We start from the raw sequence: 103,594 nt of genomic DNA on the forward strand, positions 1-103,594 counted from the left end.
ATCATTTGTTCATCAAACTTTTTTTTATTTCCCTCGAAGTTTCTATTAGATACGCCCTCATTTACCCGACTTTACCAGACATTTGTAGCAAAATATAGCAGGTGTTCAGATTGCATTTGTGAAATTGGTATTTTGGGTTTACGACGTCCACGTACATTTTTACGATAGCATTGTAATATGTTGGAAAATAATTCATATATTGAATACAATAGAAAATTTAGGGTTAAAACGAGAAATTATTACCGTCACCAATTGCTATTTTCAAGTGTTCAATTGAGCTAAAACTCATCAAAAGTCAAAATATATGTATATCAAATTTTCTTCTAACTCGACGCGACTGTTATATATACCTTGATTATTAACATCTCTATAGTTAGTGTTAAAGATTCTTATATTGAAAAACTACTTTCAAAACTACTTTTTTCATATACTTTTATATAATATGTTTGTTCTGTATTGCCATCTAGTGTTCACCAAAATTCCCTCCGAAGTACAAATCCTCCTTTTCCCTATTTTCGATCTTGGATAGAAATATACGTTCTGAAAAAGCACCAATTCTCGCTATTCCTTATAATTCAATATTTAATTGATGCACCCATATTGGAACTGATGGATATAAGAATGTAGAATGATATTTAAAACATTTGAGACTGTGGGAAAATAAGATATAAATAAAAGATTCAAACATAGGTAAATATAAGAAAAAATTGAGGATTATTTTATTCTTTTAGTTAAATCAAAATAATCAAGTGTCTAGTAGACAGGGTTTTTATCTTTTGTGGGTAAATTTTATCTGATTCGGGGATAAATTTCGTCATCAAAAAAGTAATATTTCCCTATTACAAGAATAGGCCACCGCTTTCAATTCAATTGCAGCCGTTGCCCAACATAGCAGATTGCAGCATTCCTGTGATTGAATTGTCATCTATTGTAGTTATGTTAACTTATCCGCCTGCATCCACAATTTTACAACAAAATTGTTGAAGTGAAAATATAGAATATTAGGAGGTAAATTTTACTTTTGAAAGAGGTTAAAAGAGAAAAACAAGAGAGGTTGAGAGCCCCTGGTCAAATGTCTATGCTTGTATAATTTTGTTGGGTTCTCATTTGATTACGACAACAGAGCTTATCTAGGTAAACGAGTCAATATAATTTTAATTGAGTTAATCAATAATTAATTATTTTAAATTTAACAATACTTTGTTCGTAATATTTTATAATCTCAATAATTGCAATTTTCGTTATTTTCAGTTGGTGATTGTGGTGAACTTTTGGTGGACTTATTTGATCTAATAATGACGGTTGAATTGTTGTTAGAATGACGCATTGGTGATGCAATAATTAGGTCAACGGATAATTTCCTCATTGGAACTGTTTACACTGTTGCTATTAATTTTTCTGAAATCAGTGAAAATTTTGTGAATTTGTTATGCCTATCTTATCAAGCAATTTTAATTACCAGGAAGCTTAACCGTTACCTTGATGGTATTCAATAACACCGGGAAATGAGGGGAAGTTTACGCCGTTAACCTATAAATCGAATACCATGAAATACTGGGTTAACTGTGAATGCACGGATACACAAAAAAGAATTCAATTTTATTTCTTGCTGTTACTGTACAACAATATATTTTTGAACGCTGAATGACTTGCACCATGTTCTGGCTAGTAATATTCGATGTGTGTCAGTAGTCAATAGTTGTATTTAAACTCTAAGAATGTTTTTTTGTAAACGTTTCACTTAATTATGAACTAACTGGACTTCAGTCCTTAGTCGTTTTTGTATGTTGTTGTTGTTAGAATTCTTTTACTCATTACAAAAGTTTTTGTGGGTTCCATGAAATTCATTTTTTTTTGTGTGATAGCATTATGAAGTTAAAAATTGCTCACCTTGATTTCGCGTTCGCGATCTTTGCGATTTGGTTGTCAGTCGAAGTCGAAAAGACTGTGGTATCGTTTCGATGCTGTGCAAGATTATATACCCGTACTACTTTGTCTTGGCTTTCGTGTTCATATGTTCGTGAAAAAAAAATGGAAAAGTTATGGTTCAGCGCAAAACTTATCATTTGTAATTAGAAAAATAAAATGACGGTGTCGGAAGTTTTTCAGCGGAGGAATTCGAGCAATTTAGTACAATTTCTGCGACCACAGTTCATTGTAACATTAAACAATGTCCACGTGATGATTTTTATCACTATAGTATGCTCCTGTGAAAGCGATTAATGATCTATTCTATAGTATAGGAAATAAAATGTTTATAGAAATTGAGATCGACAAATGGATGTTTCCCCGAGCACCAATTTCCCTGTTTATTTCCGTAATCATGACCAATCAGTAATAAGCCAACAATTTCGTAATTGAAATTTGTGCAGCCGTCATATGTAGTGAAAATTTTGCTATAGTAAAGTATAGGGAGAATGGGGCCAAGGGTCAGGGAAACATCCATAGCATCTGGTTGTGGGAGCAATGACTTCGTAGTAAGCCCGTCGAGCTCATTATATTGATGATCGTTATCGTTCAAGCTAACTCTCTCTAGGGTTTATTATTTCGATTCTGTAAAATAGTAGCTCTATTCGAATCAATCGTTTCTTATCAGGAGCTTCGTTCCAAGCAAAGCTGTGAAAACTACGTATCACAGATTCTTTTCATTTTATTTTGTCTGCAGCATATTTTACTGATTATCCACATCTCGAATTACAAATAGCGCTTATCTGCATTTGTAAAAACGTTCTGCTTGAATGGCACTTTACCAAGAATATTTCTACCATTATCAAGAACTTAGCGCTTACTTTGTTGTTATCATTACGCGGATGACTTCTTATATATGGAAGCATTATTCATACTTTGCTAATCAGAAAGCTATGAACTTTATAGTTTTAAATCTTCCGAGGAATGGAATATTATTTCAAAATTTCGATATTTTACTCTACGATTTAGTGAAATACAATTTTCTGAATAGGTTCTTTTCATTGATTCAAACATTTTGTCGTATACTTGAATGGATGCCATATGGAATTAGTCTAAAAATTTCGACCTGCTCGTCTTTTGCTGAATATCGTAAAGGGCCATTAGAAAGCTATTGGATTAAACGAATCAAACTCGATGTGAGTGAAAATTAAGTAAAGTATGATTTACTGGTGAATGAGATAAAACAGGTGAATGAGATAAAACAGGTGAATGAGATAAAACAATGGCACAATGACAGAGAATGAAATGTATTAGTAGTGTAAATTTGAAAGCAGGGTACTGCAAAGCATACGATTGAGAATATCATATACATGAGAATATAAGTCCTGTATAATATGGGATGCCCTGTTTTCCCTATACTGTAGTTATGCGACTAATAGGTAGTTGATTTTGGAATTCTATGGATTGTCTTCTTACAACAGGTGTTCTAAAACGGATGTTAACAAAAAATTCACATTTTTCGTTTTCTTTAGGAACACAACGAAATTATTTTGAGACGTCTATAATTCTACACTGAAATTCTATTTTCTAATGCCTTTTTTGATTCATTATGGTAATATATGGAGGTGAAAAAAATTGATGATTTTATATGTAAATATCGCAGAGAAAGATTCTGTGTTATGGAATCGACACTACCTGCGAACTTTGTAGCGAGTAGTCACTGCACGATGAAAGAAGTAACATGCTCGCCATCACACGCGAACGCATTTCATGACGTATTGCGCTCCCCGTTTTACCAGAAATAACGTGACCGAAAAAAAGCAAATGGAAAAACGGGAATACGGATTTTTTTATGCACCTGCGTCAAGATTACGTTTCGTCACGGCTTTGTCTTCCGTTATAGTCGCTTGTGCGAACAATAAATTATGTCGACTGTTGCAGACCGTGTCTACCTCACTCGTGAAATTGCTGTTGTATGCGGAAAACACTCTAAGCTAAGGGGTAGGCAGGTAGTCCTATGAAAAAGGGTGATTAATTTTAGACGAATACTGGGAGTTACAACACACGAGGTAAAAGAGTTAAAAATATGTTAAGCACGACTGGTGCTAAATTATCAATATTAGTTAGATTAATGTTATAATACAATTAGGAAACTGTCAAATCATCTGGAATAAAATGAATATTAGGTATTTAATTGGCAAGGTAAATCAAAATTTAGTTTGGGGGCCAATAAAGTTTTTGGATAGCCCAGTTTTTACTTCAAAATCAGGTTGAAGGTAATTAGGCCATTTACAGCTGAATAATTTCGGGATTGACGGGAATTTAATCCTATCCCGAACTTTATTGACCTAGCGACGCCATAAGTGACTAATACATATAATGTTCATGACGATTGTATCCGTCAACAAAACTGTAGATTGAAATTAGTTAATAGAGTTGCGGAAATATCTTCGACTCATATTTGTTATTTTTATACGGATATAAAAAAAATGTACGTTCATTGTAAAAGTTTTTTCACTGTCGAAACATAGCAGTTACAATATATACGTATAGATGAAACAGCTTAAAAGTTTTATTTGTTACAGCTGATGATCGTGATTTACTAAATTAATTCTTCTTCTGTTATAGTGTTTTAGTTACTTCGTACGTCTTATATAACATTAGATTAAAATATAACCGGACGAAAGGAAAATAAATCGAGACTAGCAAGGATTGGTTTTCATCGATAATGGCGGCCCGAACTCGACTGAAAGAATTATTATGCTTCGTACTTGTCCTTTGTTTCACATCTTTTGATAACGGTAAGTCCATTTCATCTTTATGAAAAAATTGCAAGTTTTACAAGTTCTGGAAGTATATTTAAATTAGGTGAAGAATTGCGCTTGTTTGGCGAAAGTTCATCGTTATATCGAATTTAGGTATCAAATATTATGACATCTAAGACAATTTTCGAAATGTTTCAACGTATCTCCTATTCCACTTCTGGTTTTGAAAGTCAAAATAGGCTATGCTTTAAGTATTCTGGCATACTAGAAAATTTTTGATGAAAAAACGTGTTTTATACTTTATTGGTGTACTTTGAGATTATCTAGTAAAGTGTAGTAATTTTAACAAACGCATTTCATCGTTTCTACAAGTTATTTATTTCGTTTACAATAAATTCACGGACACTCTTGCTAAAGTACTCTTTAGAAGTATGACCATGTATCATTCACTATTTTTGTTGAATTTTGTGAATTAACCGAAATTCTTTATTTTGTTGAAATATCATCCGTATTCATGTGAACAGAGTATCATGGGAATATTTTGATTCATTGATGGTACGTGAATTGAGCCATGAGAAATGTGCTTCCGATCTTGCTTACAAGAAACGTTCCAAAATATTTCTTTACGAAAACCAATATGTTATCAAATGTTTACGTAACCGTCATGGTTGTTTCTATTTCCCTTTTCCGTTAGTGAATTTAAAGTTATTTACTGTATTTCGCAATACTGAAACCTACGTACTGGAAATTTCGATTTCAAAAATGAATAAATGTATTTCGAAACCTAATTTGCATAAATGCGTAACACTTTCTCCGACTCCTTATGTATCATGCTCAAATAATTCGGAAATTTTTCTGTAGTTTCCATAAGTATGAACAGAATAAATCCTTGTACGTCTTAGTGGTTGATATTGTCACGCCCTTTATTATTTAGAATTGTAATAAGTGTTTTTTGCTTATATACAAGCAGTGAGCCATAAAACATTTAAATTTGATAATTTGGTATAATGTTTCCATTGAATATCCAGATGTATGGAAGTTATAGATCAATTCTATTATTTCATTCACTTTGAACGTTTTTTTTCTAGCGGAGGTTTTTTTTCTGCGTACATGTTATCATGTTAATTAACTCGTCATAATGATATAAAAAGAAATTTCCCCAATTCCGATTTGAACAAATAATACTGAAAGTATTTTGTGTACGCTGTGATTAGTATACACGTCATTTGGGTTGGGCTCATGACGACTGAATTTGAAGATAGATGGGGTGATTTATCGCACAAAAAGATTCCCTGACTTGTGGTGTGTTCTCCGTCTTAATGTCAACGTGACATTTTGAAATTTTTTATTTTTTCTGTTTCAAGGATCAAGCAACTCAAGCATGCATTGCGATATTTTATTTTGGAGATATTTACCTGTTTCCTAGATTTTTTTCCAGTACATAGTAATAAATTGTCGATATTCCCGTAGTATGTGAACCAAGATGGCGGAAACAGGAACGTGGTATGTGTACCAAGTTAGGGTTAGGCTATAATTTCAGGTACAAATACTACGTTCCCGAACTCGTAAAAAAAACTAAAATAGGGAAATTGGAATAAAATTATGGCCTAATCCTGACCTGGTACACATACTATGTTCCGGTGTCCGCCATCTTGATTCACATACTACGGAAGCGCCAAATTGTCCAGTGAATAGTAGAATCTATAGTAGAGTAGGGTAAAACACACAAATATAATATAAATATTCCTATTCCTGTCCAAATATAACTATTCCTGTATAAACTAACGAAATTGCTTCGATGTGTAAGTTTACTCAAACTTAAAAATTGTATCCCGAACTCTCCCGAAATAGTCTTCAATATAAAACAATTTAATAAAAATGTCCAACGCACATCAGGTGGCCTTACAAGGTTCATCGCATCTGCCTTTCCGCCCTATTGCTAGTCTAAATAAGGTGCAATTTCACTGCTGCTTCAAATCGCAAAATTACACCCTAGTAATCTGCAGGGGCTTTATGAAAATCTTGGCGTAACCAAAATCGCCTTTGTAAGATACTTTTTGTATTAAAAATGAAGGTATATCAAGCGCAGGATTTTATCCATGCAAAAACGTACGAGGCCATAAACATAGTCCTTGGCACACCACAATCCACCACAAGTCATGACAAGGAAAAAACTACCAAAACCTCAAATCAAATGAATCATTTTTTGAATTTATATCAGTAATCGAGAAGGCTCTATTTCGGCTTTGTTTCAGATATTTATCAGTATATATTGATGCTTGGCGATTCAAATTTTGCATTGATGAATTTTATACATTTATTTGTAACAGTGTTAATACTGTTTGAAATCACTCAGTGATTTTTCTAAACACTTTTGTCCAATGCAACTTGAAAATTGGTCTAGAGTAGATCATATATAAAAGCAAATTGAGTCGTTAATTTTGGAATCATTATTTTTTATTATTTTTTCATTCAAATCGTAAAAAAGGGTTCAAATTTCATGGCATTTCTATCGCATTTCAGGTACGAAACTCTACATACTGGTCGATTTTGTAAATTTGCCAATAAATAGGAAATCTGATAATACGTTTCAAATTTATGTATTCGATTTAAAAACACTTGAATTCATCAAGGAATTGGTTGAATATTGGATCATAGTGAAAAATCAAACATCTGTTTTTACGATGATAGTATGTATGAATAATATCTCTCTATCCGTTTATTTTTTGTAAAATATTTACGAGTTGAGTTGAAGGATCAGATAAAGATTTTTCAAATTGATTAATTTGCAACTTTGATATTGCCCGGTTTACTAGTAACACAAATTTCATCATAAAACTCAATGTCCCGTTGCCCGTGGTATTAATAAAAAAAGGATTCAAAGGTCAGTGCGTGACTTGCTGCGCCGTAAATTTTGTCATGCGATACGGTCAGTAAGAATCGAGCCTAAATTTAGCACCAAATTCGCGTTTTTTGACATCAGACCCCTCGTGATTTTGCGTAAAATGGATAAATAGAGACCATATAACGGACGAGCGTGTTGTGTTGTTTTCGGGGTGACTTTCCGCTCCCTTGAGTCTTATAATTTTCTTCTCCGTTCGACGGTGATTAAACACGCAATGGCTAAATTTAAAAATGCCACAGATATCACCAATTTCTACTAAAATCGTTTTCGTAGATTTTTATAGGTCACAAATATACCATACGGTTTTAATACTAATATTATGTGGTGTTATATCGTCTAATTTATTAAGCGCTATCATTGATTATTTTCCCAATGAAAGCTCTACATGATGGTTTAAATATTCTACTACCTTCTCGGTTTATAAATGATAAACTGGTTAGTACATAATTGCTCTCGAAATTTAAAAAAAAATCTATGAAACTTACTGAAATAATTCTGAGATAGTAAATTGTAACTCATGCGTAATTAATTCACTGATGCGTTTCTCAACATCATGGAAAACCGCATTTCGCACATACGCGATCACGTAGATTACACATTTTCGAACCCTTTTCCTGTTCTTGTTTCAAATTTGATAATATGTTTTGTCACTGAAACACGATTGTGATCACGAATTAGTATTTGCGGTATATATATCCAAAGATTATAAAAAAAATTCAAGGTTGCCAAAATGTCTGAAATATATTGATATACTTTATACGCGTTTCGAATATCGATGATTTGAGATTTCTCCGATTGAATTTTCGAACAAAAGTCTGAAATTGACCCAAACTATTCGAATATATAAGGAATATAATTAAATATATTTTTGAAACTAAGACGAGAACTTGGTTTTATTGGAAGTGATTATGTAACAGCTAAGCCTCGCAGTCAGTTAATGATTTCAATGTTGCATTTTAGTTTTATTCCACTTTCGAATATACGACTTTTTGAATAAACGTTATAGAGACTTTATGATATTTCAATCTGTTTTAAACAACAATTGCTGCTGCATTTATATTTCGCAATTTTTTCCAATTGAAGCGTTACACTAAATTGAAAAATAAGAAATAGCAGCATGTCAATTCAAACGCAACGAGCCGTGAGTCGGTGGTAAAACAGAAAGACGTCCTCCATTGGGATACTTGTTAGTACTTTATATTTTAACCGGATTTCGAATTTGTCCAAATATGACTACGTATACTCAAACACCAATAACATTTGTCATAACATCATATCATTTTGACTCGTTATGACGTAATGAAGCAAAAAATAAACCGAATTATTTTCAAGAATGCTCTACTAGGCCAACATCATATCATTTTGACTCGTTATGACGTAATGAAGCAAAAAATAAACCGAATTATTTTCAAGAATGCTCTACTAGGCCATATAGCGTTTTCTTATTTTGGTATCAGATATTCGGAATTTTATTTGTATAAATTTCTAATAAAACTTAAATTAAAACATCGTTGACCCCAAAAAAACGTTTGTACCAAATATGCCAAGAAAAGGGCACAAATCCAAACCCGTCACGCCCATTCTTTGTATCTAAAGTCCAAGTTTTTTTTAAACCCCACTCAGAATATGTGCCGCCCTACAGTCGTTTAAACACCATGAAAAACAACAGTGACTGTATGTATATAAGTATGGCAATGTTGTTCATTCAACTGTATCAATTTCGAATAAATGAAAAACCCCGATCAAATATAGAAATACAGTCATATTTTGTGAATTGTCGAATGTGGTGTCAACGCCTGTTTGTTTGCGCTGCATTCATATGTTTAGGATTGGGTTGTATATAGAAATTATAACCAAACAATACAACCTTTTTCCTTCTAAAAGTTGAGTTATATGTAGTTTTCCGCCATTGGCGGGTCCACTATTTTATAACTTGTTAAATAAATGCGACGATGTGTTGATAATGAATACCTATAGTGAAGGATGTTTCACTGTTAATCATAACCTGTAAGTTGATTCATACATTGGGTATGTTAAGTTGGGCCAATTTAAAGGCTTTGGGTTTCCCCATAAGCGCATGGATTTCTCAGGGATAAACTTCAGAAGATCGGTGCGTTTGATGATAAACTTTATTGCATAACGTAGTTTCTCAACCTGAACTTTATTTTACGTGACACTGCTGGCCGTAACATTATTAGGTTCACATGAATATCCTAGTCCTGAAATACGAACGCCGATCAGAAGTCATTTATTTGAAGACTCATAATGTTACCATGAGTTTTATTTCACTCCGTTTAGATATGTTATACTGCTGTACAAAAGTGCTAAACTGGACGATGGCGTAAATAGAAAATTGTTAGTTATTTCAAAACAAAGTACAAGTTAACCAGCAACCTTGCCGCTAACGTTTTGTAATGTTTGCAAATATTTTTTAAAATTTACATGGTATGTATATACTGTATTTGGTGAAAAATCTGTTTGTTTCAACCGAAGAGTATTGTTCTATAAGAGTATGTTTTTTATATGTGAAACTCGATTAAAAATAAATTCAACATATCCCATGTTATTTTCCTATTATATACTTTTCTGCCCGCATTTATTTACGTGACACCAATTTAATGGATGTTCAATAGTTTTCTCGTTCATACTATAAGTCATATGATCGGCTGCGACCACGCTCCATGGAGATGTTTTTACTATTTCAGGTTCGTGAATTCACTTGATAATTTTGGTATCCACATTGGGTTTACATTCCCCAAAGCTAATATATATTTGAAAATACAATCTCAAAAAATCACGTCGTACAGAAGGTTGTCATTCCAAGAATTTCAGGATCCTATTATTCCACAGTTTTGTTGTTTATTTTTGGGCGTGTCACAAGTATCGCACGTAAGTCAACTGTTAATCTTTATGGGTCAATGCATTTCATAACATATAAAAAAAAATATATAATTTACCAAAAATTATATATAACAAAAAACAGAATACTAGTATTCCATTGTATGCGACCAAATATAGACAATAATACAAATTCGTTTTCAAACGGAACCATTGATTTGGGTTGAATAGACCAAATCAGAGTTGCGTGTGGACCGTCATTCCGGGCTATAAATAAACGAAAAAGATCATATTTTTTTAGAACAAAGTAATTCAATAGGTTTTTTACACATTCACAAATTGTCATCGAACTTGTTATGACAACGCTTCCAAACAACTTATGAAACGCTAAACTTCTAATAAAACTCAGCAACATTATTTTACATTCAGAAAAACTGATTTAGTTTACTGAAAAGACACAAATCGAATCTGATGTATTCCAATTTGCACTAAAAGGCGCACCGCCGCTTGTTGTAATGTATGTATGATTACATACATTATTACAATCGATTACATAATTATATTAAGCGAGGAAAAAACTTTAATTGTTAGTACAATTTTTTCATTATCCAATATATATTATTACCAGTTGAAAATATTAAAATTGACATGTTTTGAAATTCCTAATTATTCATCCCGTTTTGTGTATATTTTCCACAATAAAATGTATCATTAGATGAAATAATGAATCGAAAGCTCAGTAGCAGTTCAGACTTTATTTTCTTCCCAAATGAAACACAGATAGATAAAGGTATAGATTGTACACTTCAGGTAATCACCCATAAAAACCACAACCCATTTTTTCAACTCCTGCCTTCGAATTGAGTTCAACGTGCTTACATTGGAGTATATTTAACATGAATCGTGTGCTCCTGAACTAATGTTCTACCGATTAAAAAGGGCCCATACTGTGCTCACAGAAATCGGAATTATTAGGACTTTTCGGACATTTTTGCATGGTCATCTTCAAATGTCAAAACAATTTACAAAGATTAGGGTTGGCTGAAGTGACTGAATGATTTGACGCTGCAGTAACCCACGCATAGTTATCATAATGAAAAATGATATTATTCAGTTTATTACAGAAAATAATTAATGAATTAAAAAAATTTTCGACCACAATATAAAGCATTCGTCTAATTCCGTGTAACGGATAAGCATGTACCTTAAGTCAATTTAGTTTTTTCGACACCCAGAATTTATTATACCCAAATATTTAAATTTTCATGATTGAATAGTCAAGGATTTTTCATGTCAGTTTTATATATGTAATAAAAACAATAAACCACGAGTAGTGAATATATTCAAGAAATATTAGGACCGCTAGATTTTATTATTTCATCATATTTGAACAGATTTTATCTTTCCAATACTGGCAATATGGCAGCATTATGATTTCTTTGCTCTTAAGGTTTAGTACAGTTAAATTTATTAAATATAATCGATATAAACTTCAAGTTCAATTACTGAAAAATTGAGTAGGATTTTTTCAATGATAAACTTGTTAAACGTTTAATTTAGAATAACGTGTCTTTGACTAAATTTTGTTTTTTATTATGTATAAATTTTCCATAAAACACGAATTAAATTTACCGTATTTGTGATTTCTGTAACAACAGCACTAACAAGCACGTATTTAAGCATCATTTTGAGCATACACAATTCAACACAATTTTGGAGGATTATGTTAAATTGTATACCCTTTTTTTAGCCCCAGGTAAATATATAATTATGACGGATGTATAAGGAGTGGTGGCTTTCACGTCATGTTTTTCCAGCCGTGAAAGTGACGTAGGATTTAGTAAACGTTCGTTCGTTCAAATATCGTGATAAATATCCCGGAAACACACGAGAATTGACGGTGGCAATTTGATATTTAAAGTACGTGTGTGGCTTGTGTAAATAGGTATATTCTCACACCCACATTTGGGGAAAGGGGAACGTATTAGACCAGCGTCTGTGAAAAACTAATCTAGATGTTGTTGATGGATGCGAGGATGAAATATATTTACATTTACTTGAAATTCTGAAAAGTATTCTGTAAATTGTTTAAATATTCGAGCAGAGTTGATTCATGGTGATTCTCAAGTTTCATTATCAGTTACTTGACGACTGTTAATATATGATTAAATCCAACTCATCATTGTCTATTGCTCCAGACATGACATCACAAGGGCATACAATGATTACAGTAAATCACAAAACATACATACGTGAGAGGTTTTGACAGTTACATGTTTCAGTCTGGTTATTTTAATTGAATGAAATGTGAATTAAAAATATACTTCTCGACAATCGAAGAAAAACAATATACTGTTTTTAGAGTATTGCTTATTCAAAAAACACGCAGTAACAGGCTATTATTAACATTCTGATATTGGACACGCAGTCCTTAGCATCAAAAAGTAGGCCATAGCCGCCCAAACTATAAGTCGACTGACAGAAAAGATTTTGAATTTATTCATGAGAGAGCACTTGGGTAGAAATTTGAACTAAATGGTAATTTTATTTCGATGTTAAATTAACCCAATTAATAAAATGTTGTTGATCAGTTTTGACAGCACTGAACAATTTCTTCCTCAAAATAGTTACTGCTTGATCAGTATGTCGTTGTTTGCATTCTAAAACGGATCATTTTATTTTAAATTCATTCCCAAATGCACCGAAGATTACTGTGTCAGTGACGATTTAAAAAATTGATGCGAAAAATTTATCGGTTCCTACCCACAGATGGAAAGATTTTCAAGTCTCGAATATTCTAACCCCGATACTATAACATTGCGATTTGCAGAAAATTGTATACTAAACGTCACAGCCTTTTGAGCATGTTTGCCTAAGCGTACATTATTGTGTGGTGAAATTTCATGGTGAATTGCATCAGGGCATTGTTAGAACCTCTCTCATATTTCAATATAGCGTTCGTGATGACACCGCACAATAACAAATTTCATTGATATCTGTAATTACGGTATACTGAGATTCACGAAAAGAAGCGAAATCAAATATAGATACTTCGATAACTACTGTCACACAAATGACAAATCAGTCCATGGGTCCACTTCGTGCCCAATAAAAAACGTACGCCCAACACAACATTCACAACAATTTCAAATTGGGGTAAACTCGATTTTGCTTAGCGAACTGGCGATCTGAAACGTTTCTCTGCGCGGGTAGGAATATATGCTATTCAGCAAGTTCAAGGAATGATACCGCATTGTTGGTGTTGCAAGGTATGATTTTACAAGATGGTGCATTCTCCGTAGTACGTTAAGAACTTCTAGCTATATGTTATTTGTTTGGAAATCTTATTCGAATTCATCTCTTAATTCATTACACAGTACAAGATTACTTGATTTCGAATTTGAGAACGAAGTTGCCTTTATTATTTGGGCATAAAATCAAGGACACTTGTTTTATCAGGCGACCAATGTTCAAATATAAGGGCATTTGGGTTTAAGTCCATATAAAAATATCACTGTGTATGATATAAAGATGTTCCAATGAATTGAACAGCAAAATTTGGGCGAAATAACGGGCCCCATAGGAGTAATTTGAAAAAAAAAAATGATAATACTCCTCTAGCGTCTTCAACAGCTTTCGAGTAATGAAAATTTAAAACAATCAGCTTTATTTGCTGATAACGGCGGTTTTCTCACAACAACAACAACCCCGACAATAATTTTGCTCAACAATCCAAAACTCCCTATTTAAAAATGAGGGACGGCTGTTCTCTAAGACCAAGTCCGATGGACTGAGTAGTTTGGTAATTATCGATATTTATATACCAGTTTGAGGAGTTTCAGAGACTCTGCAAATTTTAGAGGAAAATGACTCCATTTCATATGCTTATTCAACCATTCTCTGCAAAATTTACCTATACCTGAAAATAGAATGGGTCGGGGATGACAATTGGGACAGTTATTTATGAGGCACAGAGCTTAGATTACTGATTTTCAGCCAGTGAGCCATCGTTATATCGTTAATTTTGATTGTATCACCAATGCATGATGCTGTTTTCTGCTATTGAGTGGTAATTTTCATTTTAAATATTAAAGTTGAAGTGTTCGTTTTTGCAGAAAAATTTTATTTTGTCCTAGACTTTTTCCTTAGCAATGAAAAGTTAATGGGCCACAAGAATTTTTGGGCAACAATAATGGCCCACGAATGAAAAGAGGTTGAGAATCACTGGCTTATATGAAGCACGTATTATCCGTAAATTATCAAGGTTTTGACTTGATGTGATTAAACGTTCACTTAAAATAAATATGCTTTATTTCAGTTATTGGACAGAGTGGTGATGGAGAAACAGTGGCGGTATTTTTATCTGTAACTTTAACGGGAGAGACGTTCAACGAAAGATTAAATATCAAAACATCGACAGAATATATCTCATTAAAAGATTCCTTGGAAGATGCTGTATGCTACTGTTTTATTTGGGCTATTATACAAGATTCAATCATTGCTAAACTTTTGTCTATAAGATGGAATAATAATGAACATTTTTTCGTTTTCAATATTTTATATTTAACTCAACTAGAACTTATTGAAATATATGCATTTAAATTCCTTTCACGGATTAAACCTTTTTATTGGAACAATATTAAATTACGGTCTGCAGATGGTGAAATTTTAATTAGGTTATACAAAAAAAACAAGACAAATTTCCTAATTCCTAATTTCAGATTGACGCTGAGACTAAGGCTGAAATGGACAGCAGAGGGTATTCTTATTCGAGCATCAAAAGCAATGTTCGTAATTTAAAATCTGGCAGCGTCATTGCAGAATTTGAAGTAACAGTCGAAGGCACAACAGCCAGTTCACAACAAGTTGTAACTGCTACAAAAGCTACAAGTTCAGACTCAACTATTGGAAGTTTTGCAGTGAATCAAATTCAAGGTATGTATTCGACCGCAAGTCGCTTCCAAATATTACCTTGCCAAGTTTACGGTGACATTATCATAAACTTTAACGCTTCTTTCTCGCAGTACCAAGTTTTATTTTTGTCAATAGCCTCATTTATTTTTAGATGTTGATGAATGCGAAAATACTGCAAGCAATAACTGTGATGCGAATGCTTCTTGTCAAAATATAGAGGGATCCTTCACATGTGCATGTAAAACGGGATACACTGGAAGTGGCGTTACCTGCGCTGGTACGAGAAGTCTTAATTAAAATTTGATCATTGTTATTCAAAAAAATTTATGAAAATATGTATAAAATTGACAAAGAAAAATAATTTGAGTGGGTAATTATAACGAAAAATCTACCCTTAATCAGATTTTATCCGAGCTTTTGCAGTACACATGTAAATATTTGCATATATATACGATTTACATCACATTTTTAAAAAACGAAGCTGAAGGATTACTTTTCGCCAGAATTTCCACAAAATATGAATAAAACTCTATTGATAGAAGGCAATTAATTGTAAATTTTTTAGAAAAAACTTGTTAAAACACAACGACCAAAATACTTATATCCGACAGAAATTTAACCGTTGCTTTTCAACGTAGTATCTGGAACCTTCCCTGGGTGATGACTGAATTGCTATTTTTATAACTTAGAGAACAAACTCGGAGTAGAATAGGTACGATAGAATATGGCATAAATCAGAAGTTATCACACTTCCCGGCTATCAGCGTTGCATTGTGAAAAGCCAAACATTATTTACTGCGGAACCCTTCAACTCTTCAAAAGGCACTTCCGCTTGACCACTCAGCGATACGCGATTTTCATCAATATCAATTAGATTGGACAACAGAATTTCATACTGTTTGAATTCTGAAAAATTGCACAAAAATTTAAAATGAATATATATATATATTTAAATTCAGGCAAATGGCACGTGGCACAAAATATATGAGTGCATCACCTGACAATTAATTCGATACACACTGAAATGTCAGTAATAACATGTATGATTTTTTTTACGTTTCAGATATAGATGAATGCTCACTCAACACGCATGATTGCCACAATCAATCATTGTGTTCAAACAATAATGGATCCTTCACCTGCACTTGCTTAAGTGGATATACCGGAGATGGAAAAAATTGTACCGGTACTTGTATTATTCCAATCGTATTGCTAGAGTAAAATTGTGCAATGACCCTCGTGAACCGTACGATAATGTAACGTTCATCAAATTTGGGTATTGTTAAAATAGATGCTGTTAGATTCAAGCAATTTTCACAATGATATATTAGCATCAAATGCCAGTGTTCCTAATTATTTTCATTTATCGATCAACTAGAAAGTGAAAAGTTAATTATATATACCCGTTTATATCAAACACGCCACAAAACAAATAATTGCATTCAATAGTTTACCCAAAAGAATTACCATTTTCTTCATAGACATAGATTTATGTGATGCTTCCAGCCCTTGCCATAGCGACGCAGTTTGTGTAAACGTTGCGGGATCGGGCACATGTGTATGTAACACCGGATTTACAGGAGATGGATCCTCCTGTGTCGGTGAGTGTTTAAATTAAAGGAATATTATGTAATGGGGCCATGTCATCACCGGTCGTTTCGTGATATGTTTATTTGATAAAACATTCTTATCGTTTCTCAATAATTAATATTATTTATGCTATCAATACAAAAACTAACGCCCAGCTAAGATTTTTATACATATATATGATTTGTTTGTTAGAAAATGTTTACTATATTGTTTGTATCCGATCATTTGTTTGGAGAGAGGTCATCCACACATGCCTGTTCCTTTTCATAATTAAGTAATATAAGTACGGTAATGATTCACTTCACTGGCGGCAGTTGTGCCGCAAAGTTATATTTTATCTCAAATATAAATTGTGTACTTATATATTATAATATTTTTGTTTTTGTTATTGTTAGATATTGATGAATGCTCAGATGCATCTAGTTGTGACGAAAAGGCAACATGCGCCAACAACAACGGATCGTTCACCTGCACTTGTCAAGCTGGATACTCTGGAGATGGGTCGTCTTGTGTTGGTATGCTCAATAAAATCAAAGATCAATAATAGTAACAGAAATCCCAGTATTAGGCAACTTATGCCTGCTAAAAATAAACAATATGCTATATCTCATCATTTCCAAATAGTGTGAAGATAATATATACGTCCAGCAATATTGTTTCCTCGTACAGTTGTTGTAAAAATTCAATCCGTACCTAATATACTATTATTTTATACATTTATACTTATTGAATGGTGCATGATGACATCGAGACTTAGGATTCTCACTGTCTAATCTAATACGAACGTACTTACTAATACGGTAGGGTTCCGCCAGCACAGTAAAGGGCATCCGCAAGTTTCCATTCAAGTCTGAGAATTTATATTAATTAATTTCAGATACCAATCAGGTTTGCTACTATTATTACTTTTTGCCAGTATTAGATTCGCTTTCGCGTATAAAATTGAGATATTATTTTTTCTGGGAGAGGAAAGCCTATATGACGGCTTCAATCATATGGCGCACCGTGGCATCTCGCCCGGTTACCGGTCCATTTCAGGTAAAGGATGGGGTAGCCAGTTATTTGTTCCAGATGCACGGACGTGATGGTCAAAGGAGCCGTAGCCGACTAGCGGTGATGAGGAGTCTAGCAATCCACTCGCCCATATTTATCGCCCACGGGATTCGAACCTGCGAACCCCCGCAGGGTTGTCGTAAATGCGACGGCAAGCGTATTCCTAACGCTCAGCTTATAGTTTATATAATTCAGAAAATAAAAGACAATTGAACTATCGCACAGGGGTCACTCGATACTCTGGAATGTTTTATTTGGGATTCCGCTTGACCGGAAAGGTTAAAAACCACTGGCTTATTTTATACACGACTGCATTTCTTGATATGCCTGTATAGGTTTATCGTTCCCCATGAAAAAATGCCGGTAGAATACCTTTAAATTGTACGTTGTTGTAGAATATATATATGCATGTAACTTCAAGTCGCGATTTTCTAAAGACTCCAGGTTGAACTGGAGGCGAGAACTCATGATTTTGTTTTGTAATGGAATAGATCTGTTTACACCAAACTGATACGAACTAAGACTATATCAATACAATATTAGAATATCAGTACACAAAAGCTATTGGAATTTCAAAATTCCTCTTCGTTTTGATGCTTTTCTGATAGTGGTGACTTCGACTGAATTCAATGTCAGTAATATAACAATACACTGTTTACTAGATAGACTACTGTTACATTCCTGAAAAATAAAATGATTGGATGTGGAGGTGGTTTGTTAAGTTGTCATATATATAAAAAATATGCACTATGTTTAGATATGGATGAATGCACAAGTGGATCAAACGATTGTGACAGCAATGCAATATGCACAAATAATCCTGGAGGATTTTCTTGTGCTTGTAAACCGGGATTTACTGGTGGCGGGAAATCGTGTTCAGGTAATTTCTTCGAAACAATTAAAATCGCACACACCAAAAACACGGTCTAACTAAATGACAACAGCATAATTTTATCCATGTATATCAAAATAAGAAATATATATATATATATAAATAGCGGGACAATCTCATGATCATTATGCATTGTAGTGCACGGGGGAGTGTGAAATATATATCACAAATAGCATAAATATCTATAGAATGAATCGAGACTCTGAAAGCACGGACGCTTGTAAAATATCCTACACAATTTGTTTCAAATGTCAGAGCTTCAGCATGGCACCAATGAAGTATATATCGGTGTAGTTATCTATTACACATAAACAATATGTATCTGCTGTCTAAGCTTTCTCCCCACTCGCTCATGGGTTGCCGTTTATCATGACAATGTCTTTCTTGGGCCCCGAACCCACCTCGTTTCTGTCACTATAAATAAATCTCTGTGCCGGCATTATTAAGCCCAGAGCTACTATTGTGTTACCTGTATTATCAGGGTCTTTCATATTACTTATTTTGTATATCACTTTTTGTTATTTGGTTTTGAATTCAGATATCAACGAATGTACCGATGGTAGTAATAACTGCAACACAAATGCTGATTGTTCCAACAAGGATGGTTCATTTACATGTGCTTGCAAATCTGGATTTACTGGAGATGGAATATCTTGTGAAGGTAAGAGTTATAGGTAATCGTCATTTGGTGAAATACTTTAAACATAAACAAATCAACATTCAATTTTTAAAATGATTTCGACATTGATTAACGAACAAAACGCGTCATACTGATTTTTATAATTTCTGTTTCAAACAGATGTTGATGAATGTGCTTCTCCAGAAACTAATAACTGTCATGAAAACGCAATTTGTTCAAACATTCCTGGATCGTTTTCCTGCGCTTGTAAAGCTGGATACACTGGTGATGGAACTACGACATGTACAAGTAATATAAATATATTATTTCTCATTGTGGTAGCTTTTGTCAGAACGGCAAACATTGAAAATGTTGTCTCAAAAATGTCATGTCCCGCTTTGCCGCGTTTGTCCCACGTAAGCCTGATTTGTTCCACACACGTCCAACACATTTTCAACGTTTCCGAGTTACGTTCGATATATTGTGCGGTACATGACTAATGAAACATTTCAGTTGTTTGTTCTGGGTAAGGATAGATGATTTGCTTAGCTCAGAAGGTTAGGATAAGCACATGAAGTGAGATTCATACATTTAGGAATGGGACACAATGTTTTTGAGACACGCAAAACAATACAAATTATTGGAACATAGAATTTATTAAAACGCAATTTTCTGAACGTGAAATTTGCCCTGCCAATATTTCTATCAGGTACAACGTCTTTTAATTCTTTAGTTCCAATATTTTAAAACTTTTTGAATTTTCTCCATCTCCATAAGCACATTTGTCACATATATATAATTCTGTTTTCAAGACATCAACGAGTGCGATGCCGGGACAGACAACTGCAATGCAAATGCTGATTGCACGGATACTGAAGGTTCATTCACTTGTAAATGCAAAACAGGGTTTTCAGGAAACGGTGTTGATTGTGAAGGTAAGCGTATTTTAATTAGGTACTATGTCAACACAAAGATATTTCTCATCGGGTTGGCGTCTGCTTGTGAAGATATATAGCTTTCTCTGGATACAAATACTGATGTTGGTGCATTTTGTATATGATGAAGTTTGATCTGGTTATTTACCTTGCAGATATTGATGAATGCGATCTTGGAACTGATGATTGCAGTCCGGTCCCTCGAGGTGTTTGTACAAACCAACCTGGCACATTTACGTGCTCGTGTGCTGAAAATCATGCCGGAGACGGGAAGAACTGCCAAGGTACTGATTTTATTTATATAACAATGTTGAAAATTAATAATGCTTAAATTCGAGTTAAACTTGAATAGAGTTTTATTTTTGAACATATTGATATAAATTAATAAATTGTATAACCGTATGTTCTACTAAGGTTGTCCCCTGTCAATGTCTATCTGTTTCATACTCTGGGTATCTTATTTCAAGATACACGTAAATGTAAGGTAATTCAACAAACACGGTTTTCCTAGTAATCACAAATTCTATATTCCTAGGTCGTATTGTGTGTAAATATTTTTAATTCAAGTCCAGCATCGGAAACAAATAACTGACAAACTAATCTCATACCCGACATTGACCGGTAACCGATAAAATCCGTGGTTCGCGATATGATCAACCCGTCTTGTAACTTTCCTCTCGCAGGGATAGACATGTTAATCCTATCTCAATTTGAAAACAAAGTAAAACGTTTTTCCAGCTCTAAGCTAACTTTAAACTTTTTATTATAAAATCATTATCTGAGCTTGAACGATGCGTGTGTTCGTAAACAAAACAATTGTATTAATCATATCTAATATTTTAGGGAATTCTTAGTAATGGAAGTATATACTTTGATTTTAATTTTTTTGTGTTCCCTAATACTTTAATAAATTATTATTTATAATTTAGAAATTGAGGTATTGCCTGCACCAAATGAGATTTCCGTAGCCGAAAGTATCGCAAAAGTGGAACTCATTTCGGAAAGGAGACATAAAAATTACGAGGTGAGACTATCTCTTTGAACAAATCTTATTACAAGTAGGCTTGTACAATTAGGATAACAAAGATCCTTTATGCCTTAGGATGAAGAATACCATAAAGTCTTTGTATTTTCAAAAGAAATCGTGTTAAACAACATTGTATATAAATAACAGATCAATTCCTAAATATTGAGAGCATATTTTACCTTGCAATATTTTCTTGATAAAATTTTTCTTATTACGTACTCTAGTACAACTCAGTATAAAAGTCAAATTTGACCATTCTTCAGTGGAATTTTCGTTGGTAGATATAAGCGTGTAAAAGGCTGCAAGACATAATTTTTAAAAATATATTCCAGATCCAAGTGAGAAGAGTTGGATCAGGAGACTCTGGCATCACATTCAACTTCGTAGATTCGGAATCATCCATGGTTGTTGACATTGATAATTTGGAATCCGGAACTGAATACGAAGTTCGTGCTAGGGTTCGGGTTCTACAAAATGGTTTTGAAGTTACTCCCGATTACAGCCCAATTCTATATATCACCACAGGTGAGTAATGAATGATAAAATCAACATATATAAAGATATGATTATGGCTCAAAGGGGTTGAAATACACTGTATTTTCGAATCCTAAAGTAGTCCACTTCTAGAAACAGGAAAATACGGGACTATTACTATTGATTTATGATTCAGTCGTTCTTCCTGTTGAAATTGTTAGAAATAGTATGAAATCGGCTTTACTACACTTTGTATAATAGGAGGCAACTGTTATTATGCTGAAAAAGTTACACTGTTTAACGCGATAATATTTCAACTGCTTATAGAATTGTTTTGTTCACACTAGGCTAATCAAGACACAGGAATGTGTTAGTAGTATAGTATAACTAAGTATTTATGCTGCATTATTCTGCAAACAACAATTTTTTTATTTAATTTTCAGATTATCCAGAAGAGTCTGCAAGTGTCAGTGTTAACCAAGTATTTATATCTTCCTACAATAACATTAATAGCCAAGAATCTATTACTTTCATTTCTTCCATCACTACCATCATGATGCAGTCTTCTACTATAATCATCTCTGTCCAAGTATATTATTTGTTGTAAGTATCCTTAGTAAATTTTTACATATATTCACATTAAATCGTCATGGTGACAGGACACTTACACAGATATATATTTATTTATTTGTTGGTTCACATAGTAATATAAACCTTGTTTGCAACTTTACATCAATATTGACAAATAATACTATACTGACTATATATATAGCTGTGCTAACACATTTCAATTACTTCGTTAATTTCATGATGAAATTCATGAACTTTTATGATGAAAAATGAATGCGAAGTAAGCTACTTATATTATAGTTTATATTTTGTTTATAAAATAATATGAAAAGGTTTTGGTTCATTCGATGAAATTTGTGCATAATTTCAAATAATATATATATGTTGATCTATATTTGCTTGAGTTTACAAGATATACAAGTATAATACTAGTAATACTAAAGATATTGAAAGAAAAATAATACTGTTGTCTGATTGACTCTATTATATAGAAATCCATACCATGGAAGTGTTGCAGCAGGTTTTAAAAAATGTTAGACCTAGGATTTTATAATCAAAATTAGCATTGTTTTTTTGCAGCCCAGGAAGTGTTCAAGCATTGATGGACGTGAAAACAAACAACACAGCAAATCAAACACTCGAGAACGCTATTTCCGACAATTCAAATTTATCAGTGACAGTGTGTAAGTTGCTAAGCAATACAGTGGCACAATAGGTATCATTATCTTGCAAAGGCTTTAACAACCAACCTGATAAAAAAGATGTAAATTTAGTGCTCGGATTTTAATTTGGCTGTTTATCCTAGATTTTTATTGGGAAAACAACTAAGTGATAACAAGTAGTTATAGCTGAGGAATTGGATGCTCTATGATGTTCGATGAAATTTTCCCCATACTTTTAGCACAAGAAAACTTACCGGTAACCATTTCTCAGCATGGGTATAAGATTTCCATATTTTCTGGTATCACTTTTTCCCACAATTGAATGTTCTCTTCACCCAAAGGTGTGTGTATCAGTTCACTGCTAGCAAATTTTTATAGCATTTTCATTTCAGAATATGTACCAATAGTATACGGAATAGTTAGAATATTAGGTTACCGGGCTGGATTGAACCAACTGCTCACAAAATGCAAACACACAAATCTCATGTGAGAAAGTCAGTTGCGGCTCACCTGGCATAACGAATTACATACGGTAAATGGTATTTCCTCATTTTTTTTTCAGTACCAAAAGAATCCAATCCTCCTCCTCCAGAAAATGTTACTGTTACAGATGTTACTACTTCACAATTCTCCATTCAATGGTCTCCAGTTGAAAATGCTTTTGAATACCAAGTTTTCGGTGTGTACAGAAATTGTTTTTTACACAATCTAATATTTAGATAAGCATAGCATAAGCAATAGCATTCATATTAATGCTATTGAATTATGCTTCCCTTTTTTCTGCAATATTTCATCTTCCAAATATTTTTATGTGTACCTTGCAAATAAAACCTTGTTTACCACCCAGGCTCTTTCATTCATTTCACTCAGTCCAGCATTTTTTTTAATATTCGGTTTTATAAGATAAAACAAGATTTCAGTGAACAATCTACTTGAAATATGCATATATAGTTAGAAAATTTATCTTATATTGTTTCCTTCAGAATATATGAGTGATTTGTTATATAAAATCAGGATTTATGAACTACAAATTTTATTCTTTTCAGTAAAATATAGCGGTTCAAATCAGACATACAGTACGAATGATACAAGCTTTACGGTATCTGCACTACCTGCAAACACTCCTATTGTAGCTTCTGTTCGTGCCGTCGTCAAAAATGGTACTGCTTACAGATTCTCCAACAGCAGTGCTGAAATAGTTTTTAATACAAGTATGTGAATATTTTGCTTCGAATTGGTTATAATGATGCATGCAAAGCTTTAATCTCAGTAAAGTTAAATAGATTCAGACTCAGATATTTTTTTACGTCAGGAAATAAACAATGCGCAATATGAAATAATAAATAAATAAAATACATGTCACAATCACATTCATACATACAGTTATTCATATGTTCATATCATACCAAGTTGTGCAAGATCTAAAAAGTAATTTATGTCGCAATTTTTTAAATCAAAATGTAACAAATTCAGTTTTAAAATCCAGAACAATTTTGTCATTTATTTAGGGAATTTAGTCAAACAATTCAGTTATACTTGCTTGTTGTATACTGTAAAACACATGTTGTGAAATTACGTTATTTTATATCACATATAAAATTTTATTTTTTTACTAAATTTAAAACAGAATCAGAAGGACCAGCAAATCTTATGGCTACTGTTTTGACTGGAACTGTCATCATTATCAAGTTTGACAAAGTAAAAACTGCAGAAACTTACTACATTTCAATTAAAAATAATCCTGAATTTGATTTCACACTCACTGCTGATAGTGAAGTAAATGGAACTTTCAGTAAAGAGATTGATGGTTTGATGGCCAACACATCATATACCATAGGAGCCATTGCAACTGTCGGATCAGCTAATAGCACAGAGTCTACTATCTCAGCTACCACAGGTACATAACCATCTGGTAATATCTAGATATAATTTGAATGGATTCTAACAATAGTCAAATTTCAGAATGTATTTAATACTTAATACTAATAATGTAAAAATTTTGGAGTTTTTAAGTCACATAGATCAAATAGTTACTAGTTTGCTTGAATCATTATACCAGTACAATAACCTTGTTGATTTATAAAAAGTACAACAAATAGTATTTAATGGTATTTTGCATATTCAATTTTGAAATCTAGAATAATTTTGGCTGTTTGATTTATTCATATCGAACCATGCCTATTTAAAAATAATTAAAAGAAAATATATATTTTCAGGTCCGGAAACTGTGTCCGGAATAGCAATCTACAATGTTACCAAGGATGGGTTTAATTTTGAGCATGATAATGTGAACATATTGCCAGCTATCAGTACTAGTTATGTTATCAAATACATGTCATCAGGCGGGTCACAGGAACAAAACACTGATGCAAATGATACATTTATTGCAGCAGTGAATCCTGCAACAACAGAGTATAATGTGTCTGCTGCTTATAAAACTACCAAAATATCGCCATTCTCATCTTCTATATCTTCAAGTAAATTGTCTCCTACATTTTACATGATATTTAACTTTGAATATTAACTTTGGTTCTTGTAGACAGCAAATTAATTGTCATCATCTTTATGTCCATTTACAATTGCTTTTTTGTATTTTATCCTTCTTATCAACTAGAAATATGGAATGTGACATCGGTTACCAAGGACTCGATAAGTTTCTCATGGGATTCGTACAAAGATGCGACCAGCTACACAATATCAAGCTCATCTGGCTCAACATACATTGAAGTGAGATACTGTGTTTTATTTATAAATTTTGCAGTTGAGACATCCTTGAAATAGCGTTATTGAACGATTCATGTATGCGAGTTCGGCATTTACAGTGGTGCCTCAGTAGTCAAACATAATTCGTTCAGGATTGGTGTCCAACTACAGATTTGTTTAGATATCAAAACTTTTTTGCCATACGAAATTGGCAATTACTTTATCACGATTTACACATTCCAAAATATTAATAGAGTGTGTACATAAACAACAATAATTGCTGTCACCCCGTGGACAACATTATCTTTCTTTATCATTTCCTCATTTTTCAAAATCATGGAAATGGTAGACTCTACCATGCAATAGTGTAAGGTGAGATTGACACTAGACCATCATTCTTGTATTTCGCAATAATTTCTTTTTTCAACTCAATAGTTGTTCTTACTGTTTTCCCTCTTCTTCTTCCTTTTATCACTTCTTTTCCTTAGAGCCATGATCAATGGCAAAAAAGGCAAGAAAAAGCACTAAATCACAAAAAATTCTCAACATGTGTTATCATGCTAATGTTCTGACTTAAACTGATTTTCGTTGAATGATCGAATGGAGCCGAAATGTGCAGTTTGGAAATGTTGAGATGATGTCATCTCACTCGGCCGCACGCTTGGTTCGACTCGGGTGTTTCTGTTTGAGTACTGCAGCATTTTTGCCTCGAATTTTTTTGATTGACGGTAACTACCGAACTGTTCGAGTTCTGAGTACCTAGTCTACCGAGGTATTATTGCATTTAATAAATAGCTCATTTCAACATTGATGAAGTATATTTCAAAAAATTGCCGTATTTTAACATTCCCAAGCAGAAAATTCTGGTATACGCCATAATTATATGGGTTCTGTTATCATAGTTCTCTATGCCTTAATCATATTTACCTTTCAACCGCTGAAGCTAACTACTAGTTAGTTTGTAACAATAACTGTATTAATCAAATGTTTCCATGTAGACCCAGCCATCAACTGCATTTACATCACTAACTCCTGGAATCGAATACAGATTGAAAGTGTCGGTTGAAGATAAATTGCTCTTTGATGTACCTCAATTTACTTGTAAGTATACAATTTCTCCATAACTAGTTTAACAACCACTGCACTGTTAATGAATATGATGAATAAATAGTCCAGTTTTTATAAAACTGTCTAAATAATGATTAACAGACAATTAAATAGCAATACCATTTTTTTTTATATTCCTCTGCTACTGAAAAAATTATAATGCTGTATGAAGCAAACACACATATGTTATGAATTGCATCAGAATATATATGTACACATTCTTACTGAATTGCTTAGGTCCACCAGCTGCAGCCAATCTTGCTTGTAAACCAAAAACTTCAGAATGCATAACAGTGACATGGAATGAAGCTGTATCTGCAACATCGTATGTGGCATCAGCAGTTGAAAATCAGTTTGCAAAAGTAACAGTGTCATTTGCTGACAGAAGTGCTGAAATTTGTAATTTGACAAGTGGCAACAAATACACAATAAATTTAAAAACAGTCAATAGTGCTTGTGAAAGTGATGTTGCATCAGTCCCAGATTGTATAACAGGTACCGTAATTCCTTGAAATTTTTTTAAAATATTATAAAAGTTTTGCTGCTCGGGCAGTTTTGATGTCTTGATATGTCCCTTTAACTTGAACGTACTTATTGCATAATTTCGATTTGATGAATTTGGAATCTACTCATTGCTGATTTAAAAGTGAGCATGTTAAAATAATAAAATACATAATTTGATCACAGTAATTATGGCAAAACAAACATAAATAAAATTTTACATTCAAGATGTTGATGAGTGTGCTGGCGCAAATGACTGCCCAGCAGAATCACAATGTCAGAACACTATTGGATCATATGCATGTGTTTGCAAACCAGGATTTACTGGAAACGGGACGGTTTGCACAAGTTAGTATGACTTATAATATAAATAATATGAAATAGCATCAAATTTTTTTCCCATTTGGAGCTAAACATCTGAGTATAACCACAATAAGATTAATTAGGCATTTGTCAATTAGACTTTACAGTTTTTAGTTGAGTTGGCAATGCATGTAAAAGCATTTGATTTGAACCCCACATTTTATCTCTTGTTGAAATGATATAAATAACAAAGTCAACTTTTTAGTTTTTCAATTTTTTTTTTTATTTCATTCCAATTCGGGCTTTAATTTCCTGTGCTTATTGATGTTGCCCTAATACTTAATACTCGAAACTAATATGATAAATTTGTGACAATTCTTTAATGAATTTATACATTTCATAGCATAATCGTTAGGTCATTTACAAGTTTACATTATGCTCATAGATATTAATGAATGCACTAGTGGAACGCACAACTGTAGCAACAATGGCCAATGTAATGACAATGATGGAGGTTTTACCTGTGCTTGTTTCGATGGTTTTACCGGTGATGGATTTACTTGTACAGGTATGTTATCAAGGATAGCAGCATTTTAATTTAAAAATAGGAAACTCATAGACACAGAATTCAAATTACCATTATTTTCACATGAGCAAATATTTACAAAACGATAAAAAAACTTTGATTGGCGATATATTGGTTTGAAATATGGATTCTTGTTTATTTTGAATGAGCTGAAAACTTCAAAATAAGCTCACCGGTATATAAACCATTCTTCTTCAGATATAAATGAATGTGTTACTTTGAACGATTGTGATACAAAAGCTGAATGCTTAAATACTGCTGGAACATACAGTTGTCGTTGCAATGAAGGATATTCTGGCAATGGAAAGTCATGTGCTGGTTAGTACAAATATAGGAATAATCAATGTAACCATTGAAAATTGGAAACTATTACTATTGCTCGATTTAAGCATTATTCGCCAACAAAAAAACTTAATTTTGATTAAAAGCTGGACTTTGCTATCATTGCACCAAACCATTTGTTTTCAATTTTCAGGGCACAGTTGTCAATAAACTATTCCATTCACAATGTGAAAAAAAAAATTTTGTATACCGAATTTCAAACATATATTCAAATCAGGACTTATCGTTTTAAGGATTAACGATGTCGGAAGGACATTTGATCCAAACCTTTAAAACAAAGATTATTATATTATCTTCCATACTTTCATTTTCAATTTTTTTTATCTGTGTTGTGAATACAGTATTTAAAGAAAATTAAAAGAAAAGGGAGCACACAGCATAACCTTTTTGAACTTTTTAAAATTTTGACATAGTACAGCAGCTTCATTATAAAATTCATTGCTACTTTGGTATGAGATATCAGCGTTGTGGGATCTCTTTTTATTTAGGAACTGAATTCTGTGATAATGTCTTTATGAAATTCAACGCATACGGTAGGCGATTGAGATCCCATTAGGCAAGTGAGATTGCATACTAAAGTGGCACCTAAAAAGCCTTTGACTTTTTGTAAACAATTTTAAATTAATCTAAGCTTGAGATTACTTTACTTGAATCATTGTTTAATTTATCTCCAGATGTTGATGAATGTGGGCTCTCTACAATTCCATGTGACACAAATGCAAATTGTGCAAACACCCCTGGAAATTATACTTGCACTTGCAAATCTGGCTTCACTGGAAATGGAACAGTATGCAATGGTATAACATAGAGATATTGATATTGCACCAATCGGATCATGGTTTTCATGAATGTGAAACTTAAAATTTTATTAAATAATTATTTTGTTAGATGTCTTGCCTATGATATTTTCAGAGTTTCGCGATTAGGAATTATTGGACATCAACTTATATTTCATTGTTCCACTTTTACGTATGTTTAGTTGCTGGTATAAAAATTCCATCTCAATTATTTTAATGTTTTTCCTCATTGTTTATATTTGCTGGTCCTGTATTAATCATCAAATCAGTTTTCTTTTCATTCACCAATTGATCAGACAATATGTACAAAAAATAACAAATTTTAATTGTTCCAGTGGTGATCGACCGTCTAAGTTATTTTATATTTTTCATTGTTTCTAGATAATGATGAATGTGCTTCTGAATCGACCAATAACTGTGCCAGGAATACAAACTGCACAAATCTATCTGGCAATTATTCCTGTGAATGCAAGACTGGATTTGATGGTGATCCATATAAACCTGGAACTTGTCAAGGTTGGTCTTTACCATTCAAGAACTACATGTTGAATGGTTCATTGTTATTATTAATATTATTATTATATATGATTGAAATCTCAAATATTTGTTGTCATCTTGTCATTTTGAAAAATGTGTGAATAAAATGAAAATGCTGCAAATAGATAAAACTAGATGTAGAGATGTTCAAAACTAATCTTTCCATGGGACTGACAGTCATCAAGCAGCATTATTTTATCATTGTAACTCGTGTTTTACCACAATTTGAGTTATGTAAACTACCGGTAAGTCATTTTTGCATATTGCTTTTTGCTGATTTTGGTTGTTTATCAACTTTCTTCATAACAATGCAATATTTTTATTGCTATTTTTTGTTCAGCTTGGAATTATTTAATATAGCAATTATTTATTTTTATTTAACAGAAATTGAAAAACTACCACCACCTATTGGATATGCAGTTTATACCACTTCTGTATATTTTAGAATTAACTCCAGCTTACCACACCAAGAATATTCGGTAAATATAATTATGTTTCCTTCTACTTTTTTCACTCTCATAATTTTCGTTCCACCATCAATATTTAATATATATGGTAAATAGAAGTCTTATTAATGATTTTAATGAATTTCCTGCTGAAATTTTTCTTAGGTAATGATATATGAAGCTGACGGAACAGTTAAAGAGACAACTACTACTGCCACACAATTTGCTAGTTTTTCTTCGTTATCTGAGGGAACAAAATACACAATTACCGTCAAAATTACCAAACTTCAAAATGGTGCAGTTGTAACTGCTGGTCCAGAGAGTGATGTACTCAACGTAGAAACAAGTAAGTTTTTTAGTCAATTCACTGCTAGTTATTTGATGTAGCCTATTCCCTGGAACTATTTTCTATTATTTTCAAATAAAATTTTTAGAATCAGAAATATACTTCCATTTAGATGCGTTTTTGCATATAATTTTGCAATATATTTTATTTCTTGTGGTTACTCATTTTATTATCTCATTTTATTATCAATATCATTATAGGTCGCTCATCTATCAAAGTGCTTATAGTGTTAACGGACCAAACATATACATCGAGTCTCACTGACAGATCAAGTACAAAATTTACTGATATGTACAATATTTTCAAATCAAGATTTGAAGAAATTCATCCAAATGACGCAATATCCTTTGAAGTTCTTGGATTTTTGTAAGTATCTTGTCATATCTGTTGTGTTGGAAGATAAGTTAGCATTTTTATCAGGGGAGAGGGATGCTCAAAAGACAACCTAATCATATCGCATACCACGGCTCTCGTCCGGTTACCAGTCCATGTTGGGTATGGGATAATTAGGCCAGTTATATGTTTCAGATACATGGACTTCTTTGTGGAGGCAGCCGTAAGCAACCAGCATTTATGTGAATCACCCTGTTATGGTGGTGAGTCCAGCAATCTTATCGCACATAATTATCCGCCACAAGATTCGAAACGGCGAACCCCCTCAGGGTAATCAGAGGTGCGATGAAAAACGTATTTATAACGGGTAGCACGTTGAATTAAGCTTCTGTGTTCTTCTTATGTGGTATATAAATGATAATACATTTTGCCTGTAAATTTCCTTCCTTTATTTTGGTTCAGAATGTGATTTCATATGATTAGTATAATTCTCTTAACTTTAATTTGCAGTGCTGGTAGTGTAGAAGCTCTAACTGAAATTGTACAGAATACTTCTTCAACTGCAACAATTCCAGGGGCAACTCTTAGTAGTGGAACTATTAGCCAAAGTAATTATCTATTTCTTATTATTTAATTATTATTCTTCAGTCAGAAATCCTGCATACTAAGTGCACTTTTGTTATTTTAAGGCATCATGCCTGTGAGCTAAAATAGAAAAAAATGTCACAAATCGGTTTTGAATTTGTCTGATTTAGATATATTTTTAAGCATGATACTGCAGATGACTAGCCTTCTGTCCATTGTAATTGAAATATTCGTATTCTCATTTGAAACAACAATTTCGAAATAATTTTAAATATTGATATCGAAAATGTATATTGACTTTCATTTTACATAGATATGGCCTAGTTTTACAATGTTTGAATAAAAATCTGTGTTTTACAAAGACATTTATTGCATCAATCATATTCTTGAATACAGAAATGTTATATTGCAAATCTCATCTGTCTTCTCATTATATTGGTGAAATAGATAGATAGTTTATTTTGAAAACACCATAACAAACATAAATTAAAAATGGGAAATTCTGGAGAGCAAGCAAAACCTATAAAAAAGTTTAAAACATGAGAAGTATCTCGTGTGCCTGCCCACCAGCACGCACACACACAAGCCCAATTAAATGAGGCTTGAGCCAAACTTAACAAACAAAATACACGATAGTATTAAACTTTCGGGCTGTTGTACTTTTAACACTTACATTGATAATGACCAATACAATCTCATGCAAAGATAATGTGGGGAAGATATTATATTATATATAAAGATATTATGTATGCCAGTGTTTCCCAAAGGGGGCGCCACGGCAATATGTTAAGCGTGCCCAGAAAATTAACAGAATTGTCTTAAACATAACTAATATGTGATTGAATATTTGTCTTTGTTTTACAGGTGCCACACTTGCAACACCTCCCGCTGGATTATCTCTGACTTCAGACTCCTCCAATAGTTTAACAGCAGAATGGAATGCCGTTACAGGAGGTAGCGTTTCATATATTTTAGAAGGTGAGTTGCTGTTGATTTTAATATATATTCAATTAATTAATTCAATCCATTAATTCAATCCATTAATTAATCTTACTAAAATATATGATATATACCAATGTTTCTACTGAGAGCAAACATAAATGATCATAGTAATTATAATGTCAGGCAATACATTCAAATTTAAAAATTTTTTTGTTTAAAGTGCAATGTGAAACAACTACGACTCATTACACAACCTTAACAAGTTTTTCTGTTTCCGGACTCTCACCAAACACTGCATGTGCTGCAACTGTACGTGCAGTTGTCAATACACAAGTCACAGTTTCTTCTGCAGTTAAAACTGTTACAACATGTGAGTTGTTCTTTCTATCTAAATTTCTTTACCGGTAATAAGAAGAATTTAGTTTAAAACCTGCCGTATATTTATCTTTACATCCTATAGAGTTTTTTGGATCGTCAGCTCAAAGCAAGATCACAAGCCAAACTAAAAGTTGAAAGAAGACTCGCTGTTATATAAACAATAAACTCTGGCCAATAAGTATTGCCCAGTCTGAAATACAACATTTTTCGAATGAAATATTGACATCATTTTGAATGGATGTATAATTCTGCAATAAAGCTTGTTTTGCTCTGATAAATTGTGTTATAGATATTATATCATATATTATAGGGTAATATAAATCATCCTTTTTAAATTTTCTTAATTTCAGTGGCCGCAGGGCCTACGATAAGTGCCACTGTATTGAGCGCCACAAGCATTAGAGTTGCAATTGATGCAGTCAGTGGTGCTGACAAATATTATGTAACGGTGAATGACACATCAGATCCAATTGATACATTCACTGCAGCAGATGTCATTGATAACAAACTAAGTAAAGATATTACAGGATTAACTCCAGCTTCAGCTTTACTTATAACGGTGTCAGCTGAAATTAGTGGAGTAAATGGAACTGAATCTACTGCTACTGTGACCTTAGGTAAAAATAATGCATATAACTTTTTTTATCTACTGGTGTTTCAATTTACTACTTCAATTATGTAATGTTCAATGTGTAATTCAATGGAATCTGTATATACCGTATGTATTAATAGCATTTATAAAATGTGTTATGAAATGTCTTGGACAATGGATGATAAATTGAAAGGTAGTTTTTGAATTAGATATATTGAGATACTTATCGCTCGGCGGTGTGCCGCATCATGCTAGGCATTAGGAATACACTCGCCACCGCACCTCTGATTACCTTGCATGGGTTTGTAGGTTTATATCACTTGGGAAATAATTATGTACGAAAGGATTGCTGAACTCTTTGCCACTGTAGGGTGGTGGTTCATGTAACCGCTGAACTGTTACATAATTCCTTCACCATCGAGTCCATGCATCTATAACAAATACCTAGCTAACTATTCCTATACCCAACATGGTCTGATAACTTGGCTGTACGTCATGGTTCGCCATATGATTAGGTCATCTTAGCATCTTTACTCTCCCTTGTGATCAAATGTAAATCTTATCCTAATTTTTATGGTCATACATGTTGAATTTTTTTAGGTCCTAACACTGTATCTGGACTGATATTGTTCAATATTACAAACAATGGATTTGATGTAGTGTTTGATGCTGTATCACTTGAAGGAGGAGCTAGTGTGTCTCATATTGTAAAATACATACCAGTTACTGGTACTGGTACTGCAATCTCAGTGGAAACATCATCAAATACTGTACATATTGCGTCAGATCCAATCACAACACCTTACAATGTTTCAGTTGCATACAAATCTAACTCGGTGGACAGTGCATTCTCATCTGTAGTATCAACAAGTAATATCTTTTATTTGATATATATATCTATATTACTGTAGAAAGCTGAAATGAATTTTTGAAAAAAATGGTGTAACTAGTAGGGCTGGGCATTTTCAATAGTTTCAGAACTGAATCAAATCTAGAATATTTAGAAGATTAGTAATTGTATGTGATACATAAAGCTTCAGACACATTAATTAATGAAAACATGAATACATCACTCCAACAGTTCGCTAAGTGTTCACACGCAATAAGAACATGTTTCAACTATATTTCACAAAAAAGAGAGGACTCATATGTCATAATTACATTGTAAAAATAAGGCTTCAATAAAATAAATCCTCGATTCACCTCAACGTTTGGTTGACACAAATAAAACAAGATGTCGACAATTCAAAATTTTCGTATGAACCGATTCGTACAATTTACTATTCAATTTGAAATGCCCAGTAACAAGTAAACAATAACTATCATTGTAATTTAATTGCTTCCAAAGTTCATTATCGATTGGACTCTGAATATAAGTTATATTCTAATATCCATAGCAAATATCAATTTAGTTATGATAGATTGTATGTTTACCAGCAGTTCCTTGCTTTGATTATTAATCACTTGGAATCAAATGCTGCCTTCTGTATTGTAGAGGTTTATAACATTGATGCTGTGGCTGCTGATAGCATAGAATTAAGATGGAATGCTGTTCCGAACAATCTTGGCATCACTTTTTCAAGTTTGATAACCAGTGGAGGAGCTTCACAGGATAAATTATTGGTGAGCTGCTCAAAATATTTTAAATTCACCATGCACTTTTTTGAACATTATATTTTTATTTGTTATCAAATGCATCTTCTCTACATCCTTTACCTCTTAGCATGTAAACTTGATTTTTCTTCTAGTTCTTTCTATTTAAAAGGTTGCATAATATGGAAAGTTGAAAACCATACAACGATCCAATAAATTCTTGTACATTTGTTTTGTGTTCTTGAGCACAGAAAGTAAATAATCAACTAACCTATTTCATTTTAGCGGGATTTGACCAGAACATTCACTAGTCTTACAGCAGGAACTAAATACACAATGAAAGTTACCATGCTCATATCAGCTTTCAGTACATCTGTTACCTATTTTGAAATTAGTCAGTTAACCAGTAAGTAAATTATCATTTTTTGTTGAATTAAATTTGTTTGATTGCTGAGTAGTTATACTGTTATGTATGACTTGGCTTGGCGGTGTGGCGCATCGTGTTAAGCGTTACAAATACGCTTGCCACCACACCTCTGATTACCTGGATTACTAGGACTGCTGGACTCCGCGCTGCTGTAGGGTGGTTTCATATCAAGTCCATGCACCTGAGAACAAATAACTGGCTAACTAATCCCATACCCGACATGAAATGACTGGACGAGAGGCCATGGTTTGCAATATGATTAAGCAGTCTTATCGATTTTCCTCTACACCGGGATGATACCCCTTCTATGCTTATTATTAATACCATTGACTGAATTCCAAACACTCCTAAGTAGATTTAAATAATTGCTCATCCTTGTTTTTATCTTGTTTTTTAGTACCTGATCAAGTGAAAAACCTACAATGCAAGCCTTCTACGGAAACGTGTTTCTCTTTAACATGGGATGCTGATTCTGCAACAACATACGCATCAGAAATAAACCAAGGAACAGCAACTGGTGTTGAAGTTACAGTGAACAACACAAAACCTGGTGCTGAAGTTTGCAATGTGGCAACTGGAAGCTTGTACAATGCTTCTGTAACAGCTACAAACACAGCTGGATCAGGAGTAGCAGCTACAATTCAAAATTGTTACTCCGGTAAGTTGATCATTAAAATCTTATATAGATTTAGTCTTTGAAGCAGTCTGTTAACTAGTTTGTGTTTTTTATTATAGTTTTGCCTGGGCCAACTAATGTCAATATAAAAGTGGACAATCAAACTTGCTTCACAATATCATGGAATGCAATTTCAAATGCAAATTCATACACAGCAACTCTGCGGAGTTCTACTGCAACGGTAAGTGTTGACATCTTGATCCCAATTTAAAATATTTGTAAGAAATCATCTCACCATATGAGTCTATATAGAATTCTACTACAGGCCCACTTTTAAGGTAGATTACGTTATATTTATTTGCAATATTCAATTTACCGTAATATGGCATCTTGGTTATATTTTGGAAATGAGTGGATTGAACAAATACAATAAATTGTAGAATGAATTTCGAAGTCAGTCATAATTTGCTTGCAATTCTTATTAAAGTACCATATTAGTAAATCAAGTAATAAAAGCTCAAATATAGGAGACATAAAACGCCAATAATGTCAATATGTATGTTAGAATAAGGTTAAATGACATTACTGAAAAATAATTCCAGCAATTTCTTAAAAGGGTAAATATAACCAGCCCTAGTTGCAGTTACAACTTATTTTGAAAGCCACAAAGTCAGACACTAATGATATTCACAAACTTAATGCCTAATTTTTTATACAGAGTATGTCAGAGACATCAACATCCAACTCTGTGCAAATATGCGGATTAGAAGTTGCAACTTTGTATAATGCTTCTGTTAATGCAACTTATGAGGCAGGAGAGAGTTTGCCTAGCAACGATGTTGTCTCACAGATAACAGGTACCTAACTTTGGTTTATTTGCTTTTTTTTTAATCGTAAATTGGTTTTTGGTATGTTGGGAAGTACATTGCAATACAGCTTTTAACACAAACTAGCATGTCACATCCATGTAGTTCAAATGTGATTTTATCTACCTTTGTTTGACATGAATTTTAAAAACAGTAAAAAAATAATAAAAAGCTACCTCATTGTATCAGGAATGAATATTTGAAACATTGCCTAAGGTATTCATACATTCAAGAATATTGTCGCATTATGCCAAGTGTTTAGAACACATTTGCCACCATATCTCTCGTTACCCTGCATCGAAAATCATTTGTACAATCACTGCGAACAAGAAATAAGTTAATTAGATAAAGCAAATCATTCACGTTGATTAATTTTTCTATTTGTTAAATGTATCGCTTTGATCTAGTATCTGTATACTAAAAGTAAGTCTTGGAATTTATATTTCTTGATATTTGGGTATTTTTGGAGAAATGTTTAATTTATTTGTAAATGTTTACATACGGTATTACATTTATATTCTAATTGGAGTAGCAAGATTCTAAAGACTTATCCTTGGTGAGACCGAAATCTGACAAAAGGTTACAGACCAAAAGTTGTGAAAGTGTGATGCCAGACTTTTGATCAACCTTGAATATCCTATTTATAGTTGTTATAAAAGTTACGGTATGTTAAATTTCAGCTCCATCTGCACCATCCCTATCGTTCGTTACTGCCACCACAACCAGCATTACATTATCTTGGATTAAATCAAGTACAGCTCAAACCTACCACATACAAACAACACAAACTGCACCGACGGCAACTGCTGCGATGATTCATTCTACAACTAGCACAACTCTGACAATAAATGATTTGCAGCCAGGGCATGAATACGATTTTGTTATTATGGCAGAAAATGCTGGAGGAAACAGCACCATGAGTGCAACATTAAAGCAAATCTCAAGTAATTTTACAATATGATGAAAAATTGTACAACTTGAAGCCTACACTCAGAACCAGTACAATATTGCTTTAAATATTGTTACATCCCAAAGCCTGATGCGCCAATCTAAGCAATTCATTGACAGTACGTCTTATAGTCCATAAAATACGGTGGTTTAAACAGACTACAGACAATTTGTTTACTTCCTCATGTATGCTATCTATATGTTTTCTATACTTTACGAACCATTTTCTAATAAATTCTCTCACCAGTGCCACAAACACTGAAACATATTATGAGTAAATTGCTTTAATCCCATAGCAAGAGTATGCACACTATTTTGAACCAGATGTAAGAAAAAGTTATTGAAATGCATATTGTACCTGTATATTTCTGTTCATTTACTACTTTTGTTGTAAAACAATCATATTTTTACAGTCCCAGGAAGTGTTCCAAATTTTCAAGTCGATACTGCAAATGTTGCTCAGCTGTCAATACCTTTCACATGGACTGAAGTTACGGGTGCATTAAATTATGTTGTTTCTGTAACAAAGGATGGTACAGAAGTTTCCACTGCAAACCCTACGTAAGTGTCATTGTTGAAGTCAATACCTACTTTACATTCATTGTGTTTTAGTTTATCATTTATTAGTAAGCACTAAGCATGTGTATAGATGGCCGGCCTTTGGCCACTGCAACCCGTGCCTCAATGGGCCCCACACTTTCATAGGCCCCGCCCTTGTTCTAGGTGTTAATTATTAAATTATACCTATATATATAAGTCAGCGTGTTTATTCTGTAAAGTCCCAAGTTTTGTTGAACATGATTCTAAAGGTAATACAATGTGAAGATGAATTTATTTTGTATTTCTTAATTTATTATAATATGGCAGACGACAACCTCTCATTCAAATTTGAAATAATTATGGTAGTTTCTTTTCATTATGTTAATAAATATCTCTAAATTTTAAAAACGACCGTATTATTATTTTTTTGAAGCTACTAGATTTTAAATTTTTACAAAAACTCGATAAATTATACAAACTGTTGAATATAGATGTAGTTTTAAAATAATTAGTTCAAGTTGGTTAGTTCATAATTACAGCCTTAATATGTATGAACGCACAGTTGTATGCATTGCTTATATTTAGTGCAAGTCCTTGGAGTGGTATTACAAATTTAAATGATGGAGAAAGTTACAACATATCTATTTATGCTGTATCAAAAGCTGTTGGAGTTACTCAAAATGGCGCTCCAGTGTCAATTTCATTTGAAACAGGTAAAAACCCGATATGTATGATGTAATATAAAAATTGAAAATGAACTTGATTTGTTAACAATTCATTATAAATACACAGTGTTGCATTTAACTGAAATTTGAATTGAGTTACTTTAGATCTGACAGAATTATTATTAAATAGTTTCCTATGTATCACAGACAATATATAGGTTTTGTTCTGCAAATTTAAACCTTCTTCATCTAAACCACTATTTCATTCACAGCACCTCCTGTGCCAACTAATATAGTACCAAATAGCATCACCACAAATAGCATGCAGTTTACATGGAATGATTCTAAGGGAGCTACAGGTTATGACGTTATATTGAAACAAAAAACACCTGATGGACCTTCTCAAAATGTAACAACATCAACTGCTATGCAGTCGTTCAGTAGTTTAACAGCAGGATATGTTTACACAATTACAATTCGGGGCAAAAATACTGGTGGATTTAGCCTTGCTAGTGCAGGGGTTGACCAAATAACAGGTATATATATATATATAGAAAGAGAGACAGAGATAATGCGAATTGTATCACCTATAAACTTTGTTTAGCTGGAAAAATAAACTAAACAAAAATTATCCTTCATTGCTAAATATCTGGTTCAAATGCAATTAAAAACTAGATTTTACTTTTTTGCTTTACATTGTTAACAATTAGTATGTATGATTTGTGGAGTTATTCTCCACATTTCATGAAATCTGAATATATTTTTTCATGATTTTTCAAAGGCTCGACTGAAACTTTTGCTCAAATGCTTTTTCGTGAAACCTGAATATATTTTCTCATGTTTTTTCAAATGCTCAAAAGAATGATCATTATTATGAATTGCTTTTATGAAAAGCCTGACTTTGTTTAAATGAAACTACAGTATAAAATACCAGATTATCAACCAGGTTTAGCCATTGTCATTTTTCCTAAAAATCCTGAATTAGTGCACATTGACCGACTAATTGGTAATGAATAATTAAGAGATATAAATAATAAAGAAATAGTTACCGTAGTCACATGCTACTCCAACAAACTACATTTGCTGGATGAGTTTCACATTCTTACTTAAAATTCAAATATACCAGTATGTAGATTTATGGGAAAATGCTTGAATATTTTAATTTTTGTGCTATTCATTACACTAGATAGAATTACCGCAATTGGCATATACCTCTGACACAAAACATTTTTTAAAGTTCCAAGCCCAGTACAAGATCTTCAGCTCAGGAATGGTTCATCTCAAACTAGTTTTAGATTGCAGTGGACAACAGCGACAGGAGCAGCCACATATGATGTCACATTAACTAAAAGTGATGGAACTGGAACACCAGTTTCTAAACCTGTCTCGTGAGTGTTTAGTTGTATTGAACATTAAAAATTATTCAAAGCACACAATTTTATTAAGGTTTTGAATACCATCTTCTTACCCCTTGTACAGCACATTTCGGTTTCATTTGTGATAATTTAAATGGCCCAAGTTTTTTCTTAGTTAAATTATGAAACACACATTGATATTTCGGTAGTTTCATATAACTCATTTATTTCTTTGTGAGTGCCTCAATATTTTTGATGAATTTTTTAAGACTAGGTTCAGAATACACAAGAAGTTGTAAACTTTTGCTTTAAATTTAGTGATGGCTTTGCCGATTTTGGATCAAGTGAAGGCATAACAGCTGGAACAAATTATACTGTATCAGTTGTTGCCAAAACTTCTACTGCTGATGGAATACAACAGGCCAGTGAATCTACGCAGTACATATTTTCAACAGGTATAACGAAAACAATGATATATATATAGATATTACATGATTTCTATGTTTATCTATTGTATCAATGTCTAGGCTTAATTTAACATCTGATTTAGATTGTGATATTTTATTTTCATCGTGCAAGAATCAATGTAAATCAATAAACATACATAATAAAAAAATGACAAAATGGGTTATTATGATGCAGATTTTGATGTAAAAGCTACAATTTTACAGAGGTGAACATATCAACTCTTAACTTTAGAACTGTAACACATAATCTACTATAGCTGCTATAGGTTGCATACAACTTCTGCCACTGATTAAATTTTATTAAATGATGTTGAAATGCAATTTGTCATTTGGAAAATTTTTTCCTTCCAATTAAAAAAAAAGGCTCAAAATCAAATTTAACAATTTTTAAATTCTGGGTTCACTGAGTCCAAGATATCAACATGCGCTCCAATTTTGAGAATTTAGAAAACACAACTATGGCTCTGACAATAATACTGGAAAAAACTTCAATTTCAGGCTTCAACTCTACAACTCTGGTTATTATCATTATCATTCATAAATGAAATTAAAAAAACTTTGTAACACTTATATCAGAACATGTTAAGCAATTTAAATTCATTAGCATTTTTGATCAAATAATGATAGAATATTTGTGTCGATACGTGAATTTTTTTTTATCGTACAGCACCTTTGGATCCAAATACACCAACTGAAGACAGCAGTACAGAGACAACAATTACATTTTCATGGACTCCAGATGCAACTGGAGCGAAATTTTATGAAGTTGAGGTTTTAGAGTAAGTCGATTTGTTATGATCTTCTAGTCCTATTACCTGCCCAGAATCTAATTTTAATGATGGGAGTAAATTGCTTGCTATTATTATCATGCGGTTCTCCATACATTCCACAGAAATCTATTTCATACTGAAGACACTCTTTAGAATTTTTGGTCACTCGAAGATAATTGGTGGTTAATTATAGTTTTAGGAACTCAATATATGCACTAAGGTGCATAGAATAGAAGGGAGAGGTAATTTCATAGGATAGCTCAATCATATGGTGAAACACACCTCTTGTTCAGGTACCAGTCCATGTTAGATATAGGGTTAGTCAGCCAGTTACTTGTTCTCAGATGAGCTTGATAGTGGAGGAATTCATAACTGACCGGCGGTTAGGTGAACCACCTTACAGCGGTGAGGAGTCAAACAGAGTGGCAAACGTATTCCTAATGTTCATGTTACGCCACACTGCCAAGCATAAAACGTATTAGGCGCCTTTCTGATTGATTGAAAATTATTATCTTTTGCTCCAGTGACTCTATTCAATATCTTTGTTTTGGAATATACTTTAAAAAAATATAGTGAAAGGACTTTGTTATGTTATGTGAAGTGCCTTACAAAACTATTTTCTATCGTTCAGTGGATCTACAACTGTTAAGAAAGTCAATGTCACAGGGACAACAACAACAATTACTGGACTGACCAGTGGGACGCAATATACTATTCAAATCAGAGCTATAAATGACTTTGGATCAAGCCAAACCATCAGTGGAACATTAAGCACAAGTAAAATTTGTTTTGTTCGCTTTGTATGATATTAAGTATTATCATATCAGATCTATGATCATTACCGGTAACTCAAAATAGTAATAGGATAGGTTTTACATATTTATCCTGGAGGAGAAAAAAGCCAATAAGATTGCTTAACCTTATGGCGTACCACGGCCTCTCATCTGGTTACCAGCCCATGCCGGGTATGAGATTAGTTAGACAGCTATTTTATTTTCTGTAACCAATGAGCAGTTACGTGAACCACCCTACAGTGGCATGTCCAGAGATCTTCTTCCACATAATTGTCCCCCACAGGAGTCGAAGCTGCGAATCGCAGCAGGGTATTCAGAGGCAAATGTATTCCTAACGCTTAGCATGATGCGCCACACCGCCGAGCTGAGTTAACAAATGTATATACATTTGTGTATAGTGAGGTATAGAAACATGTGTTCACATTATAGGCAGTAATGAACACATGGACAATGTTGACATGCTTCATATTAAATAACTCTATCTCAGTCAACAGATTAGGATTTGGGATATATATGCAATAACAATAAAACCTTCTGTAATTTGTTTTTATTTTAGGACCAGGCAGTCCAGATTTCAATACAACTGATATAACAACAAACTCAATAAAACTGGTATGGCTTGCAATACCTGGTGCACAAGCTTACAGTGTAGGAGCGAAGCGTACAAGTGATAACGTTGCCATTAGCGTTAGTCCAAACTACATTAGAGTACCTATCATTGAAACAACAATCACTGGGCTTTCTGCTGGAACGAATTATACCATTACTATGACGACTCGTGGTGGTTTCAGAGACAGTGCAGATAATTCGAAAATCCAAATTACAGGTCAAGCTAGTAGATTTTTGTTATTAAATGGTATATCTTTAATTTTTTCATACTCAAATCTATGAAAAATAGAGATATTGATTGGCTGAAGTAAAATTTAATGTCATAAACACGTTACCTGAATATTTTTTAAACATAAGATGCATCATATTGTATCCATTTATTTTTGGTTGGTTGGATTATTGCATAGCCTTATATCTATGAAGTTACAATCATAAAAATGTTTGCGAGCAGAAAATTCTGGAGGACTTCTAGAGAGAACTACTGCAATGAATCACAATTTTCTTATATATACCGGTAGTTCAACCATTGCATAGTTTTCATTAATTTGTATATATTAGAAAAAAATATTTACAAAAAGGGCTTGAAAAAATATATTACTATTTCATTTTAGTTCCCGAAGCCCCAACTGTATCACTTGCTGCCAGGGCAACAGACGCTTTTCAGTTTACATGGAATATGATCACGGGTGCTGATAATTTTATTGTGTCATATAAAAAATCGACTGTTGCCAGCACCACAGATTTAACACTAAATAATATGTCGTATACCATTTCAAGTTTGGAGTCAGGAACTGCGTACATGATTGCAATAAAATCTGCTAACTCAGCTGGATCAAATGGAAGTCCAGTTGAATATAATACAGGTAAAAATGACAAAATTTCCACAATAATATCTAACGATTACAAGTGTAGAGATTGAAAGTGGTACCTTTACTCACAATACGAATCAATAGCCTTTGTATTTATCTTGTTACACTCTGAGTGATTTATAATTAATTCTGTTTTATTTTATTTGAACATACTGATTTCATGTTTTGAGAATTTTAATGTGAAAAATTATTGCCCTTCAGCAATACGAAGGGCTCAAAAATGTGGGCACAAATGTTCAATGATTATGCGACTTACATGGAAAAGTGGATGATAAACCAAGTTCACAAAATTAAAACAGAGAACAGCCATGACATATATGTCAGTCATGGTCGGCAGAGTAAAAAATTAGTTTTCATGAATTTCAATATTTAGGGTGAAATATCTGGCATTCTGACCACATCATCCATTTTTCAGTACTGAAAATATAGAATTGATTGATCCTTTAGTTACAAAAAAAAAAATTTTTCTTGCAACAAAACAGTAAAACTAACAACAGCACAGCACATTAGTGAAATGACTCATAGGGCCATTGGTGTCCAATAATGACAATTTTTTGTGTTTAAGTGATAAGTGCTGGTCAACCTGCGATCACCATTTCAAGTGAAACAACAGATGGATTCACTGTTTCGTTCCCTGAAGTTCCGGACAGAAATAACTTTGACGTTGTTGTTACTCCTGGTAAGAAATTTTAGTTAACTTTATAATTTTTGTTAATATTTTAATGTATTGAAAAAAGTCAACACTTTAACATGACTGCTACTTTGAATTCACTGGCATCTTACAGGCATCTAATCCATTGGCAACTTTTATCATAATCAATAAATTGTAAACTATATACCAGGAATGGCAAACCTTTTTTAATGAATGAATCAAAATTCTATTTAATTCTATTTTGATCGTGGGAAGGAAGACTATGAGTCAAAGGTTATTGTCTGCAGCAAAGAGAAACTTGCTGTTGCATCTTCCCCCAAGTCCTATATTCCCTTGGTATTGTGTATTATCAAGTTTTTCACGTGCATCATCAGAAATGAAAAATTCTGTTGCTCGATTTATGAAAATCATGTCCGAAAACATGACACACATATGTATATACATACAGCAAATTAGCGAAAAAGTTTACAATGCTATGGTAAATCTTTTAATAGTTTGAATGGAAATTCCACCATGAAAGAATATTATTCTTCTATCTGCTTCCATTCTCATAAAAGTCAATATCATCTTGTTTGGTTCACACATTAATTTTATTGTTTTGTCATAAACATTGTAAAAGCATTTTGCCAGTATTTACATAGTAGTTCACTTGTTGTTAGATTGAATCACTTAATTAAGTTGGCTTCATTATCAATTTTTATCAATAAAATTTTATTATGTTTCTCATTAATTGGTGTCTTGGTGGGACACTAGGGTTTGCCGTACCTGATATATACCATAATAAATAAATTCTGAAAATAATAAGAGCAGTTTTCAAAATATTTAAATTTATGTCTTTGCAATTTCGAAATTACAAAAATTGCTACAAATTTTCTTTTAAAAGTTAATGCTTAACAATAAGCTCACCCTATAGTTATTTTGCTGTTTTTCTATTAGGCCCAAAGACCGTTTCTACTTCCACAAATTCAGCTGTAATTAATGGATTAAGTCCAGGAACAACTTATTCAGTCACTGTCTTCGTTAATTATAAAACTGTTGGAAGAAGTTCAGGAAGTACAGCTGTCTCAGCAACAACTTGTAAGTTGCCAAAAATATATTAAGTTTTTATTTTGGATTGGATAATTATTATGTACATATTGAGTTTTTGTTACAGTTGACATTTTGAATCATTTACAGTGGCAGTGGCTCCAACCAACTTTGCTGTATCAAGCAATACACAGAACGAAGGAATAACTCTAAGTTGGACAGAAGTATCTGGTGCAACGAATTATCAAATCACAGCAACAACATCTACTGGATCATTGTCTTATAATTATACAACATCACCTCAACTCATACCAACAGTACTTGGATCTGTTTATAACTTTTCTGTTAGAACAATAAATAGCGATGCCATGTTGGGACCTGCGGCTACTCTTGATTCAATTTCAGCAGGTTTGTTTTTGTAAATATTTGATTCACACAAATGAGAATGTCTTGAAAAAATAAAAAACATTATTTTGATTCTGCTATCATTATCTATATTTGAATAATCTTGAATTGCAGAATTCTGTATTGTATCTAATTTGGTTAAAACATTTATGGGGATTTTTTTTGCAATAAAATGTCATAGAAAAAAAGTATTTTCAAAGGGTAGATTCTTCAAATAGGTTTGTTTGAATAGTATTTATTTGAATTTGAATTTTCAAGAACATATAGGGACATTATTATTCTGGTTCATGTTAAAAAATCATTATGACTTAATTACGACCTATGATAATTTCAGCAATAGAAGTAACTGATTACTATTTATTACTATGTTGCAAATTTTTAGAGCAGTATAGCTACAACCTTGTTTTAAACTCTTTTTTCTCACAGCGGCTGTAAAAGTCTTTGATCTTGAAATAACATTGAATTCCACTTACACATACTCAAGTAATTTGGCTGATAAAACATCGTCAGAATTCAGTCAGCTTCAGATTATTGTTGTAAATGCACTCACTATCATTTTGAATAATTGGAGCGGATTTGTAAAAATTGAAGTCAATGAATTTTTGAACGGAAGCGTGGTTAGCAGGTAAGACTATGATCGAGTCAGAAAAAAAAAATACATGGAAATTGCTAATTGTTGTTAAATAAGTTAATGTATGCAAAGTTATTTGGTGATGCGAAGTAATGTAAGTGCAAGTGCGAAAATGTACAGACAATTTGTAACATTTTTATCATTTTTTATATAATGACAAAAAATGACGATTTTAGTGGTCAATTGTAGAAGTATGTGAGTAGTCAACAACTGTATCATCTTTGGAGCAATAATGTCAGTTTTCTATATGTTAACAGTGTGAACTTCTCTGTTCTGTCTGTCTAAACACAGTTCTATGTGTTCTGAAATGAATTTTGTATTGATAATTTTTGCACATTCTGAATTGAATTGATTCTGTATATAATGTATTGCAGGACAAGTCTAACATCCTCATCACCAAGTGACACTGCTACATCAGTTGCAAATCTATACACGACATCCACATCAGATAAAACCACTTTTACCACATCCGGTCTTACAACAGGTAAAAAAAAGTGTTCAACATGTAAACTGCAGCCATTTTTGCTGCTGTTTTTGTTTATTTATTGGCCTTCAATACTATTGCATTGATGAAATATTCGAGTATCTCAGCTACTGTCCTGATTGGGCTATTATATACTAAATATAAACTGAATTATTTGCTTTTAGATATAAATGAATGCATCAACTCCCCCAGCCCATGCGACAAAAATGCTGATTGTGTTAATACTCCGGATGCATACACCTGCACTTGCAAAACTGGATATACAGGAAATGGTATGCATAACTTTATGATCGTTCGAGTAAAATTAAAGTGATCAACAATTGCTTGTGTTATTATTCATTATCTGATTTTCAATATGGAGAGACATTCTATGCTCCCTGCTTCCAAACAGTAAAATATATATGCAGCTGGGTTATGCCTCCCAACACAGTCCTGAGTATTATATCTGTAATTTTATCTTTCAGGCCAAACATGCACTAATATCGATGAATGCAGCGGAACAAGTCCGTGCCATGCAGAGGCAACTTGTCAAGACCAGCCAGGTACATACATTTGTACTTGCAATACTGGATACACAGGTGATGGTACCACATGCTCAGATGTTAATGAATGTCCATCAGCATGCAGTGGCACAAGTACATGTGAAAATACAGTTGGCAGTTACAAGTGCAACTGTGAATCAGGGTACACATACAGTGGTACAACATGTGTGGATGATGACGAATGTTCAACAAGTACTCCTTGTGATACAAATGCACAATGTGCCAACATTCCTGGAAGTTTCACTTGTTCATGTAAAACTGGCTATACTGGAAATGGAGTTACATGTTCAGATGTAAATGAGTGTTTGAGCACTCCTGGTGTTTGTACGGCAAATCAAGTCTGCACAAATAATCCAGGATCCTACACCTGTCCATGCAAAACTGGTTTTGTAGAAAATGCAGCAAAGACAGATTGTGTTGATCAGAATGAATGTACTACTAACCCTTGTCATGCTGCAGCGTCATGCCTTAACAATGTGGGAAGTTATACATGTACTTGTAATTCTGGATTCAGTGGTAGTGGTTCTTCAACTGGGGATGGATGTGTTGATATTAACGAATGCTTGGATGATACTGTATGTAAAGCAAATGAAACCTGCACGAATACTTCCCCTGGATATTTCTGCTCCTGTAAAGTTGGATTTTCGTGAGTATCATTCCTTTAAATTGCTTTATGTCACTCTGTAATCTGATTTTATAATGGCCCTCCATCTATTAGTTGGTATCAAAATTGTAAGAACAGGTATTCTTTTGTATTCACTCCTCTTAATTTCATAAAATTTATGTACCGGTATGTTCCTATGTACGCTGCATTAACATAACATGCTTTACATAAATTTAATATATGAGTGCCAAATGTAATGCTAGTTACCAGCTGTGCATGTAACCCATTTGCTGCAATCTTCAAACGTCTAAAACAAAAAAAAAAACAAAGTCCGAGTTAGTCGATTATCACTACATTCCAGATCAGATTTGTGTGAACCGCACAATCTCAACACTGGCCTGAACAAATATCATTAGCTACTCCAAGCAATTCCTTTAAATTTTTTTATAAAAAAATTATAACAATAAAAATTTTGATGTACAAGAGTTAGATAGTTATAAGCAATCAAACTATTCAGTGTGTACTAAGCTTCAACTGATCAAGTGTTTTAATTTTTATCTAATCCTTTAGTATATCATAAACATAGCTGGATATTTTTTCACAGTGGAGATGTGTCTACATCGTGTATTGATATTGATGAATGTGCTTCTGCAAACCCTTGTCAACCAAATGGAGTTTGTAGCAACAGTGTTGGATCATATTATTGTACTTGTAATTCAGGTACCTAAAGTTCTTTTTTTTATTCAAAAGTGTTTTAAAATAGTTATTTTTATGTTCCCCCTTTTTTCAGTAACATTGTGGATATCCCCATTTATTACATATATATATCTTATGTCTCGCTAGTTTTGAAGTTACTATTATGAGAGTATGAACCGAATGTAAACTATTCATTGATTTCGGTTGTTACTATCATTGTTTACATCACAGGTTACTTTGACAATGCTGGATCATGTGACGATATTGATGAATGTTCATCAAACATAAATGTTTGTTCTGACAGAGCCAATTGTGTAAATGAAATTGGATCATTCAGATGTGACTGCAAACCAGGTTTTAGTGGAAGTGATAATGTATGTATCATATTTTTGGAATAACGAGACAATTTTCTGGACCAAATTTTTGGTCTGATTCTATGCGGTCAGCTTATTGGGTGGCTCTTCCTATTTTATTTTTTTGGGGTCTGCTAAATATTAGATTTAGACCAGAAAATACCACAAATTGGGGACAATACTATGCCTTCAACAGTTTCCATGAATCAGCTTTCTCACACTGTGAATCTGGAACATCTCAGATGTGAATATAATATGTGACATTGACACATCTGTGTTTGCATCACAGGCAAATTCAATTACTGATAACATCATGTCTAATAAATCATGAAAACAATGTCCTTTGGCTTTACCACTCGTACTGTAAACATTTCAAAGAGAGAGAGAGAGGTTTTATTGGTGTGTAATGGAAAGAATAATAAGTAAAATAGATTCGATAAAAATAGAACAAACATTGGTGGTTAACTGATAAACCTGATTAACAGAAAAAAAAGTAACACACTTTTTCTGCCATTGCTCATTGGGCATTAAAAGGAAAGTCTCATTTTTAAAGCTAAAAATTGGGATTGGCTTATTAGTCAAAATACAGTAATTTAAATTAATTTTAGATCCAATTTATTAATCATATCATGCAGTATCTTTATTACTCAGCTTTATTGGAGTCTAATTGGTAAAAACTTTGGATTAATCAAAATTTACACCTCGACAATTGACTTCTGAAATATATTGGAAGGTTTTTTAATTTTGTATGTTTCTTTTAGGTATGTGTTGATATTGATGAATGTCTAGCATCACCTGATCCATGTTCTACAGTATTGAATACAGTGTGTGTTAACAGAATGGGGAACTTTTCCTGTGATTGCAAGCCTGGTTATTCATTGATTGGTAAAACCCAGTTATATTTTGATTATATTTAGCTTTTTAACATTAAACTAGGTTTTCACAGGAAAGCAATGCTAGATGATTGAAATAAGTATTTAAATAAAAAACATTGAACAACCATCTTTTAGCATCAAATTTGACAATATTCACCATTTTGTAACTTGATACTGAAATCCCTATAAGCATATTATTTATATAAAATTCATCTTCTCGTTGGTCTTCATTTTTAGTGTATCTCTAGCATCGATTACTTTAAATTTAGGGTTCTTTGACCATTCTTGTATTATTATTAATGATGTCCTCCTTTTAATATGTAAATTTAGAATACACCTCAGAATTTTATTATGCATATGGAAAAGACGTTTTTACTACTATTCCTACTATTTTTAGGTTTGGCGTGTACAAACATTAATGAATGTGAATTGACACCAAATCCGTGTGCAAGCGATCGTGTTTGCGTTGATAATGAAGGAAGTTATTCGTGCGACTGTCAACCTGGATTTAGTGGAACTAAGTGTGATGATGTGAATGAATGCTCACTAGGAGCCGATAATTGTAATGCAAATGCAGATTGTGCAAACACAATTGGATCTTTCAGTTGTAGTTGCAAACAATATTATGCTGGGGATGGTGTTACTTGCACAGGTGCATATTGTCTTTGTAAATAATATTTGCTCTTTATTAGTTTTCTTCCTTTCTTTCACCTACGCTCACTGATTACGCTCAGAATTTTTATGAAATGAGAATATTATAATGACATAGATTTACAAAAAGGTGGTACTAGCAAATATGGCACTTCCTACCTTTATGTGAAAACAATTAAGTCCATGGATATTGAAAAAAAAACGTTCAATCAATGGGTGCCACCCAAGGGCACCCATAGATCTTCCATTGGGTCGCTTTTTTTTCTCAACAAAAGCCTAATAGCTATTTATTTTATTTTCTAGTAACTTTTATTGTTTATTTTATATTTGATATAAAAGTGTTGCTCGATAGTAATTGTATATGCTGAGAGTACCACATGCCACGATTTCAAAAAACTCGCTGACGACAAACAAATAATAATAAATAGATAAATAAAGAAATAAATGCAAAAATGATTGTCTTTTTTGTATTAGTAATTCAATTTTGTGACCATAGAAGCGCTACATGCTTAGTGCGCTACACATTTAGTATTTGAGCATATCCTTGGGTCTCGAGAGTTTATAAAAAAAAAATTTTAAACTTGAATCACCAGAAAAAAAGGTTGGGAACCCTTGCCCTAACCAGGTGCAGCTCATACTTTTGTAGTGGTATATATCTGCATCAGTATGTCACTCTCAAGTTAAACTCCAAATTCTATCATTTGGTTTACTTATCAGTTTATAAATTCTTATATAGTCTAAAAGTTTTGCATTATAAAAAAGCAGCAGTCTTTTAACATAGGGTCTGATTACCTTGCTGTAACCGCTGATTTGCCTGTTTGAAAATGCCATTTTTGCTATTCATATTACAGCTAATATAACTACAGTATATATTGAACAAACAATCACAAAGTATGAATATTCTGCTCAATTAACAAGAGCAACAACAACAGAACCTGAATTATCAGCAGAAGTGAAAAAACAAGTTGAATTGCAGTTTCCTGGATTTACTTTCGTCTCTGTTGTATTCACTAGTGGAGCCGGTACATCCATCAATGCATTGTAAGTTCATACAATTCAAGTCTATGCTTCCAAAAACAAAACGTATCTTTTTCACCGGGATAAGTATCTAAATCCTATCCTAAGTATGCAAGAAGTAGAAAAATCAATAATTTGATTAGTTATTGCTATCAAATCTAAAAATTAGATTGTTTTATATGCTATACCTGTACGAATAATTTTTATTAATATAAAACCTACTACAACATTTGTCATATTATCTTGTTTGCAATTCAACTTAAAATGGTTTCTACCCTAATGCAATCATGAATATGCTTCATGATGCTAGTAGAAAGGGGCTGGAGTTTTTGCGGATTCCAGAATATCATTATACTGCCAACAGTTTTAATCCTCAAAAAACCTATTATGTTTATTTCATTGCAGATATGTTATCCAAACTCTGATGCCAGTAACATCACCAATACTGTCATATTACTTGCCAAATGTTGGGGACACAACTTTATTTTCAACAACACCTGTGCTTGGTATGTTTCATTCACTAGTAATTATTACTTGTTTCATTCATCATTTTCCTATAGAAACATACGCAAAGTTATTGAATTTCGCTAATATTTTTATTCTATAACCAGTGATATCTGTGAACTCTTTCTTCATGTTGTCATAGTTGTATTGCACTATATCAAGATATATTATATTACAACACTTTTTAATAATTCTAATTTCTGGCTATTAATTGACTTTTCTGGTATTGTTTTGGGATTCTGTTTTAAAAAATACACTTGAGGCACTACGTTTGGAATCAATGTTATCTATCAATTGTTGATAGGTGAGCTCATTCCATAACCAACTTGAGGTTGTGTTAGCCATCCTTCTTCTACCACAGGTTAATTATGAAAAAATATTCTCGATATATTATTCTCGACTCAACAAGGCTCAGCTTTGCAGGGGGATTTTATAGGTAGTTAGACTTGCTGAACTTACAAATCCAGGTTTCTTATATGTCAGTAGTCACACTATGTCTTATGTAAATGAGATGGCACTGAGGACCCCCATTATTGATGTTGGTGTGACATAATGACTATCTTATTATTCTTATTTTTTTCATTTTTCAGCTCAAAGTTGTTCTTCAACTACATGTTCTGCTCGTGAATATTGCTTCGAACTTAACAGTGTACAAACATGTGTATGTAGAGCTGGATATAGTGGGAATGATTGCGCTGATATTGACGAGTGCACCACAAGCAATTCATGCAACTCGTATGTTTCTTCCTATATATTAATTAATGAAATAGTTTAACATACAACTAGCTCATCATCTATAACAGTGGTTCCCAACCGCCGGTCCGCGAGAAATTTCGTTGTTTTTATGCCATCTCAATCGCTTTACCGTAGACAAAGTTGCGTTGGCTCATTACGCAATTCTCTTCCTCCGTCATATTGCGACATCTTGGCACCGATCATTTACACTTCTCGCTTTTTCGGCTCCGATTCATCGCGAATGCGCTCCATCAAATCTCGCAAAATTAAGAAGCCTAAAAATCGGCACGCGTGCTTTTTCTGTTCTGCGTGCTTTTCCTGATTAATATGACCATCCATATGAAACGTAATGCATATCTCCTTGTTTAAACCTGAAAACAGTCAAGAACAGTATAATATTCCAGTAAGATATGAACATGCATAGGTCTTTTTCAGACACAGTAGTTTTGAGCCTGTTGCCAAGTTATCGACAATTTTGTCATTGTAATGCAAATTCATTTCGTTTGAGGCGTAGATCAACTGCGGAGGGATTAATATGATGAACCCAATGAAAAAGAAAAGGCTCGATTAAAATGGCGATTCTACTTTACATTCCAGATTAAAAAAGAATTACTTATCACAATTTTAGATGATAATGAATACCCATCGCCAAGTCATCGAGCAATCAAACTGTTGTTCGTCTTTTCAGCCAGTTAATGCGTTATGCGAAAAAAAACATTTTCATCACTAGATTCAATTAAAACGAAGCAAAGAAATCGGCTGCACGCGGCTGTAGAGCTACGTGTTGCAAAAGCTTCTTTGAGGCCTCGTTTGCAAACTTATAATGAAAACGAAACAGCAGAAAAATTCTCACAGGAGTTAATTGTGCATGTTTTTAATGTGAGATATTTTATGCGTGCCTTTCTTACGCATAATGGGTGCCCAGCACTGTATTTCATTATGAGCAAATATATGGTATTATTTTATGCTCCCCCATTTTTATTTTTGGTCGGCACATTATTTGATAGTTTTTTCCCGTGTGGAATGTTTTTAAATATGCTTTTTTGTCTAGAAGCATATTAAGTGCCCGAAATTGCATTATATTGGGAAAGTATATGTTATTCTTTTCTGTTCCGGCCATTTCAATTTTTTGCTGGTCCGCGAGTACATTTTATCTAATTTTACCGGTCCGCCGGGGTAGGAAGGTTGGGAACCGCTGATCTATAATAGTCATAAATGTAAAATGCATTTTTAATGTCGTGGATTTAGCAGTATTTTTATTCCTGATTTATAGCAATGGTTCTCAACCGTTTTTGTTGAATTTCTCTCTCGCCTTTTTTAAAAAGGACTTTATTTAATTAATCTTTTACGGGTCGTAAGCTAGTATTGTGCGATAGTCAAGTAGCACTCTCACTTTTATACAGTTCAGTAGTTTATAATATGTGTGTATAAATAAATATTATGGTGATATAGCAAGGAAACTTTTTGGCATCTGGTGATCCAAATATAATTGAAAAGAAAGGAATAAGGAATAAATATAAGCTTATAAAGTGAATATTTTGATGAAAATGATCAGGAAAATGTCACAAAAATGCTTGCTGTGAAGAACACTACTCTTACATAATAAAGTCGAGTAAATTTTTACTCATAGGATATAAAAAGATAAAAACAACTGATTGATTTGCTATGAAGATTTAAGTAAAGATATGGGTGGATTAGTAATTTTTATTACTATCTAAAAAGTTGAAAAACCATGAAATTAAAATATTCCTTGCAGAATTAGGATATTAGAATATTTTGCAACTACTTTTCTGCTCGAACCTAAAATAAGCTTTTAGGATTATGTCTCAAATTGAACATTGCATTGTAATACTGCGAGGCATATTTCGCCGGTAGTGGGTTTTGATATAAAGGTTTTTTGTTTACATAATGTATCAAGTTTGAAATTAATTTATTGTATGTAGTGTTGGCCACTGATGTATCATCGCGCTAATGCATGAAATATCTATATGCCATAGACTTCACAAAATGGATTTCAACCAAAACCACATCCAAGTGTTTAACACTATCCTCATTTTTATTCCTAATTTTACAAAATATAGACTCGCAACTTGTGGCAACACAGAAGGAAGCTATGCTTGTTCTTGTCAGACTGGATATGAAGGAGATGGAACTGTTTGCTCTGATATTGATGAATGTTTAACTGTAACTTGTTCTGCTAATTCGGGATGTGTAAACAATGCTGGGTCATATGAATGTGAATGTAATACTGGATATACAGGTGAATTGAGATTTCTCATGCTATTTTTATCATTGTTTTTTACTTGATTTATTTTCTGCCGTTTCTGTGATGGTAATAATAATCTGTTTTTAAGACTATACAGTTGTATAGTATTTTTAGGTATTGGTAATTTTGGTATTGTGTGATTAATTTATTACACCCGCGACGTGATTGTGTGTAAAAGGTAACTGTCACTAAATTGAAATAATATTCAATAAACTTTAAGCGGCTCGGCGGTGTGGCTACACCTCTGATTACCCTGCGTGTATCAGCAGGTTCGAATCCTGTGGAGGAGAATTATGTGCAAGAGGAAGGATTGCTGAACTATTCACCATAGAGTGGTTCACCTAACTGGTTGTGGGTTACGGCTTCCTTCACCATGAAGTTCATGCATCTGAAACAAATATCTGGCTATAGGGTAACTAATCCCATATCCAACATGGACTGGTAACCGGACTTGAGGCCGTGGTACACCCATATCATTAAGTTAGAGCATTTCCTCTAATCATATGGTATTACCATGGAAAAGATGTAGCCGCTCTGATTATACAGTATATATATTTATATATATATGTGATTACAAGTTCCCAACCTTAATTTACAGGTGATGGAACAACTTGCACTGATATTGATGAATGTTCAACTGTTACTTGTTTTACTAATTCTCAATGCAAGAATAATGCTGGATCATATCAATGTGAATGCAATGATGGATACAGAAGTAAGATCAAACTATTTTTTTAAAATAAATATGAGTTTTGAATTTTTTTTTTTCATTTTCATTGACTTTCAATAACTGTTACTATTGTTATATACATCATAACTGTGCCCTACAACTGTGATAGTGTGTTGTGACAGTATTTAAATATTTTTTTCTGCTCAACTCAAAATATATGTATTTTCAAAACCTTCGTAAAACTGAATTCACAGGCGATGGAACAGCTTGTTTTGATATTGATGAATGCTTGACTGAAACTTGCTTCACGAATTCTGAGTGTAAAAATAGTGAAGGATCATACAGATGTGTCTGTAATGCAGGATACATGCGTAAGTTCATATAATTGATATTTATCAAGCTGGCGATGTGTATTCTTCAATTTGATGTTTTAAAAACTTAGGGAAATTTCTATATTATACAAAGTATCAGGTCAAAGTTGAATCTCTGCTCTTGTTTCACAATGTTATTTGGAAGTGTTAGATTTACGGTATGTCCTGAAAACGACATTATCCACTAGGGATAAACCTGCGATTTTAATTTCGAGGAAGTCCGACTCTGGTCAGACGAAACGTTACAGAAATAGATTTGTGTTAGTGTGCAGCTGGACTCCTTAATTGGATAGAATAGTCATGTTTATTCCAGCTACAGTATCCTTGCAGTATACGCATACGAATCCACTAGCATAAAGGCATAGAGAAAAGATAGGAAGTTAGTCTCGCGCAACCCAACTCAAATTTGCATCATATACTATTGATAATTTTGTGAAATAAATCTGTTGCCATTACTTCCATTATTTCAAACAATTTGGCACCAATGAATTAATCCTCTTAACATTCATATTAGTAATGCAACATAGTAAAAAATCCTTTTTGTTAACAGTCGATTCCAACAACTCAACCTGCATTGGTAAGTTATCTGCATTTCGGAGCAGTAAGTTATATATATAAAATGATAGATTGTGCATAGGGCTTAATTGGGGACAAAATATAAAAAGAAAATATCTCACAACACTAATTTGCAGACAAATAAAAATCTTTGCACTTGCAATCTGCTCACTACATACATACATGTTAGCTTTACTGCACTTAATTACATTTCAAAGGCTTTATGAATTCAGATGTGTTTTCTGTGTAAGAATCGAAAGGTTTTCTTTATACCAATCAATAATTCAAGAAAAAGGATTGCAATTGCTTAAAACAAGTGAACTAACCACTTTTCACCAGAATAATAAAACAGAATATTCTATCTTTTAGCACAATGTACAGAAGCATATTGCAACAATGGTGGAACATGCGTACCATCTACAGACAGCGACACACCAACTTGCTTGTGAGTGGATAAATATTTTTTCCTCTATTGTAAACAATAAGTTTCAGTTCTGATAATGTTATTATATGTTTCTAGATGCACTTCACAATTCCAAGGCACCAAATGTGACGAATCATGTAAGTCACCATTTTATCTTTTGCCAGGTTCTATCTTAACTCATGGAATATACAATGACACCTCGGTAGTCAAACAAAATTCGTTCAGGATTGGTGTTCGAAAAACAGAAACTTTTCCATTTTCTAAATTATTTGAGACCTTTGCTTTCTAATTGCTGTCACTCTCTGAGCAACATTAGCTTTCTTGTTAATTTTTTTTTTTCAAGAACCTGAAATCGCGGAAATGGCAGACTTCGCCATGCCATACTGTAAACCGAGATTTCGTAGTTCACAGTACAAGTATTTTTTTTTCCAACTCGATAGTTGTTTCCACTGTTTTCCTATTCTCCTTTATCAATACTTTTTTGGAGACATGATCAACGGCATAAAAAGCAATAAATCACAAAAATTTCTCAACATGTGTTATCCCGCTAACCTTCTGACTTGAACTGAATCTTGTCGAATGGTTGAGAGCACGTTTTGGGTGGCTTCATCTCACTCGGTGGCGTGTTCAAGATTCGAATTTCCCATTCGAGTACTGCAGCATTTTTGACTCTCATTTTTCGGTCAACTATCCAATTGTTAGAGTGTTGACTGTCGAGTCTTTCGACCACCGAGGTTAAACTGTATAGCAATATGCATCATACCTTTTATTTCTATGTGGTTCCTAAAATAGTTAGAATGATCCTTATATAAGTTTCAAAAATTGAATAAATAATCCTATTTACGGCACTCACCCAGTTTTATTTTCACAGCCATCTACCGAGACCTTGCCATTGCATTTGGTGTAATCGGAGGAATTCTACTTATACTGCTCATTGCAGCAATCATCGTGTGCATAGTGAGGAGAAAGAGAAATAACATGGACTTTGTACCATAAAATTAAAAACTGTCCTTCTGATTACCGTAACAATGTATATAAACCACATTCTATATCGATCACAATTTATTTGTTATTACTCATTTTTTGAAGTGGTGATGGATCGATTCTTTATAACCACACTGATCCAGAAAAAGTATCATGAAAATTGTAGGTTCTTTATTTTGGATAATGTTTGTAAAATTTCTGATAGATTTTCTTTTCTACCAATAATAATTCTTTAAAATAGCCTAATAATTCTAATATGTTATGCTGATTGAACCAATACCTGTGGTTCAATACGCACAAAAAGACATGTGCAGTCATACCATTCGTTAATCCATGAATCCTAGGTTTGTCCTCAAGATGTCTCCACAGGTAAGACAACATCGAAAAAATGAATTCAAAACTGTCATACTTCTCAATTGAACAAGAGGAGGTGTCAAAAATAACTGGTAGAATATTAAATTACACAAGAGAGTGAAAAAAGTTTCAAGATGATCATCAATATGTGTCTCACTTTTATTTTTGTTTGCACTAGCTTGTTTACGTAGGATAATTTACTGTGGCTTTGTACCCTAACATCTAAAACTGCAGTTTATTTTTAAATTAATCTATGCATAAGTATATAAATGCAATAATCTAACAGCACAGAATTATATATAAATCTGCACTGATACAAATAGCTTATCGCAACATAGTTCAGGTTGTGTGGATGACAATAATATGTTAGATGAAACACGCTTTTTTACATCTCTATTATTGATAATAATACTGCCATAGTTGTTTTAATGTTCAATAATTATGTTTTCTTCAAAATAATTGCTAATAAAATCCCTAACACAAATGACTGTTTTGAATTATGCTCGGTCTTTTTTTACTTCCATTACACAACAATCAAAATGGGTGCTTATTGATTGTATGAATAGAAAGAGTCGATGGTACAGCACGAAGGAAATAAAAATATTTGAATCGAAAGTATCAGTATTTTACAATATTAGAGTACACTCAAATTAAAAGTCCGAAGAGCAAGGAATATTGGTAAACTATCAATTACAAACTTGCTGAAAATGCGGCGATCCAACAATCAAAGCGAACACTATGCCTGCCCTAATAGACCAAGATTGTGAGGCTGTCATCAAAGCTACAAAACTTGGAAAATCGAGCCTGTCAGATGCTAATTTTAGGAATCGATATCTCACTCCCATCATTCTGCTGTCGTGATAGCAACAATTAGTATTTTGCGGCCCTCATCCAAGATAGCATATAAAGTTCGGAAGCGCATGAAACATGATCATCATATTATTCTCAAACAAGGGTATTTACCAGGCTCCATCTATACTATAACCAATTTGTTACAGAGTAACATAAATATGCAGCTTGATTGAAAAATCAAATTTGCTTCGTCGACCTTGCATCGATTGGTCGATCTTGGTCATCCCCACCAGAAAGTGCCATCTTTCTGTACAAAGACAATCTCTTAAATCCATGATTTTATTATTTTTTAAAAAGAAAACATTGGCATTGCATTACAAAGTAAGGTATTGTTGCAAGAAAACTGATGGCAGTTTAGAGCATTAAAAAAAACTTTGCAGTTATTCGAGTATACAATACAAAGTATTCGAAATGTCACAAAAATTTCCTTTTCTTAGCAGTGTTCATGTATGGATGTAATCTCCATTCTGTGTCTGCAGCATCTGCTTGATCCAACGTACCAAGCTTGATTTCATATACTGCAAAAAGTACAATATTTTTCATCAATTGAAAAAAAAATTATCAGTTTTGTGGGTTAAAATGGGCTAACATGTGTAAACATGCAATTAATTTAGTATTATACAACCTTAGATGGATGAAATTTAGTTTTTAGCGACCAGACTCAAGAGTTCCCTCCCAATCTAGATTTTTCTATTTTCAAGGATTCACAGAGTCTCATCAGAAACCACTATTTTATTTAAACTTCATGACATTATGATAAAAGATATTCCTACAAAACTAAACCAAGTGGGGCAAATTCAATGTTATTTGGTGAATTAAGGAAAATCAAAGTTTGGAATTTGGTGCTATAAATTCCTGAGTGTCCAGCAATGTACGGCTATTTCTACACATACCGGTATTACTTTTACAAGGCTATTACAAATTATATACAGAATTTGTAAAATGCATTTCAATAATTTCAACAACAGGGTGTGGTGATACATAGACTTATTAACAGACCCATAGTTTGTGAGAAATTAATTAATGCATTGATTTATCCAGGGTAGCTTGGGTTGAAGGTCTCAGTATGAGACAAAAATAACATATTTGTTTAATAATGCTTCGCTCACATTTTAATTCAAATCTTGGTCCAACTTCTGTTAATTCAACTGTTTTACGGTCTGGTTTAGAATAAACATGATGACGAAAAGATATATAATCATCTTCATTAGCAAACGTTACAACACGTTTTGAATCTTCTTTTGGAACAGGAAATAAACTTTGAAGAATTGTTTTGACCTGAAAAATAATAATGTAACACTTTTGTTCCACAAGCGCTAAAATCAGGTATTGAAAAACAAAAACTGTTTTTTTTTAATCTTAGTTCAATATTCATTATTTCAATTGCGACTCACTCCCAGTTTTATTGGTCGAGACTATTACAAGAATGCCCACTTTCAAACTGATGACGAACATTAATTTAACCTCATATCATATAAAATATACACCCCATTTTTGACAAAAGGAGCTGATTTAAAATCACAATAGATCTGGAACCACAGCATATTTAAAATGTGGCTCCAGGTCCGGCTGTTTGTATTTGCATTAAAAAATGATAGACATGGAAAATAATTTGGTGGTTAGAAGCCGAAGTCGATAAAATTTCTGGTAGATCTGGCTCTAGCTCCAACAAAATGCCATGTTTCCAGACTTCTTCTACACGGCCATGTTTGAAACCACAACAAAAATGTAATTGATCGCAAGCATTGCATCGATTTAAACAAGCTTAAAAATATTTTTTCTGAAATTTGAGATAATTTTATAAAATCTGAAACAATGTACAGTTCAAATATTCTACAATCTTTATTCAAAACCAATATTCCTACCCTTTCTCCAAGCCTTGAGTTAAAATTATGAAATATTAAATGCGGATATGCCTCGGACATCGTACCAACATTCGGAATATCGTGCCTCATAATACAATTTGACATATTAAAATATGTAGTTGGTCCATATGGTAAATGTGAAATTATCAGTCCATCTGCAACAGAGAAATATAATTGGTAATTATTGCCTGTAGCGTAAAGATGACCTGTAACATATAGCCGGCATTTTCGCAAATTAACTTGTGCAAAAGATATAGCAAAAGAGCCATAAGTATAATAAATCTTCATACTAATCGCTTTTTTGGTTTATTATAAAATTTCAATATACTAGAAGCTGAACAAAATTTATTTTTAAAATTTTTCATGTGTACACCTCTTAAAATAATCTTACCAGGTTCTCCTCTATGTTCATGCAGAACAATAAAATCTGTGACATCATTTGCCTTGCAAGCTGATATAAGAGCCTTCATTTCATGATTTCCTCTGTTGAGTCGTTGTGCATTTGGAAACATTAGTTTTATTTCCTATAAAACAATAGATTGGGCTTGGATCGTAATCTCAATGATTTTAGTATTAACCTAACTCAATGATGAAGGGGTTAGTGTGAGAAACTGATCAAGGGAGTTTCAAAAAAAAAAAAAACATAAATTTCCTATATACAAAATCAAAAAGTGGGTCATTTGAAATTAAAATGGTACTTTTGCAAATTGCTTCAGTTTCGAACTTGGATCATGAGAAGTAGTAATCATAATTTTTGGATCTTCTACTCCCACCCATCTGTATTCATCATCAATAGAATTAGATACACCTGCAGCTCCTTTATCATCAAATTCTAATTCTGATTGCAAGGCCAATGCATCTTTTCGGAGCTCAGTAGGAATGATTTTGTTTTCTGATGAACAAAATATAAAGTCAAGATAATAATTACATACAATATATTATAGATTCATATTCATGGGGTTCAACTTTAAATATAAAAAGGGTGATGATACTAAATTTTGCCCTTTTTTCATTTTATGTATTTATACTATCTTAGGGTTGTGTACAGCAGTGTGCAGAGTCAGAGACATGGTTTCGACTGATATATTTTCACCAGGAGTAGATTCACTAAGCGCCCGAACCTCTGTCAATGTAACCCAAATTTAGGATTCTTCTTTGTCTGACTGTTGCTAAAGTTGACATGTCTTCGGTCCCCTATATTTTATCTGATTAATCTGTGCCTATTTGCTGGACAATAATTCCAATCAGACTGTCTAATCTATTGTGTAGTTATATAGCAATGAGATCTTATGGGGGTTTTACAGACTTGGCAGAATTTTTTATCAAATCATACCATTGTGCAAATGAAATATCAAGATAATATTAATAAACTGAACATGTTAGGATTTCGTTTGAACAAAGATAAAATATGATGCAATTGAGAATTTTTCTGTTTTTCAATAGTTTGTTCAAAAACTACTCATCCACTTTCTCCCATATCCAACAGAAGACTGCCTCCAACTTCTCACAGATGATGACTGATAGAGGAAATATTTACAATACTAGAAGCTTAATTTTTACTAGTTTAAATACCATCTAATGACCGCTTGAGTTTATCTTTCTTCTCTTGAATTGTTCGTCTTTTGTCTTCAACAGACTTACGATACAAAAACTCCCTTCTTTCTCTGGCCTGGCGACGAAGCTGTAAACATATTCAGATATTAAATTCATCTATGACATATTTATTACAAACGAAAAAAGAAGGGAAAATTTCTCAAAAAACTAAATTGCCAATTATATTGAATAAGAAAGTGAGCAAAAAATTAATGTTCTTGTGTATGAAGTAATCTGTTATCACTAAAAATTAGGAAGAGAGAAGAGAACAAAGCATCTAAATTATACTTTATTTTCCCGATTTTTCCATTATTCTGTGTGTTTATGTTTTGTGTGTACATTATTTGTTCTGTGCATGTTTTTGGGGAAATCGAAATTATATTATTACTATAAAAAACAGCACCATTTTGGCAGTGCAGCAGTGTGACCTAAAAGTGACCAATTATTCAGCATTAGATCCCTAGTGTCCACCACTATTTGTTATGCATTGAAATACGCAGGACAGCATTACATCTATAACTTGAAAGTTGTGTTTTTAATCCAGGTTACAATACAGTTTGATTAAGTTCGGATAAAGTGATAGTTCGATCAAACCATCCTCGCGTCATGCAAAAGTAAAATCCTTCTCACCATTTCTAATGCTATGATTCACGATTTCTTGTATGAATTGGATAGTCAGCTTTATAACAAGGATCTAAAGGTAGTGATAATAACTACAGAACTATAATAATAAAGAAATATTAAATATAGACAGCGTTTCAGTGTAATATTTTCGTCACATTTTCGTATTTTGTTCAATCCATGTGTGAATATATCGTAACTTTATACTGTCTACCAGTATACGGTATATAGCGGGGGTGGCCAACCTGCTTTCGACCACGATCGACTAAAATCTTTAAACTAGCTAGCGAACGACTGATCGGTAATATTGTAATAGGGTCATACACAAAAACTATTGGGTACTGAATATGCAGATAACTGCACACATACATACAAAAAACTCTACCGCTGTCAATAAGAAGGCTTTGTGGGAACATTATTATTAAAATTGACACAAAATTTGTATTTTTTTGTTCCATTTTTTTGTTTTGTTTTTGTTACTTTTTTGCAATTCTCCGCTTGCTTAAAATTAACCCAAATTGGGCATTAAGATGTCACTGCTACCATTGCGAATAAAATTTATCACACTACTCTTTGAGTAAGACATTAAATTTCGCATACTGCAGAAGTTATTGTAGGATCGTTTGTCAATCAAGACACCGATATTCGGCACTTCATTTCTAAACCTTGGCAGCGGCAAAACTTGCGTTTGTTACTCAATACAGCAATACTGCAATAATATGCTCTATCGGGCTAGCACGACTCAAATCAGCAAATACTGCTTGCGCATAATGTATTTTGCGCATGTACGGGTACAGTACTATATATTCATCACGATTTGAAACGCGCTACTGGTTCAAGACAATTTTTAGGAGTATTCCATTAAAATTCACTCAACACAGTAACATCAGACGCGATGTTACGACGCAAACTGCTCGAGACGTGGCGAACGACGTGTTGGTCACCCAGGGATAGGTACCGTAACGTAACAAAATTACATCTAATATCTGTATATGTCCTACTTATAGAAAACTAAATATTTTGACCCCATGGCTCTGTCTCATTATCCAAAGCCTTGCTACTGCAGAACAAGGCTATTAAGCAGACCTCTGTGAAGCTTCGGAATTCAGCGACCCGGGATTCCGGAACTGAAAACGGTACACCTCGATGGAATAGACAGCTCAGTCGGTCGAGTCGACCAAAGTGACTACACTTTGGAGTCGACATGACACACATGGCACATGGCAGGCACTTATTTGGCGAAGAACCATGCCACGGAAATAGGAACCACGTCACAATTTTGTGAAGGCGTTGTTATATTGATTCTAAAATTTAAACTATGATAAAATTTTATGAAAAAAGCACATAAATTCGTCATGACAGTTGTTAGATGGAGAGGTGTGTAGCTTTATATTTACGTGTTTTTCTATACTTTATATTTTACTTGTTGAAGACGGACGTGTGTAAAGGTATCGGGTGGAACTGTTGTTAAGTGAGTATGTATTATGTACGTGGTTCCAAATGTCCACGTTTGCAAATGCCCGTGGTAAAAATTGCTGCAGAGTGCAGACGCAATTTAAATTGAGTTGTTGAAATAAGTAGCTGCAAATGTCCGAATAATTATCTCCCTGCTATCACAAATTGCCAAGATTTATGAAAAAATTTTATATCATCGTCTCAAATATTATTTCGATAAACATGGAACTTTGAGCCTTTCCCAGTTTGGTTTCCGAAACAACTATTCAACTGAGCTAGCCATAGCACGGCTCAAAGAAATGATAATAGAAAATAAGGCCAATAACAAGATCACATGTGCCATCTTTTTGGATCTTGCGAAAGCTTTTGATACTGTTAACCACCAAATTTTACTAGATAAGTTATATCATTATGGCATTAGAGGAAAGGCATATCATCTTATTGCATCATATTTAGGTGGCCGCAAACAATATGTCCAATATGGGGATTGTATCTCTGAAATGGGCCTTATTGAATGTGGGGTCCCCCAGGGTTCCACGATTGGCCCGCTGTTATTTCTATGCTACATAAACGATCTACCTTTGGCATCTACTTTTCATTCGACATTATTTGCCGATGATACTTCTCTGCTAAAGTCAGCATCCTGTGGTTTAGAACTCCAAACTGTGGTGAATCATGAACTCCAGAAGGTCGATAATTGGCTTAAAGCGAACAAATTATCCCTAAATTATTCTAAAACAAAATTTATGTTGTTTTGTGATAAAAAGCATGGTATTTCCACATTTAGAGTTGGCATTGGCAGCAACATTATAGAACAAACAAAATCAATTAAATATTTGGGAATTACAATTGATGACGAACTGAGTTGGAAGCCACATATTGCCGAGTTATCCAAGAAATTATTGCAAACTCTTGGAATATTTTACAGGTTAAGGCATATTTTGAAATCTAAAACACTTAAATTAGTATATTTTAGTCTATTCCACTCACGTCTGCAATATGGTCTGCTAAGTTGGGGCTCAGCATCAAGGTCTTCCTTACAGCCAGTTCATGTTTTGCAAAATAAAGTTTTACGATGTATGGCATTTGCAGAGAAAGTTCGTGTAACTAATTTGCAGCTCTACTACCAGTATGAATTCCTACAGCTGTCTGATATACATACGCTAGAAATAGCAAAGTTCATGCATCGGTAAGAAAATGACCTTGTCCCTCCTGTTTTTAAACATTATTTCACCTCATTAAAAAAAGTGCACAATTACTGCACCAGGTCTCAAAGAAACAAAGTTTTCTTTACTCCACAAGTGTCCACTGAGGTGGACAAAACATCTTTGAAGTATATGGGTGTACAGGTCTGGGGCAATGTTCCACCTGAAACTAAAAAAAGTTCTGTGCATGTTTTCAGTAAGAAACTGAAAAAATATTCCCTACTGAAATATTCTAACTTGTCCTAATATCTGTAGTTTAATTAATTAATATGTGTTGAAAACTGCATTATATAAATTACTACATTACTATAAATTTAACTGTTTCATATAAACACTGCACACTGAGGGTCATAGCCCTTTTTTCCAACTCATGTATGTATATAGGTAATAAAATTGCTGTCTTCTTTTCTTTCATTGGCGTCAATTTGATGATTTCTATGTTCGACTTTAAAAGCCATTGTTATTGATATTTCTATCTTTTGAATTATTGCTAAACACGTCATAATATGTAATTGAGTATAAAATCTTGCTCCCTTGATCCATATAGTACTGCCTAATATACTGTAATTACCTTTTTTATGTCATTGAAAGTTATTGTGGTATTACTGATGAACTGCATAGTTATTGCATATTTAATTGTGGATCATACATTAATATTATAGTTCCAAGTATGCATAAATACTTATAAATGATAGTAGCCCATTTGTTAATTAATTTAATAATCTTTATATATTGTGAAAAAGTGATTAACTGCAATAATAATTGCATATTTAATTGTTCATATTCAACTGTGGATCATATATTAACTACTATTCTATTTCAAAAGTATGTATTAATACTTAGGGATGTTGGTAGCCACTTTTAATTCAATAACCTTTTTATATCGTGAACTAATTAAGGTGTCAAACGAGAGTATCGGTCGGAGACCAAAGACTTATCGATCAAAACTGCGGTTTCGATTCATGACTCTATAGTGACACCGTGTGTCCAAACACCAATTAATTAATAGCTCCCTAATTATACGACATAACTCTACCAAAATCAATAGCCATCTGGTCCGTGAAATGATGAACGCACATGCAAAATTGGATTGGGTGGAGATTAAACCCCGCTTTCTTGAGATATCGCTTGCATCTAACAGACAGACAAACAGACAAAGATCGATAAACAAGATCGACAAGTAATGATATTTTTTACATCATGCACTCGGTCTATTACTGAATCTGTGATAATATTATTTTTCGTCCTTGGTATTCATTTTTGATCCCGGTCTGTGTCCAATAACAAAAAATATGCTTTTCGTGAAAATTTTTCCATTGGACATGTCCGGCTTCAACCAACACATGACCTCTCTAAAACCTAAATTGCCCTTAGTAACTTCCATAATACCATTAAATTGCCGACTCGTTTCCTTTTTTCCTCGTATTTATTTTTTAAATGTTTATATTTAATCTCATTTGTATACACCTATGATGAACTTATATATAGCACATACACAAGGGTCGGGAGCCTAGATGACTTTAATCGGTCTTGCACACCGACCCGCACAAAGCAATAATCAATTACTGTGGAATATTTTCGTTATTGTATTATGTTTATATTAGTGTTGATTTTGTTTTTGTGGCAATAAATTTCTCTCTCTCTCTCTCTGTCCGTGAGTGCAAAAGTATTCAGGCGCAAACGTCCTGGGTGCAGTTTAAGTGTCAAATGTTTGACTACGTTGGTGTTGCAGAGAAAAGATATTGAGTTCCAACACCATAACCTATTGATACTACAGTGCCCAATGTCAAAATCACAGCACCAAACTCAGGTTGATACAGGATCAGGCAAATCAGTTTCGAAGTCACGCTTTTCGTTGATCACTAGCGAGGGCCTGAATTTAAAATCATGAAGCGGACTCTTGTGCAAAACTTTTTTTGAAATTTTCAAAACAAATCACTTCTTCCAGCATAAAATGATAAAATCAATCTCACTGGTCTGGAAACATATATTCAGATTGATTATTGTCGTTCGTTCTGCGTGAACAAACTTTTGGCATTAGGTTTAAATTCCAGGAAATTGTAAATAATTAACTTACTGTAATTAGGTTACCAGCAATTTCCACCGTTCAGGTGACCTACGCTTGTTTAAAATTAGTTTCCTTTGTTGACATCGAAACTTCTTCAGTAAAATAAATATTGATCGGTTTTATTGTGTAATTTTTCCATGTCGACCCTTGCACGGTGGGATGGCGTCATACAAATCTGACAGCTGATCGCAAGTTATCACCGAGCGTAACATTGCCCTGTTCTGTTCTATGTACAAATAAGATCGCTCGGCCCCAAGGCTTTCTTCTAGAAAGATTGTAGTTGTCCTACACTAAAAAGTAAGCTTTCGCAAACATTTCGATTGGCGTCAATGTTGAGAGCAGCTCGATGACATGCGTACTTTAATACCTATTTTTCAACCAAGTAGTCAAATTTGTGATTTGTATATGCTTTCATATTGTCCTAAAATAGCCAACACTCTATTATTTAAGTAAACAGTATAATTATAATAACTGTGAATGTTAGTCGTTAGTCTGTGAATCCTACGTATACTATAATCGTAAATAGATAGTAGATACTAATAGTATAATCATGAAAACTGGAGGGAGTTGACTGTGATGGCGTATGGTTGTGTATCGCTCCCTCTAGTCCAGTGGTTCCCAACCTTTTTTATATCGCGGCACACTATTGAGCCCTTTAAATTTTCAAACAAAACAAGAACAATTTCTACTTATAAAGCCATTTTGCTATAAAATAATGAAAAACAAAGAAGGTTAAATAGGATTCGTCTATATTTAAACGCATGTGATTTCCGTCTTGAAAAATTATCATTTCCGAAAAGTGCGATAGTCGAGCGCGGACAAATGGTTAATTAGTTACCGATATTATAACTGTTTTCTTACAATGATGTACACGAGAGCGCCTTCGGAGCACCTCACATTATTGTAAACGATGCGTGGCCGCACGGGTAATACGCGGTCCTCAAACTATCGCGCGATTCGTTTTTTTTTTCGCTGTTCCACGTTACGCCCTTATTATTATCTCAGGTATTCTCACTTTTGCTTAACCTAACTCATATTTGTTACAATTTAATATGTTTCTTCCATTTCTAAAATTATCAATAGTGTTCAACATATAATTACAATATTGCAAAGTATATATTGCGTGGCCATATCATAAGTAGTTGAAACCGCCAACGCAGCAACAAACATTTGATCATTGGGATGTAATTTTTGTCGTTTGCCTGATTTAAATTAAATTCCACGCTATGATTTTCATACTAAAAAATAGTTTGTTTCAATCATTGATGAAAACTCTTTCAACCGCAACCGCCCTTAGCATAGGCCAGGGATTCTTAACCTGGGGTTCGCGAACCCCCAGGAGTTCACGAGAATATTTCCAGGGGTACTTGGATAGCAGTTGAGTTTTTGTGTAGTAGATTTCTTTTTTCAATATCCTTTAACAAAGGAAAACTAAATAATTACCAGATGAAAATTAATGCCAACTGAAACTCAGCGAAATTTTCACTGATCTGGCGTTGTTGTGATTTTGACGCAACAATGTGAAATGCACCACTTTTCAGCCAAACTGGGAAATCTCAAAGACAGTGTGCTGCGAGCATTGCAGAAAGTAATGTGCTCATCGAAACTTGAGAGAGATTTCAAGAATTCATTAGTTGGGTGGACAAATGGTACAAGTGGGACACGTGGTGCAAGTGGCACACGTAGGGCAAGTGGTACACGTGGGGCAAGTGGTACACGTGGGACAAGTGGAACAAGACATATTATTACGTATCAAACGCAAGTTTTTCTGCTGCCAAGGTTTAAAAATGAAGTGCCGAATATCGCGTGTCTACTCTACACTGACAAACGATCCTACAATAAGTTATTGACTCACTCCAAGAGTAGTGTGATAAATTTCATTCGCAATGGTAGCTGTGGCATCAAAATGCCCAACTTGTTCTAATTCTAAGCAGGCGAAGAATCGCGTTTGAAGAAAATTGTAAATTAAATACTGAAGTTTGAGCAGTCATGTAACATTCATGGTTTGAGATATTTATTTTACGCAATTCAGATAATACATGAATATTTGGCTGGGTTTCTTGGGTAATTTTTAACACTTTCGGCTGAAAATTAGACAGGTCATAATATCTCTGAGTTGTATGATTTGAATAAAGCCTATATAAATGACGACACATCCACTCCGGGTACAATTAAATAATCGAATTAACAACTTAAATGGAACAAAAAAATACAAATTTTATGTTGATTTCATCAAAAAATGCGCCAACAAAGCCGAGTTTATTGGCGGTGGTGAAATTTTTCGTATGTGTGGTGCAGTTATCTGCGTATTCAGTATCCATTCGTTTTTGTGTATATGACTTTATTACCGATCAGTCGATCGCAAGCTATTTTGAAGATTTTAGTCGATCGCGGCCAAAAGCAGGTTGGCCACCCCTCATATATATCATATATATACCAAAAACGGGACACATGGAATTTTTCAATTACTTCCATTTTGTTTGAGCTTCTGTTCATGTATGGTTATACCTAAAGTTTCAGAAACCTAGATCGCTTTGTACAAAAATGATGTTCTTTGTGAAAAATGTTCCAAATTACCAAATTACCAATTAACCAAATTAAATTGGCATCAGAGGAAGATTTGCATCCATTGAGCAAAATTGTCAATCACACCCTTGATTTTTTGCTGCAGCGCACTTTCAGGGCATGCCTATAGCAACAATAATGGGGCATAGCACCACCGCAGGAAGACGTACGGGGATCGTTACACTAAGTGTAGTTAGTAGCGTACACGTCATGGGTAACTATTTTCAAACACAGCATACTCTACATAGGGGAAAGTGGGGAAGGTTGGGACACTTTTTTTCTTTTGCATATTTTGAGCCTTTAATTCTGCATATTCCCTTAAGTTGGCGGGACTAATGCATAGAGGGGTAAATGTAGTTTACATTCAGCGAATAAGAAATTTTCTTGCGACACACATCTTACTACTAAAATGCTTTGAAAAACCTCTGTCAAGTGTCCCACTGTACCCCACTTGTGGGGCACATTCGGACAGACCCTGGGGCCCCATGGGTCAGTCCGTCAAAATTCAACGAAGTATGCCCTTAAAAATAAGCAATTAATCAGCATAATCGTCTAAAGAACAGGGAGACTTCAAATTTGAAGCTTTAATATTTTTAAAATCAATGTTCAACTGAAATAGTTCAGATATCAGACAAAATGTTTCGCAAACAAATTTGATTATTTCTTCCCTCGAATCTAAATCTGGAAATATTATTGATTCTCGAATATATTCTATATTGGGCCATGGGTCAAAAGAAACCATAATATTACACTTAATATACCGCATATCTAGGTCTCTAAGCACTTATTGTATCAAACAATGTCGAATTGTGCACTGTAGGGCAAGTCCCACTGTGCCCCGGTCCATTGTTCCTCATAGGCAACAAATATTTTCAGACTATCCCACAGCGAAATCTGGAAGGCACATCCACTCGCCAACGTTATGAATATTCTACAGTGGACTAAAGCTGAAAAATATCAGACGGTGGTTTGTCATGTTGGAAAGTCCAATGTAGAAAAAAGAAAAAACTGGAACGGTGAAATTTTAGTTTCAACCTTCCAAAACCAATTTCACTTCATAGCTTGCGCCGCACTACCCTTCCGTTGTCCGTTCGCGGGGACGTTGTAACTCACCAAAGGGCGGATTGAAACATCGAACCGCGGACAGGATTGCGGATATAGTATCAGTGTGAGAGCTGATTTTCCACTGTGCCCCATGTCCCAACGTGCCCCACTTTCCCCTACACAGCAATGGTTTGAAGACGAAAATGAAAGATCTCAAACGGTGAATATATATGGAACATTACTTGATGGTGCAGACGAAGTTCTGGATATCATTTGGACGATGTCGAAGGATTAATCACGAAGACCTATGGTTCCAGCATGACAAGTCGATCCCCCACATATCGAATTACAGTCGTAATATCGAAGTCTGTCTACAGCGCCGAGGACGACATTTGGAACATATTATTGAGGACATGAGTTTTGTGCCAAACGTCCTAGATTTCTGAAGTCTATGGGTACAATGATACACAAATAGAGGTTTAGATAAAATTAAAAAATTACGTTTTTCGGGTCACATTGTATATGGTTAAAATAAACAATTACTTTTCTAGTAATATCTAGGATTTCTTTCATTAGATAAAATTGGATAGCAAAGAAATACAAGATCTGAAAACATTCAAAAACAGTATCCTATATTTTCTCATACGTCTTGTTGGGTGAATTTCTACAACTACAACAGCAACGGAAACATAAATACAACAAAATAGAGATTACTCCAGGTGCTGATATTCCCCATTTTTGACCTTCGTTGTGACTTTTATTTCGTGCGTTGTAGTCTGAAATGTATACATTTTATTAGACCTCTGAGTTGATTGAAATATAGTCATTAGTTTTGATGGGATATTAACTGGAATATTACGATTGCGTACATCATGTTTTGGGGTATTTAATTAAAACAGACGCAGAAAATAAAATATCGAACAAAATTCGAAAAATATCCGATTTTCTTTCAGCCGGATATATCGGCGTTGCTGTAAGACAGGGTCGGCCAACCTTCGAAAGGCCACATGTAGTTCATTAATAGTTGCACGGGCCACTTAACATAGTAGTTGTGTTCTAGTTTTGCACTACACTACAGGTTAATGAACAAACAAACAATATCCTCACACCAAACCAATTATAAGAATAATGAAACTGTAGTTTCCCAACCATTGATGGGGCGCCATCAGGGGTTATTTCCGAAAGTTTCGCCGAAGACAAGGCAAGACGCTTTATCATTTTTATCACAGCTCCTAACAAATTAATAGCTGCGAGCTCTTCGGTAGTTTTAAATCATCAATAACTCCCCGCAAAAAGATCGCCAAGTTGCCAACTGAGCAGTAAACTTGATGTCAGTGCTTTCGCTAAGCGCCAAGGAGTACGATGAAATTTTTGTCTCGTTTTTGCAATTAAAGTCTCCGCTAGAGATTTCCCAGGATCTCAACACGACGAGTTATGGTCTGTCTTGACAGGCTATTTTTGAAAAAACCTCTTTTATTTCCGGACGTTCCGGACGGACATTGGCAGCCCGAACAATACATAATATACATTCCTTCGAATGTTTTGCGATAACATCATTTAGAGTAGTAAAAGAACAAGAGTGTAAGCAACTATGGCACCTTTATGTATCGATATCTCCTCCCATTTGGTTTCGATTCAAAATGGCAATTGTGGCTCGTTTGAAAAGGCTGGCAGAGCGCAATTCAGGAAAATAAACAAATCGTTTGTAGGTATAAGTATAAGTTTATTTCGACTTCATAATCAGCAATAGACGATAAAAAAATAGATAAAAACAAAAGTAAAAGTAACTGATTATAGAATCGGGAAAGCGAACAAAACCTAGAGTAAGGTTTGAAACGTACAGATTTCAGATGGAAAGGTATTGATAAAGGAAGTAGTACGTGTTCGCTCACCCAAGGCTATCACATCTTTACTCATTTTTTATTTATTCAATTCTGAAAAATACAGCGCGGGCCACGTATGGCCTGCGGCCACGGGTTGGACGACCCTGCTGTAAGATTTCTTGCTGCATGGTAAACATAACATGACAAACATGAAAGCAATATTCAAGTATGAGGACAATTACAAATGACGTCAAAGTGCCAACATTTCCTATCTCGTTATCAATACTAAACTGACGTGATTCAGTTTCCTTTTCGAGAGGGGGGAGTTTAAATATTAATCTGTAAGTGGTTTACATAAAACACCAACCAATGGGCTATTTATCTTGTAGCGAATGTGCAATGTAACTATGGTTTTCATCAGTGTTATTTACTGTATTAATAGTATGTGAATTCAATGAGTAGTTTAGTGCCATATTTTCCCTGATCATAATTTATCGGCAATTGAGTCCTAGCAGTGCTTCTTTGTTATCGACCTTTTCTTTGTATCGACCAATTTGTACATCCGTCCGAGAGTTGAAAATTTCGTGTTTTTAATGTTTTGTGTTGTTTACTGATTTCGATTTCAACCATATGATTTATATATAAATGGTATTAAGATTTTAGTTAAATTTCAATATACTGTATCTGTTTGGATTCAATTCGTCGCGTTGCAAAATTCGTCCTCAGACTTGGCTTTCTTACTCATTGCTGAAGCCGTGTCGCTGCGCATCCTAAAATTATCAACGACAAAAAATAGTCACACGTACGGTAGCCAAAGATGGACAACACCATTTAATTGATTAAATTGGTGCAAATTTTAAATATCAACCCTTCATAAGATTTGAATGTTTTCGGATGGAATACTCATTTAAACAGTCAGGCAGGCTATTGTAGAAATTTTAATTTTAGACGCACTAACCTTTGCAGGAGTAACCACAGCCTTCAAAGCATACGCATTCTTCATTTGGGCTCGTGCAAGACAAATCTTCGGTGCATGGTGGTGGACAAGACGATGATGGTTGTTCAGTGCTGTTTACTGATTCCACTTGGGTGTAGTTCAAACAATCCGACGTATGGGAGTCCAAAGTAACCTTGGCAACTGTTTGACTCAATACTGTAAAGCAAAATTTTACCATAAAGAATATTGGCATTGGAGCTTCGAGATACAAATCAATATTTCAAGCAATTTAAAAAGTTCCAATTATCATTTTAGGTGTGAAACCACCGCTACCGGGTAACCGAAATACTTGAGGCTACCTCGTCACCAAGTCAATAATATTATTTTAATATGAAATCCCTGCAGTCACCCAACACACTATGTAACGCACGTCCCCAAGAAAAATGCTAAAATGTGGACTCTGGCTTCCTATTTGATTTTACGTCAACGGAACAACTGTATACCTCAATCAATTATCATTTTTCAGAATGCCCAACTACGAATAGAAAAATAGAAAAAACTTTAATCTTCGATCCAAGTCAAAGAAACAGGATTTTTTTTTCTATTTGATGAATATAGAGTGAAAATATATTTTCAATTAACCAAAAGTTTTAATCATTAGGCACCGGTATGACTATGAATGGTTTTGAACAAAGTTTCAAGCTAGAATGTTTTATAAAAATGAGCTGTTTCTTACCAGACAAAATATAAATGAGCAGAATTGGACCAATAATATCCATGTTCAATTTTTTTTTAATTTGCATATTCCCACTTCGATGAGTTGTAATCTTTTCCGAGTATGCCAATTAACTGTGTTATAATTTCCACGATAATATAAGTGGCTTTTATTAAAATAAATCAACTAGGCATATAAATGAAAGAAATTTAGTTCCAAAACTTATGGTGTTAAAAATTAATTTACTTTTTCATTCCAAACTAAAAGTGGTTTAACAACGGAACGAGAGGGCATTAATAGTTCTCTAAAGTAGTAACCTATTGTTTGGATTTCTTTTCCTCCACGAACATTTTTAGACATTACCCATCATGAGAAAGCTATCTGTTGCCATAATTTTCTGTTAATAAAAGCAAGAGATGCACTAAATGTTGGTTGTACTTCATCCGCTCCCTGCAACAAATATATACAGCTCGATCATTGTTGTTCGGTATTCATAATTAATGATTAACAGCGACCTTATCCGTTTAATTAAACAATATCGGGCACGCTTTGATTAAACCATATACGCTCAAAGGAAGGTCATGAAAACATTAGCAGTCGACATTGGTGTTGAGAGTAGCTCTCTAACATTCGAATCCTAAAGTTAATCAAGTTTTTTTCAAACAATACAAACATACGATATGACTTACCAGATTGTTTGGGGAAAGATTGGCGACGGGGGGGGGATGAATGAAAAAAATCGTACGACGTATAACGGTTGCAGAAGGTGTCGGAAATAAATGATACTTATTCAGTTTACACGATGAACCTATCAACTCGTTTAGACACTTCTTGTTTGGCATCTTCTGTAAATATTAGGTAAAATTTTCACGTTTATGTATTGTTGGTTAATTAAAGAAATAAAGCCTCGTGAAGGAGAGTAAACTGGAGAAGTCGGGCTTATGCACTATGTAGGCTACTCTTTATTTGTATATGGTCAAGTCATATTAGGAAATTACAAACACTTCTCAATGGCAGATTTTAACTAAAATTTTTCGCTCTTGTCACTGCCGCTTTCTTCTATCAATAAACAAAAAAATGTCAAGGAAGCCATTGCATTTATGGATACATATTATTTGCATGTATTTTTGGGCCCTAACAGACGAGAACAATTGATTTCTCAAACTTGCACAGTCTGGTCTTTTACGGATGAAATAAAGAGCAGCCGCTTTTATACCATCCCGGAGGCTGCTACACGTCTGTCACTGATGGCCAACAGGTTTTCGTAAATTTACTCTTGTTTTAAAGAGATAGTGAGGAAAACTCACCAAATTGCATCGATTGAAATTAATGAGCAAGAAAGAAAAAGACCGGGAAGTTTTGCGTCTCTTCTCAAAATGATTGGCCGCTAGAAGCTTTCATATCTAATAAGAATATATAAGGACTGGCTATGGTGCCTTCGAATAAAGGCCAGAATAAACTAGTTTAAGATACATTTTAATGTCTGCTGTCTGAATATTATAAAAATGATAAATTCAAAATGTCCAACAAGTCCACATACGCCAAACGGCATACACACGGTCAACATTGGAAATCCTATCAAATTAATATAGGGATCGTTATTCTATGGGCATCCATACGGACACATTCAAAGGCATTGATTCATGGTATGATTATTTCGTGTTATCCACTTTATACTACTTATAAAGTAGTATTAGTATTGGAATCGTTTCCAAAGACTTACATTCAACATTGGAGATTTTTTTAAATAGAAGAATGCTGCACGATTGTACATGACATCCCTGACCACTCGGTTTGCACTCAGGCCGGAGCACTTTGGGCCGGAGTAATGACGATCGCCCCCTGGCGGTAGGTAACTTAGCATTTAGTTAAGGAGCTTAAAACTTTTTTGACCGCGGGCCAGGTATGACTCAAACTGTGTTGAAACGGGCCGGACAAATATTTTTGTCAATGCAATACAATAAATTCCCAAAAGTTGGAAAATCCGTTTAATTATTCAACAATATAAATTCTACATATCTGAAGTCTTGAATATAAATAAATTCTATATCGCAGAATATAGATCAAGAACATCATAGCAAAACAAATATACAATATGTCTAACAACTATCCTGAGGTTAGCTGTTAACATAACAACTGCTGTCATGGATATCCGCATGTAAGCAGTACAAAAGTTAATGTGACTTGTACTATTAGCGCAAAATGCACGTTCAACGTTTATTTTAGCAGAAGAAACGTACACAGCGACAGTTTCGCCGAAAGCACGCGCCACGAATGTATCCTTCGCATAAACGCTGCGTTCCGGTATAGAATTTTAGCCTATTTCATGGCAGCTATTTCTAGACAATTTTTGATCACTGCGATTAAACTACAACGCCTAAGAAGGAAAAATAATGATGGACCTATTTGATTCATACTTAAATTTCTGAATCACGACCAAAAACTAACGAATGGCATTCAAAATCGCGAAAATGAGATATATATTATTTGAAACCACAACTGAATATATGGAGCGGATGCGAAAAGGTCTATTGTTAGGACACGTTTTGCATCTTGCTGATTGGCAAATGTTACGAAATAAACAAGAAAGTCGATGCTCGGGGAAACATCCCTTGGAAAAAATGTGCCCTTTTTTCATGGTATTGCGGGCCGGATGAAAGGACGCCACGGGCCGGACCCGGCCGGCGGGCCGTATTCTTGTGACCCCAGGTTAAACAAAAAGATCTTTAAAAGGCTTTAAAATATGAATTGTTCCCAAGGCATTGAAAATGCATAAAAAATAAAATGACAGAATTTTTAAAAATTTACCTAATTTTGAGAGTTCCTGATAGGTTGACAGTATTAAAACTTGAGAACTATAGATAGTTGACATACGTTCGGCATTAACTGAAAAGTATACTTTTACGGAAGCAAGTAACGGAACGGGATAATGAAATAACTGGTATTTCTGAATCACACAGATAATTATAAATGGTTTTACAATGAGATAGGTAAATATTATATATAATATATCCATTGCGAGTGCCGTACGCTTCGGATTCAAATATGTACATCTCCACAGACCCTTTCTTCGACTTAAACCTTAGTTTTCTAGATATAGGCCAATTCAACCATTTTGTTATTATTCGGTCTGCTTGGTCCCGCTTTTCTAAACCGGCGAGTAATTCCACGTTTCCAGGGAGTAATTTAATCGTTCTGGGAATAGGGATTTGTTCAAAAGGAGTTGTTTTAAACAATTGTTTTAGATCAAGTTTTTTTTTGCATGTTTTGTTGGCTGTATTATTTGACCTTCTGTATCAAATAGGTCAAAACTAAAACAAGAAAAATGGATTTAAAAACTTGCCAATTGCTTCTCATTTGCATTAAACCCATCGAAACGCCACAGATATCGATGACTTGCCCATATTCGCCTTCTCAAGCTGCAGCGCAATTCGTCCGCACAGTGGTTGGCGGAGGAAGACGCAAACGATAAGCCATTACATGAACCTCCCTGCGACGACGAAGAGTCCAGCAATCCTCTCGCACATTGTCACATCAACCATTCGAACCAGGGCCGGATATATACCATTAGACAATGTAGGCTACGCTAAAGCATAGAGCCTCAAACCTCGAGAGCCCTGAAAATCAATATTAAATCGTTTTCAAACTGTGAAGGCTCGTTCCAGATGTTTCAGTTGTTCCAGAGTTTGAAAATTTATGAATCTTGTATTTTTTGTTCAGGTCAAAATTCCAAATATTTACCGTTTAAAAGATGAAAAAATTGGAATACGACCGAATAAAAGAATTTCTATAACTTCGAACTCAATCCCTTTAACCTTAAAAACAAAGTATGGTGATTTAAATCAACTGAATAGTCTTTGCCGTAATAAAACCTTTATTTTATGGAAAAATTTTGGCAAGCGCGTGAGCTATATTTCGTGATTATTCTTGCCTTTTCTTACTCGAAACGTCTCCCTGATATCTCGGAGAAACATTCTTGTTAAAATCATATGAATTTGGTGTTGGTACTAACTAACTTAAAGATAAGGTTACGCAATGAAGGTGAAAATCGAAGCAAGAATTTTTTCTTACATTTTTGCAATTAATATTCCGGCAGCGTGTGCAGCTGCCAGAACAGAACGCAACATTTTGGCGTAGTTTCACGGAGATGCAAAGGGTATTTCAATAAAAAATACAAAAGATACAGAAACAATTTGATTTAAAACAAGCCCTTGTTTTAAAACAGATTGTTTTTTAAAAATTGATAAAAAACGAACTGGGGAAGGAATTTTTGATGCCAGTTTGGTATGCGATCTCACTCGCTCAAAATGATCTCAATCACATGAAAACAGAGAACTCAGTTTCCAACTCTTTACTGAAATCACCGATATCTCACAACCGCTGTGATCTCATACCAAAGTAGCACCGAATTTTTACTTATCGATCTTAAAATCGGTAAGTATGTTGATAGGTATTTGTCCGTTTGTTACTTATCGATTTTAATCGATAAGTATGTTGATAGGTATTTGTCTGTTTGTCTGTTAGACGCACGCGATATCTCACGAAAGCGAAGTTGAATCTGCTCCAAATTTTGCATGTTCATTCATTATATCTCAGACCCGAAGCCTATTGATTTTGGATGAATTATGTCGTATAATAGCGAGTTATTAATTAATTAGTGATGGGACACGCGGTGTCACTATAGAGTCATGAAACGAAACCGCAGTTTCGATCGATAAGTCCTCGGTCCCCGACCGATATTCTCATTTGTTTGTCTGTCTAAATAGTGCATGATTGCCACCAGGTAAACTCATGTTGATAATAAATGAAGCACAACCGGTGTTAGCAAAACGATGTAATTTGCCGACGTTTCGGATTTCTATGTCTGTTAGAACAGTTAGATGCACGCGATATCTCACGAAAGTGAGATTGAATCTGCTCTAAATTTTGCATGCATTCATCATAGCTCGGATCAGAAGCCTATTGATTTTCGATGAATTATGTCGTATAATTAGCGAGTTATTATTTAATTAGTGATAAGACACACGGTGTCACTATGGAGTAAGAGCGCTGTTTTGGGGATCCCCTAACCTTCGATCGATAAGTCTTCGGTCTCCGACCGATATTCTCGTTTATTTGTTGTAGTATTACGAATATTCTTCTTTATTATTATTATAATACTTATCTATGCACATATTATAAAGTTTATAAACTACTCAAACAAACTGTGCAAAATCAGGAGTGCGACTTGCGCATAACACTAACCAAAGAATCCAATAACGATTGAACTAATAAAGTAGTTTTATGCACAGTGAGGCAGAAATAGAGTTCCAAAAAACGCGAAGGAATCCAATGTAAAATTCTGGCAATCACTGGTCCAGTCAATATTTTGCACAACTGTTCGTTGGATTATATATTCTGTAAATGACATACTAAAAACGCTATGTAGTGTCAATGTACTCTCGTTTTGTGACTTGCTAGTTCGACGAATTAGAATTTTCTATTTGGCGATATGCAACAAAATACATACATATGCTATGCCGACACTCTGTCTATATGTGTAGTTTTTCGTAATTGTTATTGATGTTCACGTTTAAAAATATCATATTATTGTTGCACAGAAAAGTTTTATTGCGTGCTTTGGTAAGATCTTGCCTAATTTCTCCAGACATAACAAGATACAGCATAATCGAAGAGCGAACAATGTAAATAAATAATAGCTCCTTCAAGCATCCTTGTGACCTGAGTCACATACGGATGCGAAAGTGTCAGTAAACATGAGAGGAAGATAGGACTTACATTCGTGACGTTGTTGGTATTGTTAAGGCAAATATTCTCATTGTCTACTATTTTACTTATTTTCTGCAACCAAGCAAATGTTGACAGATTCATTGCCTTTCGATCGCAAATAGATTCTGATCAATCGTCCACAGTCTGTCCTACTACCATTTTGCGGACCGAGCTCAGACCCAATCGAGTTCAACCTCCCAGGCTGAATCTGAAAAAATGATTGCGATATTATTAATCAAATCATAATTCAATAAAAAATCCAAATTATAGAGATAGATAGAAAGATTATTCAATTTTGGAGGACCAAATATCTGTGATGGGCCCTTCATTTTAGAGCTATACTTCAAGGCATTTTTACGTTGCGCCCAACTCTGATTGCGAAACGTTTGAACGTTTAAATACGGCATAAGCATGGCTCAGATATACGTTCAAAGGCATGACATATCTATGTTGGACCAGCTTGGAGCAACGTAAAGTAAATATACCACATATTAAATCACAATCGATGTCTTCACTTGTCGCAATTGACCCTAAGCGCATAGAATATCTCCCTAAGAATTACAATACTGCGAAGGTCACTCGAGAAAGAATGAAGAAAATACAACCACGAAGCGCGGCTCTCGCGCTGTGAATTACAATTGCCAACATTATCAATGATTAGCTTAAAAAATAATAGTTCCTTTCTTATATTCTAAAAAAGCTCTGAACTATATCCATATATTTTAATATTATTTTTCTATTATAAAGTTGAATGCTTTTAAAGTTGAATGCCAAAGTATTTTAATATTATATTTTCTACTATAAAGTTGAATGCTCCAGAATTGGCGGTTAGTTTTTGGTAATATGGTATTAAGGAGACAATTTTTATAGAAATATTCGAATCCTTTAATCAAAGACAGATTATTGATTCGACAGTCACTATTTACATAATGAAATCATTAATAAAAGCTTTCATCATAAGTTTTCATATCACGAACAATATATATACTGTATAATTATATTTCAAAAAGTATGTATATATGACAATCAGGAAGAGGTATTATTTAAATGGATGTATTTAAAGAAATCAACCAACGACAGTATGATTTTAAATCGATCCTCTGTTTGATCTGGAAACGAGTCAAGAGGTTCTTGGACACCATTCAGTAAACAATCAGTTGGTTACGCCCTGCAAACATAATTCCAATGCTAGATAAATATTCTCCATACTCGTAGATTATATGCCAATTCCCATTTAGCCTAACCGCGTCTTGTCTATGTAAATGATTAACCACATTTACTCGCTGAAGATGTGATTTAACGCTGTCTAATGATTGTTTTGAAACAGTCTGGTACCAGTAATAACGGATGCTTGCTTATCTATTGGTATCGCTGATGACAATTTTATGGCGAAAAATACCTGGAATCTGTCGCCACATGTGGGTTTTATGGCCAGAACAACGTCACGGTGGTTGCTATTGAATATTGCTTTCAGGTTGCCAAGAAAATTTTATAGGAGGCGGTGATGAATAGTCGTTCGAAAATAAACGTTGTAATATCTGAGGGCAAAGTTGTACTTATATACGCACGCCTGGACTTCGAAGAGCAAGGTTAATGAATAGCAAAAATTAGACAACTTATCAAGTGATTTACCCTAGAATATGAATGAGAAATATAGAGCAATTTCGTATTGTATTATAAACATTGATAACCCGCATATCAAAATTGTGAGAATACAGTTCGGGCAATCGGTATTATTTTTGTGCTATATATTTCAAAATTGTTGTTATCGAATGTATTATACTACTCTTAGCGACCGGGATAGATATAATAACGAAATCATTATAATTTGAACTGAATTATCATGCTTTGTTGATAAATATACTTTAGTCCATTCGTCCTGTAGGTTTCCTGTACGTGATGAAATCATCGTGTTTTAGGATACTTCATTTCTGCATAAAATTGACGTAATTAAACAGATTTGTGAAGTGGCGTGTTTCGTATATGAGGTGTTAAGTTTTGTGAAGTGTTAACATCCCTAAATATTGCCGTAAGATGCGTTTACAAACAACCGCATTTCATAATTATTGGATTTTGAAAGGTTATCAATCGATGTTTCAAGTTGGGCACTTGAATAATATTGACTATAGCTCGAAGTGGAAATGAATTGGCCACAAGCCTTTGTTGGGCGATTGAAATCAGATACCCACGAAACACAGATATCTAAACTATTCTGTTGTGGTTATACAATTGTTGCTTAGCGGAAGGCGATATTGTAGTAAGAGCTATAACTGGAACAAGAGATTGTCTTGCCTTAATTGTGTTCGCCCGTGTAGTTAGGGTAATCGGACACGATGTAATAAACTGGATAAAGCGTTTGTACATTCGAACAAGGTGGTATCATTTTCTTAATGTGCTCAACTTATTAAAGTGTTGAAGAAGACGTTTGAAATGTCCAGAACTTTAGTGTAAGGTAAATGTTTATAAATTGAAAAAGTGAAATTTTATTTGTACATCCTTTGAACAACTGTGGAGGGTGGGTGTGTACAGTATTCAGTTAGTGTTCATCGACATGATCCAAGCAACAGGTGTAAAATATCCCTAATTCAACGAATCTGATGTTATTCTGTATAAGACTGTTCGTTATCAGGCTACTTCAAGATTTTGGAAAAAAAAGTCGTATATACTTCGTATACCCAAGTTAAAAACCTGTACATGTGGGACAGATACATAAATTATAAACATTCATTGATGCTATATTTATACTACTATAATTTTAATTTTTTTTTACTGATTTTACTATTTATGTTATGAGTTTAATAACCATCGGTGCTGATAGAAAAAAACATCAACACTTATACTTAATGTTTCAGTCCAAATAGGTTCAGCAAATGAGAAGGGTTCTGCTGGGAATTTTTTATGAAGTCAACAAGTCTCTGCTCAGCATCTGAGGAGTACTTGCATATTATGTATATTCAACCTGGCCCCAAAAACGTTAAGCCGTTGACGGCAGAGCAATCGGCATTACTCTTTATCAACAATAAATATGTTTATATTGCAAACGTCACTTTTGCTACATAGGCGTGGAACAATATATATATTATAGAACTTTGCGTTTCGTGTTGTGTGATAAATGCAAATTTTTCTAAAACTATAACAAATATACACGTTTAGTTTTATATCATCTAAATGTAGTCGTTGTATTTATCTTACACATTGAAAGCAATCATGGCGGAAGAAGCTGCCGTCAGCAGTCCGAAACCTGATATAGCTCTTCCAAAAGTTTTAATACACCAAGCAAGTGAATCCGACAAAAGTGAAAGTGTGGAAATACGGAATGAAGATGAAGGAAATAAAACTCCCGAACAAAATGGTATTGTTAATGGCACAGAAAATCACGATATACACGTAGCTTCGAGTCCAGAGACAGGAGAAGCATGTAATGGCAATAATGCAACAAAACAACCAGTGACAGGTATGAAAATGTAGTATTAATTTTTATCGGGACAAATAAATGACTGGTCCTGTGAATTGCAAAGTTGAAGGTTATCTTCTTCATAGTGAAATGGACTAAAAAATACATCAGCCTGAACAGAAGTATTAAATACAACCGGTTAAAAATATGTTAATGTACCATGGGAAGCGAAACGCGAGGTAGTTTTTATATATCTTTAGACACCAATCCTTTCCAGTCATCCATGAAGATAGGCGTGGTGATGCCCTCGATTTAGCGAAAGCTTTTCTCCCTTTATGCCGCTATTGTTAAACACTGGCTCATTCGGATATTTTAAATTACATTAGTATTTCGTGGTAAATGCAGTAACTGAACAAAAGATACGTGCCATCGATGATGGTCGACTAAAGAGACTAATTTTGGAGCGTTCTTAACTGCTATTTTTGCTCCCATTTATGTTTTTTTTTATTTATCCTTGCGTGGAAATTACTCTTTGCTTACTTTGCAATACATAATTGTGCAGAGAGTATATGAATCAAATCTGACCAACATACTCCTGAAGCTCGGTCTTTAACATCATTAGAATAACAAATTCTGAAAAATCTTTGGAGTCCAGAATTGTTTTATCTATTATTAACCAAATATAGTGATTGGGAAAAAAACAATATTATTTATGCACATCATATCGCGGCAAAACCTTATTCATAACTTTATATTTGGTCTACCTGCTTTATGTTTTGCTCAAACTTTCGTTAAGTCGAATCCACAAAAGTGGTCGATGACGAAGCAATGTCCCAAAAGATTGAGGAAACAGCTCGTGAAGATGAAACAGAAATTCAAACACCAATACAAGTTTCTCAGGATGGCGAGATAGAAACAGCAGCAGATATTAGCAAAGACGACGAAGTATCAAACAGTACCGAAACAGCTCATACTGCACAGGCAACTGAAGACAGCCAGTCACCAGAATCAGATGTTCAAACCTCAAGTACTGCACACAATGATATCGCTAATGAGGCTGAAGAATTGGTAAAAGTGAACACTGACAAAGATACACCAAATAATGTAGTCGAAGAGGATAAGGATAATACTGATGCAGAAGGGGGGATACAGACAGCTGCAAAATATGACACTAGCGGTGCCGATAATTCAGAAAAATCTTCAACTAATGTGGATATAGATGTCTCCACGGCAGAGGTGAAACAAACAATAAACGATAAAAGTGAGGACGGTATTGTAGGCAATACATCATCCCCAAAAATGGTGAATGACGGTGAACCCGTGGAGCAATCTTCTGAACAACTTGCTGTGGATGATACGAGTATAGACAAAGGGGCCAACGGCAACAATGTAACAGACTTAATTAATGAGACAAATCCACCGAAACATGCGGATACTGACCCAGGAATTGTTAATGAGGAAACTTCAGAGCTTATCGCAATTTCTAAAACAGAAGAAAATAGCACCAAGGAGTCAGTGGCCACAAATACCTTATGGAATGTTGGAAATACTGATCCTATAAAAGAATTGACTGGCCAAAATGATGACAGTCAACGTGTAGCAAAAACATCGCTACACGATGATGTTGCTAGTAACAGTTCGGTGGATGATAAAAACGAACTTGAAAACCAGGCAGATGGTTACGACGCCAGCGTTAGCGGTAATGAGGATGAACCGCCAGAAAAACCAAAGTATGTAACCGAGAAAAATGACGAAGTGCTTGATAAAAAAGTAGCTGAAGTTTCCAAAACTCATCTGAAATACTTGAAGACACATGGAACGGAGATAAACGTTGAGAAAGATAATGAACTTTTACCAACGGAACTCCTTCCTGGGTCACAAAATAATAACTTTGTTGACTATGATATTACAGATAAACCTCAAGTACCTTCATCTGTAGTGAATGAAAAACCGCAGGTAGAAAACATATCAGACACTTCTCAAGAATGTAAACTCCTGCAAACCTTGGCTCCACCAAGCGGAGTTGAATCTGAGGGAAGCCCTACCCCGGGTAGGTCTTCTCCACGCCAAGTAACATTTACTAGCGACACAAAAGTCCCAGAAGACAGTGAATCCGATTCAGAAGTTGTCATTCCTGTTCGGACAAAACAAAACTCAAATATAGGATCATTAAATGAAAAAGACTTTGATCGAAATCTTGTACACGAACGCGATAGCACTTTAGAACCTCCAATAATAAAAACGAGAGATTTGGAAGATGGAGAACAAGAATTGCCTCCGGAGCCAAAAATAGGTAACAATGAGAGAAGAATGGATTGCTGTTGATTGTAGAAATCATAAGTAGTTGTGGATTTCAATAGAGAGTGAAGATTTTTTAGTTTGACTTATACGATCTGTTTTCTTTGTGTTTAAATCATTTGGATTTCTATTCTTGTATCAGAGAATTACTTAAGAAATTTGCTCGATATACATAAATTAAATTTCTAGTGTAGAACAAAAGAATGAACTAAAAATGCGTTGCGTTTATTAATGGAAATGCCGGAGATGTAGCAGTTAGTCATTACGAAGATACACATTAATAACAATTTATTGTTCTGTGTCCGAAACAGAGATCCACTGTAATTTAACAAAGGTGATTCAATAGGTTTAGTATCTGTGATACACCTACTACGAGTGTTTTATATTTGAGACGCCTCTCACGTTATCAAAATAGAGCAATTCATTGGTGAAATATTTTTTATATATCTCGAATAACAACCTTCATTTTTAGACAACAAGTATACGTCGTAATTATATTTCTTTATCTTATGTTGTCGCTTCTTTGGAGCTAACAGTTTATATAGCGTTGCTATTAGCAATCATAACAAAACTAACAATGACTAATATTTTAGTATTGAATTCATTTTCCATCATTGTTTGACGTCGTTTAGTGTGCGAACTAAGTAGTTTAGTGTGAATTTCTGTCATCAGCTTACTTTTTTTGTCTTTTATTCATGCATATGTTCAATGACACTTTCCTTTGCAGCTAAATAGGTGGTTTCGTAATTTTTTGTAAAGTTGGTTGCTTTTGATCATAGTATACACCTACAATTATACTTTAACTTCCCATTTGTAACAGAATCGCTATATAACTTGCGTGCGTACGAATTTCAGTAACGCTTTCAAATTTCTCTGCAAGCATTTATCATTATAATACCGAAAAAAATCGAACTTCAAATCGTCAATCGTTCAAATACAATTACATTTGTGTCAGTAATCCAAGTATGGTATCAAATCTCAAAATTATGAAAAAGGGGGAAGGGGGTATCGCATATATGGGTATTGGAATCCAATGAAATTCCATGTACATAAAGGAAATATCTGTAAGTATCAATATATTCATATCATTATAGAATCATAGAAAAATATTTCCCCCCTATTTTCAGCGCCATCAAGCTATTATACTAAGCAGTATTGCCTTTTCAAATGCCCAGAGCAATTGTTTTAGGAGATCCGTTCTATTTTTATGTTTGAAAAGCTGAAATTTGGCTCTGAATTGCAAAAGAGTTTTTATTCGTTATGTCTGAACTTACTTTATCATCCATTTTACATATAGCAGTCGGTATTGTGTGTTTTACCTTCTTAACTAACATATTAACGTATAATTTAAATTTATTTCCTATCCTAAAATTAGGATTTTAAGAAACTTTTTATGTTTATTGTACAAGTAAAATTACTGCAATGTTCAACGCAACTATTCATACATACCTGAAATAAAATACCAGTTGTCTAAACGCCTAAATACCGCAGAAAATTTGGAATGCTGAACTATTTTCATAATGGAATCAAATCCAAATGCTGATGCATCTATTTATTTTCACTGAGTCTTTTTTTCCTCACTACAGATGTGGTGGAAACACGAAAAGATCAGACACCTGACGAACCTGCAAGTACTGAGATAGTTTCGGAGAAAAATGAAGCACAAGCGAAAGAATCAGATGATGTCAGTATTATTATCAGATCTGTTGTTTGTCAAGGTCTTCGTTTATATTTTCAGAATTTGAAAATGAAAGTGTAACTGACTAGAATTTCCGCACAATATTTCTTTTATTTTATTTTTTTAAAAACGCAGAACCGTTGTTCTGTTAACATGACTGTTAAATATTTTATCAATGCCAAACCATACGATTTTGTTATTAATTTCTCACAGTTTCGTCTCTATCTAACTAACTATTGTGGAATAATAAAGTACTCATTAATGTCCAATGGTGCTTGATTCCGGACAAAAATCTTGAAGTCCGAGAACACTGCATTAAAATTGTCCCGCAATTTTTACTTCGCTATCTTTTCAACAAATTGCAAGATTTTAATGGATGAATCATTTTGTGAACGCTTTGCATGTCTAAATTGCCCAATTTATTGAAAATGAAGCATAAATGGTGTATTAATTTTAGAAAAACGGAGTAGGAGAGCATGTGCATTCTCACGAATCAGATGTTGAGCAGCTAAATGAGAAGATTCGGAATCTCAATGACCAGATCAATCGTTTGGAGGAGGAAAAAGCGACAAATGCGCAAAAAGTGGGTGATTTGAGTTTGAAGATTCGTCGAATTACAGATGATAACGTTGATGCAATTAAAGAACGAGATCAAATGATCAGAACATTGACAGATGAAAAACAAAAAATGGAGGATGTAAATCGAACACTAACCGACGAGAATGAAAAATATAAAGCGAATCTTGGCCAACTTCAACAACAACAAAGAAACGGAAGTACAAATACGTCTGAGCCACCAAGCCAGAAAAAGTCATCCGTGTGCGTGATTCTGTAATATATATAACGGCAAAAGATATTTTGCATTACTCCTAAAGTTTATTTTCACAATTTAGAAAGTCTCGCGCAGTTGAAAGTCTATTTTGCATTCAGCTACTAAATATGGAAAAACATTAAGATCTGTCGCATTTATGGCCTATAAATATTTTTCTCGGTCTCAGAAACCCAGTAAAATACTATTTTTATGGAATCGAATTTTGAATTGTAAAATTTTGCGAATTGAATGAACTGTTTTATATCTAAGCATTATAATTACTTTACTTCTTATTTTATTTTTCTGATTTTCGTCTTTTGTAAACAAGGCTACCTATGTATGATTTGTAGAAAATCTACCTGAATGTAACTTTGCGTACTAGTTTTCCTGTCATTTTTAAGCTTTTGATATTTCAAGCAAAATTATCGAATCTATCTTTGGAAACAGCTTAAATTCGAGTTTTATGGCTCTTCAACCAAAACGGTGTATATTTCTCCTCCGTAAATATTGATAACCTTTATAAAAACTCTTTACATTATGCGCAAGATAGTAGTGTACTCTAGTATAAAGATGCTAATTATTTCATTGCGTACGGTATCATGATTCTCAATTTCGGAAATCAGAAAAATCAGACCAGGGTTTCCCAAACAGAGGGACCTGTACCACCCCCCAGGGATACATGTCGACTTTTCAAGGGGTACATTAAATTGATTATAAGAATAATCTCGTCTGCTGTTTATAATTTGAAGACCTTTATTTAGCAACTCCGTAGGAACTCATATTTTCATGCCTGTAAAAACTGTAACTACAACAACAGTAATTAACAAGTTTACTTTCGCAATTCACAAGACTTATTTTGTTTAATCAAAGCATGTAAGGCAATTTTGTGGTACACGGGAGCAATCTATAAATAGTCCGATTAACAAAAAGTTTGTGAAACCCTGAACTAGACCATACAAATTGCAATTTCTCTAGTTTCGTTTTATAACCGTTTTCTACTCTTTTAACTAGTTCAGCCAATTGCCGCTCCGTCGCTATTTTTATATAAAAAAATAATATGCGTCAGTCACTTTACAACACTCCCATTGTGTATTCGATCGCAATACAAACTCCCCCTCATTCTATAGCTAGACCTGTACAGCAGATTAAGAACTCTTAAATAAATAATCATGGTTTTCGTTCTATATGTGACCCCCCCCCCCCCTACTTTTGGCGAAAAAAATTGAAGACTAGTATTATAGAAATATGTATGTATATATTTATATATATCTTTTGTTCAACATCGTTTACAGCATGAAATAAAAGCACACTTTTGTTTTCCTGTCGTTGTTTTTCTTGAATTTATATAGTAATAAAATATGTTTTCATCTTTGGAGGAGTACTTTAGGTTTCATTTCTTTGCGTTCTCACTGTTGGTTAAATGGAAATCACGTCATGTTCTATGTTTTGTCACAAACAGAAATCGTCTCAAAAGTTTGGCAACTGAGAATTTATCCCCCAGAAAAAAAAAAAGAACTACCGCTAGAGCTAAACGAACAAAATGGCATTAATATTATCAATGGGCTCGTTATTTGGGAGTACATTTCTGTCATGTGACGTACAATTAAAATTTTGTACGAATATATATATATACTCAAGGCAAGATTGCAAGAACTCAAATATGAACTGACGCGTCAGCGAAAACAATCAGGGCGAACGGAAATAAGTCCGCTAGTATGAAAATGTTTCGACATTCTTGAGATGTTGGTCGTTTCAAACACATAAATTTCCTTGTCAAGTGGGAGAGGTCATGAAGCATCTGTGATAGTATATAAACGTCTTAACGAAAAGTTTTAGTGCAAGCATTAAGTCGATAAGCAAAAAGAGCTAGACGCCAAGTATGTACACGAGACGAACAGTTTTGGGAGCGTAAATTTCCACAGGAGTCCAGATATAAAGTAACTTAGGTCGCTTATAGGAAAGATTTTCAAGCAACAGTGTAATTTATCAGACTGATAAATGGTCTAGGCCAGTATTTCTCGACCCCTTTGCACCCACTATCCCCCTGGGCCACTGACTACTAACTTTCGAACGCCCCACATTGCTAAACATGAAGGTGTTCCTATGCATGCTGATATGGGGCTATGATATTTTATATTGATACACTTAATATACATCAGAGCTTTGCGATCTTTTATCACTAAGAATCTTAGATGGTAAATTAGTGACTCCGATGGACTCCCCCAATCATACACCCCCCGGGCATACCGGGATAAAAACGAATTCGGTGAACGGCTATAGGAAATAAGTTATGACTTCCTTCTGCGAGGACAGTTAGGAACCACTGTATGCTTGGGAAAGCGTACTCTGGTTACTTTAAAAATGAAAAAGTAAATGATTAAAGAATCACGGAAGAAAACAAAATTTAATAGAAACACATGCACGATGTCGCCAGGGGTCAATTTGTCAACCCGTGGTTGGGAGGTCCTTAAGTCAGCACATAGTCAAACCGCGAATGATGTTCAAACCGTTTCTTTCACTTATATCAGTGATTCCCGATTGGGTTCCCGTAGACCAGGGATGGGCAACCCTTGGCACGCGTGCCATGTTTGGCCCATTTATTCGGCACGCGAGCGAAGTCTCATTTACGAAATCGATCTCCAAATAAAAAAAGGTCAAGACTCTGAATTATCTGATGAAACTCGATGTTCGTTTATTTATTATCGTTTGTTAACAATCCGTTATTTATTTAAACTCTTTTTGTCCTTTCAGGACATATGGCTACAAAGAAATATATTATGGCGTACAAATGAGTCAGATCTCGAGAAATTATGTCGCGAGAGCGCAGAATTCATTTGGCTACAGTCTTACGTAATATAGGTCGTCTATGGCTCTATGCGAGTGATTCCCAAACTGTGGGTCGCGACCCCTAGTGCGGTCGCGTGAAGATTTTCCGGGGTCGCCTGATATCTGTCAAACATGCGCGCACAAGTGACTAGATTTTGGAAAGGGGATTTTGTGCTGGTCGGTAGGTACCGGAAGAGGGCACAACTTTGAACAAAATGTCCTTATTTTCAGCAATAACTCGACCGTTTATTGTCCAAACGGTTCCAAAATTGCTCGGCAAAACATTCATGCGGTACTTCACCTCTCTAGCTGACAGGCAGGTACCGGTATTAGTAAAGGCATTTAAGTAAGAGTGTTATGAGCGCCAATACTTTTTTCCTTTTTGTAAGTGTGTCATTAATTGTCCGGCGGTGTAGAGGCCGAGAAATCATACTTTAGGTTTCGATCTGTTGCGAAAGCGTCTTTAATCTCTCTGTACCTGTTTTAAAGGTTTAATATTGTGTATTTTGCTTTGAAAGTAGCACAGCATTGTTTTTTTAACTTTGGCGGCACGCGAGAAAATTTTGTTTAAATTGAGCCGATTTTGGCACGCGAGCCAAAAAAGGTTGCCCACCCCTGTCGTAGACCCACACCATGGTTCCACCGGAATTTTGTCTTCGAGATTTTTATTTATATGATGAAAACAAAAGAGCAAAGTTAGCTGCCAATATGGCATGTAGCTTGAAATAGACGACAAGCCAATGGATATTCCAAACCAAGCTATATGGTGACACAAGATCTTAGACAAATGAACGGACTTACTTATTCTTCTCAAAAGTGTATTTGAGTTGACTTTTAATCAAGTTCAGCTATATTTATTGGTAGTGTAAATTTCAGGGCTCAGGCATTCGATAAAAATGACGTGGAATCGATATTGCATCAAAGTCCTAAAAATGCGTGGATTTGCTCGAATTTTGGCCCATCTCTTCTATATAGACACTTTCCTAAATATAACAATGAGAGATTGTTCCAAAACTTATCCGATCACTTGTGAAATAGCAAACGACGACCGCATAGTCCTGCTGAACATTTCTTGCAAGGATTGGTATCGCATCCCATTCCTCGAGTAAGGTTGTCCGATCTCTTCAGGCTTACGACTTCTTCTAGTACAGAGCACAATATCTAGATTCTAGAGCCGGGTTTAAATGAATAAATTTCAGTATACCGGTGTATATGACAGTTCTCCTCATAATTTGTGCAGGGTCCTTAGGCAATCATTAGGTTGCCCATAGAGCGACGGGGGAAAATTGATATATATATATATATATATATATATAAAGAGAGAGAAGTTAAAATTACAATCCGGTTTGTTTAGGGTCCAACTCTATTATGCCAAATATTTAACATATTATGACCATAACCATTAAATGACGTGGTAACAATATATGAAAACAACAGCAGGTTAGTTTCATGTGCTAATGACTTGAATTTTAGTTGTTGAAAACTAGTTTGAGCAAAACATTATAATGATGATTTAAGGCAGGGTGTGCAACATTTATCAGTCAGTGGGCCATATAACCATCTTCAGGCATCTAGCTGGACTACACAGAAATGAATTAGTTTTTTTTCATGTACACACCGAATTAAAAAATTAGCGACAACCAGAGCGTCGCAGAAAAGTCAAAAGAACGCTTCCAGTAATAAAGGCACTGGGCGAAGCGGCGAAAGATTTAACGCAGTGACAAAAGCAAAAATTGTCATGTAACTCTACCCATGTGAGCGCTTTTTAAACAAACTGTCGGATTGGGATTTTTTGGTTGATGGGGAGAAAATCTGACTGTCGATAAGGGCGACACTAAATTGCTTGGCGGGCCGGGTTGTGGCCCGCGTGTCACCTGTTGCACAGCCCTGATTTAGAGTTGTCGGCACTTCAGCCCAACCATGAATCTTGAACAGTGGTTATAACTTATAACCGCTATGTTGTTCTTCAAGCTTCCATAGAACCCCTAACTTTATGAAGAGCAATCTAGTTTTGTGCATTGTTGTCGAAATGCAACCGTTTTCTGTTGATAAATCTATTGCGTTGTAGACTTGCGTAGAGCAACATGTTTGGACGTGAATTGTTAAAGGTGGGCCACGGTGCACGGTGGAAATCAGCTCTCACAACCATACTATATTCGGAATCAGGTCTGCGGTTCGATGTTTGAATCCGCCTTTCGGTGAGTTACAACGTCTTCACAAACGGACAACGACCGCGCAGAGGGACGCAAGCTATGAAATAAAATTGGTTTTGGGGGGTTGAAATTAAAATTTTACCATTTCCGTAATTTCTTTTTTCTACGTCACCATCCCCAACATGACAAACCACCGTCTCGTATATTTTAGCTTTAGTCCAACGTTGGCGAGTGGATGTGCCTTCCTAATATCAACGTGGACCAGTCTGAAAATATTTGTTTCTTATGGGGAACAATGGACCGGGGTTCAGTGGGACATGCTACACTGGGCACAATTCGACAGTGTTTGATTAATTAGGTGCTTAAACTTAAAGGCTTAGAGATCCGTTATGTTTTGTGTAATATTAGGGTATCTTTTGGCCGATGGCCTAATAAGGAATATATTCTAGACTCTAGGAAGATTCAGATTCGAAAGAGTACATATTTTGCCTTTGGTCGAGATTAGAAATTTTACTTACTCGATATATAAATCTTGGTTTTGTTTCAGTGGACGCAGTGAACAATTTAGTGATTGAAAAATAACACCATCATTTTTTGTTCCTTTGAACTGCAATCAAAACCCGTATTTGATGTTTATGGCTTTTTACCGGAGAACTGTTATCATCGCGAATGGAAGTTTCATAACACATTTCCAATTGGTTGAAATTAGGCATAACCAAAAGTAAAACAATGAATTATTTCAGATTCAATAATAGGAATCTAAAATATTCAACAGGTAAGTCTACTATGCGAAACCTTTAGATACGAATGCCACAAAGTTGCTTTATAATGCCAATGCAGAAAATTTGTTTAAAGAATTTTCTGAAAAAAGATCTGAAATATTTTGGTTGAACATTGATTTCAAAAACATTAAATCTCCAAATTTGAAGTCCCCAGTTCCCATGGGTGCCCAATGCGGCCCGCGAGTAAAAATTGCGTGGCACGAGGAGAAGTGTCAATTTTTAATGGTGAGCCCGCGAAACGGGTTTTTAAGTTAGATAACCTGGCAATTCCAATACCTTTGCGTCGCAAAGTCTATATCAGTATCTGACTGCCACTGTCATATAAGCAAAACTAGCTGGCAAAACACAGAATGTTATAAAAACGTATTTCTCGTATCTCTCATTTCTTCAAACGAATTCGTTTAAAGTCGGTGTGACAATAAATTTGAAGAGTAGTTTCTTTAGAAATTTATGCGTTTCAACTCACCACTTCCGCAAGGACCCTCAACAATCCTGTAAAATCAATAACAAAAAAAAAAAAATTTTTGTGTCTGCAACTACTAGAAAGGCTATCTTAAATGAAGGTCCGGCCCACGACTCCACCCAGTTACTTGCATCTGGCCCGATGATTATGCTGCTTCTTTTTAATGCCATACTTAGTTGAATTTAACAGAATGCCCCAGGGTCTGTCCGAATGTGTCCCACAAATGGGGTGCAGTGGGACACTTGACAAACGTTTTCCAGAGCATTTTGCCAAAAATATTTAGATCACCATGATCATTGTGGTGTAACCATAGATACCAATAGGCCGCGAGCCGAGGCCCTGAAAAACGCCTAGAAAGTGAGTTTCGTAGCGCACATCAGGTAACTACCTGAAAATGATTTTAAAATGTTCCTTAAAAGTTTAGTAACAAATATTGCCTTGTTCCCACTTCCAGAAGTTGCACGTTTTACGGAAAAGACGCTTTTACTACAATAAATATGTGCTACGATCTGTCCTATATTCTCTACATTTTCAGCAATGAACAATGACTTCCGCATGACGTAACAATTGAATCGAATCAGCTGTTAGCGAGCGGATGAATATTAGTTATTACTGCTCCACCTTGCGTTGAGTTGGGCAGCCTTTCCATAGCCCTGTTTAGTTATTATTAGTTAAGTTATGCTAAGACGTTGTTGAAAAATGTATAGGTAAGTTATTAAACACGTGTAGATCCTTACCACGGATATGGGCCGTGAGACGAAGCCTTGAAAACGCCCAGGAAATGAGTTTCGTAGCGCACATCTGGTAACTAAATAAATTCTTCAGTTTTGTGTGAAAATGAACATACTGAACGCATTACAGCTTGTTCCACAATCCTGATGCGAAATTGAATATAAGAGGTTCCCGGAAATTCAATAACCATAAGTTTACAACACATACATAAGAACTATGCAATTTGAGAGCCCTACAGCACACTAACACAAATGTATTTATTCCTGTAATGTTTTGCCTGACCAAAATCGGACTTCCTCAGTCAATCATAATTTATTAGGTAGATTACGAAAAATATGGCATACATGTAACCAATACCAAAGAATACTTTAATTGTGTGACAGGAGTCGCGAGTGACCTCGAAAGCAGCGACACCAACAACGCTGATTCACATTAGCGAATAAATTTTATGTAATAACCACAAGCAGTTTACAACAAGAACAGCATAAAAAGCTACATCCATTTTAAAGAAGCTATCAAACGTATTTATTTTTAAGCAATGAAGTCACAAATTAACATCGTGAGCACGAGAACACAAATAAATCAGTTATTTCTCACTTAGAAATTTACCGGAAAAGTCAAGAAAATTAAATGAATGTACAATATGTACCGTAAAATGTACATAACATAGTGAACAGAAATATTACGATTAGTCTTTTTTTAGTTTATGTGGTTATGTATTTGAACAAAGACAATATTATTTCTACAAACAGGACTACGGCACTAACAAATGTCCGAAAAAAAAACACAAATAAATGATACTTATTAAATCAACTGCAATATCTAATTCACTTTCTTCTGAATTGTTTTCGAAATCCACTATCTCGAAAATCGACTTTTCCTCTATAAGTGTACTGTGATTTTTGCAGTCAATACAAAAACAAAAATCTGTGCAATTTAAGTTGATTTTGGCACACTTGCATAAATTATTTTGACTATTTTTCTTATACTTGCAGTTTGCCAACTTAAGAACTGATTTAAGGGCCACATGCTTCTTCAGTGAATCATTGTTGGGTGGGAGAGTATTATTCCTATGTTTGCCAGTTTTAAATAGACGTGCCCTGGTATCATTTACATTCTTCATATCCTCTTCATACAGTGAACAAACAAATTCCACAGCTTTATTTATTAATGCCTCGTTAACCTCAAAAGATCTTCATAGTTGAGAAAAAAATGAATTGAAAACCTTAATGAAGTTTCCAACATGAGTTTGATGGGCAGTTCCAATTGCAGAAAAGTGCTAAAGTATTTCAATATGAATAGCCCATCTAAGCTGTTTGCAACTATCACGATTCTCATATACCTTAATTACCTTTACGCTTCAAGACTTCTTGTTTAATCCATTTTATAGCACTGATAGCAGCAGGGATCAGAGCCTGCGTTAGGTCGATTGGTGGAACATTGCCGTTTTCTTTTGTAGTACAGTATCTAAAATGAGGAAGAAAATCATATTTGGAACAGCATGAGTGTAAAAATACCACTAAATACTAACTAATACCTTGAATACATATAGCATTTTATCTGATGTAGGGGAAGGTGGGGTACGTTGGGACATGGGGCACAGTGGAAAATCAGCTATCACACTGATACTATATCCGCAATCCTGTCCGCGGCTCGATGTTCCAATCCGCCCTTAGGTGAGTTACAACGTCCCCGCGAACGGACAACGGACGGGTAGAGCGGCGCAAGCTATGGGGTGAAATTGGTTTTGGGAGGTTGAAAAAAAAATTTCACCGTTCCAGTTTTTTCTTTTTTTTTAGTTTAGCCTTTCCAACGAGACAAACCATCGTCTGATATTCTTTAGCGTCAGTCCACTGTAAAATATTCCTAACGTTAGCGAGTTGCTGTGCCTTCCGAATTTTGCCGTGGGATGGTCTGAAAATATTTGTTTCCTATGGGGAACAATGGACCGGGGTTCAGTGTGACATGCTCTACAGGGCACAATTCGACAGTGTTTGATACAATAAGTGCTTAGAGACTTAGAGATGCGTTATATTTTGTGTAATATAATGGTTTCTTTCGACCCATGGCCCAATATGGAATATATTCGAGAATCAATAATATTTCCAGATTTAGATTCGAGAAAGGAAATAATCAAATTTTTTTGCAAAATGTTTTGTCAAAATATCTAAACTATTTCAGTTGAACATTGATTTTAAAAATATTAAATCTTCAAATTCGAAGTCTCTCCGTACTTTAGACGATTATGCTGATTAATTGCTTATTTTTAAGGGCATACTTCGTTGAATTTTGACAGACTGACCCATTGTGACCCAGGGTCTGTCCGAGTGTGCCCCACAAGTGGGGTACAGTGGGACACTTGACAGACGTTTTTCAAAGCATTTTGGTAGTAAGATGTGTGTCGCAGGGGAATTTCTTTGTTGCTGAATAAAAACTACAATTACCCCTCTATGCACTATGCAAACTTAAGAGAATATGCAGAATTAACGGCTCAAAATATGCAAAAGAAAAAAAGTGTCCCAACCTTCCCCACTTTCCCCTACTCAATGGGCGTATATATGCTCATTGCATGTACTACAGTCCAGCAGTGTTTGCATACCATTACTAGACTATATCTACACTAAATTTTGATATATCACAGTCTGAAATGCTCTATGACAGTATGAGTATAGACTATATTTTAAAACATCAACTGTCTGTCTACAACTTGATTTCTCACCTCTCAATCGTTTCCAATGCTACTTTCTTTCCACTCCGGCATAACTTATCATTGCTTTCCAGGCTCTTGTCGACTCTATGAATTTAGATTTAGACCAACCTACATTTGTAAAATTGATTATTTTCTTCTCTTTCACACAACCGTGCATTACAGAAACAGCCATTAATTTCTATTTCCAAATATGCTGTGGCCTAGGCCAGGGCTACTCAACTATTTTTATCGAAGGTCCGCAAACAAAACTTCAAAATTATTTGGGTCCGGTCTTTCCAGAAATGATAATTCGGCATCCTTAAACGAGCATTTTCTCGACCGACTGATGATTAGTAGCAGATTAAAATTGTTTATTATGGTGTTATAGTTCTTTTCGTATATATTCAAAACTATGAAAGTCATTTTATAATAGGAAATTCAAAAAGTGGGGCTAATGATCCAAAATAAATAATTAGGTGCGGTCCAAATCCAATACTCGAAAGGTCCGGATTTGGACCGCGGTCCGCCAGTTGAGTAGCCCTGGCCTAGGCTATATGGACCTTTCCCCGACCTTTGACCCCCGGAAAATTCTTCCTATACTTTACTATTGCAAATTTTCAGTGCTATTTTAGAAGTGCTTTTGCGAGTTGGCGCCTGTAAAATGGGGTATGTGTTTCAAACCATCATTATGATTCATTGCACACAACAATCGGTTTTTTCAAAGTACCGGTAAAGAATTTCAGGCTAGTCTATCACAGCTATTTCTACATAACTTTTATTACTGCAATTAAATTAAAACTCCTAGGAAGACAGAGTGATCATTGAATTATCTGATTTTTATTTAAGTTTCCGAAACACAACTGAAAACTAACGAATAGAGTTCAAAAACGCGAAAACGAGGTAATGTTTACAACCACGCTTGAAAATCTGTCTGAGTGAGAAAAGTGTCTGAGCGGATGCAAAAAGGGGGCATTGTTACGTCACTTTTTCATCTTGCTGATTGGCCAATGTCACGAAGTAAACAAGGAAGTCGATGCTCGGGGAAAGGTCCATAGTAGTATAAGTCTGCTGAATAGTCAAGAAGTGTCATTAACTTAATCATAAACATTTCATGCAAGCCAGAAAATATCGTTGTTTGTGACATATTATTCTAGGTCTAGCCCTCCTTGGAGTTACCGCACCGTACCTATTTAACAACGTCTTATGAGCTAGTGCTCAACTAAAATTGCTATTTATGGTACGGATATACATGTGTTTAATATCTTACTTATACTTTTCAACACCTCGTTAGAATAACTGAACTAATAACAAGAGAGCAATGCTCAAATATATGGACACGCAGAACAATTCCCCAAAAATCATATGCGGTGACCAACGACTAACATACCGGCGGTGACTTACCAGTACCTGTATCGGGGTACCGTGACGGTACAGGGACTGTCATAGATATTTTAGGTCCTGTGACAATTGAAACATCAGTTGAAATATCTCGTGATATGAGTCAATTATGTACCGTATTATCGGATCAGGTACCGAACCACAGTCAAACATTTCACATAAAAACGTTACTAAATAACATGCGTCAACTTAACACCAGCCGAATCGGGGTACAATTTTTGGTACAGTGACTGTCATAGCCGTTTAGGGCTGATGGACAATTCGACTACACGGACAACTCACCAGGCCTAGGGTGGTGTAGCCAGTCTGCGGACAATTTCATTCAAATCGCTATAAAACAAAAACCAATATATCTAACCCGTTAATTTTTTCACCGTGGGTGCATTGGCGGCATTTATTCTACACGCTAAACCTCGTATTAACTTTCTACGACAAAGGGTTGAAGCTATACAAATCCCCAAAGTACGGCACTCGAAAGACGTATTTGCGACCGACCAGTGTGCGACCACGGATTTCAAGCCTTGATCATCGTTTATGCTGCGTCGAGACTATCGCATACGCAGCCATACAGCAATCAAACAGACAAAACACGGTGGTCGCAAATTGGTTGACAATTGTTGGTCTTGTGACAGCGTGAAAACATTGGGCTTCTAATTGCATTTCTGACCGTCATATATTTCAAGAACACGGTTATTTCGAACAAAACTCGTTAAATTATAAACAAAGCACCACATCACAGCAATCAAACAGACGAAAACACGGTGGCCGCAAATTGGTTGACAAAGATATTATCGACGTATCGGAAATGCACACCCCCTATTCCCCCTCCTTCAAATGTAGAAACGCGAAACTTTCAAATATGGTTAAAAGAAACACAACTCTACCCACCTGCCAAGTTTCATCTTTTTATTTCTCATATTTGTATGGATTTTCAAGCTTTTGACAGCTACGAGTTAGTTCAGTGTCACGGTACCAGAACTTCTCTATCTTTAGAAGTCCTGTCTTGTGACAGCGTGAATTGAAATTGAAAGACGGTCCGTTGGACACAAAATGGCGTCCGATATCCGCAGAACGTTTAGTGACGTCATAGCAAACAAAAACAAATCTTACAGAGCTAACAGAAATATTCGAAATAAATAAAAGTTATAGCCTTCTGGAGAAAAATTTCATCTTCAACCACTGAAAATTTCAAAGCAATTAGTCCAGTAATCAAAGAGAAAAGCGACTTTTTAAAAACGTGTCAAAGAACAAGCACAACATAATATTGAAACGATCGTTATGTCCACTACGTGTCCAATAACTGAAAAAAACTAATAGCAGTAGTAGTACATCTGATATTCATCCGACCACTGGGGATCCACCTACAGCTGACTAATTTTATTGTTACGTCATGCAGAAGTCTGCGTTCATTGGCCCATGATACCGGAAAAGCAGAGAAAATAGGACACATATTTATTGTAGTAAAAGCGTCTTTTCTGTAAAACGTGCAACTTTTGGAGGTGGGAACAAGGCAATATGTGTTACTAAATTTCTAAGGAACATTTTAAAATCATTTTCAGGTAGTTACCTTATGTGCGCTACGAAACTGAAAGATAAATGGCCTCGGCTCGCGGCCTACAATACGAAATGAACAATGATATTCAACAATGGCATCGAAAAAACTAAAAAAAATCTGGTAGAAGTTGGAGTGGAAAACTGCCAAAGCAAAAACTGCAACATTGGAAATACGAAAACTTTGATCGTGTCTTGAAAACGTTACCGACACAAGTCATTCAGTTCTTAGTCTTCTGCATTGCATAAAAAGATTACAAATAAGGTGACGTTCACGCAAATATTCAGCTTATAACAACGTAAGGTATTCAGGAGTCACAAGCACAAATCACGCTACGCTGAAAATGTTACCATATAGAAATACAAACGAGCAACAGTCAGATTGTTATAGCCTACAGCTCTAGAGGGCAATCATAAAAAAGATACGGATTATGTCATACGGCAAACCATGACAAACTATTCAGACACCAGTCCACCATGTCGAATAATGAAATAGCTTGCCAAATATTCGTTTCGGGCGCACGGACCAAACCATTCCAGCATGAAGATAGCGGATAGTGATCCTCAAGGCAAATCTGCCTGACATGATCAATAAACTACTTTCATGATATTGGTCAATGAACGATTATAGCATCTTCTGGGCGGGTGTTGTTTCCATTTTATGTATTCCGTAACTATCTTCTATTCTATATTTTTTATGAATAAGCAAGTCCCAAAACCAAAACAAGCACAGCAATTAAGTAGCTTAGGTATGGCCATTGAGTAGGCTATATTCAGTTGTGGAATTCAATTTTTCTGTCAGCCGGTCCCATCACATAAATGTCATATTTTTCAGGCGGTTCTGTTACAAAAAGTCATGTAATGCCGACCGGTTCGCTGATCTCATAAAATTTCGTGAGACGGTTCTATAGAACCGGTGCGAACCAGCTGAATCCCACTACCTATATATTTATATATAACCATCAACAAATTGCTGTCCCAACCCCCAAGCAGTTTTAAACATTTCAAATTCACTTTTACTTGCAATTTTCAGATTACCGTTTCGGCGAAAACAAGTACAGCATTGTTACGTCACTTTTTGTATCTTGCTGATTAGCCAATGTCAACCAACACTATAAACAGCGGTTCCCGGCAAGTTTCCTTTTTACGATCTTCTCATAGAACGAAAATTTGCTACACAAAGAATGACCATGTGACTTATTTACGCATAGCGGTTTTGTACACTTTACGGCACTTCTTACCGTGTTTCCCCAGTAATCAAAGAGAAAATCGGTTCTTCAAGATTTCCACTAGGTGTCCTATTCTGTGTCAAAGAACAACATAACAACAAAACGGTCGT

General features: G+C 34.4%; 3 protein-coding genes across 3 annotated transcripts; 2 read left to right on the plus strand and 1 right to left on the minus strand.

Annotated features, from left to right (window-relative positions):
- Positions 1–4,540: 4,540 nt before the first annotated feature.
- On the plus strand, positions 4,541–59,452 carry LOC120328997 (uncharacterized). Its single transcript, XM_039395596.2, has 72 exons — positions 4,541–4,709; positions 14,735–14,871; positions 15,138–15,351; positions 15,482–15,607; positions 16,394–16,516; positions 16,812–16,931; positions 17,316–17,435; positions 18,731–18,853; positions 19,404–19,526; positions 19,665–19,793; positions 20,297–20,419; positions 20,575–20,703; positions 21,349–21,443; positions 21,779–21,971; positions 22,364–22,523; positions 23,070–23,173; positions 23,715–23,831; positions 24,199–24,363; positions 24,780–25,049; positions 25,369–25,629; positions 25,767–25,879; positions 26,854–26,956; positions 27,200–27,457; positions 27,692–27,811; positions 28,212–28,334; positions 28,551–28,670; positions 29,369–29,491; positions 29,873–30,007; positions 30,413–30,507; positions 30,640–30,820; positions 31,021–31,186; positions 31,664–31,761; positions 32,603–32,716; positions 32,901–33,050; positions 33,409–33,675; positions 34,251–34,520; positions 35,146–35,273; positions 35,529–35,649; positions 36,068–36,328; positions 36,406–36,527; positions 37,005–37,143; positions 37,833–38,096; positions 38,514–38,661; positions 39,226–39,353; positions 39,578–39,841; positions 40,543–40,693; positions 40,979–41,115; positions 41,795–41,906; positions 42,529–42,674; positions 43,248–43,517; positions 43,912–44,163; positions 44,735–44,848; positions 45,758–45,898; positions 45,998–46,255; positions 46,679–46,877; positions 47,258–47,367; positions 47,532–47,639; positions 47,832–48,555; positions 49,118–49,233; positions 49,441–49,583; positions 50,324–50,447; positions 50,835–51,089; positions 51,940–52,129; positions 52,511–52,611; positions 53,200–53,344; positions 55,426–55,604; positions 56,209–56,325; positions 56,535–56,651; positions 57,202–57,228; positions 57,576–57,651; positions 57,727–57,767; positions 58,502–59,452. The coding sequence occupies exons 1-72, from the start codon at positions 4,637–4,639 to the stop codon at positions 58,624–58,626; spliced, it is 11,394 nt and encodes a 3,797-aa protein (XP_039251530.2). The 5' UTR covers positions 4,541–4,636; the 3' UTR covers positions 58,627–59,452.
- A 629-nt stretch (positions 59,453–60,081) lies between these two features.
- On the minus strand, positions 60,082–64,315 carry LOC120329016 (U3 small nucleolar ribonucleoprotein IMP4-like). Its single transcript, XM_039395619.2, has 7 exons — positions 63,909–64,315; positions 63,258–63,366; positions 62,384–62,577; positions 62,077–62,209; positions 61,686–61,840; positions 60,930–61,098; positions 60,082–60,338 (listed from the first exon to the last, which is right to left on the minus strand). Exons 1-7 carry the CDS (start codon positions 63,909–63,911, stop codon positions 60,235–60,237), a joined length of 867 nt encoding a protein of 288 aa, XP_039251553.2. The 5' UTR covers positions 63,912–64,315; the 3' UTR covers positions 60,082–60,234.
- A 20,294-nt stretch (positions 64,316–84,609) lies between these two features.
- LOC120329002 (uncharacterized) lies at positions 84,610–91,042 on the plus strand. The gene is made up of 4 exons (XM_039395605.2): positions 84,610–84,934; positions 85,671–87,167; positions 88,759–88,856; positions 89,308–91,042. The coding sequence occupies exons 1-4, from the start codon at positions 84,688–84,690 to the stop codon at positions 89,683–89,685; spliced, it is 2,220 nt and encodes a 739-aa protein (XP_039251539.2). The 5' UTR covers positions 84,610–84,687; the 3' UTR covers positions 89,686–91,042.
- Positions 91,043–103,594: the final 12,552 nt, after the last annotated feature.

Source organism: Styela clava, chromosome 7 (genome assembly GCF_964204865.1).
Source record: "Styela clava chromosome 7, kaStyClav1.hap1.2, whole genome shotgun sequence".
NCBI classification, from domain to species: domain Eukaryota; kingdom Metazoa; phylum Chordata; class Ascidiacea; order Stolidobranchia; family Styelidae; genus Styela; species Styela clava.

What these genes read in the sequence shown, in the direction of transcription:
- LOC120328997 (XM_039395596.2), top strand. Translation starts at nt 4,637, where the DNA reads ATGGCGGCCCGAACTCGACTGAAAGAATTATTATGCTTCGTACTTGTC. An exon ending in TAAACCTGGAACTTGTCAAG is followed by an intron (nt 30,008 to 30,412) that starts GTTGGTCTTTAC and finishes TTTATTTAACAG; the next exon opens with AAATTGAAAAACTACCACCA. An exon ending in TACCACACCAAGAATATTCG is followed by an intron (nt 30,508 to 30,639) that starts GTAAATATAATT and finishes AATTTTTCTTAG; the next exon opens with GTAATGATATATGAAGCTGA.
- LOC120329016 (XM_039395619.2), bottom strand. An exon ending in AACTGAAGCAATTTGCAAAA is followed by an intron (nt 62,210 to 62,383) that starts GTACCATTTTAA and finishes ATTGTTTTATAG; the next exon opens with GAAATAAAACTAATGTTTCC. An exon ending in TGAACATAGAGGAGAACCTG is followed by an intron (nt 61,841 to 62,076) that starts GTAAGATTATTT and finishes TCTCTGTTGCAG; the next exon opens with ATGGACTGATAATTTCACAT.
- LOC120329002 (XM_039395605.2), top strand. Translation starts at nt 84,688, where the DNA reads ATGGCGGAAGAAGCTGCCGTCAGCAGTCCGAAACCTGATATAGCTCTT. An exon ending in AACAAAACAACCAGTGACAG is followed by an intron (nt 84,935 to 85,670) that starts GTATGAAAATGT and finishes ACTTTCGTTAAG; the next exon opens with TCGAATCCACAAAAGTGGTC. An exon ending in AAGCGAAAGAATCAGATGAT is followed by an intron (nt 88,857 to 89,307) that starts GTCAGTATTATT and finishes TATTAATTTTAG; the next exon opens with AAAAACGGAGTAGGAGAGCA.